Source organism: Mobula hypostoma, chromosome X2 (assembly GCF_963921235.1).
Source record: "Mobula hypostoma chromosome X2, sMobHyp1.1, whole genome shotgun sequence".
NCBI lineage: Eukaryota > Metazoa > Chordata > Chondrichthyes > Myliobatiformes > Myliobatidae > Mobula > Mobula hypostoma.
The window spans coordinates 42,119,281-42,254,897 of NC_086129.1; the positions used below are offsets into that span (position 1 = coordinate 42,119,281).

The 135,617-nt window shown below is 42.4% G+C and overlaps 3 protein-coding genes and 1 long non-coding RNA gene across 6 annotated transcripts; 1 reads left to right on the plus strand and 3 right to left on the minus strand.

The window, feature by feature from the left end:
* Positions 1-1,337: 1,337 nt before the first annotated feature.
* On the minus strand, positions 1,338-43,722 carry scn2b (sodium channel, voltage-gated, type II, beta). Of its 2 annotated transcripts, XM_063038323.1 has the most exons (5): positions 43,183-43,718; positions 17,770-17,936; positions 10,841-11,051; positions 9,145-9,340; positions 1,338-5,094 (listed from the first exon to the last, which is right to left on the minus strand). In XM_063038323.1, the coding sequence occupies exons 1-5, from the start codon at positions 43,259-43,261 to the stop codon at positions 5,085-5,087; spliced, it is 663 nt and encodes a 220-aa protein (XP_062894393.1). In that variant the 5' UTR covers positions 43,262-43,718; the 3' UTR covers positions 1,338-5,084. The 2 variants fall into 2 exon arrangements, with proteins under 2 accessions (XP_062894393.1, XP_062894394.1); XM_063038324.1 differs by lacking the exon at positions 1,338-5,094 and having other exon boundaries at positions 9,141-9,340; positions 43,183-43,722.
* LOC134340799 (uncharacterized) lies at positions 30,001-43,201 on the plus strand. The gene is made up of 4 exons (XR_010016638.1): positions 30,001-30,283; positions 31,592-31,632; positions 32,314-32,552; positions 43,078-43,201. It is a non-coding gene; the product is annotated as an uncharacterized LOC134340799 (long non-coding RNA).
* A 5,397-nt stretch (positions 43,723-49,119) lies between the features above and the next one.
* On the minus strand, positions 49,120-72,086 carry LOC134340796 (myelin protein P0-like). Its single transcript, XM_063038322.1, has 7 exons — positions 72,046-72,086; positions 70,468-70,637; positions 65,030-65,246; positions 62,057-62,222; positions 61,928-61,979; positions 52,894-53,019; positions 49,120-49,723 (listed from the first exon to the last, which is right to left on the minus strand). Exons 2-7 carry the CDS (start codon positions 70,573-70,575, stop codon positions 49,661-49,663), a joined length of 732 nt encoding a protein of 243 aa, XP_062894392.1. The 5' UTR covers positions 70,576-70,637; positions 72,046-72,086; the 3' UTR covers positions 49,120-49,660.
* A 44,447-nt stretch (positions 72,087-116,533) lies between these two features.
* sc5d (sterol-C5-desaturase) lies at positions 116,534-127,297 on the minus strand. 2 transcript variants are annotated; one of them, XM_063038700.1, is made up of 5 exons: positions 127,159-127,297; positions 120,489-120,706; positions 119,275-119,407; positions 117,688-117,788; positions 116,534-117,240 (listed from the first exon to the last, which is right to left on the minus strand). In XM_063038700.1, exons 2-5 carry the CDS (start codon positions 120,696-120,698, stop codon positions 116,803-116,805), a joined length of 882 nt encoding a protein of 293 aa, XP_062894770.1. In that variant the 5' UTR covers positions 120,699-120,706; positions 127,159-127,297; the 3' UTR covers positions 116,534-116,802. The 2 variants fall into 2 exon arrangements, with proteins under 2 accessions (XP_062894770.1, XP_062894769.1); XM_063038699.1 differs by having other exon boundaries at positions 127,136-127,289.
* Between the last annotated feature and the right edge of the window lie 8,320 nt (positions 127,298-135,617).

Genomic DNA, 135,617 nt, shown 5'->3' on the forward strand with positions numbered 1-135,617 from the left:
CTTCAAATTCTTGAACAACTTTTGCATCACGACAACACACACAGGCAACACCAGTTTCTGTATTGTACATAAATATTTCTCATAGCTGTACGTTCCTGACTTCATGAGCTTTCAGTGTAGCAGCTTCTACTGTTTCATTAAGCCATTCCGCTTTAAATGAACTCGCAGTTCTTTTGCGCTTCATGCCCTTTGCTCCTTTGGAATTCGACATAGTGAATCAATAATTTCTTCAATAGAAAACAGTATAAATAAGCCTGTTCTAAAATCTGCAGACAAATCATCGCAAACTCCACATTGTCAACACTGTCTGCATCAGAAACCAGAAAAGGAAATGTGATTGTGTATGATTGTGAAATATACTTAATATGCCAACGAGGTAGAGGGTGACAACCTTTTGTGCGCAGTTTAAATTCCTTTGTGCGCTAGTAGCAAAAGATGCGTGCGCGTGCACATGCGCACACCTTAGAGCGAACACTGGGTAAGAGGTTAATTGTTCCCTTGTATAGGCGAGTGGAGGAATCCATGGGGAGCTGATGGGAACACAGGAAGAATAAAATGGATTAAGGTAGGGTAGGTAAATGGATACCCGATGTTTGGCATCGAGTTGAAGGGCCAAATGGCTTGTTTCCATGCCGCATCTCTCTATGATTCTAACATCTACAACAGTTTCTCCAAAAGGAGGACAAAAGCCACCTGTGATCAAGTTTTTCATCCCCTTTATAAAATGCGTAGTGTGCGTACCTTGGGTGAAGGCAGGATCAGGCTGGTCCAAAATCAGAATCAGGATTATTATCATTGACAAACATCTTGAGATCTGTTATGTTTCAGGAGCTGTTCTGTGCAATACATAAATAAATTACTATAATTTACAATAAGGATATATTACAATGTATATAAATAATGCAAAAAGAGAGCAAAATACATGTGTTCATGGGTTCATGGACTGTCAAAAATCTGACTGTGTTGTTCCTAAAATGTTGAATCTGTGTCATCAGGCTCTTAAAGCTCCTTCCTGATGGTAGTAATGAGAAGAGGGCATGCCCTTAATGATGGATGCTGCCTTTTTGAGTGATCTCCGTTTGAAGTTGTCCTTGATACCGGGGAGACTAGTGCCCATGATGGAGCTGGCTGACTCTACAGCCCTCTGTAGCTTTTTGCAGATCCATTGCTCGCAACTCTTTGCATTCCCATGCAGCCCTTGTAATGCTCACTGTTGAGAATCAGTGAGGAATGCAAACAAGTGCAAAATCTAGACAGTGACTGTACCCAAGATCAGATAGTGCCTGTGAGGGGTGAGTATAAAAATAAATTCCAACACCACAAGGATTTATTTCAATCACATTTACTTTATTTTTAACTATGTTACAACTAACAGGTATCCAGAATCCCTGACAATCCTTTCTGGCAATACTGAAAACCTCCAAAGGGGAAAATACCATGAAAAAGATATAAAAAACATCATCAATTCTCAAATGCAACCCAACTTGCCCAGCAAAATAACTTGTAGTGGGTCAGTCCGTTAAGGAAGGTGACTGTTAACGCGTGTGATCACATGCTCACTCTGTGGAAACTCATTCATATTTCTGCTAGAAATCAGAGGGGAAAGGTATCTCATCACGGTAGGTAGCGCATCATGGGTCCAGTAACAAGGAGGGTTACACCACTGACAGAAGAAGTTCATTGGATTAGCCGAATGTGTGTGTTTGTCAGCTCCTCCAGGCTTGTCCTGGGACCTCCAGATTCACCTGCTTTACGGTATTAAATGGCCAACAGTCTCATAGTGGGTAATTTGAAGGGCCTTTTTTTTCCAATGGGATAAAAGGTGGACAACTGTGACAATGGATGTGTCAGGCACCAATGGTGGGGACCTAGGGAGGGGCTAGCCAACTTACAGATCATGCGACAAAACCTCCTAAAATATGCAAAAGCAAAGTTGGCAATCTAACTGAAGTTAAATTGTCAGATTGATGTCAGGGTCAGAAGCTGAGCCCACAATACAATATGCCTCCAAATTATCTCTTGCTACTTTCACACTGGTCATGTTCTCTGTGGACTTGGAACAACAGCAGGCTGAAACAGGAGAGCATTCCCATTTAAAAAATAATGCCCAGCTAGGAATAAATTCAGGTCCTTGGACAAGGAAGACTAATAATAGGGACTTAAGCAAAGCAACTTAGTTGTTGAAAGCTTAAGCATTAGTTAAAGCGTTAAACTTTGAAGGAACAATCCAGGTAGGGCAGGGCAAGGAAGGTGAAAGGTCCATAGACTAGTAATGGACCTCATCAGTGTTAATCTAGACATGCTGGCTTGACATAAGGGATGGGATGTTGCCGTGGTAAAGCAGAAGGTTGCTAGGCTGTATTAAAACCCCAGTGGAGGTCAGAAACACAGAGCTGCCATATCTGGTTTGATCACAATGCATTCTGATCACATTTGATTACATACAATACCTGATAATGTAATCTTCAATTTCATGATAATTTACAAAATAATCAAATATTAACTCATTCACTTTGAAATTGTGTTTTAGTCTACACCTTAATAGCCATATGTAGTGCACTGCCCTGTGATTCAATAGATCTTGGTTAAAGGACCCAGCTCCTCATTGCCCTCTTATTTCAACCAGCTCAGAATCTTTGGTTCCCTCTTTCTTCACTCCTTACCTTTCACTGTTTATCCATGGGAAGATCATCGGGTTTCACTCCTCCCCTTCCTGCCTTCCCCGCCGGGGGCTATTCTCACTCACCATCCTGTTCCTTCTGATCCTAAAAAATCAGAATTTGACGAAAGGTCTCTGACCTAAAACAGTAACTCTGATTCTTTTTCCTGACTCGCTGAGTTTTTGATTTCCTTTCAGATTTCCAGCATCTGCAGTTTTTTAATTCACATTATAGTTTGTAGGAACTGGAAACTCACATTCTCATAAGACACAGGAACAGAGTTAGGCCATTCAGCCCATTGAGTTTTCCCTGCTATTCCATATTATCCCTCTCAACCCCATACTCAGGCTTCCTCCCCGTAATCTTTGACACACTTACTAATCAAGGAGCTGTCAACTCTTCTTTAAATATACTCAAAGACTTGGCCTCCACAGCTGTCTGTGGCAACAATTTCCATGGATACACCTCCCCAAGGTCCTGTTTCCCTTCTCTCTTTTACGCCAATTGGCTTCTTTCTCTTCCCCAAGCTATAATTTCCAAGTCTCCCTCCCTTCCCTTCTTACTCCATTCCTCCAATAAAGAACCTACCACCCTCCCAGAGAGTTGTGGCTCTCAGAGCGATAACTCTGAACTGTTCCCCGAGCTTAGTTCTGAGGCTCAGATTGGGAAAGTCATAGAATCATGGAGTGAGAGGTACACAGCACAGAAACAGGTTCTTCAACCCTACGAGTCTGTACTGTCAAACATATACTTACATTAATCCTATGCAAGTCCCATTTTATTCTCTCGACTTTCCTATCATCTCTCCCCAGGCTCCACACACGCACACACATACTCTGGCTAATTAACCTAACCACCCACTCGTCATTGTGAAGTGGAGGGAAACCAGAGCACCCAGAGGAAACCCATGAATTCACAGGGAGAGCACGTAAACTCCACAAAAACAGCACCAAAGATTACAAATGAACCCAGATCACTGGTGATGAGAGGCACCAGGCCACCAAGGTCTTTTAATAAGTGCCCGATTCTAACTCCCATGGCTGTGAGTCAAGCCATTATTCACAGGGCTTTATCTCAATGTTTGTTGCCCACGTCAGTGACCTATATCACCAGTTCCCTGGGTTATTGGAAATATTGCCCAGGATAGACATCCTCAATTTGAAAATTTCAGGTTAGTTTTGAGAAGGTTAGGAACCTTACCAGGAAACCTCTTGTCAGCCCCAGTGTTTAGAATAACATGTTTATTCCATTGTTGGCAGTGTGGGACTTCAGCTTGTGCTCATATGTATAAAGTTTTTATTTTATTTATGAAAATAAATCCTCTTCCGGTCCATAGCAAGCTCAATTTCTAATCACAAAATTACCTCACATTTAGCACACAGGAATTGGATTTAAAAAGTAAGCCATTTTGTGCTGTACAAAACCAATGTGTCTGGAATGTTCCCTGCCACTGATTGGCAGATGTGTTGTAACTACCTCCTTCCTTGGGGGAAAGACACAAGAAGATATTTCAGAATGGTCCTGTCAAAGCCTCCATTTTGAGAATTCCCCTGATCTTGGATAAATTGGACAAGAAGTATCCTGTGATATATTCAGGATTCCTTAGGCACACCCTACCAAGAAATTGGAGTCTTCCAAATCATTACAATGGATATTTTGAGGTGCTATTCTTTTCTTAAAAACAAACACATACATACGCCTTCAGCAATTTTAATTGAACCTGCCTGCTGGAAAATGTACGGAATTGGTTGCAACATTAGTTTTTTTTCTATCACATGTGATTTACTCACTACTGAGGGACAGAGTCAAGTGGGAATATGAAGATGGTAATCCACCTTCTCTGGTGGGACTCCTACTCCACAACAGTGCGGGATCAACTACAGCAGAGGGACAATAGTGGTTCATGAAAGCAGGTCACCAAAAACTTCTCAAGGGCGATTAGAGAAGGGTAGTAAATACTGGTCTTGCCGGCAATGCTAACCTCCCAAACAGTGAATAAGCAAAACAACTACATTTACGTTCCCCTGAATGAATAACGAAGCAGGGTGCATATTATTTTTACTTGTAATGTGCCACCTACTCACTGACGCTCAGTTAAAGCGTGCACAATTAACACCCTAGTTATAATTCACCACATTCATATGGCACTTGGCATGATAATTCGCATTGTATTTACGCTGATGGTGTGAAGCTAGTGCTCGCGTTGAATACTGCCATGTTCAGTGGTATCACTTGCGCGCAGTTTGGAGGTTGACGGCATGCACGATGAATCGAACGCGGTTTTGCGGCGCAGCGGAAGGTGGGCACATCAGCACTTGTGTTTAATGTAAAGCAGCATGGAGGAGAATCGGTAACATCCCGTGAAGCATGAAGATCAACAGTCGTCAGCAGAGGCAGGTCATCCTCAGCCAAGTTTCACTGTCCCTAGTGCTGCCTACAAACACAAAACTCAGTTAGAACAAAGCTCGAATGAACTGCAATCTCAATGCCAGAAACAATTGGGTTCTTTGCTTCCACATTGTTTTACAATTAGCAGGAAGGAGTGAACAAGCTTTTGCACCAATATAGAACTTGGTCCTCAAACTCACTCTATGTGTTCATTAAATCATGGCTGAACTGATTGTATTCTCATCTGCCTATGGTAACTTCCACCGCTTTGATTATGAAGTGTCTATCTTCCTCTGCCTTAAAAGTAGCCATTGACTTGTCAGAAGAAGGTCCAAAGACTTATGATCATCTGAGAGAAAAACAGTTGCATTATTCAATGGGTGATTCTTATTGGTAAACTTTGACTTCTAGTCCCAGATGCTCCCATAAGGGGCGCCATGGTAGCATAGCAGTTAGTGCAACAATATTACAGCTAGGGGCTTCCGAGTTTGGAGTTTAATTCCGACACCGTCTGTAAGGAGTTTGTACGTCCTCCCGTGAACATGTGGGTTTCTTCCAGGTGCTCCAATTTCCTCCCACAGTCCAAAGACGTACCAGATAGCAGGTTAATTGGTCATGTAAATTGTCCTGTGATTAGGCTAGGGTAAAATAGGTGGGTTGCCGGGCCGTACAGCCTGTTAGGCCGGAAATGCCTTTTATGCACTGCATCTCTAAATAAAAATAAAAAATAAAGAGAAAATATCTTCACATTCACCCTGCCAAGACCCTTCAATGTTATCTTTGTTTCAGTCAATTCCTCTTTATTTCTACTAAACCCCAGCAACAACTTCTCGAGTGTAGAAGAATTAGAGAGGAATTAACTGAAACAATCTTATTCCATCCAAACTTTCTTCATAAATAGGTCCACCCATTCCAGGTCTTTGTCCAGTTTACCTTCTCAGAACAGTTTCTAACATATTAATATTCTTCCTTCTATAACAAGTCCAATGTTGTGCACAGTACTCCAGATGTAGTCTTTTTCAAGTCTGAGATAACTGAAGCAGAATCTCCTAACTTTTGTATGCAGTTCCAAAAACAATAAGCTATCTCATTCTGATAGTTTTCCTAATTTTTGGGGTGGGACGGTAGTATAGTGGTACGCTTTACAGTACCAGTGACTCAGGTTCAATTCCCACCGCTGCCTGTAAAGAGTTTGTACATTTTCCACTGTGACCATGTGGGTTTCCTTCCAGTGCTCTGGTTTTCTCCCACAGTCCAAAGATCTACGGACTGGTGGGTTAATTGGTCATTGTAAATTGTCCTGTGATAGGCCAGGATTAAATCGGGGGGTTGCTAGGTGCAGCGGCTCGAAGGGCCAGAAGGGCCTGTTCTATGCTGTATCTCTATATAGAAAAAAATAAACAAACAAACAAATGCTTACTGTACCTACGTGCTTACTGAATCGCAGACTAGATCCCTCTGCAACCATTTATATAATATAGTTCTTTTTTTAATTCTTTGCTTCATTATACTTCATTTGCCAAATCATTGCCTCATTTAATCCATCTATATTCCTTGAAATCTCCCTATGTCCTCTCTACAGCTTACTTTCCTACCTATCCAAGTGTCATTAGGAAGTTTAGCAACTGTAACTTTTGTGCCCTCATCAAAATCACTTGGATAAATCACAAAAATTAAAATCCCAGCAGCAATCCCTTGGCACTCATTACATCTTGTCAAATAGCAAAAAAGACCTCTTTATGCCAACACTCCATTTTGTGTTAACCAAGCAATTTTCTATCTGCACCAATCTGAAGATGAAGTCCACCGTGGATGGTCCCAAGCCCCGCTGTGAAAGGAGGAGGGTTGGGCATGAGGCTAGCAATCCCATCCTGTAAAAACCCAGAGCTACAGAAATGGCAACAGAAGCTTCAAAGAGCTCATCCTGGGAGAGAAAGGATCTAAGACGAGGGACGATTTGAGAGACTGGTCCAGGACAGAGGACTCTGGCGAGCTGCCGTCAGTAGCCTCTGACCCAAAAAAGGGTGATGGGCTTAAGAAGAAGAAGAAGAAGGGGAAGAATCGAAAGGTAAAGATTAGATAACTATTAGCTTTATTTGTCATATGTACATCAAAACTTGCAATGAAATGTGTTGTTTGTTTCAAATTGAGTCAGCGAGGATTGTGCTGGGCAGCTCTTGAGTGTCACCACGTTTCTGGTGCCAACATAACATGCCCACAACTTGCCATTCCTAACAATACATCTTCTGGAAAGTGGGAGGAAAACAGAGCACCCGGATAAGACCATGGTGGGAATCAAACCACAGATGGTGCCGTAAAGCGTTGTGCTAACTGCTACACTACAGTGCCACCCCTTAATCTGTCACCTCCTGCACCATGCGCTTCTATTTTCTGTACTAAAGTTTGCTGCAATGTCCTATCAAATGCGTTCTGAAAATCTAAGGATAGTACGTCTACTGTTTCTCGCTTATGTACGTTGGGTTTTCAATGAAAAGATCAATTGTAAAACCACATTAACTTTGTTTGATGACTTTGATTTGCCACATTTGACGTATCTTTCAAACCAACCTCCTAAGAGCAGCATGATAATAACAATCAGATCATTTGCTTTTTGGTCATATTGTTTGAGGAATATGCAGTATGTTGGTCTGTTATTGGGGGATCCTCTCCTCTTTTCATTAAAATAATGTTCTGGGATCTTTTACAACCACCTAAGATTCCAGTAAGAAGTTTGACATCATCCAAGACAAGGCAGCCGGCTGTGTTAGCCTCTCATCCCCCATCTGAAATGCTCATTCTGGCAACACACACAAAAAATGCTGGTTCACCAGCATTTTTTGTGTATGTTGCTTGAATTTCCAGCATCTGCAGATTTCATCGTGTTTGCTCATTCTGGCCCCTGCTTGCAGATTATAGCTTAGAGTGTAACATTGACAAAAATGCTCTGCATTTGCTCAGCTAAAAGATTAACTTTATTTGTCACATGTACATTGAAACAGACAGTGAACTGCGTCACTTGCATCAAATCAAATCAGCAGAAATTGTACTGGGCAGCCCGCAAGTGTCACCACACTGCCGGCGCCAACAACTCACCAACCTTAACCACTTGGAAAACCTACAGCACAATACAGGCCCTTCGACCCACAAAGTTGTGCCGAACACGTCCCTACATTAGAAATTACTAGGCTTGCCCATAGCCCTCTATTTTTCTAAGCTCCATGTACCTATCCAAAAGTCTCTTAAAAGACCCTATCGTATCTACCTCCACCACCATTGCCGGCAGCCCATTCCACGCACCTGGAGGAAATCCATGCAGTCACGGTGAGAGTATATGAACTCCTTACAGGCAACGGTGGAAATTAAACCCTGATTGGAAATGCTGAAAAGCAATCCGCTGACTACTACGCTACCATGCTGCCCTATGATTAGCTAAATTGCTCTAACAAGACTTCTTAAACATGGGAAATCTACTATCAAGGACAAAGGTAGCAAAGACGTGGGAATAACATAATTTGCTGATTCCCCTTCTGGTTGTACTCTGTCCTGACTTGGAAACAGAGCACCATTTTGTCACTGACTCAAGAGATTCTGCAGGTGCTGGAAATCCAGAGCAACACACAAAAAATGCTGGAGGGACTCAGCAGGTCAGACGGCATCCATGAAATGAATAAAACGTCAACATATCGGTCCGAGAACCTTCATCAGGACCGGAAAGGAAGCGGAGCTTGATGCCTCCCCCCAACTTCTCATTCTTGCATCTCCCCCTTCCTTTCCAGTCCTGATGAAGGGTCTCGGCCTGAAATGTCGATGGTTTATTCCTTTCCATGGAAGCTGCCTGACCTGTTGAGCTCCTCCAACATTTTGTGTGTGTTACGTTGTTGGTGGGTCCAGATTCAGGACCTCAATGCCTAAGAGGGTATCATCAGAAGGACTGAGGTGGTTGAACAGGGCAGCTCACCACCACCTTCTGAAGAGCAATTAGGGATAAGCAGTAAACATTAACCTTAGCAACCACCCTACATCCAATAAAATAAATAAAATAGAATACTTGGAGAGGCTGTTGAACCTGAGTCCCAGCTGACTCCATGAGCCTTACTTTTCCTCTTCTTCCTGATTGCCTTCCCCGTCTGTTTTTCCTTCTTCTTCAGTTTTCTGATCTTCGGATTGGTTATCTTGTTTCTTTTTCCTCCTCACACACTTAACTATGACTAAAATCAGAATGACGACAGCAAGGAATCCACCAACGGAGGCGCCAATGATTACAGCGACGGTGGAGTCACGCTCAGGAGCCACTGAAAGAGAGAGCACCTGTTAGTAACTGTCTACCACAGAGTTACAAGAGATTCTGCAGATGCGGACACTTCCCAACCTGGTTACCCCCTTATCTTCGCTTTCCTTCTCCCACTTTCATGTCCATCACCTCCCTCTGGTTCCCCTCCCCCTTTCCTTTCTTCCATGGTCCACTGTACTCTCCAATCAGATTCCTCCTTCTTCAGCCTTTTACCTCTTCCACCTATCAGCTCCCAGTTTCTCACATCATCCCCTCTCTCCCTCCCATCCGTCTTCCCTTTCAGCTGGTCTCACTTGTTACCTGCCATCTTGTATCCCCCTCCTCCCCCATGTTCTGATTCTGGCTTCTGCCTCTTTCATTTCCAGTCCTGATGAAGGGTCTTGCCCCAAAACGTTGACTCCATACAAAATTTTCCTCCATAGCTGCTGCCTGACCGGCGGAATTCCTCCACCTTTTTGTGGGTCTACTCCTTCAGGCATGGGGCATGAAAATGGCAGCAACAGTGGACTTTCCTCTCTAGACAGAAGGTGGTGGAGGTGAAAAGCATTTAAGAAGCAAGCGGATAATTATTTTTTAATTTATGGAATTTTGGGGAAATGGCTGGAAGAAGGAGTTGAGGCCTATGGTAGATCAGCCATGCTCTTATTGAATGACAGGACAGATTTAAGGGATCAAGTAGCTAACTCCTACTCCTATTTTCTCGTGCATCTTTTCAGGGAAAGAAGCTGCTTTAGAGTTTGTAAATACCCACCGCTCGCCCCACCCCACAGGCAGATGTATGGGTCTCCCTCTTTCTGTGGAAAGGATAAAGTGGGATTAGCATAAGATTAGTGTAGATACAATACTATGCAAAAGTCTCAGGCATATATACTGTATATAACTAGGATCCTTAGACTTTTTCCCAGTACTGCATTTGTCAATGTGGAGCAGAGAGCAAGTTTGTAAATTTGACGGGAGCAAACGATGTTAAGAATGGTGAGGGTGCAGTGCCGTGGGTTGGGTATGGGATGGGTGGCAGAGAAGGAGTGCTAGGGGTACGGGGTGGCATGGATGCAGACACACCCAGCCCTGAGACACCAGGCAAGGTCGTTTGATTCCAAACAATTGGTTTATTGATCATTACAGAATGTCCCTCTGGTGCTTCCAGCTCCCTCCATTCTCCCCTCATCTTTTCCCAACCATGATTCCCCTCTCCCTGCCCCCTTCCCACTCTCAGTCCACAATAGAGACCCCGATCAGAATCAGGTTTATCATCATTCACATATGTCATGATTTTTTTTTTGCAGCAGTGCAGTGCAATACATAAAATTGCTGAAGTACTATACAAAAGCCTTTGTCACCCGAGTTATATACATGTGCGTAAGACACAGTGCTGTAGGTGCTGGGTTGTTGTTGTGCACTCGGCAGGCCAAAGAGCCTGGCTTTGTGCTACGACAAATGGTTAATGGGGAAAGGTGGAGGGATATTGGTACTGACGGGTGAGAGGTTTTTTTGACGATACCTTCTGTGACCACGCTGAGATGAATGGTTCCCAATCCTTTGTGCCGGTCAGGAGGGTTTAAGACGTAACACTTGTAAATGCCCTCATCACTAGTCTGGATGTCATGAATAGTGACGGAGACATCTTTCCTTGCCAGGTTGCCGGACCACTCCACACGACCCAAAAAGCGGTCTGTTTTGGAGATGATGACCCGGCGGCGAAATTGGACAAACTATAAAATCAGAGTGAGAATCAGGATTATTATCGCAGGCACATATCATGAAATCTGTTTCTTCGTGGCATCAGTACAGTGCAACATATCAAAAATTACTATAAGCTACAATAAAAATATAAAATAAATAAGACCATAAGATATAGGAGCAGAATTAGGCCGTTTGGCTCATCAAGTCTGCTCCCCCATTTCATCATGGCTGATCCAATTTTCCTCCCTGCCCCAGTTCCCTGCTTTCTCCCTGTATCCCTTCATGCCCTGATCAATCAAAAATCTATCACCCACTGCCTTAGTATACATACAGACTTGGCCTCCACAGCTACCTGTGACAAAGAATTCAACAGATTCACCTCTCTCTGGCTCAAGAAATTCCTCCATATCTCCGTTCTAAAAGAATGCCCCTCTATTTTGAGGCTGTGTCCCCTGGTTTTAGAATCTTCCACCATAGGAAACATCCTCTCCACATCCACTGTATCAAGGCCTTTCACCATTTCATAGGTTTCAATGAGGTCACCCCTCATTCTTCTGAATTCCAGTGAGTACAGGCCCAGAGCCATCAGACATTCTTCATATGACAAGCCATTCAATCCTGGAATCATTTTCGTGAACCTCCTTTGAACCCTCTCCAACGTCAGCACATCCTTTCTAAGATAAGAGGCCCAAAGCTGCTCACAATACTCTGTGAGGCCTCACCAGTGCTTTATAAAGTCTCAACATTATATCCAATCTTCCAGAAATGAATGCTAACATCACATCTGCCTTCCTTACCAGAGACTCAACCTTCAAATTAACTTTTAGAGAATCCTGCACAAGCACTGCCAAGTCCCTTTGTGCCTCTTTTTTTGTATTTTCTCCCCATTTAGAAAATAGTCTACCCTTTCATATCTTCTGCCAAAGTGCATAACCAAACACTTCCCGACACTGTATTCTATCTGCCACTTCTTTGCCCATTCTCATAATCTGTCCAAGTCCTTCTGTAGCCTCTCTACTTCCTCCAAACTACCTGCCCCTCTACCCATCTTCATATCATCTACAAACTTTGCAACAAAGCCAGCAATTCCATCATCCAGGTTATTAACATATAATGTAAAAAGATCTACCCTGTAGAACACCACTAGTCACTGGCAGCCAGCCAGAAAAGGCTCCCTTTATTCCCATCCTTTGCTTCCTGCTAGTCAGTCACTGCTTTATATATACTAGAATCTCTCCTGTAGTACCACGGGCTCATAGCTTGTTAAGCAGCCTCATGTGTGGCACCTTGTCAAAGGCTTTCTGAAAATCCAAATACACAACCTCAACCAATTCTCTTTCGTCTATCCTGCTTCTTGTTTCTTCGAAGTATTCCAACAGATTTGTCTGGCAAGATTTTCCCTTGAGGAAACCATAGCAACTATGACCTGTTTTATGATGTGCCTCCAAGTATTCTGAGACCTCATCCTTAAGAATCAGCTCCAGCATTTTCCCAACCACTGAAGTCAGGGTAACTGGTCTATAATTTCCTTTCTTCTCCTTCTCTGCATTTTTGAAGAGTGGAGTGGCATTTGCAATTTTCCATTCTTCCTGAGCCATTCCAGAATCTAGTGATTCTTTAAAGATCATTACTAATACCTCCACAATCACTTCAGCCACCTCTTTTAGAACTCTGGGGTGTACACCATCTGGTCCAGGTGACTTATCTACCTTCAGACCTTTCAATTCCCCAAGAACCTTCTCCCCAGTAATGGTAACTTCACACACTTCATGACCCTGACATATGGAAATTTCACCATACTACTAGTGTCTTGCACAGTGAAGACTGATGCGTAGTACTTGTTCAGTTGGTCCTTCATTTCCTTTTCCCACATTACTACCTCTCCAGTATCATTTTCCAGCGGTCCAATTTCTACTCTCACCTCTCTTTTACACTATGTATCTGAAGAAACTTTTGCTATCCTCTTTAATATTTTGTCTAGCTTACATTTGTATTCCATCTTTACCTTCTTAATGACTTTTTTAGTTGCCTTCTTGTTGGTATTTAAAAGCTTCTGAATCCTCTAACTTCCTACCAATTTTTGCTCTACTATACGCCTTCTCTTTGGCTTCTCTTATTCGCTACGGTTGTGTCTTTCCTTTAGAATACTTCTTCCTCTTTGGGATGTATATATCCTGTGCCTTCCAAATTGCTTCCAGAAATTCCAGCCATTGCTGCTCTGCTGTCATCCCTGCTAGTGTTCTTTTCCAATCAATTCTGGCCAACTCCCCCTCATGCCTCTGTAATTCCCTTTACTCCACTGTAATATTGATACATCTGACTAGCTTCTCCTGCTCAAAATTCAGGGTGAATTTGAGCATATTATGATCACTTCCTTCTAAGGGTCCTTTTACCTTAAGCTCTCTGACACAGGGAGAATATTTACCAACCGAAATCAGAGTCACAGTCACACAGTAAGGAGTAGATTAGGATTCAGATGAAGATTCATTTATTTATGTGGGGGTTGGTGAATTTCTGGAATTCTCTACTCCTGCTCCTATTTATTAAGTTCTATTTCGGGAAGTTTGTTCCAATCTTCTGGTCCGAACAGATCTGAAAATCTGCTGCCCACTTCCCAATTTTTGTTCCCATCTCCCACAATGATTTTACCATCTCTACATCGACTCCTCTTTGTTTTCAAACTCCCTATGACTCTCATCCTCCCAGACTCTGCAACCACCACCGAGTAAGACTGTAAGACCATAAGTGCAGAATTAGGCCATCCAGCTCATTGAGTCTGCTCTGCCATTCCATCGTGGCTGATCCCTATTTATAAATAATAGGCATCCGTTAGTCTCGTGAGACCATGGATTTGCGCCTTGGAAGGTTTCTGCAAGGTCTTGTATGGAAGACTGGCAGTTGCCCATGCTGCAAGTCTCCCCTCTCCTCGCCACCGATGTTGTCCAAGTGAAGGGCACTATGGCCGATACAGCTTGGCACTGGCGTCGTCGCAGAGCAATGTGTGGTTAAGTGCCTTGCTCAAGGACACAACACGCTACCTCAGCCAAGGCTCGAACTAGCGACCTTCAGATCACTAGACCGACACCTTATCCACTTGGCCACACGCCAACACACACACACACACACACACACACACACACACACACTTTCACCCACATTCTCTCAGCCCTGCTAGCCTGCTTGAGATGGCTCTCCCTCAATATTCCTACCTCCCTTCCCTTTACTATTTCCCTCAGACTTTTGCGCCTCTTTCCCTCAACTCCCTCGTCCTACATTCAGACTATGTCCCAGCCCTCTTCCTTTTCCTTTCTGATCCTCCCTCTCCCACTTTCCAGCTGGTTGCTCTCTCCTAGAGAAAGGTTGTTCAATGGCTGCTGAAGCTCAGCTTCATTGGGATCATCTGTGCTCTGCAGCCATGTTCCCCCAAGGCCAGCGGCCCAGCCCAGAGCCCCACACACCCCCAGAAACAATCAGCTTGTTGGCCAGTGCTGTCCAGTGGCAGCAGATCATAGCCTCTTGGTCCTTTGTTTGTGGCTTGGTGGTTTCTGGTGGATCATTTCTAATTTAATGGATGTAGATACATCCCATGGAAATACAGTCATGGTGACCATGGTTTCATACACATCCATATGCATGTTTTTATCAATAATTTAGTCAGATGATCCCACCAAGGGATGGGGGGGTGGTGAGGCGGCTAGTGGCTCAGCTGCTGCCTCACACTTTCAGTGACCCAGGTTCGATCCTGGCCTCAGGCTCTATCTGTGTACAGTTTGCCCATTCTCCCTGTGACTGAATAGATTTTTCTCCAGTGCTCCAGTTCCTTCCCAATGCCAGGCAATATGCCTATTTAATCCTACCCAAATCATGGGACAATTTACAATGACCAATTAACCTACCAACCAGAACGTCTTTAGAATGTGGGAGGAAACTGGAGCATCTGGAGGAAACCCACGTGGTCACAGGGAGGAAGTACAAACTCCTTACAGACAGTGGCAGGAATTGAGCCCAGTCGCTGGCGCAGTCCTGTGCGGCCCCATATGCCTATCTATGAGTCTCTTAAATGCCCCTAATGTATCTGCCTCTACCACCACCCCTGGCAGTGCTTTCCAAGCATCTACCACTCTGTGTACAACAAACCCCACCTCTAAACTCTCCTCCACTCAGTTTAAAACAATTTAGCTTTAAGCCCATTACCCATTACTGGGGCATAGGCCGCCAACAGCAGCTCCCAGAGTCCTTTGCCCTAGGCAGGTTTTTTAAGTTGTCCGCGGCTGTAGCCCATTTTCTTTGTATATCCTTCCTCTCCCAGGAGTGAAGTCTTTGGAGATTCTGTTGGTGTTTTGTAGCACTGAATGTTGTGTATTTAATAGTTCAGTAACATTTGAGTAATATTGTAAATATGTGATTGATTAAGCTTTCTTTGTTTGTTTAAGTAATTCATTGCAGGTAATATGTAAAAGTACGTAAATGGCATACGTTGTTATGCCACCACGTCACAAGCGCGCGCTTTGCTTAAAGTAAGAAGACGAAACTAAGACACACATTCCTGGCTCCGTTTTGTTTGCTTTCAATTAGTTTCATGTTTTGGAGTTACCAAACATAACACTAGGTTTTTAATGGGATGGGTTTGCTAGCCCCATGCCCAGCCCTCCTCTTCCACAGTTGTGCTTGTGACTGTCCATAGCAGAGCTAAAAAGACGATGTCCTTTGGTATTAGTCACTGACAGCCTGGAATAAAGGCTTTGATAGGAATATGAGGAGAACAAAAGGGGTTCAGGTAAGATTGTTGTAAAAATGGATCTCTATGTCTCCATGAACTTGGTGGGGCTCAGAGGCCTGTTTTTCTATGGTTCCATGTGTTTAGAATAAAATTCAATAAATGTGGATTTAAAAGCTAGTAGCAGCAACAGTGACTGGGAAATTACTCATTTTCTGCAAAATCCTGTCTGCGTCACTGATACCCTTTAAAGTATGAAATTAGGGTGTTCCCCTGGTGTGGAGTTGTGTGTGCCTGCAGACCCTCAGTTATGTAGTCAACTTTTAACTAGGTTCAGAAATGGCTCAGTAAGTAAAAGCAAATAATTACAACTGATACTGAAAATCTGAAATATAAATGGAAAATGCTGGAAACTATTACATAAAGCAGCATCTGTGGAAAGAGAAACAGTTTACTTTTGCTGCCAGAGATAAGTACAATTGAAAGTGGCTGAACAGGTTGACAAGGTGGTTAAGAAGGCTTATGGAATGTTTGCTCTTGTTAGTCAAGTCATTGAGTTCAAAAATCAGGAGGTTATGTTGCAAACTTATAAAACTCTGGTTAGGCCTCATCTGGAGTATTGCATACAGTTCTGGACACCTCACTATAGGAAGGATGTTGAGGCTTTGGAGAGGATACAGAAGAGGTTCACCAGGATACTGTCTGGTTTAGAGGGCGTGTGCTATCATGAGAAGTAGACAAACTGGGGTCATTTTCTCTGAAGTGGCAGAGGCTGCGGGGAGATCTGATAGGTTTATCAGATTATGAGAGGCGTAGATAGAGTAGACAGGGAATATCTTTTCCCCAGGGTTGGTATGTCTAATTCCGGAGGGCATCCATTGAAGGTGAGAGGGGGTAGGTTCAAAGGGGATGTGAGGGGTAAGTTTTTTACTCAGAGAGTCATGGATGCCCGATATTGTGGTGGAGACAAATACATTAGAGGCTTTTAAGAGAGATGTTTGGGTAGGCACATGGATGCAAGGAAGATGGAGGGATACGGAGATTGTGTAGGCTGGAGGGATTAGTGTTTGGGTTTTTAAAAAATTTTCTTTCTAGCTGGTTCAGCAGAACATTGTGGGTCGAAGGGTATATTTAAAGCAGAGGTTGATAGGTTCTTGATTAGTCAGAGCATCAAAGGTTACAGGGAGAAAGCAGGCGAACGAGGTTGAGAGGGATAATAAATCAGCCATTGTGGAATGGCAGAGAAAACTTGATGGGCCAGATGGCCTAATTCTGCTCCTTTGCCTTAAGGTCTTATTTTCCATGCTCCCTGAGTCTTTGTCTATGTCTCTGTGTCTGAATTCTGGCTTTGCAACTTCCTCTGAAGAATTAAGAATTTACATAAATTTCACCAGAGAAGTAAGCCATTTTGATGAAGCTGGTGACACACCACTTTTAGTACATTTACTAATAGACAATATCTTAAAGAAATTTAATTTATCTTTTAAAATATCAAATTTCCTCTTTTATGCTTAAAAATCTTACCAAGTTCTTCATCTGGTGAGACAACCTCTTTCAAACTTGAAGGCAGCAATAAATACTGCCTTAATCTCTGGACACACAGGCAAGAATCCTGCCATTGCTCAACTGAGCACAACACAAGTAACTAAACAATTTACCAAGATTCTATTTTGATATTAATACTTCTTTATCATTGATTTTTATGTGCTGGAACAGTAAAGTTTGGCAAATTTCTGTTAGTTCCTTCCATAAATCTTACAAATTCGGGAATTGGATTAACTGAGCAAATTACCACCAACCCATTTATTGGTGAAGTGAGGAATTCTTGACATCTGACTGTGCAGAATGTTGATTCAGCTGAAGGAGAAACATTGCTATCATTCTAGGTGTCCTTCAGTGAGTCCTCGATCACTTTAAGTAGCTGTTGGATTCAGTAATCTATCTCACTGTGCCTCAGCAATTAATCCAGCCATGTTTACTGTTCAGCACTTTTGAATCAAATACTGAACCATAAGATACAGAACACTTACGAGATCTTCCGAGCAGTTATTACATTCTTGATAGGTCCAGTTTAAGGAGAAGTGCTTGTCACTGGCATCATAACATGAGTTAAAGGTGCAGGTCAGTTTGGCTGATGTCCCATTCAGCTTGACAACGTTGGGAGTAACCATGACTTCCATCCCAGATCCGAGGCGGACTACAGGGAGCAAAAGGAAAACAAGCAATCAAAAACCAAATCTTTCTTTTCACTTCTAACTGCCGAACAAGGACAGATTTCTTAACAAAGAGGAGATTTGAGTGACAATTTAATTATGAGTTTGCTAACATCCTTTCAAATTATTTGAAATTGAAAAATGTTAATTATCTTAAAATAAACAAACGGTAAAGTCTGCCCCCAAACACAATGTCATCAAGTTGCATACAGCTCTCCTAGCACTAGAGTTAGCAGAAACATTCCCTGCTCTCATCACGTGTCCAAAGTCCGTCTATACTTCCCACTGCCTCGGCCAGGTAGCCTTCATAATCAAGGACCCTTCCCACCCTGGTTGTTTTCTCTTCTCCCCTCTCCCATCAGCCAGAAGATACATAACAACACACAAAAATGCAGCAGGTCAGGCTGCATCTATGGAAATTAATGAACAGTCAGTATTTCGAGCAGAGACCCTTCATCAGGACTGAAGAAGGAAGAGGGAAGACGCCAGAATAAAAAGGACTGAAGAAGAAAGAATCTGATAGGAGAGGAGAGTGGACAGTAGGAGAAAGGGAAGGAGGAGGGGCCCCAGGGGAAGTGATAGGCAGGTGAAAAGAAGCCAAAAGTCAGAATGGGGCTTCTTCCCCCTTCCTTCACAGTCTTTTAGGAGCGTCTCGACCCAAAACATCGACTGTTTACTCGTGTCCACAGACACTGCCTGACCTGCTGAGTTCATCCAGTGTATTGTATTTGTTGCTTTGGATCTCCGGCATTGGCAGACTTTCTCGTGTTTGTAGAAGATACAAAAGCCTGCAAACACGTACCACGAGGCTCAAGGGCAGATTCTATCCTGCTGTTATCAGACTCTTGAATGGACCTCTTCTACTCTCAAAGGTGAACTCTTTATCTCCAAATCTACCTTATTATGGCCCTTGCTCTTTGTGTCTACATGCATTGCACTTTCTTTGTAACTGTAACACTTTATTCTGCGTTGTGGTTCTATTTTCCCTCAATGTACTTATGAGCCGACTGGTCGGTATGGAAACAAAAGCTTTTCACTGTATCTCAGTACATACAGCCATAGAGTCATAGAACACTACAGCACAGAAACAGGTCCTTCGGCCTATCTAATGAAAGCAAGGCAGTGGATGTTGTCTACATGGACTTTAGCAAGGCATTTCACAAGGTTCCACATGGGAGTTTGATCAAGAAGGATCAGTTGCTCAGCCTCCAAGATGAGGTAGTAAATTGGAAAACTGGATTAGACATAGGCTTTGTGTGAGAAGCCAGAGAGTGGTAGTAGATGGTTGCCTCTTTAACTAGAGGCCTGTGACTAGTGGAGTGCTGCAGGATCAGTGATGGGTCCATTGTTGTTTGTCATCTATATCAACAATCTGGATGATAATATGGTTAACTGGATCACCAAATTTGTGGATCACATCAATATTGGGGGAGTAGTGGACAGCAAGGAAGACTATCATGGCTTGCAGCAGGATCTGGACCAGTTGGAAAAATGGGCTGAAAAATGGCAGATGGAATTTAATGCAGACAAGTGTGAGGTCCCAATGATCATACCTAGACAATACCTCTTCCATCCACATACTTATCCAAACTTCTCTTTAAGGTTGCAATTGAACCTGCATCCACCACTTCCACTGGGAGTTCATTCTACACTCATACTACCTTCTGAGTGAAGAAGATCCCCCTCATGTTCCACTTAAGTATTTAATCTTAGTCGCTGGCGGGATCCCTCCGTTGCCACAGAGGGGAAGACCTGCTGCTGTACCCAGAGAATGTTGCCCAGGTTTTCTGCTTTTTGGATATGGATGTGGACTTTTGACTTTTTTTTTTGTCTTATAGTTTTTTATATTCTGTGTTTTTTGCCTGATCTTTCTTGTTTTTTGTGAATGGGGAGGAGGGGTTTTGGGGTTGATGATGGTGCTGCAGTTCTTTTCTTTCTTGGTTTTCTTGGCTATCTGGAGAAGAAAAAATTCGGAGTTGTATACTTTGATATAAATGAACCATTGAACTTTTGAATCTTTTAACCCATGCCCTCTAGTTCTAGTCTCATCCAACCTCAGTGGAAGAAGCCTCCTTGCATTTATCTACACCCCTCATAATTCTGTATACCTCATTCAAATCTCCCTTCATTCTGCTGTGCTGCAGGGAATAAGTGACATGTAACAATAACAAACCTATTACTTATGTTACAGGATAGTCTGGTGATTGGACTCTTTTCAAAATGATGTCTATGACAAGGCAACAAAAAATTAGCTTTATATAGTTCCTTTAAATGTTCCTTATACACCACCAAGGCATTTGACTGTGGAAATTACTGAGACATAAGATGTGATTATTGGGCCTGATGACAAATGTTTGTTCAAAGTAAATGTATCATCAAAGTACATATATGTCACCATTTACTACCCTGAGATTTATTTTCTTGTGGGCATTTACAGGAAAATAAATAAATAGAAAAGAATTTATGAAAATCTATACATAACAAAGATTGACAAACATCCAATGTACAAAAAAGGACAAATAGCACTAATAATAATTTTTAAATAAATAATTAATACTGAAAACATGAGTTGTAGAGACCTTGAAAGTGAGTCCTTAGGTTGCGGAATCAGTTACGAGTTGAGGTGAGTGAAGTTATCCACACTGGTTCAGGAGCGGTTGAAGAGTAATAACTGTTCCTGAACCTGGTGATGTGAGACCGAAGGCTCCTGTACCTCCTGCCTAATGGTAGTAGTAATACTTAAATACCCAAGTTAATAATAAACTTAATATTTCTATGTAGGAGACAGAAGCAGAAATGTCTGGGATCTGGTTGGTAGACCACCCTTTCAGAAAAGGCCTCTGGTATGACCAGCCCTGATGATGTAGGTTTCATTCAGCTTCCTGAACTGCACCAGTTTTTCTGCTTCTGTCATCTTGCAGTTGTGCCTTTTCCCTTTGCAGTTCTATTTGCATATTGCTGCACTTTAAAAAAAAATCTATATCTCCAATCGCTGCATCAATCAGAGGCCAATGCAGCAAGCTGGAATGCTGACTCGGCAGGACTCTCACTGAATGATGCTAAGTTGGGCCTATCCCAGGGGATGCTGCATTAGAACAGGATCCATTCCTCACAAAATATTTAACGGAATCGCATCCTGTCTTTACAGCTCCTCCTGTTTAATGCCTGGTTTACATCTTTACTGTTATGCTGTATGTATTTCATTCAGCAGTTCTGTAAGAGCAGTCTGTTCTGCTTTCAGCCTGTTTGGGTTATTGTTGAAGATAAGGGATGAGGAGGAACGTGAGCCATCCAATTAGGATGGTGGAACTGGGGGGAGGGTTTTTTGGTGAGGGACACTAAGGTCGGTCTTGGGTCTTTTCTTCGGCGGGAGATGAAGAGAGAAAACACTGGGGAGAACCAATTTTAGCCTACGATCCGGTGAGAGACCCGTTTGTTCGAGATGGATTGTGAGCGACGTTCGGAAGGTGGTGTGTGCTTTCATGCAGACCGAGGACCCAGCACGTGAGTGACAGAGACGCTCGAGATGAACTCCAACTTGTGCACGTTTGACTGTTTAATTAGAATGGGCCTTTTTTGTTTTTTTCTTTCCTTTCTTTACTAACCCTTTAGTTAAGTAAGATTCATAAATATAATTCCTTTAGTTGTATGCAGTGTGCTGTCTGTTATTTCTTGGTACTGATTTGTAACAGGGTAGCAAATTACACAGCATCCACGCAAACCGGGGTTTGGGGTGGGAGAGCGTCTCAACCTCACGGGTTTGGCAGGACCGGAGAGTGTCTTCCCTCGACTTATGCAGCCAAGGAAACCAGCAGGGTTTCATTTGTGGGGGTATCGACCGGGATTGATTTTGTTGGATGCTGTGTGATTGCCCTGAGCATTGATCCCGTGGGTTGTGTGTTTAAGTCTGTGCTAAACTATTGTCCGGTAAAGTGATTACGATACAGGGGTTGAGTGGTGGTGCAAATTCATGGGGTTACCAGTAATTAATGCGTGTGTGTTGAGTGGGGTAGACACTCGTATTCCCGATGAATTGTTCATTCAAACTTTAAGTATCGTTAAAGCGTTAGGCAAAGTTACGATTGTGGAGTGGAGGTTTGATGAAATGGCGGGCAAAGACTTTGTTTTAGTTCAGACTAATGCTGACGTAACGGCAGTGGTACTGCCTGGCACTGCTAGGCCCTGGGAGGGGTGGGGGGGGGGGTCCGTGGGTTGTCCATACTTTCCGGGAGGAGGAGAGTGTAGGAGAGCGGGCGGAATCGCAAGTCAAGTCTCCCGCAGCTGGGGGTGAAGACTTCAAAGACAGGTTACTCACATTTCTGCCGAGCGAGGGAAAGGAGTGGTCTGATTTGGAAGGTCTAATGAGTTCTCCAGCGAGTGGTGAGCATCCTGAGTTGGTATTGGCCCTTACCACCTTGGCAAATAAATGGGAAAACCCCCAGGTTCAAAGTCCCAGGCTGAGAACATTCTCAGTAATGAAGCCCACCCCTAAAGGGGAGGAGGAGTATGAGACTTGGGCAGAGCAGACCTCTCAGGTGCTGGATGGGTGGCAGTGCTCTGATGACATAAAAAGACAGCGATTGGTAGAGAGGGTGAAAGGGCTGGCTGCTCGTGTACTGAGATCCTTAAAGACCCAGAGCCCCTTTGCTACCTCTGCAGGCTACATGCAAGTGTTAGAAAATGCTTTTGGCGTGACGGGAAGCCCAATGGAGTTTGTGACGGGGTTTCAGAACATGTTTCAGGAGAAGGGGGAGAAGCTTTCCGCCTACATTTTTCACCTAGTAAGGCAGCTGAGTTTCTTGCGACGTAGGGGGGCCACCCAGACCACTGAGGTGAATCAGTTAAGAATGGGCCCAGTGGCGAAAGGCACCCAGTCACCAGACTTGATCACTTGGGGTCTCCGACAGTCTCGTAGGACGCACACCCCCTCCCTTGTTTGTTGAGCTGATCAGAGAAGTAAGAGAGGAGGAGAATGCATCGGATGCGTGGGACGCCTCCATTAGCAGGGTACAGTCCTCGGTAGTAGCCCCCTTGGCTGAAGTGACCACAGATAGCCCACCCTGGGGAGTGGTAAAAGAGCTCGTGGCAGAGCTTAGGTCTGAGATGTCCCGGTTGTTATCGGCGAGCGTGAACACCCCGCATGATAAGTGAATGGGGGCCCACGAGAAGGGGAGCGACCAGTATTGTCTGATGTAACTGTGATGAAGATGGACACTTCAGGGCGAGAAAACCTTTGGAGAGTACCTAACTGGAGAGACCCACTGAGGGAACGGCCAGGCATCTCAGGAGAAACACATTCCCAGCAATATGTCAAGGAACAGCTGAAAGCAAAAAAACCTTTTCCTGAAGGCTTAGTGGGGCCAAGCTCCAGTGTATCGCTACAGATTGAGAGTATTTATGCTCGAGCCATACTCGACACCGGCTCTCAGGTTACTCTGCTGTACCGTTGTTTTACAACCGGTATTTGACACATTTACCATTGACATCACTCAGTGAGCTAGAGATCTGGGGTCTTAGTACAGATGACTATCTTGTCTTTGAAGCTGGAGTTTTCAGAGGCAGATCTGGGAGAAGCTGAGGTCCTTAGTGTTGGTTTGTCTGGACCCAGTTGAGAAGGGCAAAGCTTCAGTTCTTGAGGGGACAAATACCCCTATTGTGAGGAGACTAGTGGGAGCCTGCAAGGAGAAGGTTGGAGCGAGCTCTCTGAAAACATTGTTCTTTCACCCTGTGCTCCGAGCTGTTTTTGAGGAAGTGCATGGCCGCACTGGACTGAATGATGGGCATAAGCGAGGGACTGTGTGGTTCACCTAGTCAAAACCAGTCGTGTTACGGCCTGGGGAAGTAGCTAGAATGACGGGAAACTCCAGATTTTCCCGGAAAGCCTGATGCTGAGGCCCTTTTGGTGAATACTCCGGAAGGCCACAGAGAGGAGTCAGGCTTACCTGCTGGGGTACTGGTGAGGCCTGAGATGCAGAAGCCCTCGGTTGTACAGGTGACAGTGAGTGTCAGGAACTCTCCGGAGAAGGAGGTCACCCTCAGGCGGGGGATACCACTGGTACACCTCTTCCCGGTGACAAGAATGTCTAGTATCCCTGCGAGATAAGCTGGGGAGAAACTCTCTCTGAAAACGGGAAAGTTGACTGCCGAGTCATTCAACTTTTGGGACTCCCCGGTTCCTGCAGGTTGGAAGAGGAGGTTGATAGAGAAGATATTGAAACTGGAAGATGTCTCTTCTACTGACAAGTTTGATGTGGGTTGTTCCAAGAGCACTCGCCACACCATCCGGGTGACAGAGGACACCCCATTCAGAGTGAGGTTATGCAGGATGTTTGGCAGCATCTGCGGAAACTGGGACCATCACTGAGTCCAGAAGCCCCTATGTGTCCCAGAAGAAGAATGGGAAGGTACGGATGTGTGTGGACTATTGGACTCTGAGCAGACGTACCGTCCCCAAACAATATATGGTCCCAAGAATGGGGGACACACTGGCCTGCCTGAGTGGTGCGAAGTGGTTCAGTGTGCTGGACTTGAGGAGTGGTTATTATGAGATCCCCTTGAGTGAGGCTGACAAAGAGAAGATGCCATTCATATGTCCACCTGGATTCTTTCAGTTTGAAAGGATGCCCCAGGGCATATCAGGAGCCCTGGCTATTTTCCAGCACGTCTTAGAGAAAACGGTGGGGGATATGAGCTTGCTTGAGGTATTGATGTACCTGGATGATCTCAATGTGTTCAGGTCCACCTTGGAGGAACATGAAGCGAGGCTACTGAAGGGTTAAAACTTTCCCTGGATAAGTGCCAGTTCTGCAAGACATCTGTCAACTGTGTTGGGCACATAGTCTCACAGTTTGGAGTAGCTACGAATCCGTCTAAGATGGAGGCAGTGACCATGTGGCCAAGGCCCCAGACTGTGAGCACCTTACGCTCGTTCCTTGGATTTTGTGGGTACTATCGAAGGTTCGTGAAGGACAACTCTAAAGTAAGTCACCCTCTAAATCAGCTTCTGTGCGGTTACCCTGCCTTGGGGAAGAAAAAGAGGACAAAAGGAGAGGAGGGTAAAGATTATCTTAGCCCTTCAGAGCCTTGTGGAGTGAGATGTGATGCAAAATGTGAAGAGGCCTTTCAGTTGCTGAAGGAGCTGCTGACACAGGCACTTGTGCTGGCTTTTACAGACCCATGGTTGCCGTAAGTACTGCATACAGATGCCAGCAGAGAGGACTTAGAGGGTGTCCTGTATCAGGATCAGGGACAGGGTTGAGACCTGTTGCGTTTGTCAGCTGGAGTCTGTCACCCTCTGAACTGAACTACCTCATGCACAAATTGGAGTGCCTGGCATTGAAATGGGCTGTGATGGATAAGCTAAGTGACTGTCTATATGGTGCCAAGTTTGAGGTGAGGATGGACAATGACCCATTAACTTATATCCTGACCTCAGTGAAGCTGGATGCCACAGGCCAGTGGTGGTTGTCTGCCTATGATTCGTTTTGATAATCCAGAGAAGTATGGATAGATAAAGGATGAGGCCAAGGAAGGCAATACAAATGACCTTAGGTAATGAATTATCTGAAACTGGGAGAATGGAGATGGGCAAGAAAACACATAGGCTGTTCTCAACACTCAGATGCAAAAAGTGAATGCTCAACAAGAAGCCCACAAGAAACTACCTGAATGATGAAATGCTGTCACTATCCACTTCCGTGTCTGCTGGACTAAGAACTACCAACAGAGTTAATTGACAGTGAATGCAGAACTCCTCCACCAAGGAAATTATACCGCCAGTGAAAGTGGAGTCCCACAACAGAGGGACTCACTTTCCTTGTCTTCACTTCCAGTGCGGTCGAACCAACCTTTGCTGACTGTGGAAGATTGATGTCCCTCACCTTAAATAGGTAGTGGGAGAGCTGGAAGTGGAGGCATTGCCAAAAAGCCTAAAACAGCATTGATAATAATAAATAATAAAGAGTTTTGAAGTCTTTTGCAATGATCTCTAAACCAACAATCTGCCCGGATGCTCCACTACAGGGTTGTTTCAGAGGACATTCAGACAGAGATTTAGCACATAATGAATGGTGGTAACAAGGGGCTGTAGATAATCAGAGTTAAGAGGAGGGAGATGCTGTTCCCACCCTGGAAACATTTAATTTTGTCCACGGTACGCTGTCCTCTCCTATCAGATTTCTCCCTCTTCAGCCCTTTAACTCTTTCACCTATCAAATTGCAGATTCTCACATCATCCCCTCTCCCCCTCCCATCCACCTTCTCTCTCACCTAGTCTCACCTGTCACCTGCCAGCTTGTATGTGTTTTCTTCCCCACCCCCATCTTCTTATTCTGGCTTCTGTCCCCTTCCTTTCCAGTGCCGATGAAGGGTCTTGGCCTGAAACATCGACCGTTTATTCCCCTCCATGAAGAGACTTGCTGAGATCATCCAGCATTTTGTGTGCATTGCTCAAGGTCTCCAGCATCTGCTGGATTTCTTGTGTTTGTATATTGTGTATGTTGCTCAGATATCTAGCACTGTAGATGGAGCTTCAGACTAATACTGGGGGCACGGCAGAAGTGCGTGGGTTTTTGAGAGCTGTAAAAGTTAGAAAGTTAGGTAGATAAAAGAGGTGAGTAAAATATATAACAATAACCAAATTGGATCAAGAAGGTACAGTGTACAAAAATATGGGGAGGGGGGAACGTCGACTCAGACCATGAGAGGCCTGCGTCGCGCATTTTCAGGCCTTACAAGGCGCAGGCTGGAAGTCTGTGTGGGGCGCCACTCTTCATATGAGTGCACCTAAAATAGGGTTAAGGTTGGAAATGCAAAATGATAGGTTCTTCATATGAATGTAAAATGTGGAAAAAACTGATCAGGAAGTAAGCCATCAGCTGCAGTGAGCTATGACATTCCAGACACAAGCATGTACATGTCATGGAGTGTCTGGTAAAGAGCTAGTGTTCCTGCAACTTGGTTCCCGTGCACTGTTATCCAGCTTCCCCTGAGTCTGCTGATCACCAGGATTATTTCCTGTGGGCGCAGGTTCCACATTCTCACCACTTGCTGGATAATGAATTGTTCTGAACTATATTTATCAGCGATTCCTTTATATTTCAGGCCACCGACATATCTGGGAGCATTGCCAAATGCAGACTATGACACCTTTCAGATTGCAGGAGCGGCCTGTAATTGTTGCACTCGCTGCCTCCAGTACGAAATGCTCAAGATATGATTTGGAACCTCTTGAGCACAGACTTAAATATGACTTGGGAGCAGGTAACCTAGATTGCACAGAAAGATCCCAGAGTTTCAGGAATCTTCATAAATAACCAGAGATTCCAGGGCAAACCCAGACTGTTTCCGCTCCAAACCACCAGAAAATCTCCACAAAATCTCTCAGTCAACTTTATCCAACTCACTCATAATCGACAAGATCTCCATCAGGTCAGTCTTTAGTCTTACCCCAGGATCCTATGAGCAACAGTGCAGAGATCCGGTCTGTATATCATCCTAGCTTAGAGGAGGGAATAGATCTAAAGTGAACGAGTTTGTGAATACGATAGGGTGAATTGTTAGGGCAGTACAGTGGCATGCTATTGGAGCCAGTGCCTGACCGCGATGGAGACCTGGATTCAGTTCTGACCTTGAGTGCTTATCTGAGTGGAATTTGCACGTGCGTGGGTTTCCGGTTCATATTTTATTCATTTAGAGATAGAGCACGGTAGCAAGCCCTTCCAGCTCAAATAGCCCACACCACCCCCAAATACACCCATGTACCATATTAACCAACTGTTGTGACTGTGAACAAAGTTACTGGTGAGACACTGAAGCTGGTGATATAGAAGTCTTTTATTCAGCAAAAACAAGCAGACATCATTCTGGAGACACTCTTGGAAGTGGCTGTCTGATCCAATATTACATGACATTTTATATGCTAAAGATCAAAGGTAACAGCAGGACAATTCTATACTTACAATGCATTCCTAATGCTTCCTTTGCGTTGCAGATAATTTCAAACACCTGGAACTTCACACCTTCATATCCCAAATGAGAGTCAATCAGTGCTGTCTCCGAGCTGCATTCATGCATATGCAGACATCTCAGATGAATGGGTGTTTCCTGGTTTGCAATCAACCCCAGCCCGCAGCTCCAGAAAGACCATTGTTCTGAGCTGCATTTTAAACTCAATCTACAATCCACATTCAGATCTGAAGAAAATTAATATTTGGTATATTCCACAGCTCCAGAATACACCCTAACAACTACTAACTTGTATGCCTTTGGAATATGGGAGGAAACCAGAGCACCCAAGAGGTAACTAGAGCAAAGTAAAACCAAACATGGCCACAGGGAGAATGTACACTCTTTACAGACAGCAACAGAATTGAACCCTACAGTACAGTAATAGAGTTAAGCTAACTGCCACACTACCATGCTGCTCACGTCATGAAAACATACAGGATGGTAGGTCAACTAGCTGCTGTAAATTTCCCCTAGTACACAGGTGAGTGGTAGAATCTGGAGAGATATGAAATGAATAAAGATTGGGATTAATGTAGAACTTGTTGAAATGGGTGACTGACGGTTAGCATGGCACTCAGTGAGCTGAAGGTCCTGTTCCCCGTGTTGCAGGTTTCTATGACTCCTACTGTAGGAGAGAGAAAATCGATATGGGAGGTAGATGGAGGGAGTGAGTGTGATGGAGTTCGTGAGAATAGGAGGGAGGGAGGCAAATGAAGTGTGGTGGGATGAGGAATGAGACCAAGGGTGCACGGAGAGCCAGGTGGCTGAAGTGAAGGAGTGAGTGTTGGAGCAAAGTTTGGGGTCGTGGTAGTGGAGTGAAGGTGTGAGGATTAAAGAAGGCGGGCATCTTGGAGCAAGAGAACTGGGGCAGGAGTACATGGAGAAATGAGAACGAGGGAAGTGAGGCTGACTGTAGGGTCCAACTGAGCTTGGCAGAAGTGGAGAAGGAGGGAGGGAGGTCAAAGCAACTCTGGCCCTCACTCTGCTCGCCTTCAGTTCTGTTTATCTCCCTCCAGCAGTTGTCACTACCTTAACCCTCCTCCCACCCCTCAACTTCTGCCCCTTTCTCCTCTTTTTTCCTCTCTGTCCTCATCTACCATCCACCCACCTGTCTCCCAACCACACCCCTCCCTCTCTCCTAGCTGGTTTCATCTGCCCCTCATTCAACCCCCTCCCTCACAGTTTATCAATCATCTTCACTCCCTTCACCGCTCTATACTGGATACCTCCTCTCTCCACTCTGTCCTAATGTAGGTCTTGACCTGAAGCATCAACAACTTATCTCCTTCCCATGAATGCTGCCCAACCTGCTGAGTTCTCCCAGCAGATAGTTGTTTCAAATTTGAAGCATCTGCAGTCTCTAATGTCTCCCCTCATTCTGTGGCTAAACTCCAATGCAGTAGCAATCAGCGTTTCTTTTTTGATTCCAGCACTGGACTAATTATATCTACATCCTGTTTATGTAATAAAAGTAGTGGCAAATGTCTCACTTGAGAAAGGCTGGGGTGGGGGTAGGTCTGAAGTTGGAAAGTCCAGCATGGAGCAATAACTTCCTTGTCCGGTGAGTCTCCGCTATTGGAAGGCAGTGTGAGCTAAACACAGAAGTCTGAGTTAAGGGTTTGGCTGATCACGTGGGGACCTGCAATAGTGTCATGCAGGACGAGCAGTAACTGCTCAGTCAACTCTGAGCGTAAGTTTTAAAAACCTGCAGCAGAAGGAGTAATGCTAATGTTAATAATGGTGTTGGCAGTTGTAGAGGCAGCATGGTGGTGTGGTGGTTAGTGTAACGCTTTACAGTGCCAGCAGTCCGGTACAATTCCCATCGCTATCTGTAAGGACTTTCCGACTGAGTGAGTTTCCTCCCACATTCCAAGCACACAGATTAATTGGCCAAATAGGTGTAATTGGGCAGCTCATTGTTACTGTGCAATATCTCTAAATAAATAGATACATTGCACTCTATAATCCACCTGTTCCCTAGCAACTGGGTCATCCTCTGACTTCCTGTGTCTGTAACTAAACACTTCCATGTCTGTGACTGCCTCACAAAACAGGATCCCTCTGTTCCTCTGCAACTATTGCATAGAGTAACCATCAAATGGTTATACAGCATAAGTAAAGATTCAGAATTTGTTGGAGAGGGAATATTGTACTGAAGGAAGAATACCTCATCACAGGCCCCCAACATGATTCATCCACCAGTCTCTTAAAATTAAATTGACTGGTCAACTTTGATAGAGGCTTTTTCCCAGGGCTGAAATGGCTAGCACAAGAGGGCATAGTTTTAAGGTGCTTGGAAGCAGGAACAGAGGAGATGTCAGGGGTAAGTTTTTTTTACGCAGAGAGTGGTGAGTGTGTGGAATGGGCTGCCGGCGGCGGTGGTGGAGGCGGAAACGATAGGGTCTTTTAAGAGACCCCTGGATGGCTACATGGAGCTTAGAAAAATATGGGTAAAGCCTAGGTAGTTCTAAGGTAGGGACATGTTCAGCACAGCTTTGTGAGCCAAAGGGCCTGTATTGTGCTGTATGTTTTCTATGTTTCTAACTTTTTTGAACTACATTCCTCAACTGTGGAATTCAATACCTAAAACTATAAGGGATGCAGACTCAGTTGACATTTTTAAACGCCAGCTCAAAACCTATTTAATTTACCTTGCTTTTAATTAACATCTTTTTGTCTTCATTTTTATGTTTGCACTTTATTCTATTCAACAGCACTGTGGACTACATCATCTCTATGAGAAGTGCTCTGTAAATAAGTTATTACTATTATTATTTTATTTTTTCTCAGTTCAAGCTGGTAAAACCTGAGGTATGGGCATAGCCAAGCACACTCATTTCTCAATTGTTAGGAACTTCCGGGGGAAGTTCCTAACTAATACTAAACACCACTATTCCAGTGGTGTTTAGTATTGTGGCTTTCTGAAGACTTACATAAATATTGCTGTGTAGGCCTAATTGTTTAACGCTATTCTCTAGTGACTTTGGGATGATACCAGTTGTAGACATTACTATTGGGACAATGTATACCCTGTTCATATTCCAAAGTCTTTCAGTTTCCTCTTTTAGTTGAGCAGATTGCTAGTGTTTTTCACTTAGTGATTTCTGTATGTTATGTACCTGTATGTTTGGAAAGGCTATATTTATTATGTAAGTTGTTCTTGCTTGTTTGTCCTGTAATATTATATCCAAATGGTTATTATGGATTGTCCTATCTGTAATAATGGATCAGTCGTAATGTAATTTGTAGGACTCTGACTCTAAAACTGGATCAGGCTTGTATTTATAGTAAGGTATGGAGTCTTTTATGAGTTTGTATTTTAAAGCCAGATTTTGGTAAATGGTGTTTGCCACTTGATTGTGCCTATGTAAGTAATCAGATTGGGTTAAACTGCTATAGGATCCTGTATTGTGTTGGATTGTTTCCGGTTTCTCTTGGCATTTTCTGCCTTTATTGTCTTGAATTTGTTGGTCTTTTATTATTATATTATGATCATTTTTATTATTATTTTCTGGAACCTACAGAAAGTGACAAGGGGATGAGTTTAGTTAAAAATACAGTAACATGTAATATAATGCATAACAAGCAATATGCTACTATTTATCACTCAACTTGTTTATTTTCATCCTAGGTTCTCTTTTCATGAGTTTTACCAGATCCTGATGTTTCAAAGTAAGTAACTCTTTTGTGTCTATAACTGGGATAAGTGTGACGATGTAACTAGGTTCGACTCTGTGACTAACTAGCTTCTCTGAGTGCACAAGTATTTCTTCATCCATGTCTCAATTTCTGAAAAATAAATAATGTATTTGCAAGACACGCAAAATGCTGGAGGAACTTAGGAAGTCAGGCAGCGTCTGGGGGGGGGGGCGGGAAATGAACTGTCAATGTTTCGGGCCGAGACCCTTCATCAAGACTGGAAAGGAAGGAGGATGAAGCCAGAAAAAGAAGATGGGGGGGGGGATGAGAAGGAATACAAGCTGGCAGGTGATAGGTGGAACCAGGTGAGGGGGAAGGTAGGTGGGTGGGGGAGGGGGCGATGAAGTGAGAAACTGGGGGATGATAGATGTCATAGGTAAAGGGCTGAAGAAGGAAACTGACAGAAGAGGAGAGCGGACTTTTGGAGAAAAGGAAGGAGGAGGGGCAGCAGAGAGAGGTGATTGGTAGGTGAGGAGAAGGAAGGGGGTAAGAGTGGATCCAGAATGGGAAATAGAAAAAGAGAGATGAGGGAGAGGGGAGAAATTATAGAGAAATCAATATTCATACTGTCTTAATTACTTCTTCATGCTGGTGTGAATTATTGATAACTCCATCATAAACATAACAACATTTTTTCTTCAACTCTTGATCTAGGCTATCAGTCCACAAGAACTTCCCAACTCCGCTGCTTTATCCAAGAGGTCAACTCTTGGACAAAGAGCGGGAATAGGAAATTTCACTATGGGGGTCATCAGCCAAATGAACCCAATCCTGAGGCAAGGATATTCACACCTCCAGTGGGAAAGTGGCATTTCGAATATCAAATGTGTCAAGATTTATGGCCAATCTTCCCTCCTTTGTCTTTTTGAATATATTCTTTGTTTGGTATCTGGGTAAGTACAGCAACTATTTATCAGCCTTACATATCCTTCAAGCACTGTCATCCTAACCGTGATCTTCTCTGATTGTTATTGAAGAGGAAGTTACATGATTTAGATCCAGCAATAATGAAAGAGTGATATACAACTTCAATGTGCATTTGGAGGTAGTGATTTCCCATGTGCTGGAAACCCTTGGAGTAGAGGTCACAGGTTTAGAAGGTGCTGATGCAGTAACCCAAATGAGTAAGCAGAGGATTCAAATGACAGCCACTATATGCTGCTAGTAGAGTTAGGTTGATAGTGTGGAATCTGTTGAGCAGAGGGCTATCTCCTGGGTGCTGCTAAACTGTTCTCATCTAGGTAAGTGAAGAGTATGCCATTGCACTTCTGACTTGTGCCTTCTGGGTGGTTGAAAAGCTTTAGGGCAGGGGTTCCCAACTTTGTTATGTCATGGACCCCTACCATTAACCAAGGGATCTGAGCACCCCAGGTTAGGAACCCCTGCTTTAGGGAGTCAGGAGGAGAGTGGCTCACCACGGATTACCAGTGCTTTGACCTACTCTTATATGTCCCATATTTATGTGGTTGGTGAAGTTGGATGCCAGGATGTTGATGAATTCCGTGTTTGGAATGGCTGTGAACTGTGGATGGTCGTTGACGCAAACGATGCGTTTCACTGTATGTTTCGATGTACATGTGATAAATAAATGTGAATCTGAATCTCTCTTGTCCACATTCAATATTATGCTCTTTTGCTGACTGATTGTGAAGGAAACTGAACATTGTGCATTTATCAGGGAAAATCCCCACTGCTGACTTTATGATAAAAAGGCCAGTAATGAAGAAGATTATTTTCAGAAGCAGCAGGTAACGGTTGGGTGTAGGGCCTGAGAAAGTCTTGCTGCAATATTCTAGGGGCGAGAATTATTAATCATATCTTCTATTCAGGAAAAGTATAATTCCAACCACCAGTCATTATCCCTTTGGTCCCTACTAGCCAGTTTTATCAAGGGTCCTTGATGCCACAGTTGATATCAAGGACAGTCACTCTTATTTTCACCTCTGGGATACAGCTCTCTGATTTGTCCATTGGTGAAGGTGTGAGAGGTCTGGAGTTCAGAAGATTGAGTGGAACTCAAACTGGGTACTGGTGAGAAGTCTCTAGTAAGTTGGTGCCACATAAGAGCACCAGATAATCTGCTGGAAGAACTCAAAGTTCGAGCAGCATGAGGAAAGGAATTGTTGACATTTCGAGTTGAGACCTTGTATCAAGACTGATATCACTGTCAATAGCTTGTTCTTTCAGACAGTGGTGACTGAGAGTGGACTAACTGGGCTGCAGCTAGATAGTGGCTGGCTCCGTTATGGAGCCAGAGCTGGTCAAGAAATCCCCAGGGTGATTTGAAAACATCCTTCACATTCCTTCACTTCTGTCCTTTCCAGTAATTTTAATAATTCAAGCACTGATGACCCTACCTTTGGTTATCAATGCTCTGCTCTAGAATCTTTCCAAAAAATTCTCTGTCAGTCTATCTATTTCCCTTTCTTTTTCTACACTCTTAAAGAGTTGATTAAAAATCAGCCTCTGAACAACTTACTGATACCATTGTTCCTTCCATTGGTGGTGGGTGCCACTGCATTCCCAACATTTATTGGCCATCCCAAATTGTCCTTGAGAATATGGGGATAAATTGACTTCCTGAACCACTGGTGGTAGTATAGTGACAATTATCCCACGGGCCTGATAAGCAGGAAATACAGACATGGATACAGTGCTAGTACAGGGTCAACAACACAATTCCAAATTAATGGTGGGCCACGAGGAGATGATGCCATTCCTATGCACCTGCTGCTCTTGTTGTAAAAGTTACATGTTTGGGAAGTGCTGTCAAAGTTATTAGACTGCATATTTAGATAGCACATACACTGCCCAGAGGAGTGGAAGCTCAGAATGGTGAATGGGTTGGCAAGGAAGTGGGCTAATTTCCTCTGGATTGTATCAAGTTTCTTGAATGTGGTTGGAACTGCACTTCATCAAAGAAGTGGAACGCATTCACACACAATTCTGACTTGCCAATCATGAAAGATAGCAAGTCTCCAGGAGTAAGGATTTGCATCACTCATCATACCATACTCAGCCTCTAACTGCTCTTGTAACCACTGTTTTCATCCTTCTGTAGGCATTCAGTTCTTTGTGCAATTTTATTCTTGTAAAGAGGCTTGGGGTATTTTTTACTATGATGAAGGTAGTTTATAAATGTAATAAGATGAATGGAAGACAACTTTGCCATCTATTATTCCCCAAGGTACCTTGTAAATGAGTTGTTACCGTCTATTATAAGAGCATAAGACCATAAGACATAGGAGCAGAATTAGGCCATTTGGCCCATCGAATCTGCTCCACCAATCATGGCTGATCCTCTTTTTCCCTCTTCTGCCCTACTCCCTGGCTTTCTCCCCATAGCTTTTGATACCATGATCTAATCAAGAACCTATCAATCTTTGCTTTAAATACACCAATGACCGGGTCTCCACAGCTGCCTGTGGTAACAAATTCCACAAATTCACCACCCTCCGGCTAAAGAAATTTCTCCGCATCTCTGTCTTAAATGGATGCCCCTCTATCCTGAGGCTGTGCTCACAACACACTGGAGGATTTTTGAAAGATCATTACTAATGCTTCCACAATCTCTACCTCTACCACTACCTCTTTCAGAACCTAGGATCAAGTTCATCTTGTCCGGGTGACTTATGTACCTTTTGGTCTCTCAGCTTTTTGAGCACCTTCTCCCTTGTGTTAGTAACTGCACTCACCTCTCTTCCCTCACACCCTTCAACACCTGGCACACTGCTAGTGTCTTCCACAGTGAGGACTGATGGAAAATACTCAATTAGTTCATCTGCCATCTCCTTGTCCCCCGTTATTATTTCTCCAGCCTCATGTTCAAGCGGTCCTATATCCATCTCATCTCTCTTTTATTTTTTATATACTTGAAAAAGCTTTTTCTGCCCACCTTGATATTGTTGCTAGCTTCCTTTCATATTTCATCTTTTCCCTCCTAATGATTCTTTTAGTTGCTCTCTGTAGGTTTCAAAAGCTTCACAATCCTCCATCTTTCCACTAATTTTTGCTTTGTTGTATGCCCTCTCTTTTGCTTTTACATTAGCTTTGACTTCCCATGTCAGCCACAGTTATACTATATTACTATTAGAGTATTTCTTCATTTTTGGAATACATCTATCCTGCACCTTCCTCATTTTTCCCAGAAACTCACGCCATTGTTGCTCTGCTGTCATCCCTGCCAGCATCTCCTTCAAATTTACTTTGGCCAACTCTTCTCTCAAACAACTGTAATTCCCCTTTACTGCACTGAAATACTGCTAGGTCAGACTTTACTTCCTCCCTATCAAATCTATCAAACTCATTCTCCAAGGCGCCCTGTAAATGAGTTGTTTGATCAGTAAAAATGGTTGATTTGGATTGAAAGAATGCCACAACCAGGAGTCTTTGTTGTCCCTGACAAGCACAGCCAAACGTGGTTGTATGAGCGTGGGCTAGGTTCATTCCCTTAGTGGATAAGTATGTTGAATGGACTGTGAGAAAACAAAACTGGGTAAGGAAATGGATTCCCACTCTTGATTAGAAAGATTGGTTCCCAAAAGGTACATTATTGAGGTTTGGAGTGATACCAGTAATTTAATTCTGGGAAGGAAATGATGAGTGTTAAAGAGAGCTGATGAGATCAGAATATATTGAAGGTGTTCTTTCACAGATAGCCAGCCGGTGGCATAGTGGCATCAGCGCCGGACTTTGGAGCGAAGGCTCCCGAGTTCGAATCCAGCTGGCTCCCTTGCACTTTTCCATCCGTGCTGGGTTGAGCGTCGAGCTAGCAACTCGTAAAAATAAGAAAGCCTGCTAAAAAAAACGCCAGCACGACAGCGTCCCGATGACTCCACTCGGAGTTAAGGGCTTTTTAAAAAATTTCTTTCACAGAACTTTAACCAGTTTGCTCTCTATTGATGCTGCAGAGTACTCCTAGCTCTTTATGCTTCTGCATAAGATTGTTGCTATAGTTTTATTATTGATTGACATGATTACTTCCTGGGGAGGAGAGATGTAGGGAGGTCTGGTGTGTAAGTGAAAGTCAGAGAAGTATTAATAGATGATTTAGTACGGCTTATAAGTTACTGAGGGTGAAGGAGAGAGATCAATAGATCTGATGATTTCTGGGAGGGAATGGAAGACTGTCATGGAGACATCAATATATAGATTAGTCCCCAGAGGAAAAATATTGTGAGTTACAGAGGAATCAAAAGATCAGTTAATTTCCATGCTGGAATCATTGAGGGATAGAGAAAGACCACTTGGTTAGATTATTTCTGGGAATGAAATGGTTAAAGAGATATCGTTAAATGCCAAGTGAGTGACTGGAACCAATTTATGTGGAATGTGGAAGGAGTTAGATTAATGGCTGAGTGCCTAATATTTATTTTAAGCTTTCACAAATCTTTATTGAATTACCATGATAATTATAATCAGATTCTACTTTCATAATCCAAACAGCATATGGAAAAAGCATGCAGACAATTTAGCAATTCTGAGTGCAAATTCCCTTTTATTTATTGAATTTTTGGGACTGACTGCAGTCAATGAAAAATTTCATCGCAACATTTCTCAATAAGACCCTTCACTAGAATTTCTGCTGTGTGGATAGCTGCACAAAAAGGCAACATCGGTCTTCTTCTTGAGTTACTGAGTTACTGTTGAAGCTGGCATTCTCATAGTGAGCAACACAAACAAAATGCTGGAGGAACTCAACAGGTCAGGCAGCATCGATGGAGGAAAATGTGTATTGACCCAAATTTCCAGTATGTGCGGTCTCTCGTGTCTTTGTACTCTCATAATGATGGCACAGCAGTGTAGCATAGCGGTTAACACAACAGCGATCACCATTCAGGGTTCAATTCCCGCCACTGTCGGTAAGAAGTTTGTACATTGTCCTGTGACTACAGGTGTTCCTTCCACATTCCAAAGATACGGGTTAGGGTTAGTAGGTTGTGGTCATGCTATGTTGGTAGCAGAAGTATGGCGACCCTTGTGGGCTGGCTCCCACCCCAGAACAACACATTTCACTGTATGTTTCAATGTGACAAATAAAGCTAATCATTAAATCTCTATGATGCCAAAAGGTCCTTTTACAGCTTACCGTCAAATAGGAGTTAAAATTGCAACTACTCTCCCAGACCAGCAGATGGAAAGCAAAAAAAAACCTACAAATGCTGGAAAGGGGCAGCACAGTAACATAGCGGTTAGCACAAAGCTTTACAGTACCAGTGACACATGTTCAATTCCTGCCGCTGCCTGTAAGGAGTTTGTACGTTCTCCCTGTGACAGTGTGGGTTTCTTCCGGGTGCTCTGGTTTCCTCCCACAGTCCAAAGCCATACAGTTTGGTAGGTTAATTGGGCATTATAAATTGGAAACATAGAAGCATAGAAAACCTACAGCACAATACAGGCCCTTCGGCCCACAAAGCTGTGCCAAACATGTCCTTACCTGAGAAATTACCTAGGGTTACCCATAGCCCTCTATTTTTCTGAGCTTCATATACCTGTCCAGGAGTCTCTTAAAAGACCCTATCATATCCACCTCCACCATCGTCGCTGGTAGCCCATTCCACGCACTCACCACCCTCTGTGTAAAAAAAACTTACCCCTGCTATCTCCTCTGTACCTACTTCCAAGCACCTTAAAACTATGCCCTCTCATGCTAGCCATTTCAGCCCTGGGAAAAAGCCTCTGACTATCCACACGATCAATGCCTCTCATCAACTTACACACCTCTATCAGGTCACCTCTCATCCTCCATCGCTCCAAGGAAAAAAGGCTGAGTTCACTCGACCTATTCTCATAAGGCATGCTCCCCAATCCAGGCAACATCCTTGTAAATCTCCTCTGCACCCTTTCTATAGTTTCCACATCCTTCCTATCGTGAGGCGACCAGAACTGAGCACAGTACTCCAAGTGGGGTCTGACCAGGGTCCTATATAGCTGCCACTTTATCTCCTGGCTCCTAAACTCAATCCCACGATTGATGAAGGCTAATGCACCGTATGCTTTCTTAACCACAGAGTCAACTTGCGCAGCAGCCTTGAGTGTCCTATGGACTTGGACCCCAAGATCCCTCTGATCCTCCACACTGTCAAGAGTCTTACCATTAATACTACATTCTGGCATCATATTTGACCTACCAAAATGAACCACTTCACACTTATCTGGGTTGAATCCATCTGCCACTTCTCAGCCCAGTTTTGCATCCTATCAATGTCCCACTGTAACCTCTGACAGCCCTCCACACTACTAAACAACACCTCCAAACTTTGTGTCATTAGCAAATTTACTAACCCATCCCTCCACTTCTTCATCCAGGAAATTTATAAAAATCATGAAGAGTAGGGGTCCCAGAACTGATCCCAGAGGCACACTATTGGCGATCGACCTCCATGCAGAATATGACCCGTCTACAACCACTCTTTGTCTTCTGTGGGCAAGCCAGTTCTGGATCCACAATGCAATGTCCCCCTGGATCCCATGCCTCCTTACTTTCTCAATAAGCCTTGCATGGGGTACCTTATCAAGTGCCTTGCTGAAATCCATATACATTTCATCTACTGCTCTACCTTCATCAATGTGTTTAGTCACATCCTCAAAAAATTCAATCAGGCTCGTAAGGCATGACGTTCCCATGACAAAGCCATGCTGACTATGCCTAATCATATTATGCCTCTCCAAATGTTCATAAATACTGCCTCTCAGGATCTTTTCCATCAACTTACCAACCACTGAAGTAAGACTCACTGGTCTATAATTTCCTTGGCTATTTCTACTACCTTTCTTGAATAATGGGACAACATCCATAACCCTCCAATCCTCTGGAACCTCTCCCGTCCCGATTGATGATGCAAAGATCATTGCCAGAGGCTCAGCAATCTCCTCCCTCGCCTCCCACAGTAGCCTGGCGTACATCTCATCCAGTCACAGTGACTTATCCAACTTGATGCTTTCCAAGAGCTTCTGCACATCCTCTTCCTTAATATCTACATGCTCGAGCTTTTCAGTCCATTGTAAGTCATCCCTACAATCGCCAAGATCCTTTTCCGTGGTGAATACTGAAGCAAAGTACTCATTAAGTACCTCTGCTATTTCCTCCAGTTCCATACACACTTTTCCACTGTCACACCTGATTGGTCCTATTCTCTCATGTCTAACTTCTTGCTCTTCACAGACTTGTAGAATGCCTTGAGGTTTGCCTTAATCCTGTCCGCCAAGGCCTTCTCATGACCCCTTCTGGCTCTCCTAATTTCTTTCTTGAGCTCCTTCCTGCAAGCCTTATAATCTTCCAGATCTCTATCAGTAGCAAGCTTTTAGAGCCTTTCGTAAGCTTTTCGCTTCTTGTTGACTAGATTTACAACAGCCTTTGTACACCACGGTTCCTGTACCCTACCATCCTTTCCCTGTCTCATTGGAATGTACCTATGCAGAACTCCACGCAAATATCCGCTGAACATTTGCCACATTTATCCTGTGATTAGGCTAGGATTAAATCAGGGGTTTGCTCAGTGTCGCAGCACCAAAGGCCAAAAGGACCTATTTCTGCACTGTATCCCAATAAAATTTAAAAAAATAGAAAATAAGTCTGAGCACCTTCCACCTGGTGTTTTTTTTTCTCCACAGATGCTGATTATGTCCAGCAGATGGAGCTGCTATCAGCTTCTGCAAAAGTGTCTGCATTTCTATGGTACTTTCCTTGACCTCAGGAGATTCCGAAATGCTTGATGGCTTACAATATAATTTATAAGTGAAACACAGCAGCTAATTTGCACACAGCAAGGTTATGTAGACATGAGTGTGATAATAATCAAATAGCCTAGATATTCATTCCCAATGCGTTGGAATTGCTACATGGTTACTTCCCTACTTCCAAAATTAGATTAACTACCATAGACTAACCAAATAACTGGGTATAATCTCTAAACGATTTTGTTTTATTGCTGCTAGTTAAGATATAATGATTGGCCAGGAACCATGGAACGGACCTCTGTGCTCTTCTCCAAAGAGTAAGTGGAATTTTTTATATTCAGCTGTGAATTACTATCTCTCTGGAAAGGCTGCAAGACCACATGATTCCCTGAGTACTGCACTTTGAGCATCAAATTAGATTATCTCAGACCTCAGACCTGAACCACTTTGGAGACAGATTCATGGGGACAAATAGTGCTTCTTCCTCGGATTTTTTTTCAAAATGTTCATATTTTTATACTTTAACATTAAGAGTCACAGAGTACTACAGCACAGGAATAGGCCCATTGGCCCATCTAGTCCATGCCGACCTGATCTTTTGCCTAGTCGCATCTACCCATACCTGGACGATACCCCTCCATTACCCTCCCATCCAACCTACCCAAATTTCTCTCAAATGTTGAAATCGAACCAGCATCCATCACTTCCGCTGGCAGCTTGTTTATCTATTTATTAAGAGATACAGCACAATAACCAGGCCCTTCTGGCCCAATGCCACACCACCCGTTATGCCTATGAAACCAATTAATCCACTAACCCGTCCTTTGGAACATGGGATGTTATAATTGAAGTACATATATCACTTCCACTGGCGACTCGTTCCACACTCGTGAACCAGTGTGGAAGAGTGAACCAACTTACAGTGACTTGTTTTTATCTCATCAAGTTATTTATAAAAGCTAATTAATTAATTGGATAGCCAGGCAAACCTTGTCACAAGCTGCCTGTTAATAGGACAGATAGATTTTTAGCAGTGATGCACATATTCCGTTAATTCCCAGGGGCTTTGTCAAATATTTGACACAATTCCACAGAAAGAAATACAAGGACAAATAACCAAAAGCTTAGTTAAAGAGGAAGGATGATGGAGAGGTTTAGGGTAAGTGCTTCAGGTTTAGACTGCAAAAGGCATGATGAAAACTGTGATTGCAATGGAGGGCAGATTTGAAAGTTCAAATCATAAACATGAGAACACACAAGTGCACCGACAGCAGATGCTGGAAATCTTGAGGAACACACATGAACTGCTAGAGAAATTCAGCTGGCCAGGCAGCACCTATGGAGAGGAATAAACAATTGACATTTTGGTTCAAAACTGGAAAGGAAGGGGAAAGAAGCCAGAATAAGAAGATTGAGGGAAGGGAAGGAGTACAAGCTGGCAGGTGATAGATGAGAGCCCCTGAGGGGGAAGATGAGTCGGTGCAGGAGGGGGGATGAAGTGAGAAGTAGGGAGGTTGTAGGTGAAGGAGGTAAATACCTGAAGAGGAGGGAATCTGATAGGACTGGAGAGTGGGAAGGAGGAACAACCATGGGAGAAAAAGGAAAAAGGAGGGGACCATTTCCTGTCTATCCCTCTCCAGTCCAGAAGAACTCACTATATGCAATGAGTCAGTAAAAAATAGAAAATCTTCAACTGGCCCATAGACTCAGGGCACATCAACTCCACTGCATGTTAAATCCTCCCCATTTCAAAAAGGTCTTGGTAGGACCTGATGTAACAACCCCACAACTAAATTGCCACACCCAAAAACACTGAAGAAAGCCACAGATGGGTAATGATTGTAAATTCCCCTGAAGACCCATAAAAACTGTCCCTGCCTTTGAAGCTACAAGATACTGCAGATGCTGGAAATGTGGAGCAATCACAAAGCAATGAAGGAACTCGGGGTGCCTTTGAAGACTGGATTGCACATATAGCTCAATAACATTTACCACAGATGGTTCTGTAACAATAACTATCTCTCTCTCCTGGATGGGCCACAGAAGGGTCTACATTTGAAAACATAAACAGGCATTTCGTTTCCGGGCCAGTTTCCCAAATATAGAAACACGGGAAAGGAAGAAAGTGATGGCGAGGATAGAAGCTATACTTAATTAACCATTTTCCCCCTTCACAGATCAATTTGGCATTTCGGCGCTATTTTCTTGCACAAATTTTAGCAATGGTACAGGAATTAATCTTTCATTCCTTCTGTAGAGACCCTGTCAGAGCATGTAGTCATTCACGGCCACTCAAAGGAAGATTCAAGGAGAAGAGTTAGTGTGCGTTTGCTTTTTTTTTATTGCAGCTGACTGCAGCACTAGGTAGCTTTCCTGGAGAAAGGCTGGTGACTTGGATGAAGACAGTTTTTTCCTATCAGCCGGAGCAAGCACAAGCTTTCCATTTCATCCCATGTCTGGGTGTACGCAAAATAATCTAATTTCTCACATCAACAGTCTCTCAGATAACAGAATCTAAAAAGGTATTATATATACAACGATCTAAAAATAATAAAATGTAAATATGGCAAAAAATGAAATAGAAACATAACAATTTAACTAAGATATTGCGAAGCTATATGGACCAGGCTATTCGCAAATTTAGATATTCCAACATCAGACAGAAAACGTTTTTAATATTTATTTTTGCTGATAGATTGCAATTTGGTAATATCTAGTTTGCTTGTTTTTTCTTCTCAGATCCCCTTCTCTATACACTCCCACCACCCACCTACTCGCACCCCTCTCTTCCTCCCAGATCGTTTTTTTTCGAGAAAGCTTATAAAATGCATGGTTCGAACTTACCCAAGCCGTTGGACAGCAGCATCAGCCCGGCCAAGCCGAAATGGAGGAAGGGTAGAACGGGTCTGGTTTTGACTTTCATTGTGAATTTCCCAAAGATGGAGACAGTGGAGATGAAGGAGGCAGCGGTGGAGAGAGGCGCGGAAGTGTGAGCGTTAAGCTGCTCGGCAGAGGATGTTTTTGTCCGTGTTCAATATGGCTGGATGTGTGTCGGCAAGGATGGGAAAGGGTTCATTCTGAGCTGTGGAAGAGATGAGGGGGCTGGAGGCGAGAGGCAAGAACGATTCTATTTACCAAGCAACGAATGTACCGCAGGTCGCGGGCTGAAATCACCCGGGTAGCAAGCAGCACATGTAAACTGGGTCCGCTTTAATTAACGGGAAAATTGCCAGCGTGAACTATTATTGTTTAACTCTCCACATATTTTATCTCCATATTTGGGCTCTTGAGTGTGCGAAAAAAAACTAACAAATTAACTATTTAAACTGTACCAGCATCGATACATGCCAGAATGTGCACAATTACACGGGAGGGGAAGAATGAAAGGGTTAAATGTAGGGTGCGGTTGAAGGGACTATTACTGTATCATGTTTAATACATTATAAAGATAAGACATACACAAACTTATTTTCCATTCAAAGTTTATTTTTATATAATCGTTTATAATCCCTCCTCTCAGCTCACTGAAGATAAGCTGGTTCTTCTTGCCTGGGAAGCCTATTTCCTACTTGCTTTCTCTCCTCCCTGCCTGGAATCCTCTCTCCTCTCCCCCCATCCCCGCCACCCGCCACTACCACTAGCCACAGTGTTCCATCTTCTATCGCCTTCGCCTATTAATTCTATCAAACCCTCCTTGCGGTTTTGCAGATGCCTGTCGAACTTGCACAGAATGCTTTGCTGACATGCAAATAATCGCAGTAGCGGATAAGTATTGAATATCTGACTTGCTTCCATTGCATCATCCTTACCCGTGCTGTACACAATTTATGTTTTTAATCAATGCACACAAAAATGCTGGAGGAACTCAACAGGTCAAGCAGCATCCATAAAGGGAAATGAACAGTCGACATTTCGGGCCAAGTCTGATGAAGGGGCTCGGTCCGAAACGTCTCTGATCATGTTTTTAATGTTCGGTCTAATGAGATGCTAAAGCCTGGACGCATTGACTGCTGAACAAGAGAAAATCTGCAGATGCTGGTAATCTTGAGCAACACACGGACAAAATGCTGGAGGAACTCAGCAGGCTGGGCAGCATCTATGGAGGGAGACGAACAGTCAACATTTTGACACCCCTATTTACTAAACATTTAATGAATAACTACCCATATTCTCATCTTTAGCGACTATGTGTATTGTGTTGACTATCCCTTTTCCCTTTAATGGCTGCTCCTCATTACCAAGTTTCCAGCCCAAACTGTCCTATGTCCCATATCAATTTGCATCTTCCCCATCTGCCATTTCGGTAACATCAGTGTGAATGTATCTTTCCCCATCCACCGACTGCCCACAACAGGTGATTCAAAACAATGCTCTTTATTCCTAGGAACATAGGGGATTGAGAGGTGAGGTCACAAAAGTGTATAAAATTGTGTGGGGCATTGATAGGACTCAGTTTTTCCCCCAGGGTTTGGGAATCAAGAATTAGAGGGCATAAATTGAAGGTAAGAGGGGATAGATTTAATAGGAAGTTGAAGGCCAACTTTTTTTTACACAGAGGGGAGATATACACTTAGTGGCCTCTTTATTAGATACAGCACAGAACCTTTCCAGAAAATCCAGAATGCTGGAGAAGCTAAGGTGATTGGGCAGTATCTGGACAAACAAGTCCAGACAGACTATCACTCAACCACTTACACCACTCCTATAGTAATTCCATTTTATTCTCCCCAAGTTCCCATTCTCTGATTTTTTTTCATACTATCCTCTGTAAACTCTAGAGACTGTTGTGCCTGAAAATCCCAGAAGACTGCCAGTTTCTGAGATACACTAACCACCCCGCCTTGCACCAACAATTATTCCACAGTCAAAGTCACTTAGATCAAAGTTTTTCCCCAGTCTGATGTTTGGTCTGAACCTGTCCTGCATGTAAGTGCAATTACGAAGAAAGTTCAACAGTATCATTACTTCCCTAGGAGTTCGCGACGATTCGGCAGGACATCTATAACTTTGACAAACTTCTATAGATGTGTAGTGGAGGGTATATTGACTGGCTGCATCACAGGCTGGTATAGGGACACCAATGCCCTTGAACAGAAAGTCCTACAAAAAGTAATGGATATGGCCCAGTCCATCACAGGTAATTACCTCCCCACCATTGAGCACATTGTGGAAGAAAATCAGCATCCATCATCAGAGACCCCCACCACCAGGACATGCTCCCTTCTCGCTGCTGCCATCAAATAGAAGGTACAGGAACCTCAGCACTCACACCACCAGGTTCAGGAACAGTTACTCTTGAACCAAAGGGGATAATTTCACTCAACTTCACTTGCCCCATCATTGAAATATTCCCACAACCTATCGACTCACTTTCAAGGATTCTTCATCTCATGTTCTTGATATTTATTGCTAACTTATTTATTATTATTCCTTTTGTTTTGTATTTGCACAGTTTGTTGTCTTTTGCACACTGGTTTAACACCCGAGTTGGTACGGTCTTTCATTGATCCTGCTATGGTTATTATTCTAGAGACTTGTTGAGTATGTCCACAAGAACATGAATCTTAATGTTGTATATTGTGACATATTTGTACCTTTAATAAATTTACTTTGAGTTTTTGAACTTTGAACAGCTGAACCTCTTGACCATGTCTGCATTCTTTAATGCAATGAGTTGCTACCACATGTTGGCTGATTAGATATTTGCATTAATGAGCAGGTGTACAGGCGTACCTAATAAAGAGGCCACTAAGTGTATATCTCTCCTCTGTGTAAAAAAAAGTTGGCCTTCAACTTCCTATTAAATCTATCCCCTCTTACCTTCAATTTATGCCCTCTAATTCTTGATTCCCAAACCCTGGGGGAAAAACTGAGTCCTATCAATGCCCCACACAATTTTATACACTTTTGTGACCTCACCTCTCAATCCCCTATGTTCCCAGGAATAAAGTCCTGGGCAGTCCAACATCCCCTATAACTCAAGTTCTGGCAAAATCCTTGTATATATTTTCTGCATCTTTCCAGTTTAATAACACCTTTCCTTTACATCCTGGACTTGATACTGAACTCTGACTTTTGATAATATTCTTCCCATCCCCCTACCCCCACCCCATCTAAATAAGAACTCGTTCCACAGTGATTGCTTTCTTTCTTTTTCACTCTGTGTATTGTCTGGTCTGTTGAACATATCTCTGTATGCCAGAGCCTCGTCAGCCACAAATTGTACATCTCTGGTATTTTACCCATTAGCCAAATGTGTTCAACCTACCTGAGAAATACCCTTCTTTTTATCCACATTTCTGGCTGCTACCCATAATGACTGTTTCTCTCTTTGTCTGGTCTGACGAAGGGTTCCTCATCTGAAACATTAACTGTTCCTGTTCCATCCTGATGAAGGGTTTTGGCCCAAAACATCGACTGTATATTCCTTTCCATAGATATTGTCTGACCTATTGAGTTTCGTCAGCATTTAGTGCGTTCCACAGATGCTGCTTAGTTTATCCAGTGTTGTGCTTTTCCTTATTGACCTTATCACTAACAACCCATTTCACAGGCCCAGTGGCTTAATGTGCTGAACAATGTCCCCACTTTGCCATTTTGACTCATCGTATCACAGACTCCTGTTTTACCTTCCCTCCTACTGAAAATCCACACATCTCTCTCCTTCCCTCCTTTTTTTTCTCTCCTTCCCTGTTCTGATGAAGGGTCACTGTCTGTTTTTCTTTCTACAGATGCTGCCTGACTTGGTTCCTTTATTTGATGGTCATTACATTGACTCATAATGGATTCAATTATCATTAATAATGGATTGGATGAGATCAAGGTTAAACCTAATGTATCTGGATTACATTCACTGTTAATAACATCAATAAAATCACTAATGTCCTCCTTCACAAAACAATTTATACACTTAATATTGAAAAGTGCCCCAACATGACCCAGTCTCCAGTCAGGTGTATATGGTGACTTGTCAACTATGACTTCCGCTATTTTATTTTTGCAGAATCATTTCCTTTTCTATAATTACAATCTTATCCTTCTCTGTACACCTTGACTCTCACTTCTGCCATTATTTGTAAAATAAAATTCTGATGGCAGGTTTACATTGACTTTGTTAAATTAAGAATCTGACTGCAACAGTACCAATGTAATTGAGAGCAGTGGTGCTACATCTGATCTTTTAAGGGGAGAGGCTGCTGGGAAATGTTATTAAAGGCCTTGTGGAGAGCATTCTCAGTCAAGAGGTTGTGTATTTATACCATTTTAGACACATGGGCTCACACCCTTCTACTGCCACTCTGAGGAAGTGCTATACCTGCAGATCCAATTATAATCTAGGGAGCACTTTCTACAACTTTAGGTATGCATAAATGATCTTGTGGCATTAATTGCAGGGAAATAGGGTTATGGTCCTGTGGTCTCATCTATTCCCTTTCATGTAGACTCTTGCATGCTGACTGACATTGGCTTATGGTTAAGGAAAGTGTTATTTTTAATATTTAACTTGTTTTCAAATCCTTCAATGGCCTTGTCACGCTCTAATTTTTCTTTCTGTATCTGCACCAGCTCCCATAATAATTGCTCCAAATGCTCCATATTAATTTCACTCATCCACTTTATCAATCACAATTCAATCTGCTGCAATTCTCTCGAATTCCTAAAACCTGCAATCTGTCTACCACTCTCTCCTCAGTTAAGATATGTTTTATCTCTTTGACCAAGCTTTCAGCCATCTGTCCCAGTGGAACTTGATAGAAAATAGAACATAGAGTAGTACAGCACAGTACAGGCCCTTTGACCCACAATTCTTCCTACTTCCAACCAGTCTTCTAACCTACTCTGAGATCAAACCACCCTTCCCTCCTATATAGCCCTCCATCTTTATTTTGTTAGTTAACATTCTTGTGAAGAAATTTGATAGGATTAAAGCATAATAAATGTTTTGCTATTGTGTCCTTGCCAATACCTATCGTGGAACAAGCAACATTAAGGTATAGATTATTTGTTCTTATTACTGGAGCTTGCTGGGTACAGGAAGTCTACAATACAGACAATTCAAATATATTTATTTGATCATAAAACACATGAATTGACCCAAGGTTAAAGAGCATGTCACGTAAAAGGAAGTTTTCTTTCTGGTAGGGGAGAAATCTAAAGTCAAGACTGTAATGCAGCTTTGACACAACTTCCTCTTTGAAGTCAGTACTTACAATCCGCACAAATTGACATAAGAGTGAAAAACTGTGTTCTAGGTTAGAATTCTCATGAGTGCCAGCAAGACAATTTTTGTTTGTTTGAGTGTCTGATTGAATAGAAAGTTGATTAAAAACTTTTATTGAAACACAAACAAGCTTAAGCCAGTGTGTCCTCTTCCCCCAACTTCTATACAATAACCTCCCTCCTCCTTCCCTCTAGTGCCCTATTTTAATTCCTATTTCAACATGTCTTTCCATGGCCACCTCCTCTTTTGACACGATGAAACCACTCTCAGGTTGGAGGAGCAACACCTTATATTCCATTTGTGTAGCCTCCAACTTGATGGCATGAACATCAATTTCTCCAGCTTCCAGTAATTTTGCCCTCTCCCTTCCATCTTCTTCAATTCCCCACTCTGGCAAGTTACCTCTTCTCCTTACCTGCCTATCACCTTGCTCTGGTGTCCCTCCTTCTTCCCTTTCTCCCATGGTCCACTCTCCTCTCCTATCAGATTCCTCCTTCTTCAGCTCTTTACTTTTTCCACCCATACCCACCCAGCTTCTTATTTCATTCCTCCTCCCCCACCCACCTACCTTCCTCCTCACCTGGCTTCACCTACCATGTTCTAGCATGTACTCCTTCCTCTCCTCCCAACTTCTTATTCTGGCATCGTCCCCCTTCCTCTCCAGTCCTGATGAAGGGTCTCAGCCCAAAACATTGACTCTTTGTTCATTTCCATGTTGCCTGACCTGCTGAGTTTCTCCCGCATTTTGTGTATGTAACTCTGGATTTACAGCATCTGCAGAATCTCTTATATTTATACAATGAAAGAACTAATTTTTGACAGTTTTTAAGAATACCTTTGAAGGCACCATGGTTGAAGTTTGTAAAAATTGGACCCAGAGGTGTTTTTCTTCTTCTGCAGGCAATAAAGCCAAGTAAGTTTGAATCAGTGTGCCAAGAAATAAATGTGTCAAGCTATTCCTAGCAAAAGTGTTTTTGAAGAATTGTTGATAGCTTTCCTGTGTTACTAAAATCATGAGTGATGAGTGCCTCAAAGTTCCAACTATCAAAACGAAAGACATCAGGGACCAACCCTAGACCTGTTGGGTATATCCCTGCTGTATCATTGTTGTTTGACTGGGTTAGGAGACTGGCCATTTGTTTTCCAGGTTCCTGAGAATGCATGCTAAAGACAAAAGAAAGACAGCGTTAGAAATGGGTTAAGGCCAATGACAATATAACCAAATCAACTCCATCTTTTCTGATCTTTGTGTTGATTGTGTTAATTACAATAAATAATCATAAATAACCTATAGGAAGGATGTGGAAGCATTGGAAAGGGTACAGAGGAGATTTACCAGGATGCTGCCTGGTTTAGAGAGTATACATTATGATCAGAGATTAAGGGAGCTAGGACTTTATTCTTTGGAGAGAAGGAGGATGAGAGGAGACATGATAGAGGTGTACAAGATATTAAGAGGAATAGATAGAGTGGATAGCCAGCGCCTCTTCCCCAGGGCACCACTGCTCAATACAAGAGGACAGGGCTTTAAGGTAAGGGGTGGGAAGTTCAAGGGGGATATTAGAGGAAGGTTTTTTACTCAGAGAATAGTTGGTGCGTGGAATGCACTGCCTGAGTCAGTGGTGGAAGCAGATACACTAGTGAAGTTTAAGAGACTACTAGACAGGTATATGGAGGAATTTAAGGTGGGGGGTTATATGGGAGGCAGGGTATGAGGGTCGGCACAACATTGTGGGCTGAAGGGCCTGTAATGTGCTGTACTATTCTATGTTCTATAAGCTTGCAAATCATTTATTATGAATAAATTCCAAGTTACTTTGTGTAAGAAGCTGGTTAAATTGTGGAGTTAAGTCAGCTGCTGCATAACTTTAATGTCACTTGCACTTTGAACCATAAATAAAATGATGGCCCTACGAGCATCTCACATTCGACCTTCACTACACTATATCCTTGTAAATTGAACTCCAAATCTTGCTGCCACAAACAAATGGCTAAATCACAATAAACTGCAGGAAAAGTGAGAAACTCTCAGGGCTCTTGTGATTAGATGAAGGAAGTGTCTGTACTAAAGAGCATGTGTATGTTGGCTGAATGACTGAACTGTTATCCAGAGGCTTGGATTATTGCTGGACACTTTGGTTTGAATCCCATCATGGATGTTGGTGAACTTAATTTTAGGTATTAAATACATCTGGAGTTAAAAGGTAGTATAGGTTATGGTGACTATGAAACAACCAGACCGCCATCTGATTTACTAATTTCCTTCAGAAAAGAAGATCTACCATTTTTACCTGGTCTGGTTCTTAACTTCCCTCTGAATGGCTGAGCAAGTCTCTCAGATTAGGACAGTTGGAGATGGAACTAAATGATAGTCTTACCTCTGATGACGACGTGCAAGGAGTAAGTAATTTATAAATGTACAAATTCATATATAATGTACCCATAAATAGTATAAGATATAATTGACGTATAAACTTCCCCTGGGCTTCCAGCCGGGTACAGATATCGATTTTAACTGACGTTTCGATAACGGTAAAATTGATACATGTACCCGGCTGGAAACCAGAGAAGAGATTATTCGTCATACACGCCGGGAAAGCACTAGATCCTTCATCAAAGGTAGAGTTATAAAACATGAATACAGAAATGAGCTGATCCAAATGATGATAAATCAGGGCTGGTTAAAGGGAATTAGCTGGTGTAATAAATCCACTGCCTCTGAGCCTCTGTCTAATATGAGATGGTAAAACATGTTGTAATCTACTGAGTAAGCAGTTATAAGAGAATAGTTGTCTTTATTTTAATGCAATAAAGTTGCTGTAACCGGACTGGTGTCATATTGAATCATTGTTTTTCTCCTCTCAGGTGTCTGAGGATTCAAGTTCTACTTTTGGGAAAACTGAAAATTCAGACTGCCTCTCCAATTCAGCACCGTGGGAGTGCCATCTTCTGGATGAGGTGTTGAACTTTTGCCTTCCCGGGTAGTTATTAAGAATTCCATGGTATGATTTTGAAGAAACACAGAAATAGCATTCCTGGCATCCTGGTCACTCGCTAACCCATAACTAACATTGAAATGAAATGATCACATTATTGTGTGAAAATCTGCCTGCTGAGTTTTCTACTGTGCAAAAGTGAACTCTGTTCAAAAGGTACCTCAGTGACTGTGAGGTAATTTGTTTTGGTTTGCAGTTGTAAAAGACAATAAAGAGATGCACAATCCTTCCTATTCTTTATCTAAATAACCATCTGTATAGTGATGCAGCTTGCCCTTGCCCCATTATTTCACACCATTTTATTATTTGTATATTAATGATATTTCTTCAAAATGTATTTATTCAAAAGTATGATGTTAGAAGTGTTCCTAGTGAAGGTTATCTGGTATTTCTCAAAATTGTTGATCATGGATACCTGGTATGGTGGTAGAGGCAAATACATTAGAATCTTTTAAAAGATGTTTGGATAGGGATATGAAAATAAGGAAGATGGAGGGATATGAAAATAAGGAAGATGGAGGGATATGGACATGATGCAGGTAGGAGGGATTAGTATGCAAGTGGTTTTAATTTGCTTTGTAGCTGGTTCAGCTCAACAATGTGGGCCAAATGGCCCGTTCCTGTGCTGTACTCTTCTATGTTCTATGTTCTATGGATACTCCAGAACCATCCAAGAGGGATGGGAATTGTTGGTCCATTTTAAGGGTAAACAAATAAATACCATTGATAATTCCTGCTTTTCAGAATAGGTTCAGTGGTTTGATTTCTTTGGTAAAGGAAAAGCTTTCAGGTAATCTCAATGAAATCTTTGAGATAATAAAGGCAAGCGGCAAAGCTGACCTGCATAAATTCTTCATTGGTTCAAATGCTAGGGAACAACTAAGAGGAACTGAGGACTAAAAGATATGGCATAGGAAACTTCCAAGCTGTATAATATGTAACCAAACCAACTCTTTGGATCACAGAGTTAAAGTCGGTGTGTAGGATTCTGGTATTTGATAGGAAAGTGAGAATGAAGTATGTGATAGGCCATTCGGGAAATAGAACTGAGTTCAACTCTAATGGACAGTATCTTCTACAAAGTATTTACATTATGTGTGTGTCCAATGGCAAATTGGTAGGTTGGTTTTTTGTGGTCGTATGTACCAAGGTACAGTGAAAAAAGCTTTATTTTGCTGGCCATTACAACAGCGTACTGAGGTAGTCCAATGGAAAACAGTAACCAAATTCAGAATAAAATGTTACAATTGGATAGATAATTTTAGATAGCCAACTTGTATAATGTTTTCTATTTACAGCAGTCCTCTATATTCAGAATTATACCTCTAACCATCTTACCATCGTTACATAGGTTTCATCTTCATCTTTTTTTGTTTCCTTATTTTGCCTTTCCTCCACAGATGTCCTTTTTCTGTCGTTCTGATGTGTCAGTTGCCGGTTCACAGTTAAATAACCACCTGTTTCCTGATTGTTGGTGAAAATACTTGATTAATCAACTGACTCTTTGTCCTTCAAAAATTCTAATTCAGTTCCTACTGGTCTTGACTTGTATTGTTTATTGAGCTAGGGCAGCATGGAGCGTGTTAGTGTGGGCTAGGGAGGCTGCAGGTTCTATCAGTGCTCTGTGCTGACTTTTTTTTTCTTCAGCTGGGGCTGAATTAGTCACACATTGGACTTGTGACCCCTGTTTGGGCAGCAGCAGATCTCGTCTTTCCTTCTGACTGGCATATATTAGATTAGGGTCAGTTGTAGTGGCATCAACAGCTAACTTGCAAAACTCACTGTTCAGGTTGTTTTAATGAAGTACCCGAGCCCTTTGCACTTGAGGATGTTCAGAGATGTAGTGATGATGGCACTAAATGGCGACTCCTTCGCTTGCATCTTTGGAAACAGCTTTATTTCTATCTTTGATATCTCTTTTTTTTCCCTTTCAAGGTTCTTTTGAAGACCCTGACCTGGAGTTATACTCTGACTTTGGTTCTTTGCGGGAGTGGGACCCGCTCTCAGGGCCTCGCGACCGGCCGCTTTTCAATATGCCAAGGAAGCAACCTAGAAGACTAGCGCGCCTTCAGGGTGCCAGATTTTCATGGCTCTGGGGGTGGGCTGATTCAAGGCAGGTGCTGCCGCCTGATGCATCACGGGAGAACAAGGAAGGTCAGAAGCAGTAGCCTTGCTACTGGCTGTGTGCCCACAGAGCTCGGAAAAAGCGATGCAATAGAATTTTAACACCACAAATCAGTGAGTTGTTTTGTTACGCAGACACAAGGAATTCTGCAGATGCTGGAAATTCAAGCAACACACATCAAAGTTGCTGGTGGAACGCAGCAGGCCAGTCGACGTTTCGGGCCGAGACCCTTCGTCAGGACTAACTGAAGGAAGAGCTAGTAAGAGATTTGAAAGTGGGAGGGGGAGGAGGAGGGGGAGATCCAAAATGATAGGAGAAGACAGGAGGGGGAGGGATGGAGCCAAGAGCTGGACAGGAGATTGGCAAAAGGGATATGAGAGGACCATGGGACAGGAGGCATGGGACATGGGACCATGAGAAGGAAAAGGGGAACGGAGGGAAAACCCAGAGGAGGGGAAAGGGGTATAGTCAGAAAGACAGAGGGAGAAAAAGGAGAGAAAGAGAAAGAATGTGTGTAATGCTCTGTCCGCCAGAGAAAGCAGGATCTCCCAGTGGCCACACATTTTAATTCCACATCCCATTCCCATTCTGATATGTCTATCCACGGCCTCCTCTACTGTAAAGATGAAGCCACACTCAGGTTGGAGGAACAACACCTTATATTCCGTCTGGGTAGCCTCCAACCTGATGGTATGAACATTGACTTCTCAAACTTCGGCTAATGCCCAACCTCCCCCTTGTACCCCATCCGTTATTTATTTATATACACACATTCTTTCTCTCTCTCTCCTTTTTCTCCCTCTGTCCCTCTGACTATACCCCTTGCCCATCCTCTGGGTTTTTCCCCCCCCTCCTCCTTTTCCTTCTCCCTGGGCTTCTTGTCCCATGATCCTCTCATATCCCTGTTGCCAATCAACTGTCCAGCTCTTGGCTCCATCCCTCCCCCTCCTGTCTTCTCCTATCATTTTGGATCTCCCCCTCCCCCTCCCGCTTTCAAATCTCTTACTAGCTCTTCTTTCAGTTAGTCCTGACGAAGGGTCTCGGCCTGAAACGTCGACTGTACCTCTTCCTAGAGATGCTGCCTGGCCTGCTGAAACTTTGATGTGTGCTGTTTTATTATGTCTCCCCTCTTGCTGTGAAATAGGGACAGCTCTTTTTCCCTTATTAGGGGGAGAGAGAGCCTGTGGTATGTTGAATACCGGGTGAAACGCAAAGTCTTTGGGGTGCTGATGATTTTTTGCTGGTGGGGGACGTTGCTTTGCTGCTGCTTGTACATGGGAGAGGGGAGCTGTGGGGGGCTTTGGGGTTCTATCATTTAACTGTCATTCATTCTTTGGGTCACTCCTCTGTTTTCGCAAATGTTTGCAAAGAAAAAGAGTTTCAGGATGTATATTGTATACATTTCTCTGACATTAAATGTACCTATTGAAACCTATTGAAATGAGGCAGTGAAACAACTTTCTCTGAATTGCAATTATTTTCAGTGCCACCCAACACCTGAGGAAGTCAACCAAATATGATGAGTGGACAGTTCTCAAAGACTTGAGCTAGAAATATAATTTTACATAGTGAATAGTTCGCTATACTTGATAATATTTTCATACTAAAATAATCAAAGAGAGAAGGCCATTGGACTAATAAAGCCTAACCTTTCATTTCCTTATATCACCTCTTTGAGTCCCAAGTTCGAGTATTTCAACTTCTGCTGTGAATTTTATTCCCATGGTAGCTTAAATTAAATACTTTAACCCGATCATTGAAGTCCAGCTCTTTAAAATCCTTATTCACCCAAACAAACCTGGCCCTCTAGTACCTTAACTTTATCATTTAAATGTCCTATGTCTCTAGTTTCCTATCTCTTTGATAGAAGGTCTTCACCTCTGTACTCCAATTCTCCCACTGAAACGTGACAGAAGAGCCACTTTTGGATCGGGACAAGAGAGCGGCGTGGGAGCTGAATTCTGAAGGAAGGCAGTTTTTTTAAAAAACTTCTTTGAGTGCAAGAAGGACGAGACTGCGCAGGCGCGTGACTATACAGCGGGCAGCTGTCGGAGCGGGCAGCAGAGTGAGTGGTAGCAGAGTGTAGGACTTTGGCTTCAACGGGCTTCAGCAGTAAACGGGAAGAGGAGAAAGTGAAGCACCAACTCTCTTTCTTTCCCCGTGGTGAATCGGCCCGGGACAGACAGGAACAGCAGGGCTCTCACAGCTAATGGTACGGGCTAACGATTTAAAAAGTTCATCTGTTTGGCGAGGTAAGTGGGTGAGTAGACTTATTTTTCCTGTTTCGTTCCTGTAGAATTAGATATCATGCCTGCAGGGTTAGTGCTTTGTTCAGGGTGTCAGATGTGGGAATCCTGGGAGACCTCCAGCCTCCCTGATGGCCACATCTGCGCCAGGTGCACCGAGATGCAGCTCCTCAGAGACCATGTTAGGGATCTGGAGCTGCAGCTTGATGACCTACTGCTTATCAGGGAAAGTGAAGAGGTGATAGACAGGAGCTACAGGGAGGTAGTCATCCCTAGGCTACAGGGGTCAGAAAACTGGGTCACTGTCAGGAGAGGGAAGGAAAATGCCCGGATAGTGGAGAGCACACCTGTGGCTGTCCCCCTCAGCAACAAATATCTTGTTCTGGATGCTGTTGAGGGGGATGACCTGACAGCGGATGGCCACAGTAACCGGGTCTCTGGCACTGAGCCTGGCGCTGTTGTGCAGGAGGGAAGGAGGGAGAAGAAGAATGCAGTAGTCATAGGGGATTCCATAGCCAGGGGAACAGGCAGGAGATTCTGTGAGCCTGATAGAGATACCCACATGGTGTGTTGCCTCCCAGGTGCCAGGGTACAGGATGTCTCAGATCGGGTCCAGAATATTCTAAAGGGGGAGGGTGAGCAGCCAGTTGTCTTGGTACATGTTGGTACCAATGACATAGATAGGATAAGGAAGGAGGTCCTGAAGAGAGATTTCTGGGAGTTAGGAAGGAAGCTGAGAAGCAGGACCTCCAGGGTAGTGATCTCAGGATTGCTACCTGTGCCACGTTCTAGCGAGGGCAAGAATAGTTGGATCAGGCAGATGAATGTGTGGCTGAGAGACTGGTGCAGGGGGCAGGGCTTCAGAATCTTGGATCATTGGGATCTCTTCTGGGGGAAGTATGACCTGTTCAAAATGGACAGGTTACACCTGAACCCGAAGGGGACCAATATCCTGGCGGGAAGGTTTAATAGAGCTGTTAGGGAGGGTTTAAACTAATTTGGCAGTGGGATGGGAACCGAAATGATAGAGCGGAGAAAAAGGGGAAAACAGAAATAAATCTAAGATAGTGAGCAGTACAGATGTCAGGAAAGACAGGCAGGTGATGGGGCAAATTTGTAGCCATTGGGATGAGTTGCAGTGCAATAAAGTTGCAGTGAAATCAAAGTGAGAAGTACCTAATACTGGTCTTAAGGTGTTATACTTAAATGCATGCAGCATAAGAAATAAGGTGGATGATCTTGTCTTACAGCTACAGATTGGCAGGTATGATATTGTGGCCAGCACTGAGACGTGGCTAAAGGATGCATGTCTCTGGGAGCTGAACGTCCAAGAATACACAGTGTATCAGAAGGATAGGAAGGTAGGCAGAGGGGGAGGTGTGGCTTTATTGGTATGAAGTGATATTAAATCACTAGAAAGAGGTGACATAGGATCGGAAGGTGCAGAATCTTTATGGGTTGAGCTAAGAAATCGCAGGGGTAAAGGGACGCTGATGGCAGTTATATACAGGCTTCCAAACAGCTGCAGTGACGTGGACTACAAATTACAACAGGAAATAGAAAAGGCTTGTCAGAAGGGCAGTGTTATGATAATTGTGCGGGATTTTAACATGCGAGTGGATTGGGAAAATCAGGTCGGCACTGGATCTCAAGAGAGAGAATTTGTAGAATGTCTGCGAGGTGGCTTTTTAGAACAGCCTGTTGTTGAGCCCATTAGGGGATGGGCTGTACTGGATTGGGTATTGTGTAATAAACCGGAGATGATTGGAGAGATTGAGGTGAAGGAACCCTTAGAAGGCAGTGATCATAACATGATTGAGTTCACTGTGAAATTTGAAAAAGAGAAGCCGAAATCTGATGTGTCGGTATTTCAGTGGAGTAAAGGAAATTACAGTGGCATGAGAGAGGAACTGGCCAAAGTTGACTGGAAAGGGACACTGGCGGGAAGGACAGCAGAGCAGCAGTGGCTGGAGTTTATGCAAGAAGTGAGGAAGGTACAAGACAGGTATATTCCAAAAAAGAAGAAATTTTCAAATGGGAAAAGGATGCAACCGTGGTTGACAAGAGAAGTCAAAGCCAAAGTTAAAGCAAAGGAGAGGGCATACACGGAAGCAAAAATTAGTGGGAAGACAGAGGATTGGGAAGTTTTTAAAACCTTACAAAAGGAAACTAAGAAGGTCATTAAGAGGGAAAGGATTAACTATGAAAGGAAGCTAGCAAATAATATCAAAGAGGATACTAAAAGCTTTTTCAAGTACATAAAGAGTAAAAGACAGGTGAGAGTAGATACAGGACCGATAGAAAATGATGCTGGAGAAATTGTAATGGGAGATGAGGAGATGGCTGAGGAACTGAATGAGTATTTTGCATCAGTCTTCACTGAGGAAGACATCAGCAGTATACCGGACACTCAAAGGTGGCAGGGAAGAGGAGTGTGCGCGGTCACAATTACGACAGAGAAAGAACTCAGGAAGCTGAATAGTCTAAAGGTAGATAAATCTCCTGGACCAGGTGGAATGCACCCGCGTGTTCTAAAGGAAGTAGCTGTGGAGATTGCGGAGGCATTAGCGACGATCTTTCAAAAGTCGATAGATTCTGGCATGGTTCCGGAGGACTGGAAGATTGCAAATGTCACTCCGCTATTTAAGAAGGGGGCAAGGAAGCAAAAAGGAAATTATAGACCTGTTAGCTTGACATCGGTGTTTGGGAAGTTGTTGGAGTTGATTGTCAAGGATGAGGTTACAGAGTACCTGGAGGCATATGACAAGATAGGCAGAACTCAGCATGGTTTCCTTAAAGGAAAATCCTGCCTGACAAACCTATTGCAATTTTTTGAGGAAATTACAAGTAGGCTAGACAAGGGAGATGCAGTGGATGTTGTATATTTGGATTTTCAGAAGGCCTTTGACAAGGTGCCACGCATGAGGCTACTAACAAGATAAGAGCCCATGGAATTACGGGGAAGTTACATACGTGGATAGAGCATTGGCTGATTGGCAGGAAACAGAGAGTGGGAATAAAGGGATCCTATTCTGGTTGGCTGCCAGTTACCAGTGGTGTTCCACAGGGGTCCGTGTTGGGGCTGCTTCTTTTTACATTGTACATCAACGATTTGGATTATGGAATAGATGGCTTTGTGGCTAAGCTTGCTGATGATACGAAGATAGGTGGAGGGGCCGGTAGTGCTGAGGAAACAGAGTCTGCAGACAGACTTGGATAGATTGGAAGAATGGGCAAAGAAGTGGCAAATGAAATACAATGTTGGAAAGTGTATAGTTCTGCACTTTGGCAGAAGAAATAAATGGGCAGACTATTATTTAAATGGGGAGAGAATTCAAAGTTCTGAGATGCAATGGGACTTGGGAGTCCTCGTACAGGATACCCTTAAGGTTAACCCCCAGGTTGAGTCGGTGGTGAAGAAGGCGAATGCAATGTTGGCATTCATTTCTAGAGGAATAGAGTATAGGAGCAGGGATGTGATGTTGAGGCTCTATAAGGCGCTGGTGAGACCTTACTTGGAGTACTGTGGGCAGTTTTGGTCTCCTTAATTAAGAAAGGATGTGCTGACGTTGGGGAGAGTACAGAGAAGATTCACTAGAATGATTCCGGGAATGAGAGGGTTAACACATGAGGAACGTTTGTCCGCTCTTGGACTGTATTCCTTGGAGTTTAGAAGAATGAGGGGAGACCTCATAGAAACATTTCGAACGTTGAAAGGCATGGACAGAGTGGATGTGGCAAAGTTGTTTCCCATGATGGGGGAGTCTAGTACGAGAGGGCATGACTTAAGGATTGAAGGGCGCCCATTCAGAACAGAGATGCGAAGACATTTTTTTAGTCAGAGGGTGGTGAATCTATGGAATTTGTTGCCATGGGTGGCAGTGGAGGCCAAGTCATTGGGTGTATTTAAGGCAGAGATTGATAGGTATCTGAGTAGCCAGGGCATCAAAGGTTATGGTGAGAAGGCGGAGCAGTGGGACTAAATAGGAGAATGGATCAGCTCATGATAATATGGTGGAGCAGACTCGATGGGCCGAATGGCCAACTTCTGCTCCTTTGTCTTATGGTCTTATGGTCTTAAAACCATCCTGCTGTTTCCAAACACTCTGCAGCTCATCCTGGCTACTTATTTCTTATACTATGTCACAATTATTTCAAATAGATGATAAATTCATAACCTTGGACTTTGTTTCTTTGATTTTATTTGAAGTAACATTCTGGGCTCAACAATACAGGGCCTTGGGAAGTGTCAATGAGCAAACAAACCTTGGGGTACCATTACATAGTCACCTGAAAGCTGGAGCACAGGTAGAAAGGGTAGTGAGGAAAGTGTATGGCATACTTACAGTTCATAGCCCAGCCAGTGACAACAAGATCTGGGACGTCCTGTTACTGCTGGGCAAAATTATTGTTAGGCCTCAATCGTTACATTGTGTGCCATTCTGGATGTTACACTAATAGGAAAGATGTGATTAAACCAGGAACCTGAATAAGAGGGCTTGAGTTATCAGGAGAGGTTGGATAGGCTGACCTCTTGTTCCCTGGTGTGAAAGAGGCTGAGAGGAGACATGACACAGCTATATGAAATTTGAGAGGGTTAGATAGGGTAGATGGCTCATATCTGTTTCCTGTGGTAGGGGTGTCTCAACTTAGGGACCATAGGTTTAAGGAGAGATGGAGGAGTTTTAAAAGGGACCTGAGAGGTAAATTTTTCATACAAAGAATGGTTAATATCTGGAATGAGCTGAGGAGGTGGTGGTGGCATTTAAGAGGCCTTTTAAAGATCAGCTTTATTTGTCACATGTACATTGAAACAGGCAGTGAAATGTGTCACTTGTGTCAATGACCAACACAGTCTGAGGATGTGCTGGGGGCAGCCTGCAAGTATCACCACACTTCCAGCACCAACATACCATCCCTACAACTCGGTAAGCCTAAGCCATACGTTTTTGGAATGTGGGAGGAAATTGGAGCACCCGAAGGAAACCTTACACGGTCACAGAGAGAATGTACAAACTCCTTACAGACAACAGCGGGAAATGAAGACTAATCAATGGTAGAGTGTTGTGCTAACTACTATGCTTCCGCACCACCAAATTACATTTGGACAGGTACTTGAAGTAACAAGTACCAGGGCACAGAAGAATGTGAAATTAATGCAGATAACTGGGATTAGTATACATTGGCACAACATTTGGCATAAATGTGGTGGACAAAGGGCCTGTTCTATGCTGAGAAACCCTATGACTCTGTATAATCACATGGAAATTAACCTTATGTTGACTGAATTAACTGTAGATTGGTGGATGGTGAGGTTTAAGTGGATCTATCTCTAGATCTAAAGAGTGCTTGGAAGAAGACTCAAAATTTGTTGGTAATTTAGTCTTAAACTTTCAGAATCTGAGAACATGATTGAACACTTAGCAGACCAGGTACTCTCCTGAAAAGCCAAATAATCTATTGGTTTTTACTCACTTAACCAGCTGGAAGCTTGGGATGTCCAAGCATAGTCCAGTCTTCTCTCGAATTAAGTATCACCTTGCTAATGCAGACCTTGCGGATCCAACAGGTCAGTGTAAACTTCTTCACTTTCTCTAGGTCTAAGACCAGTGTTTCACCCACTTCTCCTGTCCTGGATAGTCCCAGCAGGAAGACTGAGTAACTGGAAAAAGTGCCCACCAGAGAACAGTATGTATGTTTTGATTTAACTGAAGAATCATGTTCTAAGGTTTCCTTAATATTTCAATTTCTGAAGTGTTTTTATTAGTAGTTCACTAAGTTTTTCAATGCTTGGATGTTGAAGACAACTACAAACATTCAATGTTAATGACAGCTTTGACAGCCAGTAAACCTGAGAGTGACTAATTCAAAGAAACTTTCGGCTTCAGTGGATGAAAACTGTCTAGTTCAGGTGACTTGCCAATCACTGGAAGAACCGTCTCATTGTTCTGAATCACAAATACATTTGTGCTCAAATTATATATGGTAAAACACCGCTTACCTTAACATTTTCAGGGGCACTTGCCTCATTCCATCCTGGTGAATCACTGATACTAGAGAGAAAAGTTCAGCATTATACATTGTTCAAAATCTGTAACTCTATCAATATCCCTCTCCTTAAAGAGTATACCTTTCATTTCTTGGTGCTGTACGTGATGAATATTTCCATATAATTACTAGGAGTACAGAGAATGCAATGAAGATGGTGAAAATCCCAGCTGATATATATATGATAACATTCTTTGTTATCCCTTCCTTGGAACTGGGAATGCTCAAGGCTCGTAAACCCCTACTGTCTGTAGGAATTAGAAATGTCGAAAGGTTAGCGAGTCATAGCAATTTACCACATAGGAGATGCTATTGGGACAAGATATTTAGATGTAAAAAGAGCAAAGATTCTCCAGAACATAGATTCATGAGGGGTGTAGATAAGGTGGACGGGGTGGCACGGTAGCATAGTGGTTAGCACAACACTTTACAATACCAGTGACTGGGTTCAATTCCCATTGCTGCCCATAAGGAGTTTGTACGTTCTCCCTGTGACTACATGGGTTTCCTCCCACAGTCCAGAGATGTACCGGTTGATCATTGTAAATTGTCCTGTGATTAGGCTAGGGTTAAATTGGGCTGCATAGCTTGAAGGGTTGGAAGGGCCTATTCTGTGCTGTATCTCAATAAATAAAAAAATAAATAAATCATAGACAAATCTTTTCTGCCTGAACATGGTCCATATCCATCCAACTCTGTATATTCCTGCACCTAGCTAAGAGTACCTTAAATACCTCTGTTGTATCTACTTCCTCCAACAGCCCTGGCCCTGCATTTGAGGCACCCACCTCTCTGTGTAAAATAAAAACTTGCCCTGCACATTCCCTTTAATCTTTACCCCCTCGAACTTTAAATGCATGCCCTTTAGTATTAGACATTTAAACCAGGGAAAAAGATACTTGTTGTCTACTCTATCTACTCTCATCATTTTATAACCTTCTATCAGGCATCCCCTCAGCCTCCACCACCCCACGGGAAACACTTCAGATTTGTCCAACTCCTCATTATAGCGCATGCTCTCTAATCCAGGCAGCACCTTGGTAAACCTCTTCTGCACCCTCTTCAAAGCCTCAGCATCCTTCCTTTAATGGGGCAACCAGAATTGAGTGCAAATCTAACAAGAGTTTAGTGAAGCTGCATTATAGCATCCTGACTCTTGACTTCAAAGCCTTGACTAACAAAAGTAAGCATCCCAGATGCCTTCTTTACCACACTAATGACTTTCAGGAAGCTTTCAGGAAATTATGCAATGCTCCTTAGAGTTGGCCCAAATCTTTTCCTGTTCACTCTTTTGCATAGAATAGCAATAGAATAATCTTTTATGATCAACAGACACAAAATGCTGGAAAAACTCAGCAGGTCAGGCGGCATCTATGAATAAACAGTCAATATTCTGGACTAAGACCTTCATCCAGACTGGAAAGATGCCACAATACGAGGGAGGGGGCAGGCAGGAAGACCACCTGGAAGGTGAGAGGTGAAGCTGGATGGGTGGGGGAGGAGGATGAAGTAAGAGGTTGGGAGGTGATAGGTAGAAAAGGTATAGGACTGGAGAAGAAGCAATCTGATAATAGAGGAGAATGGAGCATGGGAGAAATGGAAGGAGGAGGGGCACCAGGGCAAGGTGATACGCAGGTGAGGAGAAAAGGTAAGTTGCCAGAGTGGGGAATGGAAGAAGACAGAAGGGAGAGAGAAAAATTACCAGAATCTGGAGAAATCGATGTTCATGTCATCAGGTTTTGATGATATGAGGTGTTGCTCCTCCACCCTGAGAGTGATCTTATTATGGCAAAAGATGAGGCCATAGGCTGATACGTTGGAACAGAAATGGTGATAGGAATTGAAATGGTTGTCCACTGGGAAATTCTGCTTTTTGTGGATGGAGCAGAGGTGCTTGACAAAGCCTCATCAATAAAAAAAATTTTAAAAAACAGCGACTCTTTATTCATCTCCATAAATGCTGCCTAACTTGGTGAGTTCCTTCAGCATTTTGTATGTGTTGCTCTAGATATGAAGCATCTGCAGAATCCCTTTTGTTTAATCTTTTCTGATGCAAGTCCTTTCTGTAGAATCTCAATCATCTATATTTTTCTCAATCATCTGACTAGTTCTCCTCATCCAGCCAGTTCCCCTTCATCCAATCTGATTTCATTCACTCCTTTTGTTTAGATTCCGAATCACATGCACTCTTACTCTTCACTCCCATGTAATAGAATCCCAATAGACCAAAACCTTTCCGTTCACAAACACTGTACAGGATCACAATAACAAAGTTACCGTTGCCACTATAGTTTTCCAACTGACCAATTTCATCTCATTCCCTTCCATTATTTAGAAACCCAAAAGAACAATCTGTCCCTATTCATTTCCATTAAGAAAAAAAAACTATTCAAGCAATTCCTTCCCATTTAGTCCCATTGTACACAATCCCAATGGTACAAATTACTTTCCCAATGATTCATGTCGTAGAGTCTCCCAAAAAAAACAATTGCACCATATTCATTCCTACTGCTATTTCCTAATAGATTAATTCCATAAAACCAGAAGACATAAGAGCAGAATTTGGCCATTCAGCCCATTGAACTTGCTCCAACAATCCATCATAGCTGATCTATCATCTCACTCAACCTCATTCTCCTGCCTTCTCCTGTAACTTTTGACACCCTGACTAATCAAGAACCTATCAATCACTGTTTTAAATATACTCAATGACTTTGCCTCCAAAGCCATCTGTAGCAATGAATTCCACAGATTTACCATCCACCTGATCCCTGTTCTAAAGGGGCATCCTTCTATTCTGATGCTGAACCCTCTGGTTTTAGAGTCTAGACACCTCCATTGTCTAGAAACATCCTCTCCATGCCCGCTCTATCTAGGCATTTCAATGTTCCTTCCTATTCACATATTGTACAGAATGCCAAAAGACAAAACCTCACTGATTAGTTATACACCAATCACCCCTTTGTATTTATGTTCCACCACACAGAATTCAGAAGCATTCAAGTCTTTTACATTCACCCTAACTATGCAGAATTGCAATGGTGTCATTTATTACCTTCGCAGAAAACTATTAAACGTGTCTTGCTTCTATAGACATTGTTGGAAAATCTGGGGATCCTCAAATCACAGATGAATTCGCCGTCGTCAGTACAGTTCACGTCACTTATGAGAATGGAGGCGTTTTTTTTCATGATGTCACCCTCCCACTTCAACCTTTGAGTAAACTTACTGTCCTGTGCCACCGTACTGACGTTTTGATAGAAAAAGAATATCTATATTGGAATAAAAAGGGAAAACAATTAAAAAGAAGCATGGTTATATAAAAACCTCCCCTGCATTTTACTGATGAACGTTCCACTCTTGGAAGACAGTGTTGAATTCTCCTTCTTCTCCCATTTTAACATTTCCCAGAGGTGAAAAGGAGATCTTTTTATATGATATCCTGTAGATAGTACACTAGCAAGTCCCTTTTGTTTTCCCCTTTCTAATATCTCTTAAGATGTTGGTGTACTGCCTGCTTGACAGCTGGAGTGTCTGTATCAAAGGTACAGAATTTAAACCCAGCAATTATGAAGGATGTTAATATACATGCAGTGGCCACTTTATTAGTACACCTGCACACCTGTTCTTTAATGCAAAGATCTAATCAGCCAATCACATGGCAGGAACTCAAAGCATAAAAGCATGCAGAAATGGACAAGAGGTTCAGTTGTTGTTTAGACCATACATCAGAATGGGGAAGAAATGTGATCTAAGTGACTTTGAACGTGGAATGATCATTGGTGACAGACGGGGTAGTTTTTGAGTATCTCGGAAACTGCTGATCTCCTGGGATTATCATGCACAACAGTCTCTAGAGTTTACAGAGACTGGTATGAGAAACAAAAACTATCCAGTGAGTGGCAGTTCTGTGGTGGGGGGTACAGAATCTTAATGTCCCACACCACAGGTTCAGGAACAATAATTACTCTACACCCATCAGGCCCCTAAACCGGTGTGAATAACTTCATTCACCACTACTCTGAGCTGATTCTACCACTTTCAAGGGCAATTCATTATAATTCTTTACAATTCATATTCTCAGCATAGTCGGTGTTTTGCACATTGATTGTCAATTTTTGGTCTCATTAAAACTAAATGACAGATCAGTATTCTAGCCGAAGGATATGCTTTCAAAGCCACAAGCCCAGTTTTAAATGCTCTCCACCATTTTCTCCTCTCTGATGCACTTCGATAGATTCTGAATATTAAAAGATTTCAGTTTATTCTTTATACCTTTCAAATTAAAATCAGGGTATATCATCTATTGATTTTTGGTCTGTCCATTTAGAGAATGCTTTGTGCCTCAGCCTCCATGGTTTTGAGGCCAGAACTTCTCAAGGTGTTCACACGGTCAATTTGTGACTACCTCTAGGTAGCAACGTCTTGGTTACTCTAAAATTGCCATAGATATTTTACGTTACTATATTGTTACACCACCATCAAGGGCGCTTACCGTGTTATTCCACGCCCTCACTTCGGGAAGTCTGATCACTGAGTATAGGCAGAGACTGAAGACTGCAGCACCAGTAGTGAGGACCAAGAAGGTTTGGACAAGGGAAGCACAGGAGCGCCTACAGGGATGAGTTACGGAACAATAGAGGTGTGGTGCAGTTAAAACAGAAAGCAACAAATACTGGACTGAAAATGTTATATTTGAATGCATGCAGCATAAGAAATAAAATGGACGATCTTGAAATTCAGCTACAGATTGGCGAATATGACGTTGTGGCCATCTCTTAAAATTGACTAAAGGATGGCTGCCATTGGAAGCTGAATATCCAAGGATATACGGTGTATCGGAAGATAGGTTAGTAGGCAGAGGGAGTGGTGTGGTCCTGTGTATAAGAAATAATATTAAATCATTAGAAAGTAATGACATAGGATCGGAAGGTGTAGAGTCTCTATGGGTTGAGTTAAGAAATGACAAGGGTAAAAGGATCCTAATGGCAGTTGTATACAGGCCTCCAAACAGCACTGGGATGTGGATTACAAATTACAGCAGGAGATAGAAAAGGCGTGTCAGAAAGGCAATGCCATGATAATCGTTGGGGATTTTAACATGAAAGTGCATTGGGAAAACCAGGCCAGTACTGGACCTCAAGAGAGAGAATCTGTAGAATGTCTAAGGGATGGCTTTTTGGAACAGCTTGCTGGTGAGCCCACTAGGGGATCGGCTGTGCTGGATTGGGTGTTGTGCAATGATCCGGAGGTGATAAGAGAGCTTAAGTTTAAGGAACCCTTAGGGAACAGTGATCACAATATGATCGAGTTCACTTTGAAATTTGAGAAGGAGAAACTAAATTCCAATGTGTCAGTATTTCAGTGGAATAAAGGAAATTACACTGGCATGAGAGGGGAACTGGCCAAGGTTGACTGGAAAGAGACACGAGCAGGAAGGACAGCAGAGCAGCAATGGCTGGAGTTTCTGCAAAAATGAGGGAAGTGCAAGACAGATATATTCCAAATAAGAAGAAATTTTCGAATGTAAGAAGGACACTACCATGGCTGACAAGTGAAGTCAGAGCCAAAGTAAAAGCAAAAGAGAGAGCATACAAGGAAGCCAAATCTGGTGGAAAGAAAGAGGATTGGGGAGCTTTTAAAAACTTGCAAAAGGAAACTAAGAAGGTCATTAGGCAAGAAAAGATGAAGTATGAAAGGAAGCTGGTGACTAATATCAAATAAGATACTAAAGCTTTTTTTAAGCATATAAAGGGTAAAAGAGAGTTGAGGGTAGACATAGGACCAATAGAAAATGATGCTGGAGATATTGTAATGAGAGACACAGAGATGGCAGAGGAACTGAATGCATATTTTAGAAACATAGAAAACCTACAGCACAATATCGGCCCTTCGGCCCACAAAACTGTGCCAAACATGTCCTTACCTTAGAACTACCTAGACTTATCCATAGCCCTCTATGTATCCATGTATCCATCCAGGAGTCTCTTAAAAGACCTTATTGTTGCATCAGTCTTCACAGTGGAAGACATTCAAGAGTGTCAGGGAAGTGAAGTATATGCAGTGAAAATTACGACTGAGAAGGTGCTCAGGAAGCTTAATGGTCTGAGGTTGGATAGATCTCCTGGACCTGATGGAATGCACCCGCGGGTTCTAATGGAAGTAGCTGGAGAGATTGCGGAGGCATTAACAATGATCTTTCAAGAATCAATAGATTTTGGCATTGTACTGGATGACTGGAAAATTGCAAATGTTACTTTGCTATTTAAGAAGGGTGGGAGGCAGCAGAAATGAAACTACAGACCTGTTAGCCTGACATCAGCAGTTGGGAAGTTGTTGGAATCAATTATTAAGGATGAGATTATGATGTACCTGGAGGCACATGACAAGGTAGGCGAAAGCCAGCCTGGTTTCCTGGAAGGAAAATCCTGCCCGACTAACCTACTGCAATTTTTTGAGGAAATTACAAGCAGGGTAGACAAAGGAGATGCAGTAGACATGGTGTACTTGGATTTTCAGAAGGCCCTTGACAAGGTGCCGCACATGAGGCGGCTTAGCAAGATAAGATCCCATGGAATTACAGGGGAGTTACTAGCATGGGTGGAGCATTGGCTGATTGGCAGAAAACAAAGAATGGGAATAAATGACTTAATGACTATTGCCCGGTAGCACTCACATCGACAGTGATGAAATGCTTCGAGAGGTTGGTCATGACTAGACTGAACTTCTGCCTCAGCAAGAACCTGGACCCATTGCAATTTGCCTGTCACCACAATAGGTCAATGACAGACGCAATCTCAATGGCTCTTCACACGGCTTTAGACCACCTGGACAACACAAACACCTATGTCAGGATGCTGTTCATCGACTATAGCTCAGCATTTAACATCATCATTCACACAATCCTGATTGATAACTTACAGAACCTGGGCCTCTGTACCTCCCTCTGCAATTGAATCCTCAACTTCCTACCAGAAGGCCACAATCTGTACAGATTGGTGATAATATATCCTCCTCGCTGACGATCAACAACCTCACGGGTGTGTGCTTAGCCCACTGCTCTACTCTCTATATACCCATGACTGTGTGGCTAGGCATAGCTCAAATACCATCTATAAATTTGCTGACGATACAACCATTGTTGGTAGAATCTCAGATGGTGACGAGATTCTACCAAGCTCAGGTGGTGTAGAGGAGTGAGATATGCCAGCTGGTGGAGTGGTGCCACAGCAACAACCTGGCACTGAACGTCAGTAAGACGAAAGAGCTGATTGTGGACTTCAGGAAGGGTAAGATGAAGGAACACATACCAATCCTCAGAGGGATCAGAAGTGGAGAGAGTGAGCAGCTTCAAGTTCCTGGGTGTCAAGATCTCTGAGAATATAACCTGGTCCCAACATATCAATGCAGCAATAAAGAAGGCAAGAGAGCAACTGTACTTCATTAGGAGTTTAAGGAGATTTGGTATGTCAACAAAAACACTCAAAACCTTCTATAGATGTACCATGGAGAGCATTCTGACAGGCTGCATCACTGTCTGGTATGGGGGAGGGGGGCTACTGCACAGGACCGAAAGAAACTGCAGAGGGTCGTAAATTTGGTCGGCTCCATCTTGGGTACTTGCCTACAAAATACCCAGGACATCTTCAAGGAGTGGTGTCTCAGAAAGGCACCCAGGGCATGCCCTTTTCTCACTGTTACCATCAGGTAGGAGGTACAGAAGCCTGAAGGCACACACTCAGCAATTCAGGAACAGCTTCTTCCCCTCTGCCATCCGATTCCTAAATGGATATTGAACCCTTGAACAATACCTCACTTTTTTAATATATATTATTTCTGTTTTTGCACGATTTTTAATCTCCTATGTATATACTGTAATTGATTTTTTTTCTTCTATATTATGTATTGCATTGAACTGCTGCTGCTAAGTTATCAAATTTCACGTCACAAGCCGGTGATAATAAACCTGATTCTGATATTTTGAGCTGAGGCTTATTTGGTAACACCCTGAATCAGGGTGTTCTGAGAACTAGCCCTATTCTCAAGATATGAGCTCAGAAATCTTTTCTGCATAGTCAGAGGTGCTGGTTCCTGATGAGAAGTTAAACCAAGATGTTATGGCTCTCTTTGGTGAAAGTTTTAAGGATTCTTTAGCACTAACTGAAGAAGAACTAATGGGTTATCTTTGGTGTTCTGGTCAATAGTAATTCCTTATTCTATATTGCTAAAAAAAATGTATTTGGTCATGACAAGATGACTCTGCCTTTATGAGGATGCTGAGTGCAGTGCAAATTGGCTGCTACATTCCCTATATTACAATCACATTTGCATATCAGAAGCATTTTGTAGACTGCAAAGAATTTCAGGATGGCTTTAAAGAGGTGTGATAGATTATGTATAAATTGATTTTTTTTATTAAAGTTTCAGCACTTGACACTTGAGGGGGAATGTATCAACTGAGGATTGGCAAAAAGCACCAGGATATACACTCACCTGATTCTCTTCATTTGAACCAGTAGGGATGTACAACCATTCTAGCTTGATGTTATGCATTTGAATGTGTTCTTGGTAGTCAAGCTTGCAGTCTAACAGTAGATCCATTCCCTGGTGCACAACCAGATATTCTGGGGTATGGATACCAACAGGTAAGATTGGCCGGATAACTATAAAGTAGAGCAAAATCATCTGAGTTTGAACAGGGATACACATCTCAATATTGAAGTTGTGTTGGGTTAATTTCCACTACTGTGAATGCTGCACCATCCTATTTATAGGGCTTTCAAACCTTTCAATTAGATTTCAACTGTTACGTCACTCTTGGATATCTCTTATTCTAAATAAAAAACAAAATTTGGTTAGCTTCCAGCTTTTTTCCCATTTCCAGGCAGCTGCTTTACTGTATTAATATACAAACTCATCAAATATCAGTCTGTAGTTTACTCCTAAACATTTTTCATTCATATATAAATCCCTTAACTCCTCTATTAGGTTCTGATTGGTAATGTAATCAGGAGTATCTGTTATTAACAGCCTGTTTATTTTCCAGATATCTGTTATTATGTATATAAATGCTTCAAGCACCTTGATTCTAGTTGATAACTCACCATCATTCTACATGTAAACCAAATACCAGAATTAGATTCCAAGCTGTTTCTCACTCAAAGATAGCTATACATAATCCACCAAAAGATTGGTTATATTCCAGCCTTGGGCATTTAATGAAAAGACTTGCAATTCAAAAGCATTGAATTAAGTTTTTTTTTGAAGTGCTCTTACATTTCTCCTTGGTTTTGATAGCTCACCCTCTGCGGTCAAGCACTTTAGTTCCAAGGATTTTAATTTTGCTGATATGCCTATTAAATAGCATTTGGTCAGACAGCTGTGAAAGGCCATGTGCTATTCTCTCCATTAGTAGGCAAAAAGTTCAGTCGAGTCAGTTGATACAATATGTCTCTGACTAATCAGTTCCAGCTTTGATTAATTAATGTATTCCTTAATTGAGAATTTAGTTAGCTTGTCTATTAATATTACTACTGGTAGAATCAGAAAAATATCTCTGCGGGGATGGAAGAAAAAGATAGGATGGCAATATTTCAGAGGCATTTAGACAGACACAGAAACAAATACGAAATAAGGAGATATGGGCCATGTGTAAGCAGATCACATTAGCTTAATTTGGTGTTATGATGGGTGCTGACACGGTGGACCAGTGAGCCTGTTTCTGTACTGTACTTTACTATGTTCTATTGTAGATAAACGGACAGCTGGAATCCCCCTGCACAGCATATAAGTTTAGCTTCAAGTAAAGCTTCCCTTGAAGAAATATTACTTCCCACTGATTTTAGTGAGTAAAATTGGGCAGCATATCAAATGAACATTGCCTCCAATCACACCAGTTCCCAGAAGACAAATTAGGTTAAAATTGCTTCCAGAAAGTTTCCTCTGGCCAAGGAGTCCAGAATAGGAGGCCATTGCAAACATTCAAGGAAAGCAATTTAGGATTCATTCACAGAATTAATGACTGAGGCGGCAACAATATTAGAAAATTATATCTGAAGTCACTTTTATCACCTTCAAGGTTTCTTCGTTCATGTCCAAGGCGGTCAATGGTGTCTCTGCCATGACGGTCTTCCACAATTCCACAGCAAATGATTAACCTAAAGCATGTCTTAAAGGTGTTCAAAGTCCTGATGAAGTTCAATAGAGTTAAGAATTGATTTCAATTCCACAGGTTTAACATAATGAGCAGAAGAACCTGTTGTGGAATGGGGTAACTACTTCCCTTTAGGCTTCAACATCGGATGGAAGTTTATTGACCTGAAACACTAACTCTGTTTCTCCCTCTGTGGATGTTGCTTGCCTCATTAAGTCTTCCTAACATTTTCTCATCAGTACTCGAGAAATTAGAAGTTAAATTGAAGACTCGTACGGCCGGATTTGGGAACAGCTTCTTTCCAACTGTGATAAGACTGCTGAACAGATCCTGACCCGGATCTGGGCCGTACCCTCCAAATATCCGGACCTGCCTCTCGGTTTTTTTGCACTACCTTACTTTCCATTTTTCTGTTTTCTATTTATGATTTATAATTTAAATTTTTAATATTTACTATTGACTTGTAATCCAGGGAGCGGGAAGCGCAGAATCAAATATCGCTATGATGATTGTACGTTCTAGTATCAATTGTTTGGCGACAATAAAGTATGAAGTATAAAGTAAAGTAATTGCTTTGCAGTGAACAATTTACTGCTGGCAAAATCTAAGTACTGTACCTGCAGAGGAAATTGCAAGTGGTTTGTGGTTGGGTGTGAGGAAGGGATTTAGCGAAGTAATTTCTCACTTATGGTAAATTATTGTTGCTGCTTTGCAGTGGTGTGGAACTACATATGATCAACATGTCCCTTTATGTCACAACCAGGGATCATTTTTAAAAAATAATTTTTTGTGTCAGTTAGTATGCGGACTGTTTTTTTTTTGGTGTCATTTTGTGCGTATGCTTTGTCCTTGGATTGTTTACCTTTTATGTCTTATTGTTTGTCTTTGGACTTGCTCTGGGTTTTCACCTTGTTTTGCAGGTATCTCATTTGGAATCATGTCTGACGCATGGTCAAGTGGTTAGGACTAGCGCTCTGAAGGTTGTGGGTTCGAGCCTCGGCCAGGGGAATGTATGTGTCCTTGAGCAAGGCACTTAACCACACAATGTTCCAGTCTACCCAGCTGAGAATGGGTATCGGCAAAAATGCTGGGGGCTAACCTCGCGATAGACTGGCATCCTATCCGGGGAGTTACGGGGGGGGAGGGAGTCTCATACTCTCAGTCGCTTCACGCCACGGAAACTGGCATTAGCACCGGTCTGATGGGCCACTGGGCTCGTGACAGACTTTAATCATTTGGAATCATGAGGATTGTGCCCTCTTTGTATTTATCACTTTTCATCAATTTGGGATCATTTAATCAGCATGTTGTTTTCAATGTCCAGAATTCCTTCATGTTCCAGGGTATATTTCAGGGGGGCATGCCACCCTCTCTGTCATAATGAGGGCGCTGGGAGTGGACCCAAATGCAAGACACAGACACTGAAGTACTAGGAACAGGACTAGGCATGACAAGGAAGCAAGGGGAGAGGGGAAGAAAGAACGCTGGACATGACACAAGCCCTGGATGAGACAAGGATACAGGGTCTGGGCTAGGACTTGACTAGGATAGTGAAACCAGGATATGGAACTTGGAACTAGGAACCTGGGCTTGGACTCTGAGCCAGAGACTGGGCAAGGACCCAGAACCTGGGTCTTGACTGGGGCTCGGACCCTGGAACTAGACGAGACATGATGAGGCTTGGGTTCCTCGAGGCAAGAACATGAAGGGGCTTGGGTTCCTCGAGGCGAGGACATGAAGGGGTTTGGGTTCCTTGAGGCGAGGACATGATGAGGCTTGGGTTTGGACTCCAAGCCAGAGACTGGACAAGGACCCAGAACCTGGGTCTTGACTCGGGCTCGGATTCCGGAATTAGGCGAGGAGAAGACGTGGCTACAAGACGAGGAGGGGCAACTGGACTGGACAGGACAAGGGAACCCCAGCACCGGGCTGGGCAAGGTACTCCTGGGCTGGGCAAGACACATGGACAAGACGAGAACACAAAGCCATGGCTTGGACAGGACAAGGTTCTTGGACGTGGCTAGGACTGGACGAAGCCTTGTCTTGGTCGAGGGAGAGACAGGAACGCAGAGTCTTGGTCGGGAGAGGGACAGGAACGCAGAGCCTTGGTCGGGGGAGGCACAGGAACGCAGAGCCTTGGTCGGGGGAGGCACAGGACCACAGAGTCTTGGTCGGGGGAGGGACAGGAACATGGAGCACAGAGCCAGGACCCCTCCTTGGAAACAGGATGTAGGGCCGGGACTCATACACAGAACACAGAGCTGGGACCCCTCCTTGGGTACAGGATGTAGGGCCGGGACTCAGTACACAGAATGCAGAATACGGCGAGATGGTTCCCAAGACAAGGTAGCAGCAGACGGCTGGATCTTTCTAGCGAAGGCATGGACACAGACAGTTCCCAACACTAGGTAACGGCAAACAGCCGGACCTACCTAGCGAAGGCAAGGACACAAAGACAGATTCCAACTCTAGGTAGCGGCAAATGGCTGGACTTACCTAGCGAAGGCAAGGAACAAAGACAGATCCCAACACTAGGTAGTGGCAAACGGCAAGACCTACCTAGCGAAGGCACGGACACAGAGTCAGTTTAAAACAACAATAGGCAGTTCCCTATCTTGCTCCGGCGATTGAACTTGACAGTGGTGCAGGCAAGGGTTACAGACGAGGTGAGGCGAGGCGAGGCAAGGCAAGGCAAGGCTTCAGACAAGGCAACAGAAGGCAGAGGAAGGGAAGGGATGGGATTCAGACAGGGGGTATGGACAGGACCAATCCAGCAGCCAGAGGCTGAATCCTGAAGCTATTTATGAAGCCAGCCCAAACCTAATCTAAGGAGGGAGGAGAAGATGGCAACATGACGCAGCGCACGCATCCATTCCGAATGAATATCAATTATGTGTAACTAGGGGGCCGTGCACAATCCTGATTTGATGGAGACAGCCGTGAGAAGCGCAGAGGAACATCTGGAGTAACTTCTGAAATGCCTGCTTCGCTGCCGCTACTACTGTGCGATCGAGAATCTCCGGAGGGGAAGGCCCCAAATCCTTTGCTTTGCATATTGCCTGTTGCCGGGGCCGGGGTTGAAGCGCTCAGCAGAGATGGTGCTCAGTGCTCGGTGTTGAAGAGGTGGTCGGAGGCTCGGAGTATTCGGACGGACTCGGAGTCGGATTGTGGTCGGATGCTTCCAGGATGCTGCATCGGCAAGTTGGCGGCGCTGGAGGTTTACCGTCTGCGTGAGTTGATGGGACTTTCGAGAGACTTTGATGAGACTTTTACTGTGCCATGGTCTGTTCTTATCAAATTACGGTATTACTTTGCACTGTTGTAACTATATGTTATAATTATGTGGTTTTTGTTAGTTTTTAAGTCGGTTTGTCATGTGTTTTTGTGATATCATTCTGGAAAAAATTTTTATCATTTCTTAAATGACAATAAAAGGGAACTGCGTGTCTTCATAATCATAAAATGAGGATCAGCTGCCTCAACAGAAACTGGGGAAAACCGGAAAAGCTGGAATAAGGAACATGGACCAGACCGTGAACCAGAATGCAGACTTTGCATGACACTCTCTCTGTTGGGTCATTGTGCTTGCTTGTCAGGTAAAACTCAGACTGCGTTCTTCATTGGTGATTTCCATCCATCAAGATTCTGTATTGTTTGCCTGAGCTCTTGTTAGCTTTTTTCTTGTTAATTTCTGTAATAAATCTTTAGTTTTAGTTTGAATTGCCAAAGTTTCCTCGATTCCTGCACTTGAGTTCGCTAGTGATCCTGACACTTTAATAGTAGATCACCATATCTTTACAATTGAGATTGGATTGATCATTATCTGAGTGCATGAAGGGCCATTCCACAAGGGATGTTAAACTTGAAACCCAACCAGCAACTTCAACATTTTCCATCCAAGAGCTTATCATTTTGTTTCAAAAGAGAAGAGAGTTACCTATTTAGGAAGGGTTGAGCACACAGACTGTATACAGTACAAAGGTTGAGTTTGTATTCCCTGAAGATTAGGAAACTAGGAGGGAATCTTATTGAAATAGTTAAAGTTTTTATATGTTTTGTAAGTACTTAAAGTAGTTATTCTTGACTGGAATGTTTGGAAACTCAATCTCAGATTAAGGTGTTGTCCGTAGACACAAAATACCTTTGCTCAGAAGACCATAATCTTCACCCAGCAGAATATTGATAATAGACCAGCATGTTTCAAGACTGAGATCAATATATTCATTCCAATCAATAGAATCAAACGGTCGATCAATAGACCTGATGTGCAGGATGAAGAAGTGGAATGGCACACACCTGCTTCTGTTTCTTATGTTCTTGTGCAAACTGAAGGTCAGATTAAGATGACGCTACCAAAGATGTGTATCAGCTTACTAGTAAATCATAAGGCAAGAGAATCAAATATAAACATCACTTATAACATCTTTCATGAAGCAAATTGTGGTGAACTATTGCCACAGACAGTGGGGAGGCAGGCAGAGGTGAGGCTGGTTCGGGGGATGAGCTGTGCTGTGGCATTGTAAGGTGCAATATGTTCGAGCCGGGGTCGCAGATGGAGTTGGTATCGCTGCCAGAGATGGAGTAAGCGATTTCAAGAGGAGTCGATGCGGTAGAGCTTCAATGTCGTCCACCTAACTCGGGTGCGAGGTTGGATTGCTCCAAGTGCGTAGCCGATTTGTTGAGATTGAGAACGGCTTCGGTGGGGGGGGGGGGCGCGCAGTGAACCAGGTGTATTGGGGCATCGGGATCCAGGTCCTAGAATGTGGCACCACTCAGTGACACAGATAGATTGGAAGCCCGAGTGTTGGGCTAATTTTCCTCGCTCTCCCATGAATGGTCATTCCTTTCTCTGTGGCGCCGGGGCTATGGACTGAGCAGGCTGCTGTGCGATTCTGCCCCACTGGTGTGAAAACTGGGGACTGAAGCTTGGCTTTGTCCCACTCTGGTTGTTCTGGAAGCAGATCTGGGACTCGGTCTGATTCGGGATGCTTCTACTGTTTGCACGATTTTCCCCTCCCCCACTCCTTCCTGTAGAGTGGTTTTTGGTCTTTTTTTAAATTGGGTCATTCTAGTGTCTTGCTCTGTGACTGCCTATAAGCAGACAGATCTCAAGGTGTATAATTTATACATTCTTTGATAATAAATATGCTTCGAATTTTGAATTAATCTGATGTGCCCAGAGAGAATCGGACCACAGTAGTGGAAACCCTGACTTTATATCCAATGCAATATTACCTGCCAAAATTGAGGTTAAATCAACACTAATCACAGCAGCTTCTCAGCAGGTAATTCAAAATTAGTTCCAGGAAGTTTCTGGTGGCTGAAGGGTCCAGGATAAGGAAGCATTTGCTGACAGTCAATGCAAGGGATTTCTGATAATCGACAGGTAAGAGTTGCGATGCTCCCAGAATTAATGATATATTACACTTCAAAATCAATTGGGTGTATAGCATGCTCACACTGAAGTTATCATTACAAGCTCATGACCACTATTTACCAGGTGTAGTATCTTGGCCAACATTCCTTGTACTTTACAGATTAGGGCGGGCAGTGATGGAGCTTCTACCTTTCACATGAGATACTAAAGTGAGGATCTAATTGGCATCTCAATGGGATGTAAGTGATGCTGTGCCAACATTTGAAGAAGAGCAGTGCGGATTTTTAACATATTGTATGTCATAAACCATTTATTCTTTAATCACTTGGTGATTTTGTGGAGAGTGAGGAGGGTTGTCTCAGGCTACAGCCTGATATAGATCAGCTGGAAAGTTAGGCAAACAATGATAGATGGGATTCAATCCTGGCAAAACATCGGCACAACATTGTTGGCCAAAGGTCTTGTATTATACTGTAATGTTCTACGTTCTTAAATCTGAGGACAAATAGGGATACAATATAAATATAGCATATATAGATATAGGATATCTGTACATCTATATACATATGTGTGTGAAATCTGTGATATGTCCAAAATATATCACATATGATAGCCATATCATATACTGTATGTTATATAATATAGGATATACAGTAGATACAGGATATATACAATAGATATAGGATTTGCTATAGATATAGGATAAGGATAGGATACACAAGGTATAAGGTAGGGCCCCAGAGAGTACGGATGAATAAAGGGATCTTGGGGTACAAGTCCATAAATCACTGAAAGAGAGAGCAGAGGTGGAGAGGAAGTTGAGCAAGGCATATGGGATGCTTGCCTTCATTGGCTAGGGCATAGAATCTAAGAGCTGGGATGTGATGTTTTCAACTTTCTAAAGCATTGGTTAGGCTGTATTTGGAGTACTATGTTCAGTTCTGGTCACCACACTGTAGGAAGGATGTCATTGCACTGGGAAGGTTGTAGAGGAGACTCACCAGGATATTGCCTGGATTGGAGTATTTCAGTTATAAGAAAAGATTGGATTGACTGGGCTTGTTTTCTCTGGAGATGAGGATGCTGAGAGGAGATCTGTTAGAGGTATATAAATTATAAATGAGACAGATAGGATAAATAGTAGCAATCTTTTTCCCCTGGTGGAGGTATCTAAGACAAGAGGGCACAGGTTTAAGGTGAGAGGCAGGAGGTTAAAAAGGAATCTAGGAGATGAATTCTTTCACACAGAGGGTGTTTGGGGTTGGGAATGCACTCCAGAGGAGGCAGATACTCACAACATTTTAGAAAAGTCCTTGAATTGCTCAAGCATAGAAGACTATGAAGCTAATGCAGGTAAAGGGGATTATTACAGATGGATGCAATAGTCAGTATGGATGCGGTGGGTCAATGGGGGTGTTTCTGTGCTGTAAGACTCCAGAACACTCTCGCTAGAAAAGCAAATTACCTTCTCATTTCTGTATGGGAGCTTGCTATGAGTACATTGATTACAATAGTTACTGCACTTCAGAAATCCTTATTATGTCTCCTGAGGTTGTGGAATATACTGCATAAGTGCAAGTTCTACTTCTGTCTGGGCTGTGGTCAGCACAGCATCATTTTTGGAAGCTTAGACTCCTTTGGTCTCCATGGCTTCATGCCATACTGCCAACGTCAATCTACACTTCCTATTCTTCTGTGCCTGACTTCACATATTTCTCAGTCATTGGCCTTAAACATTAACCCTGTTTCCTCCTCTACACTCACTTCCTGACTTGCTGAGTATTTCTAGAGTTTCCCGTTTTTATTTCAGATTTCCAACGTCTGAAGATTTTTTTTTTTTTGCAGATCTCCGTCATTTGTGGTTGTTTTGCTTTTTGTCTTATTTCTCCACCTGCCTCTGGGTTAACCTGTGGCTGAGGATCATGTGATGGAATTATCAGGTATATGGTCAAGCACATATGGTCAAGCATCTATGCTACTCCATTCTACATAGAACAACACAGTACAGTCCCTTCGGCTCACAATGGTGTGCCAATCTTTTAACCTACTCTAAGATCAATCTAACTCTTCCCTCCCACATAGCCCTCTATTTGTCTTTCATCCATGTGCCTATCTACGAGTCTCTTAAATGTTGCAAATGTGTCTGCCTCTACCACCACCCCTGACAGTGCTTTCCAAGCATCTACCACTCATTATTCCACAAACCACCACATTTTAACATCCCCCATATTTTCCTTCAATCAACTTAAAATGATGCCCTCTCGTATTAGCCATTTCCACCCTGGCTGTCCACTCTAGCAATGCATCTTTTACACCTCTATGAAGTCACCCCTCATTTGGCTTCACTCCAAAGAGAAAAGCCTTAGCTCAGTCAAACTTTCCTCATAAGACATGCTCTAATCCAGGAAGCACTCTGGTAAATCTCCTCTACACCCTAGTTTCCACATCCTTCCTATAATGAGTCCACTGGAATTGAACACAATATCCCAAATGTGGTCTAACCAGGGATTTATGGAGCTGCAATACTACTTTGCAGCTCTTGAACTCAATCTCCTGCCTAATGAAGGCTAACACAACATACACCTTCTTTATCAACTTGCAGTCACAATGTATATCACAATGGTCTAAAGCTTTTCCTTGGTACAGTAGTTCCTCATTTTTTTGCCATCCTACAGAGTGTCAATTTGCTTCAACGCTCTTGGTCTCCTAGTCCAGCCAGGTTCAGGTCTGCAACCTATTGTCCTTGAAAAAGACCTCTGCCTGGTTTCTGTGCCAGTGTGAGTCCATGCTCTCTGTTGGCAACTTTGCAGGAAGGAATCAGCCGTGGCTCAGTCTGGGAGGCGGTGAGTGAGGGTTGGTGTTGGATGAGATGATCCTGCCCAACAGCAGTCCTCACAGGCAACCTCCCCACACCGAACCAGAGCTTGTTGACTGCCGGTCATGCACCGGCTAAGAGCAAGGATTGTGCCCGTCCCTTGGCACACTGAGACTGTCAGCTGATTCGATTGGCATGCAATGCATCCTAGGTACTAAGCAAGGTACCAGCATATAACGCAGCGTACCACTATCTCTATTTCCAACAGACAGAGCACTTACTGTAGACTGTGAGTAACATTAGGAGGAAGTGCAGTCCCATTCCACTGTTCATCATCTGCAGAGAGAGGCACAGGTGAATGCAGTTAGTGGCAATTATAAAGCTTAAAATCTTGCAAAGTGCTTCACAGAAGTGAAAGCAACAATTTGCACTCACGGAGATCTTACAGAGATGCAACCAAAAGCTTGGTTGAGGGTTGGTAGGTTTAAGGAACATCCAAAAGGAGGAGGCACAGTAGAGAGTGAAAGATTTAGGGGAGTACTAGACAACAGGGTGATCCGCTGGGGCACCCTTTGAGAAAAGGGTAGTGCAGTCTGATGTGACCAGAATGAACATTAAGTTTTCCTGAATGCTATTGCTATCTCTTTGATTTGGAAATTAAAGAAGAAAAACTTAGCTTATTAAAGAAGAAAGACGCATAGCAAGACAAATATGTGACCAGAATGAACATTAAATATCCATGAAGTAAATTTGAAGGAATCAGGCTTGCTGGGTTGGGTCTGGAATTAAATGTCTGATGTAATGATGGATTTGGACGGAATATTCACAGAAGGATTCCATTGATTCCTAGTTGGAATGACTTCTTTCGCACCAAAGGATGTCATTTGGAAGAGGCAATTGTATTGTCTGATGTTCTTCCTGAACTTGTTTGCAATAGGTTCATCATTGCTGTACAAGTTGAGGAGTTCATTAGGTAGAGGTTGCAAATTGCCTATCCTGACCTTTCCCTTCATACAGCAGAAATGTGCGGTTTCTCCAGTGAATAGGAAGGCACGATAGTGAGGGCATACTCTGGTCATCAAACCAACATCAGCAGAAATGTGACGGCATGCCAGTCGTGCATTTTACCTTGCTCTTTCTGTCGAGGTATTGTCATCGAAAGCGGCCATTGTCGTCTTCAGCAACTCTCGCAATAATTACTCTGTGCCACATATTCTCGAGTTGATCTTTCCTTTTCTCCTCTGTCTCTTCCTCTCTCCTCCTTCTCTGCCTGTTTTTGTCATTCTGGAGACATGCAGCCCTTCCATCCTTCGTCTCTTCATCTCTCCTACCATTTGTTCTTTCTCTCTGATCCTGGAGTCGTGCAGCCCTGGCCTGATCGGAGTCTTGTTCTCTCCTCCGTCTGTGCCTCTCGTTGTCATTCTGGAGACACGCAGCCCTTTCATCCCCCGTCTCTTCATCTCTTCAGCTGTTTGTTGTTTCTCTCTGATCCTGGAGACGTGCATGCCTCTCCTCCTCTGTCTCTTCTTCTCTCATCTTTTTTTGTCCTGACCCTTTGATCCTGGAGTCCTGCGGCCCTGAGCTCATCCGATTCTTGTTCTCTCCCTCTCCTTGCCGCTTCCCGACATTTGGCGTCATCTCTTGACCATAACGTCCCCTTTCCCTTTCCACACAGCATAATTAGGCTGACCATTTTTTTTACCCTAATGCTGGATAGAAGATACGAAGCACTAACACCAAAGGATGCTGATTATTCTAGATGATGTGGTTGACACTCTCCTAAATGGACGTGATACAGTCACCGCTGTCTTTTGCCTGCAGCAAAGGGTTTTATGGGTGTCTCGAAGTACATCATTACAATAAGATTTAATTATCTCTTATTGATGGGTGGCAGTTAGATCTGTCCCAATCCTGCACATGCTGATGGCGATTAGCAGAATGTGACCCCTCGAAATAGAGCTGCCCTGCCCTTTTGCTCCGGTAGGTGTCGCTGCTGAGACTGGCTGTGCGCATGCGTCGGGCTGTCGCGTCCCGATTTCCATGGTGGCCGATCGGCTCTCGGGTGCAAGCCGGCCTGTTTATTTTGGTGAATGAGCAATTTTATATGAATATATAACACTGAATTTTGCCTGCATTCTGTAAGTTAGCGCATTTTAATTCCATTTAGCCAAAAAAAAAGTGCCGCTGTAATGCAGCGTTTGCGCTAATTGGAGGTCATAAACAGACAGCCAGAGGATAAGAGTTTTAGTAGTATATAGACAGATTATAGGAATAGGGGCTAAAAAAGCTGAATCTTGCTAAGGTTGGCAGAAAGGGAATCAAAGATTTAAGGTCAAGTCCAAGTTGAGTTCATTGTTAAATGCACAAGTACAATAAAAAAACTTACTTGCAGCAGATACAGTACATAGCATTAGAGACACAACATTCGCAAGAAAAATACTAATTTAAACGTAAAGATAAAAAAAACACTGATTATACAAAATTATGAAGATATGCATGAAACTATGAAACCAGGAGTGCATAGATCATAGTATTGTCGGGCTAGAGAAGATTACAGAGGCAGAGAGGGCAGATCTCCAGCCCAGTCAGAAAACAAGGATTGAAGTTTTAACGCAAACACGAGGAATTCTGCAGATGCTGGAAATTCAAGCAACACACATCAAAGTTGCTGGTGAATGCAGCAGGCCAGGCAGCATCTCTAGGAAGAGGTACAGTCGACGTTTCAGGCCGGGACCCTTCGTCAGGACTACAGGACTACTTCGTCCTGACGCAGGGTCTCGACCTGAAACGTTGACTGTACCTCTTCCTAGAGATGCTGCCTGGCCTGCTGCGTTCACCAGCAACTTTGATTGAAGTTTTAAACCTGAAAGGATCCTGGGTTTTGATTCAATCACTTCTTAGACCTATTTTCTAATTGTATTAAAATCCACTTCACCACTGAGGAAGTTCAAGAGCAGCATCAGACACAAAGTGGTTATTTTAGCCTTTTTAGAAGAGAGCATTTTAAGTGTTCTCATATTTCAGAAGTTCTGCATTCTGAATTTGATGATCTTTATTCTGGAGCTATACCCTTGAATCCTAGATGCTGCACATATGGATACATTAAGCTCATCCAGGCTTTTCAGTATTTGGTAGATTTCAATGAGATCCTCCCTCATCCTTCTGAATTCCAGGGGTCATCCTTGTGCACTTCCTCTGGACCATTTCCAGGGCCAGCAGATCCTTCTACATCTACGAGGCCCAAAGTTGCTTACAAAATCATCACAACACCCCCATCCCCAAAATTCTACCCTTTCCTATTTCTGGAAGCTCACCCAACAATACCATCTGCAGTTTTCCTGGGTAACAGTAAAAAATGTTGGCGGAACTCAGTAAGTCAGGCAGCATCTTTGGAGGGGAATAAACAGCTGATACTTCAGGCTGAGACCCTTCATCAGGACCTGAGTTCCTCCAGTATTTTGTGTGTGTTGCTTTGGATTTCCAGCATCTACAGAATCTCTTGTGTTTATGATTTGCTGCAGTTTTCCTGCTCAGTATTTATTGCTATAACCACTCCCTTTTCCCGCTGTCTGTGTCAGTGCTTTCAAGTTCCAAGGCCCTAACCTCTGAAATGAGCTACAGATCTTTTTGGCTCTCTCCCCCTTCTTAGGATCTTGACCAATGTTTTAGCCATCTGTCCTAACTTATAGCCAATTGTTAAACTTTGTTTGACAAAAGCCACTTCAGATTCCTTGGGAACATTTCCATTATTGGTGTACCATAGGAATCATAATTTGGAGAACTTATACACAAAATTCAAACACAGTGAGCTTTAAGCCTGTTATATTTCTTATACGTTAGAAAAATATACACTGCTGTGCAAAAATCTTAGACACATAGATATAGCTAGGGAGCCTAAGTCTTTTGCACAGTACTGTAGTAATTCTATGTCATGCACTGTACTGCTGCCACCAAAAAAAAATTCATAACATATGTGAGTGATGATAAACCTGATTCTGATCTGGGTCTCTATTGTGGACTGAGAGTGGGAAGGGGGCAGGGAGAGGGGAATCATGGTTGGGAAAAGGGGAAGGGAGAGAGGAGGGAGCGGGAAGCACCAGAGAGACATTCTGTAATGATCAATAAACCAGTTGTCTGGAATCAAATGATCTTGCCTGGTGTCTCAGGGCTGGATGTGTCTGCACCCACACCACCCCCAGACCCTGGCACTCCTTCTCTTCCACCTGTCTCACGCTTCTCCTGCGGTGCTCCACCACCATCCTTTGCTCCCGTCAAATTTACAAACTTGCTCTCTGTTCCACATTGATAAATACGGTACTGGGCAAAAGTCTTAGGTACCCTCATTATATATATGCGCCTAAGATGTTTGCACAGTACTGTATATATAATATACAGTATATTTATATAGTATACTAGAAAAACAGTGGTCACTGCTCCTCTCCTTGTTTTCTTGTCCAATTTTTAAAATTATGCTTCTTCAGCTCTCTTCTTGCATGGTCTTCAAAACACAATGACTAACAATTGTTTCATTAAACACTAGTGAGAATTCATTTTTATTGCATCGACAACATTTTCCACAGAGAGATGCAGTGAAAGATTGCTTATTGACTTGAGGTGTTCAATTGTATTCTTCAGAAGTCAGTGCAAGGACCAATATTTTTCTTAAATATATATTAATAACTGAAAGTGGGGTACACAAGGTGGTAGAGGCTTGATCACACAATTTGTTTTGACCCTCAAGTTCAATCATCAAGCTAAAACAGAACTTGGTTAACAAGGGTGCAAGTCTATGACTCCGTAAAGAGGCAACGCAAGCAGATAGGGTGGTAAAGGCGGCACACAACATACTTGCCTTAATTTCTTTTAAAATCTTTATCAATATTTTTGCCATATGTTCTAATTTGTAGACAATTGTTAAATCCTGCTTGGTAACAACGATCTGAGATTCTCTGGGTTACTGAGTTAAAGCTGTTACATTATTGGTGGTACCAGAGAAAATCTACCATAATTTGGAGCATTCTTACATGAAATTCAAACACACTGAGCTGCAACAGTGACATTTTAAATTAAAATCTTATAACTAAGTTAAAAACTTCTATAATTAATAAAGAGGTTTCTGGCCAAAACATGACTTTTACTAATCATTTTTGTTTCAGAACAAGAAATAACTTACAAGAGGTTGATCACTCCACCAACAATTTTGTTCTAAAGTTGCCTCAGTGGAATCCCATTCAGTACTTCTTCTGTTCAGCTGAAACCTGGATTTTCTCCTCGTCAGTGACCTGCTCTGTTTTCTTCAGAGTATTAATTTCCCACCAGCAAGGCTGCCAGTTGTATCACTGTACTTCCGTTACAGGTTTTTGTGTTCAGGAAACCACACTGCTGTAGTGAAGGAGGCTTCAACTGCCCTTTTCTTATTATTTTTAGAAAGACAGCCTCTTTTCTAAAAAAATACAGGTGTTCAGAAAAGAACTTTAATTTATATAAATGACAATTCAACAAATTAAAAGCTAACATATGTGTAGTGCTGTTTATTTCCTTATCAGAATGCTTCAAAGTGTGTGATAGGTAATGGGGTGATTTTGTAGAGCATTCACAGGGAGCTAACTTCAGGATGGCCCAAGGTAGTTTACGTCCAATTTAAACAGCCAAATAGTGTTAGAAATTTATTAAATGATCAGTGTTGGCCAGGACACCAGGAATACTCCCATTGCTCTTCTTTGAAATAGTGTCACGGAGTACTTGTATCTGTCTGAGGGAGCAGGTGGGCCCCCAGTTTAATGTCTCATGCAAAAGATAACATTCATAGTTGTGTAACTGCCTTTAGTATTGCAGGAGCACCAGCTTAGGTGTTGATGCTTAAGCCTTGACCACAAACACACAACTTTTGACTCAGAGGCAAAAATATTAATAATGATGCTGTTGTTCACATTACTGTTGTGGTTTGGAGCAGGGAGATAAGCACCTGGCAAATTTAAGGCTTGAGGACATTTTACCAGTGAAATCTACTTCCAGATATTAAACCAAGATCTCAGTGCCCATATCATGTGGTCAAGGAATTACAGAATGGTTACAGCAGGGAAGGAGCCATTAAGTCTACAATGTTGCATTAAAGGGACTTTCCCTTTGTTAGTTTTGGTTCTTCTACCAATCACCTTCATTCTACATGCAGAGAGAGAGGATGTTCCCATTAACAGGAGAATCTCAGAATAAAAGAATGTCCTTTTAAAACTGAGATGAGGAAGAATTTCTTCAACCAGACAGTAGTGAATCGCTGGAATTCATTGCCACAGAGGCCAAGTCATTGGATGTTTATAATGCAGAGATTGGCAGGTTCTTAATATGATATGGGGGTTATGGAATACAGGGAAGAGACAGGTGAATGGGGTTAAAAAAACAAATCAGTCATAATTGAATGGCAGAGCAGACTTGATGAGCTGAATGGCCTTACAGTCTTATTTCCTCAAGTTATTGATTCTCCACCAATGAACATAGTACAGTAGTTTTTTTCTTCTCTGTTGATAATTTTCATAACTTTAAAAACCTCTACCAGATGCCATCACATCCTTCTCTGTTCCAAGGGAAAAATTCTACAAGTTATCCATGTAATTCAGTACTGGAATCATTCTAAAACACATACTGCACCTTACCTGAAGCCTTCACAACTTTCCTACACACATAGCTCCCAGAACAGAACTGTGATAGAACAAAGTTTTATAAGGATTCAACTTGATGCTCTTGCTCTTGTATTCTGCACTTCTGTACATGGTTTCCTAATCATCTCCTCTACCTACCCTGCCCCCTTCAATGAACTGCTGCTACCCAGAATTCCTCTTGCCCAGAGCCACGTTGTCACTTTATCATTTCCTGTCAGAGCCACCTTATGTTCAGGTACTCCTGCACCTAGTGTCACTTTATGGACATACAAACAGTTTACTACAGGGGTTCCCAACCCTGGGTCCACCAACCCCTCAGTTAATGGTCGGGATCCATGGCATAAAAAAGGTTGGGAACCCCTGGACTATTATATCAACTAATTTTATGTATATATGGCCACACTCAAACAGATACTTGTATATTCTGTTTTATAGGATTGCTTTTATATTTGTAATTATTGTGTTTATTGTGTTCTTTACGGTGCATCAGATTGGGAATAACAATTATTTCCTTCTGCTTTCCATGTGTCTACTGAAGAATGACAATAAACAATCTTGAAACTTGGAATATCCCCACAGATCTGTTGGTTCTTGCATCTCTAGATTGTGTGGCCCTTTCTCAACCTTCCTATCAAAATGTAATGCTTTTTCTTTCCCAGCAGTAAGTTAGATCTGCTGTCTAGCCACATTCCCTTAGCCTGCCTTTACCTCACTGTTCAAAATCAGAATCAGAATCAGGTTTATTATCACCGGCATGTGACGTGAAATGTGTTAACTTAGCAGCAGCATTTCAATGCAATACATTATCTAGCAGAGAGAGAGAGAGAAAAAAAAATAAAATAAACATAATAATAAATAAACAAGTAAATCAATGACGTATATTGAATAGATTATTTAAAAATGTTCAAAAACAGAAATACTGTATATTAGAAAAGTGAGGTAGTGTCCAAAGCTTCAAAGTCCATTTAGGAATCGGATGGCAGAGGGGAAGAAGCTGTTCCTGAATCACTGAGTGTGTGCCTTCAGGCTTCTGTATCTCCTACCTGATGGTAACAGTGAGAAAAGGGCATGCCCTGGGTGCTGGAGGTCCTTAATAATGGACGCTGCTTTTCTGAGACACCGCTCCCTAAAGATGTCCTGGGTACTTTGTAGGCTGGTGCCCAAGGTGGAGCTGACTAGATTTACAACCTTCTGCAGCTTCTTTCAGTCCTGTGCAGTAGCCCCTCCATACCAGACAGTGATGCAGCCTGTCAGAATGCAGACTGGAAATTGTAGCCCAATTGGTCATTGTAAATTATCCTGTGATTAGGATAGTGTTAAATAGGTGGGTTGCTGGGACGTGTGGCTCATTGGGCCGGAGGGATCTGTTCCACACTGTTATCTCTAAACAAATAAAATAAATGCATTTAAGAAAAGCAGCAGTTACTACTTCTCTGTTTCTTGGGAGCCAAATTTCTAATCATGCTACTATAGTTTACTTTATTCCATGGTCTTCAAACCACAGTGACAATCTATTAGGTGACTTGAGATGTCCATGTTTACTGTATTACAGCAATTTCCTGAGAAGGAGTATTGAAAGATTGTTAACTGACTTAAGGTGTTCAAATGGCACAGCACCATGGCATAGCGATTGGTGTAACGTTTTACAGCACCAGCGGTCTGAGTTCAGTTCCCGTCGCTGTCTGTAAGGAGATTATACGTTCTCCTCGTGACTGAGTGGGTTTCCTACCACAGGCATTCTAAAGATGCACAGATTAGTAATCTGTGGGCATGCAATGTTGGTGCCGGAAGCATAGCGACATTACAGGTCACCTGCAGCACATTGTCGGACTGTGTTGGTCGTTGACACAGAACAACGCTTTTCTGTATGTTTTGATGTACATGTGACAAATAAAGCTAATCTTTAATGTTTTCTGAGATCGGCACAAGGACTGCTGTTCTTTAAAACATAGATGTCCCTTTAAAATATATTGATAACAAATTTAAGAATACAGAGTGCTCATAGATATTTGAAATTTCATCGTACAATTTGTTTTCACCCTCAAGTTTAGTCACCAGGCCAAAGTAGAACATCATGAACAAGTGTCTGCATTTCTCCAACCAGAAAAACCAAAACCAATTTTTGGAACAATTGTAATAGCACAGAATTCATCAGGGAAGTCAGTTTGGAGCTGGCAGTGAGGGAATTTACAGGTCGACCACAGGCACCTGTCTTTGGTGCCTTCGGGTACACCAGTACTGCTTTCAGTTATATAATTACTCATTGAAATGAAAGTGATTTGTGTATCTCCACCTTGTACATCACAAAAAGGAAATAGAACAGAAAGAAAAATAGGAATAATTAATGAGGAACATTGTTAAATTGGAATAGACCTGCAGATTGTTTGGAAAAGGGTTGGGTATCAATAAACTAGCACATTTAAAGTATCTAAAGTTAACTAAAAGCAAGCTGCTTGCAGGAACTCGATGGGTCAGGCAGCATCTGTAGAGACAATAGGATTAGTTGACACTTTGTGTCCTGATACAGGGTCTCGACCCAAAATGCCAACCATCCCTTTGCCCGACAGCAGCTTGTTTTCCACCCCGGGTCCCAGCATCTGCAGTCTCCTGGGTCTCCAGGTTTTCTAAAGTGTTTCCCAGGCTGATTCATGAGACCAGAAAGAGCATTTCTATAAGGAATGATTGAGAATTTATCTCCTTAGAAGGTATTTTCACTAGGCAGATCTCGATCAGCTGTTTATATGAGATGACAGGCTCGGGATAAGTGGCTGGACAATAGGACCAAGATGAAGGAATGCATTATATATGTGGGAAAATGTTTCATATATAGTATCTGTACCTGTGCCAGAAAGTGTACCTATGAACCCTCATGCAGCAAGGTGCAGTCTCCTGATGTCTTGAGGCTACTTGCCATTTACCTGTGAAGCTTGTGTGACATACAGTGTAACCCCACCTGAATAGACCATACCATAGATCTTAAGACAAAGGAGCAGAATTAGGCTATTTGGCTAACCGAGTCAGTTCTGCCATTCCATCATGGCTGATTTGTTATCCCTCTCAACCCTATTCTCCTGCTTTCTCCCCATAACCTTCAATGCTCTCACTAATCAAGAATCTATCAACCTCTACTGTAAATATACCCAGTAACCTGGCCTCCACAGCCATCAGTGACAACGAAATCTACAGAATCACCACTCTCTGGCTGGGAAAGTCCTTTTCATCTTTTTCTAAAGGGATGTCTTTGTATCCTGAGGCTGTGCACTCTGGTCCTTGACTCTCTACATCCACTCCATCTAGACCTTTCAATATTCGATAGGTTTCAATGAGATTGAATGGTTATACACTTTGGCAGAAGAAATAAACGGGCAGACTTTTATTTAAATGGGGAAGAATTCAAATTTCTGAGATGCAACGGGAGTTGGGAGTCCTCGTGCAGGATACCTTTAAGGTTAAACTCCAGGTTGAGTCGGTGGTGAAGAAGGCGAATGCAATGTTGGCATTCATTTCTAGAGGAATAGAGTATAGTAGCAGGGATGTGATGTTGAGGCTCTATAAGGTGCTGGTGAGACCTCACTTGGAGTACTGTGGGCAGTTTTGTTCTCCTTATTTAAGAAAGGATGTGCTGACGTTGGAGAGGGTACAGAGAAGATTCACTAGAATGATTCCGGGAATGAGAGGGTTAACATATAAGGAACGTTTGTCCACTCTTGGAATGTATTCCTTGGAGTTTAGAAGAATGAGGGGAGACCTCATAGAACCATTTCGAATGTTGAAAGGCATGGACAGAGTGGATGTGGCAAAGTTGTTTCCCATGATGGGGGAGTCTAGTACGAGAGGGCATGACTTAAGGATTGAAGGGCGCCCATTCAGAACAGAAATGCAAAGAAATTTTTTTAGTCAGAGGGTGGTGAATCTATGGAATTTGTTGCCACAGGCAGCAGTGGAGGCCAAGTCATTGGGTGTGTTTAAAGCAGAGATTGATAGGTATCTGAGTAGCCAGGGCATCAAAGGTTATGGTGAGAAGGTGGGGGAGTGGGACTAAATGGGAGAATGGATCAGCTCATGATGAAATGGCGGAGCAGACTCGATGGGCCGAATGGCCAACTTCTGCTCCTTTGTCTTATGGTCTTATGGAGATCTCTCCCCACCACCACCACCGTTCTTCTATGCTCCAGCAAGTACAGGCCCAGAGCCATCAAACACCCCTCATACATTAACTCTTTCATTCCTGGGATCATTCTCATGAACCTCTGCTGGACCTTCATCAATGCCAGCACATCCCAAAACTACTGACAATACTCCAACAGCAGCCTGACCACTGCCTTAAAAAGACTCAGTATAGAAAATACACCACCAAATTCCAATCGCTATGATGAAGTTCAGGTCCTGAAATATCAGGGCCCTTGTGGACAATCCTTGAACCCTGCTCCATGTCATAGCTCAGGAACTCCAGTGCTTTAGCATGTAGTTCCTACACTGCTGATGAAACCAGAATGGGAGTAAGTCATCCTCTGATTCAGTCTTGACCTTGGGTTCTCTCTGTGTCTGTGTGAGTTTCCTCTTGGTGTTCTAGTTTCATCCCACATCCCAAAGAAGAGTAATTGGTCATGTTAGATTGTTTCTACTGTTGTGTACTATACAGCAAGATCTTTTAAATAAACAGTAACAAACTACAACAAACTCGGAGTGTATAGATTATAAGCACTTTTTATTACTTGCAAGGGAAGACTGCCTCCGTACGTTAAGTTGTCGGTAAATAGTGTATCGCGCTGTAAGCATTCACTGCTAATGTAATGGCTTCTCTGTAATGTTTCACTGCTAAGGCTAATGAAATGGTTTCTCTGTAATGCTCACTGTTGAGGTAACGGTTTCTCTGTAGCAGCAATGTTTGGGTTATGGCTGGAGATAACAGGACTGTGGTCTGCATGTTAGCCAATCAGGATATTATTGCTCTGTCTTGTGAATCTGGAAGGAGACTTTCCCTGGGTTTTTGTCGGGGAGAGATGAGGAGAGAAGACGCGAGTGGAGAGATTTGGTAGGCTGCCGGACAGAGTGGGCTTGGAGCGAGGGTCCGAAGGGTAGCGACGATTGGAGGAGGTCAATGGTGAACAATCGGCTTATCAGTGAGCTCCAACTTTGAGCAACAGACTGTTTAATTAAGATTGGGCCCTTTTTTTTCGTTTCTTTACTAACCATACAGTCAAAGTAAGAATTATAAAGCTTAATTATTTAATCGCATATTGTGTACTGGTTGTTATTTTGGGGTACTGATTTGTAACAGGGGACACATCGCGCAGCATCCACCCAAACGAGATTTCTTAAATTTGGCCGGGCCGGGGGTTATCACCCCCTATATTAAGCTGCTGGCCGAAGCGAGAGTTACAATAGCTTCAATCATACAGCTCAAAACAGATCATTTTTATACATTTACAGAGTCCAATAATTCATCAACTTCATGCCTTTGAGGTTGTTCCATCCCTTAACTGCATTCCTGTTTTATCTCACATCTGTCTTGAATGAGCCTATCTGTGTTTAAGGCTTCTCCCCCAACAGCTGTGTCCTGTTTTTTCTGCTTTTAGTGATGTTGTGTCAAAAACTCCCAACTCAAATTACACACTCTTGCAAGCTACTCATAACAACTACATCAGCAAATTTGCAAGGCACTCTGGGATTATAAAGGTTCCATTTTGTCACATTACATTTGACAAAAGTTATAAATTCATAAAGACTTCAGGGTTACAGATATATTCCTACATGGCTATGTAGCTAAGTGGTAGAATGTGAGGGAAGTTGATACAAATGTAAGGATAATAAATTAAATGTGGGATGAGTGTATGTTTCCTGTAAATGCATAGCTGATGTTTGGCTTAAGGGCCTGTTTCTATGCTGTAAGATTGATTCATTTTCTCTGATTAGAGGACATAGATGGTAGATCCTAGGTGGACGTTTTAGCGACCACCACGAGAAGCAAGGGGAGTAAGCAGATAGTGCAGGATTCCCCTGTTGCCATTTCCCTCAGTAACTGGTACTGCTGGGAGGGATAACATAGAACGTAGAACTGTACAGCATAGGTACAGGCCCTTTGGCCCTCAATGCTGTGCTGAACCAAATAAATTAATAATCAAATGGCCAACTAAACTAATCCCTTCTCCTACACAATGTCCACATCCCTCCATTTCCCTCACTCATGTGCCTATCTAAGCACCTCTTAAATGCCCTTCATCCCTGTTAATTTCCCACAGTCCAAAGACGTACCGGGCAGGTTAACTGATCATTGTAAATTGTCCCGTGATTAGGTTCGGGTTGATCGGATTTGTCAGGGGTTGCTGGGACGGCATGGCTGCAAGGGCCAGAAGGGCCCACTCCACGCTGTATTGCTCAGAAATAACAAAATAATATATCTCCCTCTACTTCTACCCCAGGCAGTGCATTCCAGGCACCCACCACTCTCTGTGTAAAAACACTTGCCCTTCACACCTCCTTTGAAATTACCTTCTCTCATCTTAAATGCATGCCCTCTGATACAGTATTAGATATTTCAGCCCTGGGTAAAAGGTACTGCCTGTCTACTCTATCTATGGCTCTCATAATCTATTGTCCCCAGATGCTTCAAAACCTCCACAATCATCCCTGTAGCAAAGAAATCAGTTGTAGCCTGTCTGGATGATTACCGTCCCATTGCCCTGACTCCCATAGTGATGAAATGTTTTGAACAGCTTGTCAAGCCTCATATCACAGCCAGCCTCCCCTCATCGCCGGATCCTCTACAGTTTGCTTATCGTCCAAATCGCTCTACGGAGGAGGCAATATCCACCACACTGCACACAGTTCTCTCTCACTTGGGCAACAAAGACACTTATGCCAGAATCCTGTACATTGATTTCAGTTCAGCGTTCAATACCATCATCCCACAGAGACTAGTGGAGAAACTGTCGCTGCTTGGCCTTAGCACTGCCATGTGTCGCTGGATTCTGGATTTCTTGACAGAGAGACCACAGTCAGTCCGTGTTGGCAGGAACATCTCTGACTCCATCACACTGAGCACTGGATCCCCACAAGGCTGTGTGCTTAGCCCATTGCTGTTTACACTGCTAACACATGACTGTGCAGCCAGATTCAAGGAGAACCTGATCATTAAATTTGCTGACGATACCACAGTGGTGGGGCTCATCAGCAAAAATGATGAAACAATGTACAGGGAGGAGGCCAAACACCTAGAGAGCTGGTGCAGGGATAACAACTTGATGCTTAATGTCACCAAAACCAAGGAGATGATCGTCGATTTCAGACAGTCTCAGCCTGAGCACACACCCATCAGCATCAGCGGCTCCACAGTGGAGAGAGTGGAAAACATCAAGTTCCTTGGGGTGCAGATCTCGGACAATCTCACCTGGTCCAAGAACACCACTGGGATTGTGAAACGAGCCCAGCAGAGATTGTACTTTCTGAGGAAGCTTAAACAAGCATCACTCCCCACTAACATCTTAACCACACTCTGCAGAGGCGTGGTTGAGAGTGTGCTGACTTTTTGCATCACAACCTGGTACTCCAGCTGCAGTACTGTCGACAAAAAAGCCTTGCAGAGGGTGGTTAGGGGAGCAGAGAAGGTTATTGGGGTCTCCCTACCTTCTGTCCAAGACCTCTTTCAGAGTCGATGCCTCCAGAAGACACGATACATCATTAAAGACCCCTCACACCCTCTCCATGAACTGTTTGTTCTTCTGCCATCAGGCAAACGTTACAGGAGCATCAAAGCTAAAACCACAAGGCTACCAAACAGCTTCCTCCCACAGGCAGTCAGACTGCTAAATAGCTGCTCCACCTGACTCAGCTTTGGACACTGTTAACTTGCACTGGACACTTATAACTGACATGTGGCTGTTGTGTCTTACTATTTATTGTTATGTTTATTATTTAGTGTTGCGTTTGTTATGTTATGAATGCACTGCCCCTGAGAAACGCTGTCTCATTCTGCCCTCCAGAGCTGATGTACGGTTAGAATGACAATAAAGTTTTTTGAATCTTTGAACCTTTGAATCTTGAATCAGATTTCCCCTCAGCCTCTGCCGCTCTAGAGAAAACGACTCAAGTTTACCCGACCTCCCATTATAGCATATGGCTTCTAAACCAGGCAGCATCTTGGTAAACCTCTTCTGCTCCCTCTCCAAAGCCTTGACATCCTTCTTATAATAGAGTGACCAGAATTGTATGCAATACTCCAGAAGCGGCGGTATTATAAAGTTCCCAAACCTTGAACTCAATGACTCGACCAATAAAGGTAAGCATGCCATATGCCTTCTTAACCACCCTATGTAACCTTGCACCCTGTGTAGCCATTTTCCCAGAGCTATGAACTTGAACCCTAAATTCCCTCTGCTCATCAATACTGTTCAAGATTAACAGTTCAAGAAGTTCAAGAAGCATACTGTCTCTTTACACTTGACCTACCAAGACGCAACTCTTCACATTTGACCAGATTAAACTCCATCTGCCATTTCTCTGCCCACATCTGTAACTGATCTGTATCCCGCTGTATTCTTTGTCACTTTTTACGCTCTCTACAACACCACCTATCTTTGTATCACCTGCAAATACTGATGCAAAGTACTCATTAAGGACCTCACCCACATCCTCTGCATCCAAACAAACGTTCCCCCCTTTATCTTTGAGTGATCCTATCCTCTCCCTTGTTATCATCTTGTTCCTAGTGTATGTGTAGAATGCCTTGGGATTAACCATAATCCTACTTGCCAAGGACTTTTCATAGCCCCTCCTGGCTTTGCTAATTCACATCTTGAGTTCTTTTTTGGCTTCTTTATAATTCTCAAGAGCTCTGTTTGACTTTAGCTTCCTAAGCTTTATATATTTTTCCTTTTTAATTTGCCCTGCTCCAATTTATACTCTCCTGTGAGGTCCATACTCATCCTTATCTATGGCTATCTTAAAACTTAAGGAGCTGTGCTTACTGTTCCCTAACTGAAAGGGTCATAACCCAACACCAGATCCAGTGCAACCCCTCCTCTTGTTTGAATAACTACATATTGATTTAAGAAGCCCTCCTGGGTGCACCTAACAAATTCTCATCCAAACCTCTTACATTAAGAGAGCAACACACATCAAAGTTGCTGGTGAACGCAGCAGGCCAGGCAGCATCTCTAGGAAGAGGTACAGTCGAGGTTTCAGGCCGAGACCCTTCGTCAGGACTAACTGAAGGAAGAGCTAGTAAGAGATTTGAAAGTGGGAGGGGGAGGGGGAGATCCAAAATGATAGGAGAAGACAGGAGGAGGAGGGATGGAGCTAAGAGCTGGACAGGTGATTGGCAAAAGGGATATGAGAGGATCATGGGACAGGAGGCCCAGGGAGAAGGAAAAGGGGGAGGGGGGGAAAAACCCAGAGGATGGGCAAGGGGTATATTCAGAGGGACAGAGGGAGAAAAAGGAGAGAGACAGAAAGAATGTGTGTATATAAATAAATAACAGATGGGGTACGAGGGGGAGGTGGGGCATTAGCGGAAGTTAGAGAAGTCAATGTTCATGCCATCAGGTTGGAGGTTACCCAGACGAAATATAAGGTGTTGTTCCTCCAACCTGAGTGTGGCTTCATCTTTACAGTAGAGGAGGCCATGGATAGACATATCAGAATGGGAATGGGATGTGGAATTAAAATGTGTGGCCACTGGGAGACACTTAGCTCCATCCCTTCCCCTCCTGTCTTCTCCTATCATTTTGGATCTCCCCCTCCCCCTCCCACTTTCAAATGTCTTACTAGCTCTTCCTTCAGTTAGTCCTGACGAAGGGTCTCGGCCTGAAACGTCGACTGTACCTCTTCCTATAGATGCTGCCTGGCCTGCTGCATTCACCAGCAACTTTGATGTGTGTTGCTTGAATTTTCAGCATCTGCAGTATTCCTCGTGTTTACATTAAGAGAGTCCCAGTTTATATTAGGGAGGTTGAAGCCCCCTATGACAACCCTATTGCTTTTAAATCTTTCTTTAATCAGCCTGCATATCTGTTCTGCAATGTCCCAGTGGCTTCTGGGGGCTCTTTAGACCTTTCAGAAACCAGCACCAGAGCTGGGTTAGTGGCACAGTGCCCATACCCGAGGCAAAGAAAGGAAGACTAAAGTCAGGCAGAGCAATAGTGATAGGAGACACAATAGTAAGTGGTGCAGTAGATATTTCTGCAGCTGCAGTCAAGACTCCAGGATAGTGCATTGTCTCCCAGGTGCCAGGGTGGCAGCAGGTACAAGATGTTCTGAGAGGGGAGGGTGAGCAGCCAAAGTTAATGGTCCATATATTGTAGGTACTAATGACATAGTCGGGAGCAGGGATGAGGTCCTGCAAAAGGATTTTAAGGAGTTAAGTAGAAAGTTAAAAAGCAGGACTTGCAGGGTCATAATTTCAGGATTACTACTTGGTTTATGTTGTGGTGTTCACCGAACTTGGCAATTAACTTGCAGACTTTTCATCACCAGTCCAGGTGACATCCTCAGTGCGCCATTGTTGGGCCTTGTCTCTGAGACAGCTTGTGTTTATATAAGCTTCTGTTCACTTGCCTCGGTCCTGATTGTCTACCCCTTCAGTTGACCTTTGAATTCTATTGGCTCACATTTCTTTGGCTCTTCGGGGTTTGTAGTTGGTGTCTATTTTGATATGTTTGGTGATGGAGTTATCAGAAGAGAACCATGCTTCTAAAAATTCTCATGCCTGCTTTGTGTTTGCCTGCACCAAAACCTCCACGGTGTCCCAGTTAAAGTGGTGTCCTTCTCGGTCTTCGCGACAGTGGTTCATATCTCCGTACCACCAGATTGTGTTCCTGTAAACGAGTTGAGAGTTTATGTCCTGTCTGGCCGACGTAGTTCTTGTTGCAGTCTCCACAGGTGAACCTGTACACCACACTGCTTTTGTTGGTTGTCTTTAGACCATAATACCATAAGACCACAAGATATTGGCCATTTGGCCCACTGAATCTGCTCCGCCATTTCATTATGTCTGTTTCGATTTTCCTCTCAGCCCCAGTCTCCCACCTTCTCATCATATCCTTTTATGCCCAGAATAATCAAGAATCTATCAATCTCCACCTTAAATATACATACAGACTTGGCCTCCACAGCTGCCTGTGACAAAGAATTCCACAGATTCACCACTCTCTGGCTAAAGAAATTCCTCCTCATCTCTATTCTAAGGCTGTGTCCTGTGGTTGTAGACTCTCCCACCACAGGAAACATCCTCTCCACATTCACTCTATCAAGGCCTTTTGCCATTCAATAGGTTTCAATGAAATCACCCCATATTCTACTGAATTCCAGCGAATACAGGCTTAGAGCCATCAAATGCTCTTCATATGAAAAACCATTCAATCCTGGAATTATTTTCATGAACCTCCTTTGAACCGTCTCCAGTTTCGGCACATCCTTTTGTAGACAAGGACCCAAAATTGGTCACAATACTCCTTGTGAGGCCTCACCAGTGCTTAATAAAGTCTCAACATCACATCCTTGCTTTTATATTCTAGTCCTCTTGAAATGAATGCTAACATCCCAGTTGCCTTCCTCACCACAGACTCAACTTGCAAATTAACCTTTAGGGAATTCTGCACAAGGTCTCCCAAGTCCCTTTGCACATCAGATTTTTGTATTATCTCGCCATTTAGAAAATAATCAACCTTTTCATTTCTTCTACCAAAGTGCATGACCATACACTTCTGGACACTGTATTCCATCTGCAACTACTTTGTCTATTCTCCAAATCTGTCTAAGTCTTCTGTAGCCTCTCCACTTCCTCAAAACTGCCCTTCCACCTATCTTCATATCATCTGCAAACTTTGCAACAAAGCCATCAATTCCATCATCCAAATCATTGACATATAACATTAAAAAATCGGCCTCAACACAGACCCCTGTGGACCACCACTAGTCACCGGCAGCCAACCAGAAAAGGCTCCCTTTATTCCCATCCTTTGCCTCCTGCCCATCAGCCACTGCTTTATCCATGCTAGAATCTCTCCTGTAATACCATGGGCTCATTGCTTGTTAAGCAGCCTCATGTGTGGTACCTTGTCAAAGGCCTTCTGAAAATCCAAGTACATAACGTCAACTGATTCTGTTCATTTTTAACAGCTTCCCAACCCTCTAACTTCCCACTAATTTTTGCTCTATTATGTGCCCTCTGTTTGGCTTTGACTTCATCTTTCTGTCATCTTTCCTTTAGAATAGTTCTTCCTCTTTGGGATGTATATAACCTGTGCCTTCTGAATTGCTTCCAGAAATTCCAGCCATTGCTGCTCTGCTGTTATCCCTGCCTTCTTTTCCAATTATTTGTGGTCAAGTCCTCTCTCAATGTTTTTCTTTCTCTTTATTAATTTACAGTATGTGGATGTTGCCAGCTAAGCCAGCATTTATTGCCCATCCCTAGTTGCCCTTGAGAAAGTGATGATGAGCTGCCTTCTTGAACCGCTGCAGTCCCTGAGGTGTAGGTACACCCATAGTCCTGTTAGAGAGGGAATTCCATGATTTTGACACAGTGACAATGAAGGAACGGTGATATGTTTCCAAGACAGGATAGTGAGTGACTTGGAGGGGATTTCCAAGTGGTGGTGTTCCCAGCTATCTGCTGTAACTCATGCCTCTGTAATTCTCTTTATTCACTATAATACTGATACACCTGACTCTAGCTTATCCTTCTCAAGTTTCAGGGTGAATTAGATCATATTATGATCACTTGCCCCGAAGGGTTCTTTTACCTTAAACTCTCTAATTAATTCTGGTTCATTGCACAACACTCAATCCAGAATAATTGGTCCCCTAGTGGGCTCAACCACGAGCTGCTCTAAAAAGCCATCTCATAGGCACTCTAGAAATTCCCCTTCCTGGAATCCAGCACCAACTTGATTTTATGCACAAAGCACACCGGGCAACTTTAGACAACCCGTTATCCACCAGCATCAGGCAGCACTGGCAGGCAGCTCTGAGGAAAGTGCAAAAGGCAATACGGGCCATACAAAATGAGTGGTGGACTGAAGAAGCACATGAAATCCAGTCCTTTGCCGATAAAAAATAATGACCTTCATATTGAAGTCCTCCATGACTATTGTGACATTGCCTTTTTGACATGCATTTTCTTTCTCCCATTGTAATTCGTAGGCCACATCCTTACTACTGTTTGGGGGTCTGTATACAACTCCCATCAGGGTCTTTTTACCCTTGTAGTTCCTTAGCTCCATCCACAATGATTCAATACCTTCTGACCACTTTCTAATGATTTGATTTCATTTTTTGCCAACACAGCAATGCCTTCCTGCCAGTCCTTTTACTACAATGTGTATCCTTGGACATTAAACTCCCAGCTATAATATTCTTTTACCATGATCCAGTGATGCCTACAACATCATACTTGCCAATCTGCAACTGTGCTGCAAGTTAATCTACCCTATTCCGTATACTGTGCGCATTCAGATACAATACCTTTAGTCCTGTATTCACCCTTTTCGATTTTGTCCGCCTTTTATGGTGCAACTCATCCTGTTGACTGCAGCTTTGCCCTGTCAACAGCTTCTCCTCACTACACATTGCCTCTGTTTGTAAACCAGCTACCTTATGTTCAGCACTATCATCCGCCTTTCCTACGATACTTCTTGCATTGAAATATACGTAGCTCAGGACACTGGTCGCACCATGCTCAACCTTTTGATTCAGGTTCAGGTTCAGATTCAGATTCAACTTTATTGTCATTGTGCTGAGTACAGATACAAAGCCAATGAAATGCATGTAGAATCTGACCAGAAATGCAAAGAATAGTGTTATTTACAAAATAACTGCGAATAAAAAAAGTGCTACAGCACACAAATAGAAAAGTACTGAGACAGTACTATACGGATGCAATACTGCTTAGCGCTGTGATGAGAGGTCTTACTTTGTCGGAGGTCTCCACAACTGCTCCACTCTGGTTTAAACCCCACCGTGCAGCATTCACAAACCCTCCGGCTAAGATATTAGCCCCCCTGCCTCTAATTCAAGTGCAAACTATGCCTTCTGTACAGGTCCCACCTTCTCTGGGAGAGAGCCCAATGATCCAAAGATCTTATGCCCTCCCTCGAACACCAACTCCTTACCCACGTATTAAACTGTATAACCTTCATAGTTCTGGCCTCACTAGCACATGGCACGGGTAGCAATTCTGAGATCACAACCCTAGAGATCCTGCCCTTTAACTTAGCACCTAATTTCCTGTGCAGAACCTCATCACTCGCCCTACCCATGTCATTAGTAATAAACAAGAGAAAATCTGCAGATGCTGTAAATTTGTGGGTGTTCCATGTCATTAGGACTTGCATGGACCATGACTTCTGGCTGTTCACCCTCCTACTTAAGAATGCTGAGGACTCGATCCGAGATATCTTGGGCCCTGGCACCAGGTACCTTGGTCCTTGAGGCAAGCTAATTGCCAAACTCGGCAAACACCGCAATATCAAGTGCTTCAACTCAAGCTACCAATATTCACCACCACTTTAACTTACTACTTGCGTCACACGCTTGTGGGTGAGAAATAGATAAATAATATAGTTCAATACTTGGCTAAGGAGCTAGTGCAGGAGGGAGGCTTCAAATTTATGCACCATTATGCTCTTTTCTGGGGTAGGAGGAAACTTGTACAGAAAGTTTTTACCTGAATAGGAGGGGAACCAATATCCTCGCAGGAAAGTTTGCTGCTGCTTCTCAAAAGGTTTTAAATAGCGTTGCTGGGGCAGAGTGCGGGAACCTCAGTATCCAGGCAGCAGATTATAGGGTTAAGCACAAGAAAGATGGTTTGATAAATACGACTGAAAGGAAAATCAGCAAGGCACAGGGTAATGAAAATGGTGGGACTGATGGGCTGAGATGTTAGCAGTATTATCTATTCCAAGGATTGCCACCTTGTTGGGTTCCTGAGATCCTGAGAGTGAAGTTGTCTGGAGTTTAGCCATCTGGCGCTTAGCTCCTGATAGGGTCACAAATGGTGGTAAGGTCAAAGGGGAGGTTCCAGACGAAGAGTGATTCAACCAAGACCTCAGCGGTGGAGCTGGTGGAAGCCAATGATACATCACAATGGCAGTGAAGGCTGCAGCAGTGAAGAGTCCATAGTTGTCTAGTACTCCATGTCATCATCATCATCATCAGGTGCCGTGCCCAGTTTGAGCTTTGACTGTCATGGCCCACACACTCCTGTTTCAGGTCAAGTGGATCAATGCATTGGTATTCATTTCCAGTTCTCTGGCTGCTGTCTCCATCATCATTTGTCTTTGTCTTCCTCTTGCTTTCTTCCCTTCAATCTTTCCCATAATTACTGTGCATTCTAACTCCTCTTTCCTAATCACATGTCCAATGAAGTTACGTTGCCTTTTCATGATCTCATACATTATTTCTCTTTTTGTTTGCTCTGTTCATGACATCCTCATTAGATATTCGTTTCATCCATGATATTCCTTGCATTCTCCTCAAAAACCACATCTCTGCTGCTTCAATTCGTTTCCTCATGTTACTAGATACTGTCCAACATTCTGAGCCATATAACATAACTGAATAAAAGTAACATTTCAGTACTCTGAGGCAGGTTGTCATGCCTAGCTTAGTCTTGGTCAGTATACTCTTCATTCTCGTAAAGGTGTCTTTTGCCATCCCTATTCCTCTTTTGATGTCCATGTCGCACCTGCCATCGGATGTCACCCAGCTTCCTAAGTAGCAAAAGTTCTGTACTTGTTTTATGTCTTCCCCATTTATTCTCAGCCTGCAGATAGGATTCTCCTTCTTTTTGGATATCACCATACATTCTGTCTTTTTGCAATTGATAGATAGATCCATTTTTGCAGTTTCTTCAACTATATCAATTAAGTTTTGTAGATCTTCCTCCGTAGTTGCAATTAACACAGTGTTATCTGCATATGCGAAATTATTGATGATTTTACCACCAACTTTGATTCCCAAGATGTCTCTTATTTTTTGTAATATTGTTTCACTGTACACATTAAATAAATCAGGGGAAAAAACACACCCCTGTCTAACGCCTCTTGATTTTTGTAAACTGACTCACTTCTCCATCTATTCTTACAGCGGCAGTTTGTTCCCAGTACAGATTTCTGATTAGGCGGAGGGCTTTCGAATCTAGATCTAGAGTTTTCTGTAATATTTCAAATAACTTATTGTGCTTCACTTTATCAAATGCTTTTGTGTAGCCAGTAAAACAAACAAATTTTTTTGCATTTGAATAGCTCAATCTGATAGTATCCTTAACATCAATATTGTGTTTCTTGTACCTTTATCTTTCACAAAACCACATTGTTCTTTACCTATTTCAGCTTGTATCTTACTTTTAGCTCTTGTCATCAAAATTCTTAGAAGTATCTTGGTTATATGACTTATTAAACTTATGGTCCTATGTAATTCACATTCTGTTGCTCCAGGTTTCTTAGGAAGAGTGATAAATACTGATTTTTTCATCTCTTCTGGTATTATTCCAGTGTCATAAATGTCATTGATTAAATCAGTAAGTTTTTCAATTCCATAATCTTCAAGGGCGATAATTTGTTCTATTACTAATTCATCAGGACCTGCTGCCTTTCCTTTCTTCATCTTATTTATTGCATTACAAACTTCAGATTTTAAAATACTTGGACCTTCAATGTTTTTCATAATTTCTGGATTTTTGCCTCAATCATCTTCAACAATTCCTGAATAGACTCAGTCCATCTGTTCATAATCTCACATTTTTCCATGATAATGGTACTGTCCTTTGCTTTCAAACATCCACCTGAAGAACAGAGGAGCTTTTTACCAGTGATATTCTTGATTTGTTGATGTAACCTTTTTGGATCAGTAATAAGGATTCTTTCTATTTGCTCACATTCCTGGTTTAACCATTCTTCTTTGACTTTTTGACATAAGCTTTTAACTTTTTTATCTAAGGACTTATATTCCATAGGATTTGCTTTCTTCTGTCTCCTGTCTTCCATTAGATTTTTGATTTCATCTGTCATCCATTTATTCTTTGCGCTTTTTTTCTTTTTTAGGAATCACTGACTTTGCTGATTCTACCAAGACATCCTTTAGACAGTTAAATTTCATTTCTACATGATTGCTATCATCTTCAACAGATTCTATTTCTAGACTTTGAAATCTATTCCTTACTTCAATTGTAAATTTTTGTCTTAAGCTTTCTTTTTTAATTAATTGCAAGTAGTCAAGGGATTATTCAGGTTTTTGCTTCTTTAGGTTTTTAAGTTTTACTTTTACGTGATATACTACTGGGTTATGGTCACTATTACAGGTTGCACCTGGATATGTTTTGCATTGAGTCACTGAGTTTCTAAATCTTTGGTTTATAGTAATAAAGTCAATTTGATTTCTAGTGTTATCACCTGGACTTTTCCAGGTCCACAAGCGTCTTGGCTGGTTTTGAAAGTAGATATTCACAATGACCTGATTATTCATCTTGCACCATTCTACCCATTTCTCACCTCTTCCATTTCTTTCCCCGAGTCCAATTTTTCCTATGGTATTTCCATCAGCATCTTGTCCTACTTTAGCATTTAGATCTCCCATGACAATAACAATATCTTGAGATTTGCATCCATTCTTTGCTTGTTCAAGCTCTTCATAGAATTTATCTATATCCTCATTTGTTCCATCTGTTGTTGGTGCATATACCTGTACATTGCTAAATCAAATGGTTGTCCTCTGAATCTAACAAGGAGCACTCTTTCTGATATTGCCCAATGTCCTAAAACACTTTTTGCCATGTTTTCATCCATAAGAATTCCTAGTCCATTAGTATGGGATGTTCCACAAGAATAAATTAGTGTTTTATTTCTATTCTGACATGTTCCAGCACCTATCCAACGAACTTCGCTAATTCCCATGATGTTAATCTTTAGTCTTTCCATTTCATTTATCACATTGTCCAATCTTCCTGCTTGATATAGGGTTCTTACATTCCAAGTGGCAATAATTTTCTTTTGTGTTACTTGAATTTTATGAGCAGTAGCTTGATGACGGTCAGGGATCCCCTGCTGACCAGAATCAACCCTACTGAGTGAAGCATCTTCAGAATTGTCTTGAAGATTCTCTTGACGCTGTTGTTGTGTGATACATTTTGTGAGTTTGACCGTGGTTTTCTTAGCAAATAGAAGTCCTGGGTATGACTCTAAACTGCAACCAGTGATAAGGCTCTGATTGGGGACTTTCAGAGCTTTGGGGAAAGTGGAGTTAACCTTAGTCATTCATTGCTCCCAGGGCCGCTCTGACCAGGAACAGTAGCACCTGCAAGGGTTCCTGCTCAGGATACGAGCAAAGGCCAACAGCAGATCCGGCAGGTTCAGTAACTGAACTTATGACGGAGAAGGCAGATGAGCTAGGACCTCAAATGTCAATGGCTATAGTAAAGGAGGATGAACATTTGAGAAGAGAAATGGTGATTTCTTTAGTTTGCCCAACGGTAGGCAATAGCAAACCACCGTTGCTAGATACTAGGTTTCCTAGAATCTATTTGCTAAGAAACCATGGCCAAACTCACTCCATGTCACTGACCCCAATTGTCAAGGATCACGTGGTGGCTGCCCGTGCAGCAACCTCCCCATGTTAAACAATGTCACACACAGGCTTAAGGGAATCCACTGGAACATCTTGGATTAAGTCCCATGGTGATCAGCAAGTCATGAAGGGGACAGGATTGTGAGGGTTGGTCTGGATTGGCCTCTGCAGTTATCTCAGGATCGACCAATAGACGACTCCTAAGGAGAACATCAAAGATGTTACACAAATCGAGTGATTGCACTATTATTACTAGTATTGTGGGTAAAGAGGTTGAATCGGGATTAGTACATGGATCTACAATGCCATTGCAGGGAACTGGTTGGGTAATGGACAGGACTGACAGCTCAATATTCCTGGATCTTGTTGGGTTAGAAAGTGGGGGGGGGCTTGCACTACTGATAGGAAGAATTGTTACAACAGTACACATGGGACAGACTGGTCGGTACACTTTTGATGCATGGCATGCTTTTTCCTTCATTGGTGGTGGTGTTGGGTATAACCGGTGGCAGGGTGGAGATACATCTCTACTAAAAGAGGAGTAAGGTGCTCCTTCCCTCTGCTAGCCTGCAGGTCACTCTTGGGCAAGGTGTAGCATCTGCTTAGCCCCCTGATCAGGGTCATGTGAAGCCATGGGAGCAGCTGGTGCATATCACAAGTCCTGGTTATGTGACTGCTGATGCCAAGCAACCCCTGAAGAGTATTCATAACGGCTGAAGTCATCCTTCTTCAAAATTCACTGCCCAAAAGAAGGTAATGGCAAACCACTTCTGTGAGAAGGCTTGCTAAGAACATTCATGGTCATGGAAAGACCCACAACATACAACATGGCACATAACGAGTGAATGAACGTTGGGTATAACAGTAAGGAAATAATGCTGCAGCTATATATAACTTTAGTCAGACCACACTTAAATTATTGCATGCAGTTCTGGTCATCCCATTGTGGGTAGTTATAGAACCAGGCAGTTTGGTGGAGTTTGATAGGCACATGAATATGAATGAGGAGGACATTTATTATAAATTGGCATCAAGATATATAATACAGCAAAAATTAGTGGGAAGATAGAGGATTGGGAAACTTTTAAAAGCCAACAGATGGCAATTAAAATAGCCATAAAGAGAGAAAAGGTGAAATATGAAGGTAAGCTAGCCGATAATATTAAAGAGGATACCAAAAAAAATTCAGATATATAAAGAGTAAGAGAGAGGCGAGGGTGGGTAGCGGGCTGCTGGAAAATGATGCTGGAGAGGTAGAAATAGGGGACAAAGAAATGGTGGCCAAATTTAGTAACTGTTTTGTGTCAGTCTTCACCTTGGAAGACACTAGCCGAATACCAGAAACACAAGAGTGTCAGGGGGCAGAAGTGAGTGTTGTTGCTATTACTAAGGAGAAGGTGCTTGGGAAATTGAAATGTCTGAAGGTAGGTAAATCACCTGGACCAGGGTTCTGAAAGTGGCAGCTCAAGAGATTATGGAGGCAGTAGTAATGACCTTTCAAGAATCAATAGATTCTGAATGGTTCCAGGAGGATAGGAAAATTGCAAATATCACGCTACTCTTTAAGATGGGAGGGAGGCAGAACAAAGGAAATTATAGGTCAATTAGCCTGACTTCAGTGGTTGGAAAGAGTCTATTACTAAGGATGAGGTTTCAGGGTATTTGGAGGCACATAACAAAATAGACCAAAGTCAGCATAGTTTCATCAAGGGAAAATCTTGCCTGACAAACCTGTTGGAATTCTTTGAAGAAATAACAACCAGGCTAAACAAAGGAGAATTGGTGGATGTTGTGTACCTGGATTTTCAGAAGGGCATTGACAAGATGCCACACATGAGACTGCTTACCAAGCTGCAAGCCCATGGTATTACAGGAAAGATACAAGCATGGATAGAGGATTGGCTGACTGACAGGGGTAAAGAGTGGGAATAAAGGGAACCTTTTCTGGTTGGCTGCTGGTGACTATTGGTGTTCCACAGGGATCTGTATGAGACCGATTCGTTTTACATTATACGTTAATGATTTGGATAAAGGAATTGATGGCTTTGTGACTAAGTGTGCAGACGATATGAAAATAGAAGAATGGGCAGGTAGTTTTGAGGAAGTAGAGAGACTATAGGACTTAGACAGATTAGGAGAACAGTCAAAGAGGTGGCAGATGGAATATAGAGTTGGGAAGTGTATGGTCATGCACTTTGGTAGAAGGAATAAAGGCGCAGACTACATTCTAAATGTTGAGAAAATTCAAAAATCAAAGATGCAAAGGGACTTTTGGAGAGGATCCAGAGGAGGCTTATGAAAATTATCCCAGCAATGAACGGGTTAACATATGAGGAGTGTTTGATGCCTCTGGGCCTGTACATGCTGGAATTTAGAAGAATGGGGAGGGGGAATCTCATTGAAAGCTATTGAATATTGAAAGGCCAAGATGGAGTGGATGTGGAGAGGAAATTTTCTGCAGTGGGAGGGGGGAGTCTAGGACCAGAAGGCACAGCCTCAGAATAGAGGGACATCCGTTTAGAACAGAGATGAGGAACAAATTCTTTAGCCAGAGGGTGGTAAATCTGTGGAATTCATTGCTGCAGACAGCTGCGGAGGCCAAGTCATTGTGTATATTTAAGGCATAGGTTGATAGGTTCTTAATTAATCAGGGCATCAAAGGTTATGGGACAAAGACAAGAGAATGGGGTTGAGAGGGATAATAAAACAGCCATGATGAAATGGCGGAGCAGACTCCAAGGGCTGAATGGCCTAATTCTGCTCCTATGTCTTATGGTCCAAGATTAGCATTACATTGTGAGCTGAACAGCCTATTCAGTGATGTACTGTTCCATGTTCTAGTACTCTGGAAGACAAAAAAGCTAAAATGACTCAGAAAGCAAAGCATTTTTAATACTGGAATGTGAAATAAAAAAAGAGAATTCTAAAAATACCAGGAGAATACTTCCTGTTGATAATCTCCCATAGACCTGAGATATTAACTCTTGTCCTCTTTCCACAGATGCTGTCTGACCTGCTAAGTATTTCCAATATTTTCTATTTTGTCAGATGATATCCCTTATGTATATATCTAAAATATTTTCAAAAAAACACATATGCAGGATATTTATGTCACCTCTAATATTGAGTTACTAATGCTTACAATCCAACATTATTTATTTTGAACCAGGGTCACTTGAAATGTGTGCACTTTCAATAGTTGCAACTTGTGGCTCACCTCTGCCCTCAGCTGGGCAATGACGAAACAGCAGTGTGATTTACATTTTATGTTCTTGAAATTAATTTTAAAAGCACTATTTTCCCGAAGAGCTACTCTGGAGTGGGGGGGGGGCGGTGGTGCAGGCAGGGGTTTGGTTTAAAAGCAAAACTCTGCAGAAGCTTGGCATCTAGCAAAAAAAGCAGGAGATGCTGGAATAAAGTCTGTCAATGGCTGTCAGGGTGGCAACGTAGCTTAGCAGTTAGTGCAATGCTTTGCACTGCCAACAATTGGATTCACTTCCAGCAGCTGTCTGTAAGAAGTTTGTATGTTTTCCCCGTGGCCACATGGGCTTCCTCCGGGTGCTCTGATTTCCTCAAACAGTTAGGGTTAGTAATCTTTCTAATGCTACGTTGGCGCCAGGAGCATAGCAACACTTGCAAGCTGCCACTAGCACATTCTTGGACTGTTTTGGCCATCGAGGCAAACAACACATTTCACTGAATATTTCATGCATATATGACAAATAAAGCTGATCTTTGCAGTATCTAATCTTCATAGGGAGAAGCTATTAGTTAGTTATTTGGTTGCAAACCTGTCCAAGCTTAGAGAGGAAAGGACAAAGAAATTAAATCAAGAAAATGATGAGGAAAAATTAGATAAGTCTTGGGATCTTTTAGTGCAATGTTCTAAATGATTATATTATGATAGATGGTGCAAATCAAATCACACACACCACTGTACAACCATGAAGTCCAGTAAGGGGAAATAGAATATTGTAGTGTCAATCAGAAGCCATTCAGTTCCTTAAGCTTGTTTTACTATTCAGTTAGATTGTGGCTGATCTAAATCTTAGTTCCATCTAGCTATCTTATTGACAAAAATTCCAGCCAATAAAAAGTTCTGAAATATTCAGTACACTTAAATCTACGGAGGAGATTGAGACGTGCAAGGATTTCCCCCTCCCGCCAACCATTCTAACAACTTTCTACAGGAACACCATGGAGAGTGTCCTGTCAGGCTGCATCATTGTGTGCTACGGAGGTTGCAATGCATTGGACTGCAAGACCCTGCAGAGGACAATAAAAACCGCCAGGAGGATTATCGGGGTCTCCGTCCCCCATTTGTGATATTTATTGGGAGCATTGTATACAAAGGACCCAAAGCATTGTTGAGGATTCCTACCTCCCACTCCCAACCCCCACTACTGTCAGGAAAGAAATACAGGAGCATTAGAACTAGGACTGCCAGACAGGGTAACGGCTTCTTCCCTCAGGCTGTGAGACTAACAAATACCCTGCCACCACAGAGGTCTCATCACTAGGCCAGCGAGCTGTTTACTGTAGTGTTTACTGTTTACCCATGGTGCACACTACATCTACTTTGAACTATATTGTACTAACCAATTTGTGGTAATATTTTGCTTTATATGCTGTGTGATATACTGTATGTATTGTGGGTGCACTGTGATCCAGAGGAACATTGTTTCATTTGGTTGTATATATGTAAAGGCAAATGGCAGTAAACATGAACTTGAATAGCTTTTTGGAGAGAGAATGCCAAATATCAACTAACCTTTGGTCTAAAAGTCACGCCTAAATGGCCTAGTTTTTATTTTATTATCCAAACACTTTGTTCTGTTCACCTCAAAGAGGAAGCATCTACAAAGTTACAAATGATTAATCATACAAACTAACAACAGGAATTCTGCAGATGCTGGAAATTCAAGCAACATACATCAAAGTTGCTGGTGAACGCAGCAGGCCAGGCAGCATCTCTAGGAAGAGGTGCAGTCGACGTTTCAGGCCGAGACCCTTCGTCAGGACTAACTGAAGGAAGAGTGAGTAAGGGATTTGAAAGTTGGAGGGGGAGGGGGAGATCCAAAATGATAGAAGAAGACAGGAGGGGGAGGGATAGAGCCAAGAGCTGGACAGGTGATAGGCAAAAGGGGATACGAGAGGATCATGGGACAGGAGGTCCGGGCAGAAAGACGGGGGGGGGACCCAGAGGATGGGCAAGAGGTATATTCAGAGGGACAGAGGGAGAAAAAGGAGAGTGAGAGAAAGAATGTGTGCATAAAAATGAGTAACGGATGGGGTACGAGGGGGAGGTGGGGCCTTAGCGGAAGTTAGAGAAGTCAGTGTTCATGCCATCAGATTGGAGGCTACCCAGACGGAATATAAGGTGTTGTTCCTCCGATCTGAGTGTGACTTCATCTTTACAGTAGAGGAGGCCGTGGATAGACATGTCAGAATGGGAATGGGATGTGGAATTAAAATGTGTGGCCACTGGGAGATCCTGCTTTCTCTGGCGGACAGAGCGTAGATGTTCAGCAAAGCGGTCTCCCAGTCTGCGTCGGGTCTCGCCAATATATAAAAAGCCACATCGGGAGCACCGGACGCAGTATATCACCCCAGTCGACTCACAGGTGAAGTGTTGCCTCACTTGGAAGGCGATAAGGGAGGAATGGTGGTAAGGGAGGAAGTGTAAGGGAATGTGTAGCACTTGGATAAGTGCGCAGGAGGGAGATCAGTGGGGAGGGATGGGGGGGACGAATGGACAAGGGAGTTGTGTTGGGAGCGATCCCTGCGGAATCCGGGGGGGGGAGGGAAAGATGTGCTTTGTGGTGGGATCCCGTTGGAGGTGGCGGAAGTTACGGAGAATAATATGTTGGACCCGGAGGCTGGTGGGGTGGTAGGTGAGGACCAGGGGAACCCTATTCCTAGTGGGGTGGCAGGAGGATGGAGTGAGAGCAGATGTACGTGAAATGGGGGAGATGCGTTTAAGGGCAGAGTTGATAGTGGAGGAAGGGAAGCCCCTTTCTTTAAAAAAGGAAGACATCTCCCTCGTCCTAGAATGAAAAGCCTCATCCTGAGAGCAGATGCGGCGGAGACGGAGGAATTGCGAGAAGGGGATGGCGTTTTTGCAAGAGACAGGGTGAGAAGAGGAATAGTCCAGATAGCTGTGAGAGTCAGTAGGCTTATAGTAGACATCAGTGGATAAGCTGTCTCCAGAGACAGAGACAGAAAGATCTAGAAAGGGGAGGGAGGTGTCGGAAATGGACCAGGTAAACTTGAGGGCAGGGTGAAAGTTGGAGGTAAAGTTAATAAAGTCAACGAGTTCTGCATGCGTGCAGGAAGCAGCGCCAATGCAGTCGTCGATGTAGCGAAGGAAAAGTGGGAGACAGATACCAGAATAGGCACGGAACATAGATTGTTCCACAAACCCAACAAAAAGGCAGGCATAGCTAGGACCCATATGGGTGCCCATATCATACAAACTCACTGCTTTCACTCAGATAGTTCTCTCAATTTTCATTGTTACTCCATTGTGCGTGTACTTGAGGTGTCTTTAATCCAGGGTTTAAGGTGCCTAGGCTTCTGGTCACAGTTGAACAGAAGGAAAACAGGATGCAGAAGACTACTACTAATTACTGTTGGGCTTGTGAATTGCTACGTTGGATAATAAAGTGGCCATTTCATTAGGTACACTCGGTGAACCTGGTGTGGTCTTCTCCTGCTGTAGTCCATCCACTTCAAGGTTCGATGTGTTGTGCATTCAGAGATGCTCTTCTACACACCACTGTTGTAATGGGTTATTTGAGTTACTGTCAGCTTGAACCAATCTGGCCAATCTCCTCTGATCTCTTTCATTAACAAAGCATTTTCACCCACAGAAGTGTCATTCACTAGCTGTTCCCCCCCCCCGCCCCACACACACACACACACACACACCATTCTCTGTAAACTCTAGAGACTGTTGTGTATGAAATTCCCAAGAGATCAACCGTTTCTGAGATACTTAAACTACCCTGTCTGGCACGAACAATCATTCCACAGTCAAAATCACTTAAGATAACATTTCTTTGTTTGGTCTGAACAAGTGAACCTCCTGACCATGTCCACATATGCTTTTACATATTGAGTTGTTGCAACATGATTGGCTGATTAGATACTTGCATTAACAAGCAAGTGTTCAGTTATATGTAAAGTGGCCACTGAGTGTATGCATTAGTATACACACACACACATAACCCTACATACAAAATTTGGACAAATACAAGGGTCACAGTTAATAGATTTGCTAGTGACATTCACATTGTCAGTATCATTGGCAGTGGGGAAGAACATTTTAGGTTTAGAATAGTGATGTGTTTTTTTGGGCACAAATACCAGCCGATCTTGAGAAGTGTGACAAAATATATTTGAGAATGAATAAGATAAATGGTAAGACACTAAGAAATGTAACAAAAAAACAGAGGTCTTGGAATGCATGGAGATCATGTCTGCAAATCACTTAATGTGGAAAAAAAACTAGGCTAACTGGTTAAGGAGATAGTTTTATTGGCTAGGGCAGAGAACATTAGAGCAGGGGTAAAACACCATTTAGGTCCTATCAAGAGTAGCGCCAGTTCTGGTCACCACAATACGGGATGTGTAATAGAATTAGTAAAGGTGCAGAGATTTACAAGGAGAGACTGACTGGAGTCATTTTCTTCAGAATAAATGAGATGGAGAGGAGATTTGAGGCCAGAGATTTATTTCCTTGATAGGATAGTAAATAAGGGAATGAATTTCAATCTGTAGTTTAGAGGGACGTTGAGAAAATTCATCACCCTGCAACCCTATACTTATTATGACACAGTAAACACATCTTCTCTGAAATATCAGTGCTGGCTCATTGGTCTACGCCAGTAAAATCAGTCCCACCAATCACACTTACTCCATGGTTGCTTTGTGATTTACTCTCACCACACATGCTCAAGTTCTCCTTTTCATTCTTAGGCCACTTACCTGCACTATGTGAAAATTCACAGGAGCACGTTTTGTGGACTTTGAGGAAAGGAGGAGGTACGGTATCCTGAAGACACACACTCACCATTTTAGAAACCGTTTCTTCCCCTCCACCGTCAGATTTTTGAACTGTCCATGAACCCTACCTCGCTATTTTGCACCACTTATTTATTTTCTTCTGGTGGCTTCCTCCTTCCATTTCAGTCCTGAAGAAGGGTCTCAGTCCAAAATGTCAACTGTTTATTTATTTCCACAGATGCTGCCTGTTCTGTTGAGTTCCTCCAGCATTTTGTGAGAGTTGCTCTGGATTTCCAGCGTCTGCAGTCTTTCTGGTGTTAAGAATTTATTTTTTTTTAAATATATATTTTATTACAACTCAATTTTTTTTTAAATGTATTACACTGTACTGTCACTGCAAAACAACAGATTTCATGACATATATCAGTGATAATAAAGCTGATTATGTGCAAACTCCATGCAGACAGCACATGAGCTCAGATAGGAACCCATTCCCCTGGGGATGTGAAGCAACAGCACTAACTGCTGTAACAGTGGCATCCAGTTTGAAAAGAGATACATTTCCATGTGAGGATGGGATGGTTTGTGGGGGAACATGAATGGTCATGTTTTAGTGCATCAACTGTCTTCTACAGAACTTACAAACTTGGGAAACATCTTCACAGCAGGTTCCTATTTGATGTATACACTACATCAGTGAAGGGAGTCAAATATTTAGAGTTGTGGATCCTGCATTAGCAATGGTGCCAATCAAACAAGTTACAGTAGCTTGGAGTTTGTAGGTTGAGTGTTGTTGAAGCTGCACTTCTCAGCATTCTACACCCAACATTCTCTCGTAAACTGATTCCATGACCTATGACTCACTTCCATGGAATCTTTAAAACTCAGGTTTCCGTTTTTCTGCACATTGGTTTGTTTGTCAGTCTTTAAGTACATTTTTTTGCAGATTATATTGTATTTCAATATTCTTGTAAACACTTGCAAAAAAATTAATCTCAACATAGCATACAGTCACAGAGTCATGGAACACAACAAAGAAATAGGCCCTTTACCCCATCCAGTCTATACCACACTATTATTCCTCCTAGACCCATTGGCCAGCACCTCGTTCATAATCTTACCTACCATTCCAATTCATGTACTTATCTCAACTTCTCTTTAGTGTTGAAACTAAACCCACATCCAATATTTTTGCTGGCAGCTCCTTCCGTACTCTCACCTCCCTCTGGAGCAAAGAAGTTTGCCCTCATGTCCTCCTTAAACATTTCACATATACATACTTTGATAATAAATTTACTTTGAACTCTAATCTCACTATCAGCTTAGTTAAGATTCTGCTCTCTCTTGACTCACACTGTTAATGTCAGCTGATACAATATTCAATGCATTTATTAATGACAACAGGGAGGTGGCCATTTTGCTTCACTTTGCTTGTGATCAGAAGACCCTATTGGATATTTGTAATGTAGAATACTGCAAGTCCAGTTCACTGGTTCATTGGTGAAACTAATGGCAGGGTAGCCGCATGGCCTCGATTGTGTGGGGATCAGGCCCTCATGCCACAGGCTCGTCTGTTGCAGCTGCCCAGGGAAGGAGACACTGAAGGCAGTGTGCTGGGTTGGAGGTTGGCCGCTCTAATCAGTGCTGCCCTCCAATGTTTGCTCAGGGGGTGGGGGGAGAGAGACAAGCTGGATTGCGCTTGTCTGCAGCTGCACTAGCAACTGATGAGGAACTGCTGCTCACTTGTTCTTGCAGAAACATGCCTTCAGGACAACATCAATCTTCACATCATGATAATCAGGGACTTGGGCTATATTTTTTTGTGACTGTATGGTTTACTGCTATTACATGTTTTGTGCTGTATGTGACTGCTGGTTCTGTTTTGCACCTTGACCTCAGAGGAACTGTTTCAGTTAGTTGTATTCATGTGTCTGGTTGAATAATAACTAAACTTGAACTATGCAAGCAGGCCTTGTCTCCTATGTTTACTGGTTGTACTAATTTCTAACAATTACAATAAGAGAATTGAGTGGTTAGGCTTAAAGTCAATCTACACATTATATTTAAAAAGATGAGATTTTTAAAAATTGGATAATTGGACAATGTTTCCTTCTGTTGCATTAACATGAGCAACCAGGAAAAGTATTACAATTTAATGAGGTTTCTGCAAAACACCAATAATAAGAATTTCAAATCATTATGGTATAGTCAAGTATGATTTAATTGTGTGAGACTGTTAAATTGAGTAGAATTGGAGATTAAAGCAGATATTTCCTTCATATCAAGGCAAATGCAGCTTACCTAGGACCACATGTCACCATTTCCCACATGCTTCACTGTTTTCTTGCTAAATGAGAGTCACTTAAAGAACATTTAAATGAAGAAAACCATTGTAATACTCCCCTAAAATTTTCAAACACAAGGTCAACAGGACTGTACACCTCAGATTCTACTGCATTTGAAAAGCTGGTAATGGAGATCATTCTGCATTGGATTTGAACCCAGATTTCACCATTAAAAGCAATGTAATAAAACACATTTACAATACCAAGATAGGTTGGGAAGTTCAGTTAAAAAATTCTAAGATTAATTACACTTCAACCTTAAAGTAGCAGAGCATTTTACTACATAATCCCTCACAAGAACAGAACAATCAGACAAGATAAACTAAACATTAAACAAGACTAAGCAAGATGGTTTAAGCCCCAATAGTTAACAGTATTTCATTTCAGATGCAGTGTTATTTAATCACTGAAAATACACTGTACATTTCTATTTCTAAGACATTCAAAAATACATGGCACAGAATTTTTGCCTAAATGCTTGTAATCAGATTCATAATAATCCAGATCTTTCAACCATTCTATTTTCATTATGTAGTTCATAAAAGCAGACATCCAAGTATCACCTGTACCCTACTTGTGATGTGCAGTGATACTACAGCAACTGTTTCAATAGTACACCAAGGCCATGACACCCAAGATTTCCAAATATTCATAATTAAGGTACATTTAATATGTAGCCAGTGGCTTACTTTCCAAAGAACTATATCCAATCTGTAAAGAGGAATAGACGTGGGGTTTACACCACAATCTCACACAAAGCTACAAATTTATTCTGCTTGTTTCAAATTGGTCTCACTTGCAATAATGCAGGAAATAGGAGCAGATCATTAGGTATATCATGTGTCAGAATTGCTCTGGGTGAAGATAAGGAGCTCCACTGGGATTAAACACGAGCAACAAAGGAGAAAGGAAGCTGCTTATTCTCCTTTCTGGATTTTCCGCTCAGATGAATGAGCATTAGTGTAAAGCTTCTCCTTTTCCTTCAGGTTCCTCAGGTAGTCCTGTGGCCCTTTGCCTTCCAAGGCCGAGGGGTACTTATAGGAACCTCCAATTCGGTCCCACAATGTGAAATACTGGCCATAGTTATAGTCAAAGTACAGATGGTGATCTGTGTGATGAGCTGAGCCATTAATGACACCCTCAAGAACTCTGGGGACTCTGTAGTCCCCGTCGTGAATGGACACTGTCCAAATGTTGACAAAGATGTAGAGACCCAAGTAAACCACCTTGTGTAGCGGGAAGAGGAATGGGTAGATGTGATATGGGATGCTCTGCAGGAAGCCGTCCACTGGATGAAAAGCATGACTTGCAAAAGGAGTCGGGATCTTCCAAGTATGATGAGGCTTATGCAAGTGCTGTAGACAACACCAGAAGTTACAATTCATACTAATATTAAGGTACATGATCAAGACCACACGATGTATCATTAATCAACTAACATATAAAGCAGGGTCAGTTGAAAGGAAAAGACAATAGTGTTATATTTAAAAATTAATGTACAAGGGAAATAATGTCAACAACATCAATGCATTTCAAAACTTTAAGCATGCAAATAAGAATGTAGAGTCCATGAGTCAGCAGCACTAAGAGGGATAGAACTAATGAATAGCTCCTGCAAAGAGCTGAAACAATTAAAACAGGACAAATGTGCTGGAATATGCAATGAGATAGCAACTAGCCACATCTGAATATCTTTCTCCCACTTGTGCATTTCTGGAATGTGTATAATTGTTGAAATTAACTTGTCATTCTCAGATCTCTGCAAGCAAGCAAACCCTGTAATCTAAACCCAAGCTTCTTACTTTGTAGAGGAGCCTGTGATGGAGAAACCGATGGATCCAGTAGATACACATGTCCGTGAAGAAGAGGAAGAAGATCATACTGAGCACTACTCCAAACCAACCTGAAAAGAAAGGAAAGTCGGAAGCTCAGTATACAGATCCCTCAACTATTGAAGATTGTTTCATAACTTCACTCAGTATCATACCTACATTTCATAATTTGGTGCAACACACACAAAATGTTGGAGGAACTCAGGCAGCATCCATGGAAATGAAAAAAGTCAGATGTTTTGGGCATTTTGTGTGTTCTAGATTTTCAGCATCTGCAGAATCTCGTGTTCATAATTTGGTGGTGGATGTGTGTAATGGACCACACACACTCACACACTCTACACGTATAAATAATACTACATATAACTAAGTTATATTCCAATGCCTCACTGCCATTTTAATAATTTTCTTGGTCAGTTATGGTTACTGTGAATAGCAACACAAACATGCATTTGTAGTAACACAGTTAACATCTAAAACATTTAACGATGCTTCAGAAACAAAATTTGGCAGTGAAGCAAGTAGTAATAAGTTCTAACATTCAGGCAACAAATAAAGTTCTTTCAAAATCTCAAAAAAATGTGTGATTTAAAGTAAATCTAGATCTTAAGGCCAGCAGAATAAAATCTAATTTGAAGTCAGACAAAACAACAGCACATCAGGAGTAGATCGTCAGGTCTTTCAATATGATGATAGCTTACCTTCACATGGTCTCCATTCCTTTGCAGTTCAGCTTTACCCTCAATTACTTAAGTTTTCAATAATTTCTTATTTGCTCGTTATGTGCTGAATCGTATGACGTGGGTGATCATGGTCTTTTCATGACCATGATTGTTCCTGGCAAATTTTACTACAGAAATGGTTTGCCATTGCCTTTTTCTGGGCAGTGTCTTTATCAGAAGGGTGACCCCAGCCATTATCAATACTCTTCAGAGGTTGTCTGCCTGGCGTCAATGGTGACCTAACCAGGGCTTGTGATCTGCACCGGCTGCTCATACGGCCATCCGCCACCTGCTCCCATAGCTTCATGTGACCCCGATCCTGAGGGGGAAGGGCACAAAGCAGGTGCTCCACCTTACCGAGGGGCGATCTGTAGGCTAGCCGAGGGAAGGAGTGCCTTACACCTCCCTTGATAGAGATGCATCTCTATCTTGCCACTCCAATTACTTATCTACATCCTCTGAAATTCTCTCCTCCAGCAGCTTGTGGAGGCTGGATTACCGGAAGAATTTAGAGATTTGCCATCCTCTATGGGGGCGGGGGGTGGGGGGGGAAAATCCTATACACCCAAGTTGTGAGTGATTGCTCCTGTGTCTTATAAATACATTCTCTCATTTGAAATTCTCCCACTGGTGGAAGCATAGCAACTAGCCCTTGTTATTCTCAACTGAACCTAACAAACAGGTTCAATATTGTGGCCGTCAATCTTTGGCTTGCCGTTTCAGGACTGATTTCTACAGATTAAATAAAAATGACAAATATCTTGCTCCCAAGTGGAAACACACCCAAAGGTTAGCCCATTTCCCACTTCTGTTGCACTTATTTTCGAACACTCACCATAAGGAGAATCCGCGATGTTATCATACAATTTGCTATAGCCTCGAATTTCTGCAAAGAACAGTCCGACGGTTGGAATACTTATCCATGGAAGTGACTGCATAGCATACTTTATTTCCCGCTGCACTTGATTCTACAGGAGGGAGATAATAAGCTCAGTACAGACAACACTTGTGTTACAGCTGCATGAGTAATGAACATTCACCTAAACAAAACTCAAATCACTATCCAAAACTTTGAGATATGGGATAAAACTTGCTCTTACAGAATTTAGGTGAAGAAAAAGAATAAAGAATTCCTTTTATGAATGTATTTTTCCAATGCATGCACAGATGCAGCAGAGTTACAGAAAAATTGCAATACCAAGAATGCAACTTCTCTGTAACTTATTGTTTCAATAATCCTGTAATGTTTACTTAAATTGACTTTGTTTCCAAAAATTCAGAAGAAATGAAAAACTCTTAAATATTTTCAAATGGTGGCGCGGGGGGAAATATTTAAAGCGGAGATTGATTGGTTCTTGATTATTCAGGGTATCAAACATTACTGTGAGAAGGCAGAAGAATGGGGTTGAAAGGGATAATAAATCAGCTACAATGAAATGGTGAAGCAAACTCAATGGGCTGAATGGCTTAATTCTGCTCCTATGTCTATGGGAAGGTACTTCAGCTCAGGATTTCTGTGCCATTTTCTCAGACTCCAGCTTGAGAAGTGAGATGTCTCATCCTGTTTCAATAAGGGAGAATTTCCACATTCTAACCTTTCTGTTAGGAAACCTTTCTAATCAAAATTAGTTCTTTCAGGTTTCCGTTATTCAGTGCCCATAGAAACCATTAAACACTTTACTCTGAAGGTGGATTCTGCAATATATTAATCTTCAAATAAAAATCATTACTTTTCAAGTCTCTATTTATGACACGTAGCACACTCACAATAAAGTCAGGCAAAAGATGAAGTAACACATTAAAAAAAAAGCAGAATTTACTATTTATAAGGAGCTAAACAATTTTTTTTTTTAAAACCACATTGAATGATGACAGAGAGAAATAGCACTTAAAAAGTACAACTCAGTAAACACTTTAAACTGGACCGAGTAATTTAATTCCTTGTGAGTGCATGGGGGGGGGGGTCTACATACCCAGTTGTGCCCAGTGGGTCTAAAATCAAATCAAAACAGGTAGAATCACAAAAATTCCATTGAGCATAACACTTACCGACAAATATTGAGGGTGCTTCTTCAATGTATGGTCAAAAATAAGGTAATAGCTCAAAGTTCCAAAGCAGAAATATATGGCTGCAGCTCCCAGATTAGTTACAACTAGGAGGCTAATTAGCTGACGTAGAGTGCCATCCTCTGGCCAGGAGCTGGGGTAAACATATGGTGTGAAAAAGTAGTAGTCTGCATAATGTAGTACGATATCCATGGCATAACCTGGGAATCAAAAAGGGCTCAGTAAATTATCCCTCTCTGAATCAATCCACAATGAAGAATCCAAGTCTACCACCTCTTTCAGAGCTCCATCCAGAATTTACCCATGTGGCCCAAACTGAAACAAACACTCAGCCTGTTAATCACTTGCAAGATTATATTCCTTATTTAAAAAGGTATTGAAATAATTTCACATGAAATAAGTTAATTGCAAGCAGTCTCAATTGTTCCAATACAAAAACAAATACAGTGGACTCTGGTTAATTGGGACCAGTACATTTTGGCCCAATTAATTAGCTGAAGCTTCATGGAAATAGTTAAAAAGGCACAAAAAAGACAAACTACCATTTGACTGAGTAACAAAATTTGTATTTAAATGAAACGCTACCATACTACTACAAAACCATATTAGTTCCTAATAGAACTCACCAATGGTGAGATTCATCCTGTACACTCTGCCGTGTTTCTTTGACTGTAAAGGAACAAAATCAGTGCAGCCACCTAGTGCAGATAACAACTACCTTCATACAATGCTTTCAACAATTGCCTCCTCAAAATCTTCTTTTTCATTGCAACATTCAAGATGATTGTTCATACCTTCAAACTCATCGCAGTTCCTAATTTGAAGTAGTAGAATTATTTCATTTTCACTCCCAGCCATTTCTGGCATCTCCAAGCCGAACTGCATGAAACTACAGTGAGCAAAACAGCTCTGAATGGTCTTCCTGCTTATTTCTCATCAACTATCAGTGACAGAAATCACTGCTTTTTGAACACAAGCACAACTAATGCTATTTAAAAACTGTTTGCTCTAAGCATAGTGTAGTGTTTAACAGCCACAAAAGTGCACATGACTGATGCTAGTTAGGAACTGTTTGGCAGCACTCTTCTGTCCCAATTAAGCAGAATAGTGTCCCACATAAACAAAAGGAATCCAGGCTATTTCCTCAATTAGTCTTTGTTCTTTATGCGTTGTCCCAATTAAGCAGATGCCCTGATTAACTGGAATCCACTGTACATCATTTACATGTTACTGTAGGGAGGGTTTGTCCCTCTGGAAACTGCAATAAATCACTGCACAATGTAATGAAACAGGATGGACACCTACACAATAGCTACCAATTGGTTTTCTCTGAAGGACTACACTTTAATAAGCTCACAATTTAAAAAGAATGGCAACTATGCGTCAATTACAGCTGCCCTTGAGCTGCACAAGATTTTTCTCATAGTGAGCAAAGTTGACAATTCAGAACATGTAAACAGACTTCTTTTTTAAAAAAAATACAATAGGCTATATATATTGAACATTACACAACTTAACTGTTGTTTCTGTGAATGATAGATCTCAAACACTGACAAGATTGCAGATTTATTAAATTGCCAGATTAGTAATCCAGAAATATTGATTCAAGTCCATCAATTATCAACAGTATTTAAATTCACTTTCATTAAAAAGTGAAAACTAATCTGAAGTTGACTATGCAACCATACCACCATTGTAGTACATTGTATTTAACTGATTTATAGAATCAAAATAGATTTCACTGTCTACCACAGAGTAGGATTACCTCTGACCGAGCTGGTCGTTTCAGAGAACCAGACGGCCAGTGGCGAATGAGAGAATCCAACATGAGGATAAACCATCTTGACGACATCTTTACCAATACACCTACTGTAGGACACATCCATCCACAACGACATTGGTTGGAGCAAAAACCACAACCTTCACAGAGTCAAATTCTATCTGCAACTCAAGTCGACCTCCATCATACATTCTGCTAAACAGAACTCAACACATTGCACAGGTCAAACTAGAATCTTTTAGATCCCGAAAGTCATCATCATGATCTGTAATGCCTATCATTACAATCTAGCCAAAAACCTCTTCCTACAGATGCTGCCTGGCCTGCTGCGTTCACCAGCAACTTTGATGTGTGTAGCCAAAAACCATACCCGGTTCCACCAGGAGGACAGAAATACGTTTGATGAAACACCTAGTAAAGCCGCAATCTAGGACTAATTAATGTCCTCTGGTATCAAGGCCTCTGTAGGTTTCTCATGCGTAGCCTCAAAGTTCTCGATAGTATCCTGAATGTTTCCCAACTTCAGCACCCCTAGGCCAGAGATTCCTCAAGCATCAGTGTCGATCTTCAGGTGGTTTTAAGTACATCTCTGATTTGTGTAACTATTCCCGTGTCCAACTGGTACCCCTTTACTTGTCAGAGCTTGGAATGGAGCCCTGCCTACTTGTCAAAGTTATGGATAGTGTTGTTGACCATGAACAGATAATCAGCTCACTGATCATCAGTCTAAATTTTCCCAAATCCAATCAGGGCCTTTTTAAAATATGGACAAAGGAGACGAGCTCCGGAGATGGGAGTGATCGCCATTGATGTCACAGAAGCATTTGACTAAGTGTGGAATTAAGAAGCCTTGATAAAACTGAAGTTAACAGACATCAAGGTGAAAGGCATTGCACAAAAGGGAAATGGTTGATGTTAATGAAGACCAATCATCCCAATCTCAGCACACGTCTACAAAAGATTATCGTGACTAAATCCCAGGACTAACCACCTTCAGCTGCTTCAAAAGTTCCTTCCCATCTGAATGAAGCATTTGATTATACGATACTTGGTTCCATTCATGGCCCTCGGGAAATGAATAATTCACAAAGACCTAGAAAGCAATCTGGCGTATCCCAAGAAACATTCATGACACATAATGATCACTTTTAATGAAAGTACAACTATTTATCCTCAACATTCAATGATATTAGCGCCTAATTGAGTGAAAATATAATCTATCACCTCAATGCTGTACTAAGGAAAAAAATTAACTAAGGCTTCATTTCCAGTTTCCTTATGACACAATGGGAGGCAATATCTGCCCATCGAGTCAATGTTGGCTTGTAGAGGAATCCCATTTTCCACACAATATTCCCTGAGAGCTATTCTTCCCACATTCCAGGTAACTAAACCCCAGATCCTACCACACAATACAGGCAATTTACAATGACCAAATAATCCACTGATCTGCACATCTTTGGGATGTGGGAGGAAACTCCTTAGAGCAGCTGGGGAAAACAGAAAATATGTATACTGTACACAGATGTCAGAATTGAAGCCAAGTTGCTAGGGCAGCAAGGAAGCAGTTCTACTAGCAAGAGATCCCAAGCCATCGTTTTGAAGAGAATTGTAGCTACCCCTTTCACCCTCCTATCATTTGATTATTATCTTTGCTGCTTCTGGGAGACACTGTCCATAAACTATGTATTTTCTATAAGTGACTGCTTTGAAAGCACTTCAATGGGCATCTCAAATTGTCTCACAATCAAATAACAACAAAAAAAAAATCATTAAAAGCAATGAAAGGAAACCTTTCATTTGTAAAAAATTTTGTCCACTTCAGTGTTGTGTTTGTGGGATTCCATTTACTAAACCTGAGTAGGTAAGACACATACCCACCACACTAGAATTCAGAATCAGGTTTATTATCCTGAAAGTATGTCATGAAATGTGTTGTTTTGTGACAGTAGTACAGTGCAATACATTAAACCATTACTATAAGTTGCAATAAAAAATAAACAAATAATGTAAAAAGGAATAGTGCAGTAGTCTTCACAGATCATTCAGAAATCTGATAGCAGAGGGGAAGAAGTTGTTCCTAAAACATTGAGTGTGCATATTCAGGCTCCTGTACCTCCTCCCTGATGGCAGTAACGAGAAGAGTGCATGTCCCGAGTGGTGAAGGACTTTAATGATGTATGCTGCCTTCTGAAGCATGCCTTTTGAAGATGTCCTCGATGGTGGGGAGGCTTGTAAAGTGGCTTGGAACATCCAGATATATTATGAATAACATAGCTACAAGACACTTCTGTCCAGCTCCATTCTGAAGCAAATGCTCTCCATTTCATGCACATCCTTACCATCCAGATGTTATGGAAATCTATTTCACCCTTGTAAGAATCACATATCTGATCTGAAGCACACCAATTCCTACGTTTATAGCATCCCCTTGGTACTTCAAAGTCAGCACCTAAAAGACTAACAACCAAGTAATACCATTAAGGAGTCAGGTAAAATGGATATTGTCAGTTGTACACCACAGAAAAGGTCCCTTCAGCTGAACACATCAATGACAACTGTGACATCTAAGCCAATCCCATTTACTCACATTAGACTGGCATTTCTCTGCTCCTTTCCTTTCCAAGTACCTGGCCAAATAACTTCTAACAGTGGAATTGTACCTGCCCCTCTCATTTCCACTGGCAGCTCAGTTCATATGCTCACTATCCTGTATGGAAAACCTACCAATCAGATTTCCATCAATAAATCCCCTTACACCTTGCACTCAAGCCCTTTAATTTCAGGCACCCTATCCATATTATAAACCTTTATCAGATCATCCCTAAGCCTTCCTGTGAGAATAAGCCCAAACTGATAAAACTCACATTAGAACTACATCCATCCATTCCAGACAATGTCCTGTTGAAACACTCTTGCAGTCTCTGTTACTATCATGTCTTTCCTGCAGCCAGGATTCCATACAATACTCCAAGTGCAGTCTAGCCAACATTTACTTAAAAAAAAGTTGCAGCATGACATCCCAACTCTTATACTTAATGCCTCATCCTATGAGGGAAAGCTCTATTCACTACCCTGTCCATTGGTAATGCCCTTTTCAGAGATCAATAAACGTGTAGTCCACCCAAGGTCCCTCTGTACGTCTGTATTCCTAAGGTCTCACCATTTATTGTGCAGTAACAAAAACTACAGATGTTTGAAATCTAAAACAAATATGAAAAAGTAAAATGCGGGGTGAACAGCAATGGTGCACAGCAAAACAGAGTTTACACTTTGGACTGAAGACCTTTCATCAGAATTGGGAAAGCAAGAAGCCAACTCGTTTCCTCTTTGCCTAGTTCTGATGATGGATCTTCGACCTGAAATGTTAACTTAGTTTTGCTTTGCACAGGTGCTGCTGAGGGGCATCTGAACAGATTCTCTTTCCACAATTGCTATTGTGCAAAAGGACTTGGGAGTGCTCGCTCATGAATTGCAAAAGGATGGTTTGCAGATACAACAGGTTATCAGGGGGACATTGGAATGTTGACCTTCGTTGCCAGAGGGATTGAATTTAAGAGCAGAGAGATTATGCTGCAACCAGAGTACTGGTGAAGCCTGCATTTCCAGTATCCTTACTTGAGAAAAGAATATGCTGAGATAAGGGGGTTAGCCTAGCACTGTACTCATTGGAATTCAGAAGAATGAGAGGGAATTTATAAAAAAACATAATATTATGAAAGGAATATCTTAGAGGCAAGAAAGCTGTTTCCACTGGTGAGACTAGAACTAGGGGACATAGCCCCAAGACCTGGGGGGAGGAGGTTTAGGACAGAAATGAGGAAGAACTCATTTTTCCTGAGAGTAGTGAATCTGTGGAATTCTTTGCCCAGGAAAGTAGTAGAGACAACCTCATTAAGACACAGATTAAGGGCTATGGTTATGGCTGACTAAGGCAGTTAAGTGGCACGGAGTCCATGGCCAGATTAGCCATGATATTAATAAATGGCAGAACAGGCTTGACAGAACAGATGGTCTATTCCTGCTCCTATTGCTTATTACTTGCTGAGGGGTTGCAGTATTTTTCTGATCTAACCCAGAAGTGTAGTCACTGTTGTGAAGCAGCCAACATATTCAGGCAGAGCAAGCTCCCAAAAGCAGCAATGATAGTAACCACTTTTATCAATTGTGCCATTCACCAACACATGAATATTAACCAGAACTTTATACACTGTACTTAAATAAACAGGTCAATGAATCCATCATAGCCAAGACAAAGAAAACCAAAAAGGAACTAATCCCACACCATACCCAGTCTATTTCAAAAACTGAAAAAGCTGGAAAAGATAAGGCAGCATCTCTGGAAGGAGAATAATGTTCGGATTAGCTACTCTTCCTCAGAATTAGGAAAGAGAGAAAAAGTGAGATCGTTTTGAGTAGGAGAGAAGAGTGTCTGTCATCACCATTAGAATTGAAGACACGTCAGGCTGAAATAGAGCGGGGGATAATCTGAACTCTGAATTGGGACACAAAACCTTGCACATTTCCCTCCGATTCAAATTAGTTTATTATCGCATTCACCACAGTGCAATTACATGCCTTACTCACATGAATCTTATGAAGTAAATAGTTTATACGGTAATTATAAATACAGCGACATACAAAATAGCAGATGGTGAAAAGGCTGTTAGTACAAATCTGAAGCAATGCCAAAGGAAACGCTCAAGCGACAAAATAACGGAGTAACCGAGCGAGGTAGAATTAAGAATGCGACGGAGGAAGAGGGCATTCGGCCCATCTAGTCGATGTCTGACCCATAATTGATTCCCTCCATTCCCTCCATTCCTTTCCACGCTCCACAACTACCCACCTTCCCCACAGATAATACCGGACCTTCTGGCTCGAAGAGGTAGGAAGTACACACTGAGAGCTCAATCACCCGATTCACACTGTACGAAAACCCAAGGTCTCATCAGCAATTCCAATACCGAAACGAACAACATGCCCGCCCTCATCCGTGATTGACAGTAGAAACCGGCCAATCCGATCATGCGATTCTTAGCCCCTGGTTGATTGCTCAATTAAACCACCCCGCCTTCTCTGGAGGGGCCGAGGTAGCCAATAATGGAAGGTGGGCGGGGCAATCCGGCGGGCTATTCAGCTTTGAGAGGGTAGGATTGGGTGCCACTCACATTGCGTCCTGTCAGATCCGGCTGCGATTGGCTGAGCAGTCGCCTGACTCTTTACATCACTCATAGAACCACCATCCGCCCTCTCTGCTAGGGCAGTGTTTACAGATTTAAAGAGACCAGCGTGATGATAACCCTGAGGATTACAGTAACCTGGGAAATTACAGATCCATGTGAATGGAGAAACATTCGGCCCATCGACTGTACTCTTTCATAGATGCTGACTGACCTGCTGAGTTCCTCCAACATTATGTGTGTGTTCCCTCCATAATATTTAGTGTCAGAATTAGGCCATTCGGCCCACTGAGTTTGCTCTGTCAATTGATCATGATTTATTTGATTTGTTTCCCTTCTCAAACCCATCCTACTGGCTTCTTCCTATAACCATTAACGCCCTAATCTAGAACCTATCAACCTCTGTTTGAAGTATACCTGTAACTCTGAAAATTCTTTCCAAGTTCAAAGCAAATTTATTAACAGAGTACATATATGTCACCATATACAACCCTGAGATCTGTCTTTTTGCAGGCATAATCAGTAAATCTAAGAAACATAATAGAATCAATGAAAGATGGCACCCAACAGGATGGACTAATAACCACTGTGCAAAAGCCAACAAACTATGCAAATACAAAAGAAAAAAAAGATCCTCCTTGCTGATGATCAACACTGGTGCACCTCAGGGGTGTGTGCTTAGCCCACTGCTCTACTCTCTGTATACAACATGACTGTGTGGCTAGGCATAGCTCAAATACCATCTACAAATTTGCTGACGATACAACCATCGTTGGTAGAATCTCTGGAAGGAGAATAATGGTAGAATTGTTGGTAGAACGAGAAGGCATACAGGAGTGAGATATACCAGCTAGTAGAGCGGTGTCTCAGAAAGGCAGCGTCCATTACGAAGGACCTCCAGCACCCAGGGCATGCCCTTTTCTCACTGTTGTCATCAGGTAGGAAGTACAGAAGCCTGAAGGCACACACTCAGCGATTCAGGAACAGCTTCTTCCCCTCTGCCATCCGATTCCTAAATGGACATTGAACCCATGAATACAGCCTCACGACTTTAAAAATTTTTATTATTTTGCACTACTTATTTTAACGTAACTATTTAAATATTTACGAAAATATCTGGTTCATTGGGACTTGGGGACAGCAGGTGGCGGCCCAGCACGTTGGGAACACCTACTCTGGAGCCTTCTGAGTTTCTCTGCACTGGAATTGCAGTACCATGCCATGATACAACCAGTCAGAATACTTCCAACAATGCAGGAACAGCTTCTTCCCCTCTGCCATCCGATTCCTAAAAGGACTTTGAAGCTTTGGACACTACCTCACTTTTTAAAATGTACAGTATTTTTGTTTTTGCACATTCTTTTAAATCTATTCGATATTTATTATTATGTTTTATTTTGTTTATTATTTTTTTTCTGTCACTGCTAGATTATGTATTTCATTGAACTGCTGCTGCTAAGTTAACAAATTTCACGTCTCATGCCGGTGATAATAAACCTGATTCTGAATAAATAAGCAATAAATAGTGGGAAGATGAGATGAAGAGTCCTTGAAAGTGAGTCCATACGTTGTGGGAACATTTCAATGATGGGGCAAGTGAAGTTGAGTGAAGTCATCCCCACTGATTCAATAGCCTGATGGTTGTGGGGTAATAACTATTCTTGAACCTGGAGGTGTGGGCACTGAGGCTCCCATACCTTCTCCCTGATGGCAGCAGTGAGAAGAGAGCATGGCCTGGATGGTGGGGGTCCTTCAAATACTTATCCAACTCTCTCTTGAATCTAACAATTGAGTCTGACTCCACAGATACTCCTGTCTTCAGGCATCTGTCCTGAATCTGTATATATTTGGAAGATTATGCCAGGGCCTCAGCAATTTTTCTTTGTTATTTCTCCAGTGGCTTGGGATGCATTCTAACTGGAACAGATTTAATGTAGTTTTCTAGTAAATATTCTTTATCAAAAGATCCATAATATTAAATAGATAATTAGAATGTCTATAGCCATGAGAGATAACTTAATGCTAAGAATTATAGTGGGGTAACAATTATGGGTCAGTATGGTAGCGTGGCAGTTAGTGCATCATGTTATAGCGCTGGCAATCACTGATTAGGTTTCAGATCCCACTGCTGTCTGTAAGGAGTTGGTACGTTCTCCCCATGAGCACACAGGTCTCCTCCCAAATCGCAAAGCTAGTTAAGGTTAGTGAGTGACAGGAATTCTGCAGATGCTGGAAATTCAAGCAACACACATAAAAGTTGCTTCGTCAAAGGGTCTCGGCCTGAAACGTCGACTGCACCTCTTCCTAGAGATGCTGCCTGGCCTGCTGCGTTCACCAGCAACTTTGATGTGCGTTGCTTAAGGTTAGTGAGTTGTAGGCATGCTATGTTGGTGCCAGATGTGCACCGGAATTATACAGATATAATTGCAAGAAAAGCACGACAGTGCCCCTACTTCCTCAGGAATTTCCGGAGGTTTGGTGTGTCATTAAAAACTTTGACAAACTTCGACAGATGTGTGGTGAAAAGTGAAAAGTACATTACAGCCTGGTGTGGGAACACCAATGCCTTTGAAGAGAAAATCCTAGTGGATTCGGCCCAGTACATCACGGGTAAAACCCTCCCAACCATTGAGCACATCGATATGAAATGCTGCCATGGAAAAGCAGCATCCATCATCACAGATCCTCACCACCCAGGCCATGCTCTTTTCTCACTGCTGCCATCAGGTAGAAGGTACAGGCGCTTCAGGACTTGCACCACCAGGTTCAAGAACGGTTACTACCCCTCAACCATCAGGCCGTTGAACAAAAGGGGGATAACTACACTCATACAACTTCTGGTGTTCCCACAATCAATGGTCTCACTTTAAGAACTCTTTATCGTGTTATTTCATGTTCTTGTTATTTATTGCTATTTATTTATATTTGCATTTGCACAGTTTGTTGTCTTCTGTATTCTGGTTAATCTTTCATTGATCCTGTTATAGTCACTACTCTATAGATTTGCTGAGTATGCCTACAAGAAGAAGAATCTCAGGTTTGTATATGGTGATATATATGTACTTTGATATCAAAATTGACTTTGAACTTTAAGCTACCCAGCACAGTCTTTGCTGATTTGATTTGATGCAAATGGTGCATTTCACTATATGTTTCAATGTTTTGATGTACATGTGACAAATAATGCTAATTTTTATAGTGTCTGTAACTCTGGGGGTTACTGTAACCCCAAAATAAGGTCTGTAATCTACAGAATTCCTGTAAACACAGGTATAACTGCTACTCCTGAAACCTGGTATGTAACCCCCAAAGTAATCAGAGTGATTATAACCCTGGGAATTACCGTGACTCCTGTAATTAAAGGGTCTATTATTTTGAAATTCAGTGCAATTAGAGGGTCCATTACTTCAGGTAATTACTGTACACTCAAGAATTAGGGTAATCCTGGAAAAGTTAATATTAATAATAGTTCTGAACCAAATGATAGAGAAAAGTGTAAATTACATGACATAAATGGTGCTCCAGGCAAAAAAAGGGGTTCAAGTAATTAAACCAGGAGAGAGAGGGGGCATTTCATATACCCTAATCTCATAAAGAATTATAAATTTGGACTAAAACATGTTGCCGGTATGCAGTGGCATTCTGTATACCAGCTCATGCAGCCAGATGCTTCTAGCTGTGTGTCAAACATGGATATAAGCAGCACTGAGTCCCCACAGGGGATTGTATTGCCTCCCTTCTTGTTTACCCTGTATACCTTGGACTTCAGGTACAGCACTCAGTCATGTCATCTGCAGAAATTCTCTGAAGACTCAGCAATATTTGGGTGTATAAAGGAAGGACGGGAGGATGAACACAGGGGGAGGACTTTGTCAAATGGTGCAAGCTGAATCATCTGAAGCTCAACATCAGTAAGACAAAGGAGATGGTGATGGACTTTAGGAAGACTAATCCTGCACTGCTCCCTGTTACTATTGATGGCGTGGATGTGGATGTGATGAGGACCTACAAGTACCTGGGGGTGCAACTGGATGACAGACTTGAGTGGAGCACCAACACAGAGACTATGTACTAGAAGGGCGAGAGTCACCTGTACTTCCTGAGAAGACTGAAGTCTTCTGGAATATGCAGGCCTCTCCTTCACCTGTTTTATCAGTCTTTTGTTGCTAGTACAATCTTCTATGCAGTGGTGTGCTGGGGGAAAGGCATCAACACAGGTGGTGCCAATAGGCTTAATAAACTGATTATAAAGGCTGGCTCTGTTAAGGGAGTCAAACTGGACACACTGGAGAGTGTGGTAGAACAAACACCCTACAGAAAATCCTGACAATTCTGGACAATGTCTCTCTTTCTTTATCAATCTTTTTATTAATTTTAAAAAAGTACATATATACATCCAAAAAACGAAGGATAGATCTATATGGAAAACCATGGTCACCAGAGTCCGCATCGGATATGGTACCTAGACAGACAGGCAGACATATATACAAACGAGGAGGATTATCTCAGATATCTATATTGATAGTAATACATATACCTGTAAAAGGTAAAATAAACATTATCAAGATCATACATAGTATTAATCTAATAGTATAGAATAAAAAATAAAATACTCAATTCTCCTCTTATCATTTTATAAAAAGGAAAAAAAGACAAAGAAATTTCTATAATTTTATATATGGAAAATAAAACCACTATTCTCTATAAACAAAAGCAAAAAATAATCTTAAAAATGATTTAAAAAAAGGGGGGGACTAGGCAGCCCATATTGAGAGTAAAGCAAGAAGAAAGAAAAACTTTCTGCTCAAATCCAAAGTTTTGAAAAAGTAATGGACAATGTCTCTCACCCTCTGCATGCCACATGCTGCCTAGGCTGAACAAAGGAACACTTTTAGTGATTGACTAAGACAACTGCACTGCTCAAAAGAGGGCTATATGAGGTCACTCTTACCCTCGGCCATTAGGCTTTATAATTAGTCAACCTATAGCTGGGGAATAGCCCTCCTGTTAGACTGTTTAAGGTAACTTATTTTTTATTATTTCTTACTTCTTTTCTAATAATTGTATATCTGCGCACTTGTAATGCTATTGTGACACTAATTTCATTTGGGATCAATAAAGTATCTCTATCTATTTAGAACAGGTGCTGCATCACTGCTGCATTGACAATTGGGAAGATACTCCCACTATCCTAGCCACAGACCAGCTGCAGGAAAGGTTACCATGGAGGTAAGGGCAAGTATAGGAAGAAGGGAAGCTGCAATCTCTACTGTGTCTGGCCACTTTCCCCTCCCCATCCAATTCACTGAACAAGTCCTGTGCTGCAAAAGTGTTCCCACACAGTGACTGATTAATCTGGCATTCTTCACAGTATCTCACACTGAGATGTACTGTATATTATAAGAAAGCTGTAATGATTGAGCAAACATGTGAACTCAATGTTAAAAATGGATCTGACAGAGTCTGTCAATGACATTGGGGCCCTTTGGTTTTGGTTCTTTGCCATATTTGTGTGGGGTTTAGTCTTTATCTTCTTATAGGTTCCACTTCAATGTACCAATTTAGATTTTTAATTGTGAAAAGGTCCATTATGCATGTGATGACATTATTAGGAGGCAAAATATCAGTCATTCTAAGGGGAACTGTGCATGAAAGTTCCCAATACAGTAAGCAGTGTGTAACCTGTGGAAAACCTCTTCCATGCACATTTTTATATGAAAAATATCTGCAATTGGGTTCAATTTCGAAGCAACCATGGATAAAGCATTGTAGGACAGATTAGAGAGGGTAATTCAAGTGAAAGTTGCTTACAGAAATCTTCAAGTTGAAGATATATAGTATTTTAACTTAGAGTGTGTGACATGTTTGTCATTGCTTAAGTATTCCTACACTATGCCAATGAGTGGCAATGAAATATACGAGATTACAAGTTCTACCAATAAGGAAGAAGGAGAAAAGGAAGCTGAGAGCTGTGTAGTTAAGGATGAAATCACATAGATGATGAAGGGGGAATAAAATGAGAGATTAGCTTGATTTGTCACATGTACATCAAAATATACAGTGAAATATGTCATTTGCATCAAAGCAAATTACTGAGGAATATGGCGGCAGCCTACAGGTGTCACCATACTTCCGGTGCCAACATAGGATACCCACAACATACTAACCCTAACCAAACATTGCTGGAATGTAGGAGGAAACAGGAGCATCCGCAAGAAACCCACACAGCCACAGGAAGAATGCACAAAGTCCATACAGATGGTGGTGATAATTGAACCCAAATTGGTGACTGCTGCCACTAACCACTACATTACCGTGCCACCCCAAAGACTTGGTTCCATACTAGGAGTTGAACCTGGGCCATCTGGGTGAAAACCAGAAATCCTAACCACTAGACTATATGGGGAAAAGATCTCAAAAGTAGGATAACAAAATAGACGGTGATTTTAGACTGTGGTAGAGACAGTGTTGACATCATTTGGCAGAAGCTGAGAGTTAGCACATTGCATTAATGCATAATGAATTGTTTTAATGCAGATACAAAATGCAGAATAGTTTAAATGTGATGTTTAATGCTTCTGTCTGAAATGTAGCAATTGCGATTCAAAAATATTTGGGGAATCAACATACTGAGAACATTAAAAAGTCAGGGATAGGCATAGAAGAAAATATAAAATGAATAAATGTTTTTTTTTCATATCTAAATAAATGGTCTGCAAAGCAACATATGTTATAATTTTACAAGCCTTAACTTAGATGGTGCATCAACAATGTTGCGAGGAGATTAGTACACTTAGATTGGATGAGCATTTGAGACAATGCAACACAAATTTGCTTAATTTACACCTGGCATCTTAAGGAGAGGTTTATGCACACCAGAATTAGCAAATCTGGAATTTAGAAAGGTGGGGGAATTTAATTTAAATTTTCAAGTTATTGACAGAGACTGATAAAGATGATTTTATTGGTTGGAAAGTGCAGAACAATAGGAGCAGTTCTAAATTTTAGATCAGGCCTTTCAGGAGTGAAGATAGGAAACAATTCTACAGGCATGTGGTGGTAGACATTTAGAACACACTTCTGCAAACAATATTGATGCTAGATGAAACCTTGATTCTAAATCTGTGATTGGTAGATTTTGGTTAACAAAATATATAAGAGCCAAGGAGAAAATGTGGATATATTATGGAGTCATCAGGGGCATTAGGGACTGTTGTGCACTTTGCTTCACATAAAATTGGCTATCCCCCACCATTTTGGCTTTACTGGCAGAAGAGATGGAGTATGTTTTATAATTAACTCATCATAGTGCACAGATGTAGCAGTTCTGTCTCAGTCCTGCTCACCCAACCTGGAACATCTAGCAGTCAATATCATTCTTTTTATATGTTGAGGGAGTTTTTCACCATCATCCTGGCTGTGGTGTACATTCCACCTCAGACCAGTGTCAGACAGGCACTGGAGGAGCTATACTCTGTAATCAGTAGGCACGAAAAAGTGTAGCCTGATGCCTTCCATATCATTGTGGGTGATTTCAACCAAGCTAACTTGAAGAAGTCTCTGAATAACTACACCAACATATCACCTGTGGAACCAGAGGAGTCAACACACCTGACCACTGTTATACCACCATGAAGAACACTTACTATGCCATCCCACGCCCACACTTCGGAAATTGTGATTATCTGGCTGTACTTCTACTCCCAGCATATAGGCAGAGACTAAAGACAGCAGCACCTGTTGTGAAGACCAAGAAGGTATGGACAAATGAAGCAGAGGAGCACTTACAGGATTTGCTTTGAGTTGGTGGACCGGGCAATATTCAGGGATTCATCTTCAAATCTGAATGAATATGCCACAGTTGTCATTGACTTCATCAAGACCTGTGCGGATGAATATGTGCCTTCGAGAACATATTGGACATATCCAAACCAAAAACTGTGGATGAACCAGGAACCAGGAGATTCATAGTCTGCTGAGGGCTAGATCTGTGGAATTCAAGACTAGTGATCCAGAACTATACAAGAAACCCAGGTATAACCTACGGAAGGCTATCTTAAGAGTGAAAAAACAATTCTGATTGAGGTTAGAGATGGAATCGGATGCACATCAGCTCTGTCAGGGTTTGCAGACCATTTATTCCTACAA

Excerpts from the sequence above, each read along its gene's own strand:
- LOC134340796 (XM_063038322.1), bottom strand. The coding sequence starts at position 70,575 with ATGGATCTACTGTTAGACTGCAAGCTTGACTACCAAGAACACATTCAA. Across the intron at positions 65,247-70,467 it reads GTTCAAATGAAGAGAATCAG|ATATTCTTTTTCTATCAAAA; the intron begins GTGAGTGTATAT and ends ATTCCAATATAG. Across the intron at positions 62,223-65,029 it reads TTTAATAGTTTTCTGCGAAG|ACAGTAGGGGTTTACGAGCC; the intron begins GTAATAAATGAC and ends TAATTCCTACAG.
- sc5d (XM_063038700.1), bottom strand. The coding sequence starts at position 120,698 with ATGGATATCGTACTACATTATGCAGACTACTACTTTTTCACACCATAT. Across the intron at positions 119,408-120,488 it reads AGCACCCTCAATATTTGTCG|AATCAAGTGCAGCGGGAAAT; the intron begins GTAAGTGTTATG and ends TCCCTCCTGTAG. Across the intron at positions 117,241-117,687 it reads ATCACAGGCTCCTCTACAAA|CACTTGCATAAGCCTCATCA; the intron begins GTAAGAAGCTTG and ends TGTTGTCTACAG.
- scn2b (XM_063038323.1), bottom strand. The coding sequence starts at position 43,261 with ATGAAAGTCAAAACCAGACCCGTTCTACCCTTCCTCCATTTCGGCTTG. Across the intron at positions 17,937-43,182 it reads GCTGCTGTCCAACGGCTTGG|TCCGCCTCGGATCTGGGATG; the intron begins GTAAGTTCGAAC and ends TGCTCCCTGTAG. Across the intron at positions 9,341-10,840 it reads TCTCAGCGTGGTCACAGAAG|TGGCTCCTGAGCGTGACTCC; the intron begins GTATCGTCAAAA and ends TCTCTCTTTCAG.